We start from the raw sequence: 144,179 nt of genomic DNA on the forward strand, positions 1-144,179 counted from the left end.
ATCTCCCTCAATGGGAGACAAGCGTGATAAATAAATATTTATGTATGTTACATGTCAAGATTATACTTACTAATAAATATCTTTCCACATTAAGTGAGTCGTATTCTCAGTAGAAAATTACCATATTCCCACTGAGGTGAAAATAGTCTCTCATTCTAAGCTCTGTAACAAAATTAGAATCTATACTAAAAAGATATAGTAAAAAAAAAATTGTCATACCAAACGGCCAGCTATGTAATACGTTTCAAGGGAGCTTAAAATGCCTTCAAATGGGGTTGCTTCGTGTAATTTCGTTCATACAAGAATAAACGTAGCTTGTTCGTTCACATAAATTGCTGTTCTATTCTATAAAAGCTCGTATGAGCACACACTAAAAAGTAATTGGATATGAACACTTCAGAAATTCCTTCATTTTATTTATTTATTTAGACACCATATCTATTTATTTTTAAAATATACCAGCTCTAAGTATAATGCATATCTCGTCAACGAGACGAATGTGGATGAAAAATTTGGTGCGAACATCGTGTTTATTTAACCAAGGTTGTAGCCCTGTAATTTATTAGCACAGATAAATTTCAGCCCTAAAACGCCAGAGCGAGGGTGCAGAACATATTACTGGTATTGATGATATCAAGCTGAAGGGCTTAATGTATCGCACCGCCCTATCTCACACTCCATTAATCGATCACAGTAATATGTCAGAAAACAAAAAAAATATATATACTCCTAGACTTCTCGAGTCGAAGATTAAATCATTATTTTTTCTTAGATGAAAAAATGTCAGCGAATTTCAAGCTTTTTTTTTCATCTCGGACGATATCAAAATAGAAAAATTGTGATTTAATTTAAATAGAAAATTTATGTTTTATTCACTGGTACTAATGGATTGATCATTAAAAAAAATTGTTAGTCTCTTTCTAGATATAAATTACAACACACTTGTACAACTTACGTTACATAGTCAGTTGAAGTTGCTGTTGTATTAATATATAATATATATTAATAAATTTACATATTAACATATATTTCATCCGTGTAACAAAAGTCAATGAAAAATATTTCATTGACATTTGTTTTAAAACATGTATGTTAATATAACTATATTATATGTAAATATATTATTACATATTTTATATATATAATGTTAACAATGTATATATAAAATATGTAATAATATATTTTCATATTTACAGTATTACTAGGAGTTAATATTTAAACATATGGTAGTTCCTGCCGCCATTAGCGGTAATAACTCAGTTGGACAGCGCTTGACAGCGGTCTGAGTATCCCAAGATAAAATCCAAGCCTATATCTCTGATCTTCAAATTCAGTTATGGGTCATTTAAAAATGATTGTCACTTTGTACACATTTTCTTCCACACACAATCACAATATGGAACCAACTCCCAGCAGCAGTATTTCCAAACAGATATATATATATATAATTAAATCTTTCAAGAAAAGAGCATATTACTTCCTAAAAGGCCTGTAACATACCTGCCATTTCTCTGATGTTGTTCGTTTAATTCACACAACCTTCATCGGCCTAATTTTTATCTCTGTTGTAATCAACCATATAACAATTTTTAATTATTTTTACCGTATAATTCTATTTCGGTTTTGCCAAAGATTGACTGGTAGAGAATTTTATACAGCATTTTTTAATGTGGTCATTAAAGAATAAATAGTCTGTCAGCTTTCTTGTTTCTCCTTCTTAATCTTTCAAAGAAAAAGCATTTGTTTCATATATTTGTACACATAATCTATCCAGCACTCTTGATCCACCTAATATCTAGTGCTATCTCTATATCTGTGCCTAATCTAATCTGATACTATTGATATAACATGGCCTTACCATTTAGCCGTATTCCATTTTGTATGATATCTCACATATAAAGAGGCTGACACAAATATATTCATTGCCGTTGTGATCTGCTCCGGTAACTTCATACATCAATTTTGTGCATTTTAGTCTTAGTACTGTAGTGGTCACGTCTCGCGTCTGTACGAGCATGAGCACTGATACATTACCTTGTAGACGAGTTTCGTAGATATTTTGAGGTCACAGATAACACTTGTCACCTGCCACCATGTTCATGTCGCTCTAATTCGAGATATCGTGACGTGGTCGATGTCACCGGATGCCTATGTTATTGCTTTGAGGTATCCGAAATTATTCGCTCTGGTAGCCGATATCAAAGTGTCCTATATGGATATTCGATCTATACTATTATTACATATGAGTTGCAGGTAGTTTATTATAAACTTTTTTTATATTTGTAAGGTAAATTACTGATTACTTACTAAAAAATCATTAAAAAAGCCTCGCAATGTGTAACTAACTACGCTACTTATGAAAATTGTAATAAAATAAAACATAAAAGATTACTATGAGCAAAGCTACGCAATTAGTTTTCGACATAGTTAAAAATTCTTTAATAAAACAAATTTTTCTTTATTAAACAATTCGTCAGCTACATACAGGTTACTTGGAAATTGTTAATTATAAATAACTGAAAGAAATAATAACTGTACCTATTGAATTTATTAATAAAAATACAATAAATAAATAGTTTAACAATAAATGATAAACATAAATGTTTACCATTTATTGTTAAACTAGTCATTAGTTTATACCGCTCAGCTCCTTGCTGGTCGCTGGTTTTTATTATAGATAAATTTCACAAAAACCTGGATTCAGAAAAATAAAAAAACTGAAAGTACCGTGCATATATTGTGGAAAAAAACCAAATAACAATAACTACAAACGAAACATAAGAAAAAAAAGTATTTCACAATAATGAAATAATTTGTGCAATAAAGAATAAATAAATGAAATAATTTATATATCAATGTTTTTGTTCGTATTGAACAGAGCATTATATGCTTTCATTTTTTGGTTCAGCTTGACGCGTCAAGTATGAATTATATGGAAATAGTAAGCTATATATATATATATATATATATATATATATATATATATATATATATATATATATATATATATATATATATATATATATATATATATATATATATGCCATTGCGGACTTTTTTGTAGACGTATAAAAGAGAAACAATCCCATCATACGTTGTTTTTAAGTCTGTTGATTACTGTAAACCGCATGAAAATTCGTCCAGCAGTTTTTGAGATCATTGCAAACATTCAGAGAGACATATTAGATATGTCTGCTTTACATTTACAAAAATGTCTAAACTGCGTCAAAGAATACAACTCAATATAGTAAAATTAATTATGTAAGGACTTTTAGTTACTTGCGATTTTGTTATCTATAATATGATCGTCATCATCATAATCATATCGGCCGGTAAATCTCCATTGCTGAACATAGACATTCTCCATAAGAGTAATTGCTACGTTTGGCAGGCGGGTTGACAACCGTAGTCAGGCTCTTGTGATGTTTTAATATATTATTATAATGTTGATAAATTATTAATTTATAATTAGACTTATGTCACATATAACAGTCTTAAATATGTATTTATTTTAGTAATATTAATTTGTCTATTTTTATATCATTTAATTGGACGAATTGTATTTTATTCCTTTTTTGAAGAAGCAGCGATGAGTAGGTGATTCATTATTTTGTTTACCACTCAATGAAGAAAAATAAAAATAATACACTATTAATAACATATTACATTTTATAAATACGAGTACTAATATTTGATTTACAGATATAAATACTATAATCAGAAGTAAATTAACTAGGTTCTGACTTGTAGTTTATTCATAAATTTTAAATTGTCTACTGCAGTCCGTTATTAAACATTTTAAATGCCCCATATATTTGAACCATAAGCTCCGGACATGGCACGCTGGCTTATCCGCTAATACATCTCGAGAACATATCGGTCTGTTTTAGTTCATAATATGGTATACGCAATCTCAATTTTATAACTGCAGTTAAATAAATACTTATAAATATTATTATTCGCCGTGTAGATCCGGCATAGAATAGGCCACCCCATCCTTTCCCGTGGGTGTCGTAAGAGACGACTAAGGGAAGGCGAGGGATGGGCAGCAGCGTCCCTCGTAAAACATCTCCAAAACCTAACTGTGGTTGCCAACCCGCCTGCCAAATGTAGCAACTATTGCGAGCATGACAAGTACTGGTAAAACCCGTTAAGGGGGAGGCTTATGATCATCAGTAGACAATTATGGATGAAATTTTATCAGATATACCGTGATCTGATTCGGTCGTCTCTGTTTACCTTACTTAGGGAACTTGGCGTTAAGATAGATAGATTGAATATGATTGAAGAAGAAAAATGTTTACATAATAAATGTAAATCTTGACATAAAACCACTTTACAAGTATAAATTAACAAGTATAAAAATAGTACCTAGACTAATCCTATTAATATTTTGCATTTACCGAAAGATTGTTACAATAGATGGATCGATATTTATAACTATTTCACGCAAAAAACACTGAATGGATTTGTACACGAGTGGGTTATATCCCAACTTAGTATATAGGATTCTTTTTATCAGAATGTATTCATTCACGTGAGTGAAGTCACGGGATTAAACTAGTATCTAATATTCTCAGTATGGGAGAAAACCGTTTCCAGCATTATAACTAGTTGTTTGAGTATGGTGCCCTTTGATATCAAAAGTTTCTAGACCGCTTTCTTTATACACGAAGGCCAGAAGTCGACGGGTTATAATGATAATAATTATAATGGCAAAGGAGGCTAGCAATTTACTAATTTATAACTACATCTAGTAATTTCATAAATTCTCATACTTTTCAAATTTACTGTCATATAAAATTGTGATTCGCTAAAATGGATTTTTTTTATAAGTAGAGGAAAGCAATCATGATACGATTCTTTGATGGTCGGCGAGTCTATTCGTTAAAAGTAAAAAAAAGTTAAATTTAGTATTCCAAATATATTTCAATTTGGTCAATGAATTTATTTAAATGAGCCCTCTGACTACGACATGTTGAATGAATTGGAATGATTGTGAAGAAGACAAATCGCCCGCAACTTAACTCAGGGAAGAATACTGTCAACAAAGTCGAAGCAAACTTAACTTCGCCTATATAAGCGCAGGCGAACGTAATATTAGTAGGAGTCGGGGTGGTGATAATTAGCGCATTCACGATATCCTTTCGGAAGCCGAAGATACTTGCGCTTAAAGCAAGTGCTCGGGATACTTTATAATAAATAACGTTAGTTATTTAAATACCAACTTTAATATGAGTATTTCATTTTGTTTATAATTTGAAATTTATATATTAATAAAGATTTTACTTTGATTATATCAACAAACTAAAACCTATAGTTTTGACATCTCAAATGAGGAACAAAATTATGCCAAATTTTAATTCATAAATTCGCAATTGAAAGTATTAATATATTCATGCACATATTGTATATATGTATACTTACAGTTCTGTTGATACAAGTGAACATGAACCTACCAAAATCTAAGACATTTTTTATGTACCTTTACCATGACTCTGCTTCGATTTTTATTAGCGGTATAAGAACATCTTCGACTCTCCCGCACCGCCGTTATAACTACACCTCCATTCTCTAGTGAGCGTCGCTAACTAAACCTTTAGATAAGTTTTGTGTATAATATTTTAACTGAATAATTTTGTTATAGTTAAACTAATGTTTAATGTTTGGGAGTTAAATGTTCACCCAAAGCGTTACTCGCGGCTGATGCTGACGTATGTACTACATTATCATCTAACTGACAGCTTAGCACCTGCCCAAATTGTTGCGTGTGGATACTCCATTAATCAATATGTGCCGAAACTTGTACAACACACTCTTCATAATAATACCCCTAAGATAAACGACTATGTATTATGAAAACATCTATATCTATATACGTGTAGGTATACCACCGGATAAAGATATTGTATCTATATTGGACCAGATAATATTGGCTATTTTGATGGTTTTATTCTCGAACGAACAATTTATTTTAGATGTATAATATAATAAGAACAAAAATATTTGGTTTTTTATAATAATTATTATTATTACCAGAGGGTGATTTTGTACAAAAGTCGATTGCTTGGGTACCTTTCTCCCATTCGTATTTCTACCGTGAAGCATTTGTGTTTGCATGGCTGTGTTTCGGTTTGAAGGATGGGTTTGAGGGATATGGCGTGAATTTACTGGGTACAGATGAATAACATTTGAGTCCTCAGGAATGGCAACGCATGGGAGGTATTATGGGTGAAACAGTATACTCTGTTATATACATGGTACTGCTCATGTCTATAGGCGACGGTTACCACTTTCCATCAGATGGGCCGTCAGCTTGTTTGCTATTCTAAGTTGTATAAAAAAAAACAGTGGATATTCATAACTTCTATATGTATAGTATCTAAATTATTCCGTGAAAACTTATATCAGCGAGATAAAAAATTTACTCTACCGGCATGGTCAAATTTCATCTAAATGTGTTAATTAAACAGTGAATTATTAACTCCCAAACATATTACCAAGCTTTCAGAGTTTTCATAAAACAAATATTTATTCAAATAGAAGCTAGGGTTTGTTTTTTTATAGGCTTTTTATAAACTATGTTTTTATGTAGACAATACGAGTATAATTCAGCTCTGCCCAGTTAACTATAACTTTTATCTGTAATCTGAAGAGTCATAGATAATTTTTACTTTTAATATTTACGTATCTTTTAATAAAAAAAAAACCAATACTATTTCGTATATACCACAAAATATCTTCAAACTAATTGATAAAGACAAAAACCAACCGAAAACATAAATGACTGTGAAAGAAATCACAGTTAGGGAACACCACTTGTTCTCAAATATTACGAGCCCGTAGAGAAGGTTACGGTCAAGAGGACGACGCAAAGGTCATAAAAAAACACAATCCAATGTCCAGAGAGCCATTAACTATTGAACCCGACATGAGCCTTCTAAGTAAAGGGGTCAACTTAACCCCTCGTCTCCCCTTAAATTGGCATTTGGTCAGCAAGTGTCTAAATTCATAAGTACTACCAACTTACTGTTCCAGCAGACGGTGACTCGACAGTCGTAAACTACGCGTTGTAATAATGTAATACTTGTCCCTAAACAATGATATAATGCTTCGCTAAAAAGTTACTTTGCACTTAAACAAGTCTGCATTTCTCTACTTAGTAATACAAAATGATAGACCGACAGCTGGTTTGCTGTGAAATACATAACAAGTGGCCGTGACAAAGTAAAAAAGACTGTAAAATAAGTTATTGACAGTTTGTGACTGCTACGTCATGTTTCATTTATAGTGTCATCATGAACGCCATTATAGTACTTTCAAAGTATTATCTAATATATAAAATTCTCGTGTCGCGGTCTTTGTTACCAAACTCCTCCGAAACGGCTTTACCGATTTTTATGAAATTTTGTGTGCATATCGGATAGATCTGAGAATCGGCCAACATCTATTTTTCATACTTCTCAATGATAAGGGCGACCCACCACAAACTGTTTTAAATCTAACCCAAATTTTTTGTAGTCATAAAAAAGTATGTATACACAAATATAGATAACAGAGAAATTTTCTACGTTATTTTAAATACCATAGATTTTTCTGTAATATATAAATAAAGGACTATTTTCTGTATTCTCCTCAAAATTATACGCATGTGTTAACATTGCTGCATTTTTAAGGTGAAATTGTTACAACAGTTGCAAGTATATTATAGGGCATATGATATACGACAGGTTAATGACATTCAAAGGAGGTTAAAAAATTTCCCACTAATTAAAAGTTGGCTCTCTACCTAACGTAATTGAAAAAAAAACTGTAACTGGAAATCTGAAAAATACTGATTCAACTCTTGTCAGTGAAAATATTTACTTTTATTTAGTATTAATTGGGTACAGTAAAATAATATTATTGACTGTTTATGATTGTCAGCCTCAAAAAGCTTTAATAAAAATAAATTTGTAAGTAATAAGTATTTAATGTTTTGTTTTATGCAACTTAGAATGGCTAACAAGCTGATTGCTCACCTGATGGAAAATGGTAACCGTCGCCTATAGACGGGAGCAGTACCATGGACATAACATAGTATATTGTTCCGCCCATGACACCTCCCATGCGTTGATATTACTAAGAATTAAGGTGTTATTCCTCTGTACCCAGTACATTCACTGCCATATCCCACCCTTCAAACAGAAAGACAGCCATGTAAACATAACTGCTCCACGGTAACTGTTTACGTATGAGTTTTTTTATACCACTGAGGTGGCAAACAAGCATACGGCTCACCTGATGGTAAGCGGTTACTTTTAAATTTCTTTATTTTTTAAATACACTCATAGGACTGTATTTTAAAATAAAAAATATTATTTCATAGTATAAACCAACGAAATGAATGTTTAAAAAAATCCTATAAAAAATATTTTTAATTATACCTATGGAAAAAAGAGTATAAAAATAATTGCAGAAAATCTAAAATTTCAATGCTCACTTAACCTGTGTATAGCTTAACATTATTTTATATTTAGAAATATAATGAAAAAGGAGAAAAGGCGCAACGCAAACAAAAAGCGAGACCATGTTTAATTTATCCGACTTTGTCTCGGCTTAAACGGCTTTTCCATGAAGGAAAAAAATATATACTGAAAAATGAAAGTGGAGCCGCACGCCAGCCGGCCAGTACCTCGCTTCAGTCACGTCTGAAGACTTATTTTATTCTTGAATCAGTTATTAACTGGATAAAAATAAATAAAAGTACATTTTATCAGCAGTCAATAGACTAAGATGACGCTAACAACAACAAGTAATAAATAAATACAAATGAACATTATATATGACGTAGCGGTATATTAAACCGTTACACCATCAAGGCCATCAATTTTTATTGCCTATTATGATATTAAAAATAATGTATTTATTAAAAAAAAAATATTCTACTTTGGTGGCAAACTTAAAACTTTATTTAGCTTATAATATAGGGTTTAAAGTATTACATATATAATGTTTCATTATCATCATATCAGCCTTTACCTGTCCACTGCTAAACATTAAGAGGGACGCTGTTACCCATCCCTCGCCCTCCCTTAGTCATCTCTTACGACATCCACAGAAAAGAAAGGGATGGCCTATTCTATTTTTCTTTTTATACAACTTAGAATGGCAAACAAGCTGACGGCCCACCTGATCGAAAGTGGTAACCGTCGCCTATAGACATGAGCAGTACCATGGACATAACAGAGTATACTGTTTCGCCCATGATACCCACATGAGTTGCCATTTCTGAGAACTCAGATGTTATTACCTCTGTATCCAGTAAATTCACGCCATATGTCGCCCTTCAAACCGAAACACAGCCATGTAAACACAACTGCTTCACGGTTGAAATACGAATGGGACAGAGGTATTCAAGCAATCGACTTTTGTACAAAGTCTCCCTCTGGACGGACGATACATAAAATAAAAATAAAATGATAAAATTACTTTTATACCAGGCAAACTAATTAGGTAAACAGATAATACCCGAAAGTACATAATCGTAAAAGTTATATAACTTTAATTATTTAAATTTCACTGAATAATAATCTGCAATTGTATAATTTATTCCTATAATATTTACATAGAGTACCTACATAGTAATATACTCGTAGTATGTCTGTTCGGGTTACCTACAAAACGTACCTATATGTCACCAAGCGGGACAAGCCGTGGCTCTGACTGAATTATTCATGAGACATATGGACCTAAAGCAGACTGGATTTCAGACAGGAATTTTAAAATATCTATACAGTGCTTTAAAATTGAAAATTGTTTTATGAAAAGAAAATAAACTCTACTACGGTTGTTTTCAAATATATTGTAAAGTTATAAAGTTCAAGACATCGTTTAAGTAGTTTTCTTCTGTGATTTTATAAGAATTAGTGAAACTTATTCTATATGGATCTATAAATAAAATATTTATAAAGGAATTAAAAGATTTTTTATACATTTATGGAAATATTATATATTTACGATAATATCATTATCGTAAATATATGATATGATAAGTATAATAAGAATTGATTTTATTTAAAAAAATACACATTTAAAATCAGAACACCCTTTTAAGGGATTATTGTACTAGTGAAACTGATGTATTCCCCCTAAAAATCATGAAATAAAAACTATGCAAATTTTAAGCCTTCCATATTAACTCGACAGAAAAATTTTATAGAAAAAAATTAAAATAAGTTAGTGGTTTTGGATATATCCAAAAGTCACATATTTTTCACTCTTTAATTCTACGATTTTGTTTTCAAATTAGAAATTTTTCAAAACTTCAAATGTATTTTTTATGTGCATATATTATAGATATACTACCCCTTCCTTTCCTGTGAGTATTGTAAGAGGGATAGGCAGAAACGTCCCTTTTAAAACATTTCTAAAAGCCTGACTTCGGTTGCTTGCGGTTGCCAACCCGCTTGCCAAGCGTGGCAACTACTGGCAAAACTCTTATGGGTAAGGCTTATGTTCAGCAGTAGACAGTTAACAATTGAAATGATGATGATGTATTGGATACCTTTCGAATCGATATTGATAATTCTTTTGCCAATTAGTAACGATTACTTCTGTGTTGGTGTATATCGTTTCCGTAATGATTTCTTTACTTTACTTTTTAGTTTACTTATTAAATTATACAATTTTGGTATTATTCAGATTTGTAACCACTAATATAAATAGTATCTACTTCTTTATAGATGCTCATGTTGTATGAAGAACATTTACGTAGAATTTTATGTTTACATATTTAGAGATTTTATTACGAGTCTGTGGGTGGTATTATATAACAAAGTACTATTACAAATTTAATGTTAATAAACAAAATTAAAGTCATAAGAAAAATAATGTAAATAAAAGAAATAAACTGTTTTTAATGATGTTGCGAATTTTGGAAATGATATTTGTACAAATGTCCACTTTTAAAATTGGCTTAGACTCCCACTACTTGAATTATGACTTGGCTAGTTCCCAATACAGAAGGAAAACTACAGGCAAGTGTAATCAATTTAGAACATCTCTTTTTACCCGTCTCTAAGACATTAGAAAGTAGATATTGGTTTTGTATAAACTTTTATCATCGGAACTCAAATTATATAAATAATTATAATGCTCCAATGGTAAATGAATAATTTCTTAGACAAATGTAACTATTTTATAAAAGTTTTTAAGAACATTATTAGAATTTAGTAGTTGCTAATCTATTTGTGTTTCAAACTTGATTTTAACTTATAAGTACATCCAGGTCTAGTGCCATACTATCTCGCCTTAAGCCTCAAAGGTAGTGAATTCAAGCCTGACCAATTCAGGAAACTTGGTATCTAAATTCTCATATATGATGACGTTAACTGACAATAACAAAAAATATTAGTTTATACCCCCGACTCCATCTGCATGACCAGAGTATATTATTGAATAAAATAAAAAATAGTCTGTCCTTCTCCATCCCATAACGTATAACAACACAATACACACACACACACACACACACACACACACACACACACACACACACACAAATGCTAGCCGTTTCATGCTCCTTAAAAAATCTGTTTTAATAGTTGTAAATTTAATAATCTCTCGCTAGCTTCAAATCGTCTGTTAAACTTTAAGTACTATTTTCCCGTTTCGTGTTTATGTAATATAATAGTGCGTCACCTTCTTTTTGTTTTTCTTTCTTTTCTCAATGTCCTTTACCCAAAGGTTGTTTGTAAGAGATTGTTTAGCGATTAGGCCAACTCTTGTATCATTTCTCATTACAATTAATTGTATTTATTATTTTATAAATAGTGCAATAAAGTGTAAAATAAAATAAAAAATTGATTATACCGATTTAGAAATGACTAACTATTCACGTAATATACAGACGAAATAACAATCTTTTCATTTTAATAATTATTTAAAAAAGAAACAAAATAAAGTCTTCTAGCATATAAAAACTGCTAATAAATAGCTACTTGTATATATTAAAATGTTCATAAACAGTTTAAATATACAGAACCAATTTTGTTATAGTCTTATTGTGGATATAAGCTTTACATATGAACAGGAGTGAACTTAGTTATTCGTTAGTGTAGTGAGTGTTAGCCGTTATATAAGCAGAATGTGTCTCACTCGATGTCACGTTCGCGCATTTTCCTTTAAATTTTTTATTTGCCTGGAACTCAACACATGTTTCCCTCGCAGCTGTTTATTTTACCTCCTCGTCGTACCCATTTCGCGTATTCAAGACTTCATCAACATATACAATCTGTTAAATCGTAAAATTATTTGGATATTAATATTTATATATAATCTCAGATAGAATTCACTGTCTGCTTAGGTACTTTTTTCTTACTTGTGTTTCTGCGTAAAGCTATGCTTCGCCTTACAAGGCGAAATGAATGATAATTATGTGCGATGCAATGTTCATATATTCTGTGATATTCATAGTGTTATTCATATCTACAGGTGACGACCATCGCTTCCTGTCAAGTTGGTTGTCATAATTTTTGCCATTCAAATATTTCTTAAAAAAAAACTGATCATATTTCGATTACATTCAATGTAATCGAAATAATCAGAAATCTGAAGTGTTATTGTATACCAAGTTACTCAAGTCAATTCATTACTGGCTTGAACTGATAGTGAAAAGAACTGTCGAGCTAGAACAATCAAATGTAGTGTAGGGCGACTCCTACAAGATTGATTGATAAATAAAAATGATAAGGTATTTCAGAAATAAATCGAGAGCGTACTTTATTAATAAATGATGGAGAGATTAATGTTAATGATGATGCATAGTATTCTAATATGTGCCGCATATTATTACTAATTGATATCGAAAATTTGCCTATTTATATTCGACAGCATTATTTGCAGCTGAGTTTATATTTGTCTAAAGTTACATCTTGCTGTTTTCCCCTAAATTTCTATAATATTCAAAACTTATTTTATAATATTACAGAAAGAGTATGAAAATTCAAGCTATGTATCAAAATAAAATATAATATTGTTAAGAATAACCCCAAAATCTAGTTAAGCGCAAGTAGAACCTGTTTATTAGGACTTTGTCATACTGTCAAAAATTACGAAGCCCTCAACATGATTATTAATGAATTATGATATTGAATTCGGTAAAAAATAATAAAAAAAATGTTTATCTCTAGGTATTTTTGCCTTTTAGCAATTTGGCTAAAAAATATTGCACATTTCTATTGTGATACAGAAATAAAATCTCATTCATGTTCAGTAATTTTTTATCATCTAGGTCGCGGTGTTACGTATTATTAAATAGATGTGACTTTCAAGTCGTTATTTCATTTCGTTTAGAAGCTGGGGAATGATATTTTTAAATGATACTAATATAATGATCAATATTAAAAGAAATCCATATTAAATATTATACAATATTTTAATTAATATAACCCATTCTTTACCATTAGTGTATATTAGTGACACACTATGTCACTACCAGTCCCATTGCTAGCCATATACTCTATCAGGTTTACCTCCACGGTGTCTCCCCTATGGAAACTATCGTCCTGAATTCCAGATGTATTCACCTAATACCTGAATATATATATTGATAATTGTTAATTTTTGGTAATAATATTTTTTTCTATGAAAAAAAATTGTGACCCTTATATATACTAACATTAATTTTAAAGAAAGGGTTACGTTAATTATCATTCTGTAGAATAATACTAATAGATACAGTTAAATAATCCTTACTAATATTATAAATCTGACAGTTTATTTGGTAAAATACAAACAAAGCGCATTAATGGTCTAACTACTATTGGTTCTCAACATGAAGCATAAAAAAATCAAAAATAAATTCTCAAAATTATTTGAAATATTTATTTATTGAACTTTATACACCCCTATATGGCGTAAACTGTAAACTTAATACTATATGACAGATATCAATTATTACAAAATAAGGAAATATAATCAAAATACCTTCTCTTCAAAGAGGATTAAAAATACATTTTTTACAAAATAATTTATTATAATTATTATTATTCATCTAATGAAATCTCAATATTATATAGACGATGATGTGACTGTTAAGTGTTAGTTATAAAAACGTTTTCGTACATTTGTAATACTATACCTGTTACATATCACTTTATCTAAAATTTATTACGGTCCTGGAGATAAAGGTATGACATATGGCTCGAATATTATTATCTTAAACATAAAAATTCTTAAGGCTCTTTCAGGGACAATGATTTGTAATTTGATAATATTTTTATATGGTTTTTTGGTATACCTTAAAATTGCGTAAACGAACATGTAATATCACCGTATATCTACATGTTTTACGCTAGGACAATTGGCTCTATAAATCAATCGAATCGAATCATTAGTTCAAATGAATATTTGTCATTGATACTTTTTCTAAACTCAAATGTTTAAAAAATTTGTTTTGTATATTTGTGTTAATTACATATTTTAATAATAATGTTTTTATTGAGTTCATTATTTACTTAACGTAGTGTGATTGTTTTTATAAATCTACATTTATCTTTCGTATATGAAAAAAAAAATATTATAAAAATAAATAGAGTCCGTACGGGGACGGACTGAGAATACACCGTGTCACCAATCCTTTTTATCCCCAGGATATCGTAAGATGCGATTAAGGGAGTACACCAGAACAAAAGGAGGATAACTCGTAATATAAAATGAAATGTTAATAATAATAATAAAAAAAAGGTTAGTAATAGTATTTGGTGAAAACATAGAAGAAAACTGGTGTATTTAATTAATTTTATTAACTTCTTTAATAATATAATTAAAATAGATTCATGATATGTAACGTTTTCTATTGATTTACTATAACTCATAGCAGTTCAACGGCACTTTCTTTCTACATAATTTACCTACTGCCTTCTCTGTAATACCTCAACAGAAAAAAATACAATATAACTAATCTGTCATTCCGTTTGTGGCTGCATCACATTTTCGTGACGTTCGCTATGTTATCAAAATTAAATTATCGGAAAAGGAGGAAAAGGAAAAAGCCATCGATAAGGGAGCCGAATGTCTTAGTATAATTTATTAGAGCGAATCACCCCACATTTTTACTGCGAAATTCTTCATACTTATAATCCTACTTAATATTATAAATGTGGATTTTGTGCAGATATTTTGATTTCAATGTAATTTGTCACACAAATAGATTGTATTCTAGATTAACATGTATGGGATTATTATTTTAGTTCGTAAAAACAAAGTCGCGGGATAGAGCTAGTAAAGTTACCAACGTGAATACTAGTGAGCAAAGTCCTCCATGTTAGAGACTTTATATAGGAATGATGAACTAGAATCTTAGAACATCACCCTCACATGAATAGTTCCTTCAACTGCTTTGATCATTTATCACGATATCACGCCTAATAATTTAATTTTGCAATGAGTAGGTATACTGATTATCACATTCAATTTAGTATCGATATTTTTGACATAATTGTGTATCTTGTATTGTATGTATTGTGTATTCATGCTCACTTTTATATCCAGATCGGTAGCGGCGTGGTGGCCCGAGTCATGGGGCTTCCTATAATATGGTTACACACAACGGTGACTGGCTCCACCGTTATGGTTGGTAGGCACCACCGTAGGGATTGATCTATTCAAGAGTACTGTGATTGACTATAGCTTTGTAGCTTTTAATTTTCTATCTTTTTATCTATGCAAAGTTTGTGATAGTCATTTTATCCATTCATAATTTTTGTTGTAACTTTTAATTGAAAAAAGCAACAGTCATGTTTTGCCTGTTTTTCTCAGCTGATATTGCATTCTAAACTGGGTAGTAAATTCATAAAAAATGATAATTCAGTAATGCTCATTATTAAGTTTATTTGAATAAAAAAAATATTTATTATAATTATAACTCGTGTGACATTGGCGCTCTCAGGTGCCAATAATTTCATAATTTTATTATTAAACGTTACATTTTACATAAATGACATAATTGAACTACTGTCTGTAATACACAGCTAAGACAAAGAACTGAAATTTTATACAGGCGTTTCTTTAGTAGTGCTTACTAAAAAGTATTTCCCTAATTTCCCTTGAGAATGAGAAGTAACGGTTACCAGGAGGGTGAAGCTGCGGTAAACAACTAGTTAATAATGAATGTAGATACATATAATTGTGTTCCAGTTTACTTCGAAACGAGAATATCCCTTGATCGGATTCCAACGTTGAAATACAAAATGCAGTAGAGTATCTATCTTTCCTTATATTGCAAATGTGTTTTTCTGTTTGATATCTTCTGGAGCTTTTACATGTCACCTATTAGCATATTTTTTTACAACTTAGAATGGCAAACAAGCTGACGGCCTACCTGATGGAAAATGATAACCGTCGCCTATAGATATAAGCAGTGCCATGGACATAACAGAGTATACTGTTTCGCCCATGATACCCCCATGCGTTGCCATTTCTGAGGACTCAGAGGTTATTTCTCTGTACCTTGTAAATTCACTGCTATATCCCACCTTTCAAACCGAAACTCAGCCATGCAAACACAACTGCTTCACGATAGAAACACGAATGGGACAGAGGTTCTCAAACAAACCACTTCCGTACAATACTACTCATGTCTATAGGCGACAGCTATCACTGTCCATCAAGTGAGCTATCAGCTTGTTTTCCATTCTAAGTTGCTTAAAAAATGAAGATATAAGGCTTCTTTTTATCTCGGTCAGTAGATTATGTTGTATTGATCTGCATCAAGCCATGATACGTTCATGACTTCATGCTGATCAATGCGACTAGTAGTATTAAAGATAAATATTAGTAGATATAAAAATATTATTTTTCAGCAAAATTAACAAATAGTGAAATTTGTTATGGTATATTTTATTTATTATATTTTATTGAGCAGAGTTCTAATCTTTTGAATAGATATTTGAGTGAATATATACCAAATAAGAATGAAATGTTTACTAAACATCTTTAAAAGGGCTTCAAAGAAAAGACAAAAATCAGTCTTATATTGAGAGCATGTTGCGATGTTTTCACCATTTTTGAATTGATTTTACTATAACTTCTTGAAATCAAAGGGATTTACTTTCATAAAATAACAAAACAAATTCATTATTCAGCACAAAATAAATGTTTACGTAGAATATTGATACAAAATGTTACAGACAACCTGATTGTTGTAGGTATTTATTCTGAGAATGTAGGTGGCGCAAGTCAAACATAGTATTTTTATATATCTATGTCATTTTATTTTATATACCATTCCCCTATATTATTTATAAATATATAAGCGAATTACATAAATGTAGATTGTATTGATCTAATGTAAAGAGGCAAATTTATTTTGTCATTTTTTCATTTTTATAGCTCCTTGACCAAAGGATTTCCCTAGAGACGGGGTACGTATTAGGTTTTCATAAAGGGTATGTTAAGGTTTCTTCAGGATCGGCAATGCGCACGTGACACTCCTGATGTTGCAGGTGTCCACAGGCTATAATGATTGTTTATCATTAGATGGGCTGTTAATGATGCTTGTTTGCCACCCTCGAGATATAAAGAAAAAAACAAAAGCATTTTAGTTATATTACTTAATTTTTATAACATGTACATTGAATTGACCTGTGAATTATTTATAAATATAATACATTACAGTAACCCTTCATTTACAAAATATTAATAAATAAAATGATACAGTGGCATGTGAACCATAATGAATGTTGCATGTTATAGTACAATTAAAGTTGTAATATAATATATGTTTACGTTGCATGTTTTTATAATCAGACTATCAATAACACTACTATTTTAATATTTTTACGCATTAAATATCTTTTGACTTAAATTTCTTTAATATTCTGTGATTAGTATACAAAGATATGTCTGGTTAAATATTTATAATTGAATTAAATATATTAATACCTAAAATAAAATGTTAAGGAACCTTTTCTCGAGTACACTTCATACAATTTAGTCTTCGCTTGTTAAGTACAATAACTAATCAAATTCGATAATATGTTTTAGACAAGATGGAGTAAATAATATATTTTGCTTTTCAAAATAATATGTAACTTATAAAAAATTAAAAAATCTCGAATATAAGAATTTTTATAAAGATATATAATAAAAAAATATATATACGTATAACATTACACAAAAAGGAATTTTAAAAATACAATAATAAATCACTCCATTTCTACTATTACATTTATACACTTACATCCATTTTAAATCCCAAAAGTCCCTTTCATCAAAATTGTTTATATTATTATGAGAGAATTCAAAACAAAACAACATGTAACGAAAACGATATATCAAGCGAAATGGATCCATGCCTGTATCCTCTACAGATCCTCTGTGCATAATTTCAAGTCAATGAAGGGACCAGTTTCGCGTCAGGTGTAGATACACCTGCAACTCTATAACAAATACTATGCCATATGTATACCTATGCCATATAAAAGCACCACCCTTTTCTATACTTATACTCGCATTATAAAGAAAAGAAATTTTGCATGTTTGTTTGTTAGTAATGGATCAACTAGATACTAACTAAAGTTTAAGGTTTTCAACCGACTTAAAAATCATGGAGGTTCTCAATTCGATTGTATTCTTTTTTATGTTTGTTACCTTATAACTCGGTCAGTTATAAACCGATTTGGAGAATTCTTTTTGTCAGGATATACTTAGACATTGGTTTTATAGAAATTTTATCACAATCGGTTTAGTATTTTAGATCAAATTAATTGGTTTTGTCACAATTGATGTCGGTTTTTTTGTGAAACAATTATCTAATTATTGTGGGTTGATTTAATTTGTAATAAAGTAAGTTTTTATTATTGTCTATTTTTACAAAAAAATGTGACATGGTCTCGGCTTAGAATGGGCCACCTCTTCCTTTACCGTGACTATCGTAAGGAAACATAATAGTCGATGTAGCAGCATCCCCCTTAAAACATTACCAAAGCCTAAATGAAGTTCCCATTTCTCCATGTTCAGCGACGAACAGTTAACATCTGACATAATGATGATAATTAACAAAGAAAAACAATCTAGTTGAAATTTTCTTACAAATAAATCTGATCCTTTATCAACTGTCATAACACATATTATGCATGCATGCCATTTTTCGAGTTTTCTTTCTTAGACTACGAGTATACATGACTCCGTCTAGACCTAAATCCTTCTTCTTTCATTATACTATCAAAAATAAATAAGTAAATTTTAAATTTAGATATTATATAAGTTGTACACATAATTTAAAAGTACAGATCGTACATCTGAAAACATATTAGAGTAGGTGTAAAGGTGTATCGAATCTGGAAATAGCATTGATCCTATCTCGAGCCTTCAGTAACTTAATTGACACCTTCCCTCCTGGGTACCTCTATTGGGTACTGTAGTACTGTGTGGAAGCTTTTTTCGGAGCTCTTATATCTATGAGGATAATAAAGATGCACATATTACAAACATATATAATGATTATACAATTAACTACATGCATTGGTTCGTACCGCAATTTATTACATTTAAATAATATTTTTTTATAAATAGATGAAATGTGAAAATAATAATAATCGAACATGCTTCTACATTAAAGAGGATATGCAATTTTATGTTTATTTAGGTAATAAATTGCGATTTCTGGTGTAATATATTTAAAAGTCATCTAATGGATTAAATATCTGTTACATATGACTATTATTGTGAACTTATTTGTTTTTTAGAATTATTTAAATATTAATTGTCACTATCTATTTCCCTTATTATGCTATATGGCATTAATGGATTGTTATAATGAATTTACCTATGTTAAATGCATAATGTCTGCATTTTTCTAGTGACTATTAATTTAGACTACAGACAGTAAAAAAATACTTTCATATACTGTCGTAGAAACTACGCAACTTTTCGAGCGTGTAATATATTGTCTTCCCTCACTTTCATATGAGTTTATAAAAACTTAGTCTAGTGGTGGTGGCAGTTTCAAGTAAGACAAGCTGAGGGCCCACATGAGTAGTAAACTGAAACGCAGCCATGCAAGCACAGCTGAAGGTTTTCCTCTTAAATACATAAGAAAAAGAAAATAACCTTATTTGACTTTGGACTTGGGTTTGTATTTAACAAGACGAAAGTAGATCGCCTCTAAAGAACTATTATAAAACATTGATAGCGTATAAGGACATTACTATTACTGATTTCTTTTCTTCTGTCACCACTATGTCAATATTTATTGTTGTACTAAAGAAGTTAATTAAATCAGTCGTAATATGAAATTGTTGTAGAAAATAAATTCAATGTTTTTGTAATTCAATAGATTTGACGTTTAGTCAATGACCAATTAATATAACTAAATTTCTTTTTTCTCTTTCAATAAAATAAAATAACATAAAAGTGTATCCAATGTTAAACATCGATAGGATTTGTTCGCGCCATAAGCATTGCACAGGAGACAGATGCGCCCGGAATTAAGTTTTATAACCCTATAATTTTTATAGAAAAAATTTGCACTGTGTTTAAAATATATGTAACAATGAAAAATGCTTATTTTTCACATTCAAATAAAAATAAAATAAAAACCTAGTTTAAAAAATTAAAATAACAATTTTTTTCAATAACACTGACCTTAACATTTTCATTAAATGTTGTTTATTACATAAATGTCAATAAAGAATTTTGCTATGTTAAATTTCAAAGATATCGTTAGAGAATAAACATTATAAACAACAAAGGAAAGCCTCATCCTTCGTTTTGCCTTTATTCTTTGAATTATAACGATGATATCAATATAAGATTATAAATAACATGGCAGCTAAAATCTGAAAGATATAACAATAATAATCATAAACGATTTCCACTTGAGCTTCAAAGAGATTAATATCGGAATTGGTTGGAAGGTAAGAGCCATCGTTATGGAAATTGATTCATGTAGCAAATATTTCAGAAGATCAATTCCTTCACTCGGCTCACTTAAACAAGTTCTCAAGACGAGATTAGACGTTGCGATATAACTCGTTAATGAAAGTACCTGTAATTAGCGGGAGCACTCAAAAGTGGGTACATATTCCAAAGTGGCGACGAAGTTAATAGGAATAATGTGAGTATAAATGGGAAAAGTTAACTCATTTAGTAGCTCCTCCGCCTTCGCGAGAAGCGCCTCGGCCACTATACGGGCTAAATCCACGAGTACTTTACAATCACCCTTTTTGTAAAATTACACCTCTGACGTGACCGGACTGGGAACATGAAGCAATCAGTGGCTACCGTCTGCCTCGTTTTCTAATACCTGTTCTAATTTCATTTTGATATTATAGTCTCGTTCAATTAACCTGTTCTGTTTATATGAAATTACGAGTTATTTCCCAGTCGATCGTGTAATGGTTATTAACTGTTGGCCATTAATATTTGTTTAGGGATATTTTGCTTTGATATTGCTTTACAAGCTTACAAAAGATTTATATTCGACTATTTTATATAAGAAAATTGCTTACTAATTATACAAAAATACGCTAGGCGCCTACATAAAATAATCGATAATCATGATGGTAAGAACGTAATAATATGCAAGATGGTTTGACACAACAAAAGAATTAATTGATGATAGCATACATCGTATTAAATTAAACGGAATAACATTTCTCAAAGTTGCGAACTTTAGATATAAGAATCGATTGTCGAGAGAAATTATTAACCGATCCCAATATGATAACTATATGACTTTCTTATATGACTATTTAAGTTATATTATGACACACTGTATACTATTTATTGTATCATAGAACAAATAGTCAGGAAATATATTTTATGCGGTAAAATATTGGAACATATCACTGATATTGTTGCGGGATATTTCGATTTCGTTACTATTATGCAAACAGTATCTGACATGGAAGGCAGCGAACCGCAGAACAATCGAATGTTTTACTGCCACGACCACATAATTTAGGTAGTATTTTGAATATTAATATTTATACCTGTGACAAATTGTTTCATTGCGGCTTTACATTTCAATTAATATTGTATCAGATTATATTAATTTAATAATTTGATCGCTAATTTAATTATACTATAATAAGGATAATTTGTCACCACCCACCGTTATTAACATTATCAATACATAAGTCCTCACTTCCTTTATTTTAATAAGCTTCTGAAAAGAGAACAATTTCTATTTGACCATATTTTTTACGATACCCGATATTTTCACTGATTTTTTCTTTTTTTTTTAACGCAATGTTTTATTATTCTGTAAATGTCATATTAATTTTGTCAAAATGTCCGTTTTTCTTGATTGGGTCTACAAAAACTTTTTAAAATATTTTAAATTGTAAAGTAGCAGTAAAATCTAAAAGCATTGGGATCCTTGGTGTCTACATCTCTAGTGACGTACAGTTCCGTGGCCACCTCAAAGATAAGGTGAAGCTGGCATCCAAAAAACTCGGTGTGCTCAATAGAGCGAAGCATTACTTCACGCCGGATCAGCGATTAATGCTTTACAAATCGCAAATCCGGTCCCATATGGAGTATGGCTGTCACTTATGGGCGGGAGCACCTAGATACCAGCTTGAACCCTTCGACTCAGTGCAACGACGAGCTATGAGAATTGTCGATGATCCCATGCTTGCAAGCGGTATCGAACCCTTAAGTCTTAGGAGAGATTTTGCCTCACTCTGCGTGTTCTACCGCTTATATAACGGATTGTGCTCAGAGGAATTATTCAATATGATGCCTACGGCCACTTTCTATCATCGTACGGCTCGCCATCGACAGGGAGTTCACCCTCATACCTTACAGCCTAAATGGTCGCGTACAACGCGGTTTCAGAGATGCTTTCACCCACGAACACTCAGGTTATGGAATGGGAGTTCATTCCATATCCTGAGTGTTCGTGGGTGAAAGCATCTCCGAGGTTTTCCCGAGAGACTACAGCATGGGGTTCTTCAAAAGGGGGGTAAAAAGGTTTCTTCAGGGTCGGCAACGCGCGCGTAATACCTCTGGTATTGCAGGCGTTCATAGGCTACGGTAACCGCTTACCATCAGGTGAGCCTTATGCTTGTTTGCCACCTCAGTGGTATAAAAAAAAATATCTTAAGCCCAGCCCGATACCTAGTTATTGCATTTGTATATACTCAGTCTGCTTGATGGCAGAAAAAAAAACAGTGAATTTATCTCTAGAGTTGTATATTATAAAACTCACACGGAGGAAGATGTTAAATAAATTAGTGCCAACATTAATTATGTTCACAACGAAAACGTATATAATTTAATTCCATCAATGTTTCCAAGTAGTTCTGGTTTAAAGCAAATATTTGTCCAATATAAATTAGTAGGTGTAATTTTTAACCATAAGCCCGTAGAAGATAGCACAGCAGCAAAGTGCCGTGGTTAATCCTTTTGATACAAAATGCTATCAATTAATTTATTTGTAATATTTAACAATTATTACAACATTAATTGTTGTAATAATTAATTTTTGTTGTCTTACTTTGAGTTATTGTATAGCAGTTTTATCACAACTTATCATTTTATCATAAAAAAAAAATAACTCTGAAATTTACATTAAATTATTTATATGCTAGTGAATAATCGACCACATTTCGCTGTACACATTCAAAAGCATGATAGACTAACTCAGATTCTTAAATTCTTCTTTGATATGATTCTTGAACAATTTATTTATTTAAAATTTAATGTACAGTGAAACTATGTACATATGGTGAATTTAACACGGGACGGTCTTCTCTACAGGTCCACCTTTGGACAAACCAAGAAATTAGTAGGTGGTGCATTATTGAGTTGAGGGAATACAAAAAGAAATATTTAATATATTCATATATTATAAACATTAATTAACCTAATATAAACATACATATAATATATTAAATAAATAAATATATAACTATATAAATAAGAACATATATAAATAAACACATAAATATTATTATAACAAACAATTAACTGTGTTAGAGAAGCAAATAAACAATCTATTATGATTGGAATTACTTTTGTTATTTTAGAATGCTAATATAATATGAACACGAATATCTGTAACACAAAACGAGGGCATTGCTGGTATATTGATTGATTTAGATACCTGAAAGTGCTGCAGGTAGCTATAAATTTAGCATTCGTTTCCTTGCCATTCTGAATAGTCTAGACCAACTAGGGCGGACTGAATCACTACTATACCAGTGTTAGAAAACTTTATTTAAAGCGTATCGTACTTGGTTTACTGCTATTTTAACGTGTATTCAAATATTTGTAAATGATCTACTCAAAATTATTATTTAAAATATTAAATAAATTATGTCTTTTGTTTATAAGGAAGTATTGTTATAAAAAATCATGGGTAAATTTTTCTCTAATAACATTTCAGAACAAAACCAATTAACGTACATACGAATGGAAATAGTAATATACTTATGACAATGTTTTTGATTTGCATGTTGATAAAAAACAGACATATATTTATATATACACGAGTATATATACGACAATGCATACAGTATTGGTAAATATTCTCTGTGTGTATTTGTTATCAATCTTGTAAAAATTTAAAGGCTACGATACATTAGTGACATAGACAAAGACTTCAAACTTATTTCCGTCAAGAGTCCTAAAATATATAATAGGCTTGTAAATCAAACTCAGCAGTCATCTACATCACAACCATAACTGGGGTTTTATCGATTGTTGATTTAAACGACTTATCGTTCGTTCAGAGTGAGGGACGTTGATATGTACGCGTTGTCACGGGCTGGGCATTAAAGAGATACTGCGCAGCATAAATTTACCAGTTGGATTTGTGAATTAAGTGGGCTTTTATTTGTTGTGTCACGTGCCGCGGAAGGGCATTCAGATCCTGTGCCTATTTAGCCCCTAATAAAGTTTCAAACCTCCCTTTTCATTCCATTGAAAGGAAACCAACATGTCCCAGTCTCGCCGAAGCCAAATTATTATTTACTTCTTATTTGATAGTAAATATTTTTTCGGGCGGCCCCGTAACCCCAATTCGTTTTTCTAATTCTGAGGTGGATTTCACTCGAAATAGGTAAAGGGTTCACACATACTGTCAGCGGTTGCAATTTCCTTTTGTGGCGTTCATTCGTTAAATTTTCATCGGCCGGCAGGGCGGATCTCCGTTCACGAGCTTCATTATTTAATTTGTACCGGATATTTCACGTTCATACATTAAACATTATGGACTAAATTGTTAAGTTTATATTCAGTATTAAATGGTACATCAGGGTTTTGTAAATTAACCACATCTGTTAGTTGAACTGCATGTAAACTAAGTCAATGATCAAGGACATTGTTTATAAATAATACATAATATTTAGTTAGATACTAATCCTTATAATTAGTTTATAAAAATTGAATATAAATACATTTGTAGAACTGTAGGAATGTCGAGTGTCACATTTACTACCACCGAAACAACTGTACAAATGCTACTGACTAACACATCTGAGATTACAATTGTGAGTATACAGTGATAGCATAAAATTTTCCTCATAAAAATTAAAACATACGTTTATTAGATTTATTTTATTTCTCTCTTTTCTAAATTCTTCTAAATTCAATGACAGTTACTTATATAATTAAATTTATAGACTTACTCGTATATAATTAAATTAATATAAAACCCACATTACTCGCTGATAATGTAGCTTTCTATAGATGAAACAGTCTTTAAAATAGGTTTAGGAAAATGGGAGGGAGGTATTGTTAGTAGTGTGGACTACCAGTCCCATTTTTAGCACATATACTCTATCAGGTCGACTCCCACGTAACCCCCCCTGGAAACCATCTTATTGGATTCCAGATATATTCATCACGATGAGCTGGCCTGCTTCTTTCATTCTTACCTATCATTCCTCAGTGGTACCCCACCAACATATACCGTTAGCGCAGGCGGGGTTACCATTCCATTATCATTCATAAAAACAACGGTTTAGGATTTTTTGAGTTTATTAATATTATAAATAGGAAAAATTTTGATTGTTTCAAATCTTTCATCAAAACTTTCCTATTTATAATATTCATATAGATATGTATTTATATGATTATTTTTCGTTTTGAAGACAGTCATACGTGATAGTGAAATTGCTGTTTGTGAAGATCTAACATATTCGTCCTCGGGAATAACAATGTATGACACAGTCCTTTGGGTATCATAGTGTAATTACTTTCAATCATGTATCTGTCAGCTCGTTTGTCATTCTAAGTGGTACATGAACCGAATAATTTAGCTACTTTCCAAAACACGTCAGCTTATAAAAAAATATTTTCTTTTTACCACATCTTAGTAACTCAGGATTATACCCAAATATCTTACAATTCATCTAATCTGTGGGACATACCGTGCCAATCTTTTACACTTTTTACACAACACTTGACTTCGGACTTCCACAAACCTTAGTTGACCAAACCCTCACTTAAGTTCCTTGAGCGATTGTCATCGAGGTCGAGTGCTAATAGCTGAATTAACGTTCTTTCCGAGTCACGGAGTGGAATCTGTTTGTATCCGTACTTGAAACAAGTATTTGGAAAGTAAAACAAATGTTTGTTCCAATTAGGAAAATCAAAGCTTAGCTGTAGGTCAGCCGGTTGCCAGTTCATCGTGCTCGTTATTTTTCATATCACTAAATAAGTCGCGTGAAAATATCATGTGAGTTATCATTTAAAATTCATGGCGATCGAATGTTAACTACAAATATTTTTCTGTTACTGGCAAATAAATGATGAACGATGTATGTTGTACAATTATAAAGCTGGTGAAGTGAGAGTAAAATTGCATTTCGTCAGTTTTATATCGATATATATTAAATAAACAACTAACAAAATGTTATTTTATTTTTATTTATTTTTTTATTGTATCAATCGAATTTAAAAAGGAAGTTTTTATTTCAAGTATATTTTAATGCCAGTAATGTGAAAAACTGGTAGCAATATCGGGATATTGTCGACAATTATACAATGATTATATTTCAACAGATAACGTTTAAATATTGATCTTGTACTAATATTGTCTCGAAAGAATTCCGTAAATTTGCCCTAAAATTTTAAGTTCACATATGATAATATGAAGAACCCCTACTGCCTTTATTTATTTAAAAATATAGTAAAATGCCATTAAATATTTATTACATTTTCTGTCAACTCTATATTTTGTTAAAATGTTTTCTATATCTAAAATATTTATATAGGCATACATGCAGTGATTATAGTATATATAATCACTGCATGTATACCAAAAATAAATACTTGTAAAACGATTTGAATGATAGGGATTACCTATAACGGGATATTAATAACGCCCAGACTGACAGGTAGAGAACAGAGGTGAAAGACATTGAGCGCCTCCGGTATTGCATATTTTATAACTGCTATTTTTATCATTTACATGAATAAAATAGTAGATATAACATTATCAAATAATCTAATGAATTTTAACAAATTCAAAATTAATAATAAATTAGAAGAGATATACACAGTTATGTTCCTGAAGATTACACCTCAAAAAGTGGAGCATGTTTTGTCTTAACATGCCATATAGAAGTGATGTATTTCATTGGGTTTTCTACTTTTGAATTGCAAGCATACAAAGTAGCGAACAAAAATTAATAATATATTATAATATTATAACTGCTCAAGTTTATTTCATATGGGAACCCATTTATAATGTAATATTATGTACTTTTAACATGTTAAATATATTAAAAATTAATATATCTAATTTAATGAAATAATTATATACTCGTATATTGATAATTTATATACGTTAAATATTTTTTTTATATTCACTAACACTAACTGTGAGTAAAGTGACAGTTTCTATTTTCTTTTTTCGTGATAATGGACAACCGCGATTTCTGTGACCTAGATCTTGCGAGCTGAAAGCGTGGGTAGAATACTGCACCGTGTAGAGTCAAACCGATGTTAACAGTAGTTTAATTCACTATTACTAATATTTTAAAACTATATGACAACACAATAATACTTGTCATTATAGTGTAAAAAGCAATACGGATACAAAAATAATAAACATATCTATATAATACAATTTATTATAAGAAACAGATTCGTAGATTAGATTTTGAATGTAATCTCTAATTACACTTTAAACCGACTTAAAAAAGAACGAGGTTCTTTATTCGGTTGCATTTTATTATATTTGTTACCTAATAACTTCGCTAATTGTAAACCGATTTGAAAAATTCTTTTTTTATCGGAAAGGATATACTTAAAGATTTTGATAAAATTTCTATGGGAGCAATATAGAAATTTTGTTAAAATGACATTGTTATTTAGTTTTCAAATTAAAATAACTGGTTTTGCTATAACTGAAGCTGTTTTTGTTTTGGGAAACACAATTTTAAGTTATAATTTAATCATAGTATTCCGTAGCCTATGAACTCATGCAATAGAAGGAGTATCACAAATTCACTGTGTCACGAACCCAACAATTTCACTGTCATAAATCAAACTTCAAGCTCCGAAATAGAATTATGCAAGCAATTCAAAGTTGTAGTAATATGTTAATATATACATCTTATATACTCACATATGTATCTAATACATACTAATAATTTCAAATATTTCTATTTTGATGTCTAAGTCGATAAGGTATCTACATTGGCATTTTTCAATAAATATTCCTTATACAAAAATGGACTCATTACAATCTTATTAGGTGTATAAAAAAATGTTTCAGTGCAATACAGAGCCAATCATTAAATTATATTTTTTCTTCTTGATAAATGACACACAATACGATCACGTTCTGCAGCCCTGAGGAACGTGACTATGATGATGTATCCATTCTTCAGACTCGTTATTCCTCATTACGCTTTCGTGATGGTGATTCTTGAAATGTCTGTCCATTGAATCCGGTAAAATGTCGTTATCTAATAAAAGAAAAAATGTAAAAGATAAATAATAATGCACTAGTTTAAAATTATAATTTTCTTTCAATAGAGTTACGAATCTCTTCTCTTTCTCTGGAATATTCATCATAGTCCGTTTTTCAGGTGACCATTACTATTGATTACTATGTCTTCACGATATATAGGCATTTCTATATTATATAAGACTTGAAGGTCTTATATATGTATCATGCAGTATTTTTAGCATGATCCCGGAATAAACAAACAGACCGATAGACAGAGAAAATTGTTTTGACATCTATTGTTCTTATTAATACTCTTCATATTAATTTTGCTTAAATATCTCTAATATTAACAATCTAGTTACAATTTCATTATGTTATTATATTATAACCTATATTAATTAGTATAAGGTTAGATACCAGTCAGTCTGATCGTCTGTTTCAAAGCTAATTTAGATTGCAGATTAATTTGTGTGAACTGTAACCAATGGTAATCAGAGAGACGATTCTAGAAATTGTATGGAAACGGACTACTGTTCAAAGCACGATTGATTTTAGAGCCATATGTCTGAGTGCTTACTGTATAGAACCCACTAAAGAAGTCTATTATAACTACAAGGCTGTATCGAATCTATAACTTATGAACAGATAAAATATTTTTCTATTTAAGACACGCAAACTCTATGGAAAAATATTGAATATCAGTATTTTCTTTAACTTGATTTTAGGCAAAATATATAAATTATTTTTAACAGTTTTTTATACATAAATAGAATTAATGTCGTAACATATTACTAGTAGTAGAGTTACTTTGATAAATTTCAAATACATCAAATATTCACTAAAATATAGTCAATTATAAATAGTATTAACAAAATAAAAATATGTATATAAAAAAGAGAATGGACCGAATAAAACGTTTATTATAGACAGTAAACTTCAAAATAACATATCAACACATCGTAAGATTCAAACCACACGCAAGTACGTCTAATAATATGAATATTTTATTGAATACCTCAGTAATACTTTAGGGTTCACAAATATTTTATTTATAGCCTACGTAATCCTCTGACGCGTTTACAGATCCTTCCACGGGCAATAAAAACAACCAACTATACAAAACACAAAAATGTGACGGCGAAAACGGGTGGACACGTAAAAGATTTCAGGGAACGACCTAAGATAAGCTCATACACGTTTACATGAGTAAAAAGTCGGGTGTTCGGGTAGCAAAATCCGATTCGTCATAAAAGTATAATAATAGTGGGTCGGGGGTGCCGCAACAACAGCGGTGACCTGCCGGCTACAGAGCGCGCGCCGCCGCGGCAGTCTTCTGTGGAGCTTTCTAATGACCTCAAGCGTTCTACGTTGCGCGCCAATACACATTAAACTACATTAAAAGAGTTAAAAACTTATATGTTATTGAAATCCAGCTTGTTTCACGCGTGGTGAACCTTTAGTGCGGCAAGGACAGGCGCACTCCGGTCTCTCCCTGCGCCTCGGCGTTGACGCGCAAAAATGGACCTTAAGCGTATGAGAATAAATGTGTTTTGTAATTAGCCAGACGCGTATGTCAGCGCAAACGAAAATCTAGGTGAGTGTATAAATATTTCATTATAACAACTTTTGTTGGAAATTTAGTTAGAAGAGTAAATGTGTTTGTGACTGAAATTAACATTGTATGTCTATTCACTAACTTTAATGTAGGTACCATGCTTAGTAATTTATTATTTTAGCTAATTGTTACCTGGAACTACGTTGTTAACTTGTAAAATGTAGTGCAATGTAATTAACTCAATGTAGGAGTAATATAAATATGAAAACAGTAATCATAATTCATGGCATAATAATGTTATGTACATAGTAATGTCAAAGTTATATATATGTTGTACTATTTACTGTTACATTGAATTGAGATCTATATACATATCATTGCCTAAGAAGTAAAATATCTTTTGTAGTACACAAAAGAAATAAAATAAGTACTTATCATTTGTATTTAATTTGAAGATATTATTGTAAAGAGTCCTCCTTATTGTAATATAATTTTGATAGTATTTTTTTATATTTAATAACAATTATAATATATAAATATAATTGATATACGCGTGTACTTATATATGTCTGGTTTTTGTTATTTTTATTTCTTTACTTTTATTAATACATTTAATTCTGATTATCGCTTATCAGTGACATAATACTATATATTTCCTTTAATATAAAGACAGTCATAAAAGTGATATCCATTGTAACCACGAATTTAGCTATTAAAAATAAGTAAATAAATTATCAAATATAGTTCTCTACTAAAATTATGTCGCTGTCTCAAGCAGTATATTAGGAAGTTCTATAACTATACCATAAGAATCTAATATTGTCTCACTGCTGAACATTGCTATTTATACATTGAGGATCATCATCCTCATCATTTCAGCCACTATCCATCCACTGCTGGATAGAGGCCTCTCCCATAGATTGCCATAAAGAATGGTCCTGAGCCACTTGCATCCACTGGCTCCCTGCTCTGTATTTAAGGTCATCACTCCATGTAATGGGAGGTGGTCCTACACTGCGTTTGCCCGTACAAGGTCCCCACTCAATCGCCAACTTCCCCATCGGTTGTCAGTTCTTCGAGCTATGTGACTAGCTCATTGTCACTACAGTTTGTTTTTCCTTCGGACTATGTCAGTTACTTTGGTTCTTTTGCAGATATCCTCGTTTTGGATTTTATCACGCAAAGAAACTCCGAGCATAGCCCTCTTCATAGCCCGCTGAATAATTTGAAGAAGATTTTAAAGGAGGATATGTTTCTATTATTACCATGCTAAGCAACTTAGAATAGGGTTTTATTTTGATAGTTTCTTCTCTTACGCTATTTTATTTTATTCCCTGTGTGTTGCATTCCATTAGCTATTTTTTACAACTCTTTGGGAATAAGAAATAGTGGTTACATGTGGGATAGGTAAGGAAAGTAAGAATGGAGACTTTAATAAGTTAGTGATAAGTATCAAATAAGGCAATTTTTAGAAACTTATAATTTTTCATGTAATTCATTCTGTGTTTTCCAATGGAGCCATCTTTGTTTATAGGCAACGAGGTACCTTCATCAATCAATCTTTCCTATTCGTAGAATAAATAAATATTGTAAGTTGATATATATATATTATATATTCAAGCGGGTTTGTGAAAATATAGATATACAGTTATCTACGTAATTTGGCCTAACATACTACCGAGTGTCAGTATTTTATCTGAATGTACACTCTGAGTAGGAAAAATTTTACTCTATTTATAATCCTTCTAATACACTCGTAATGTAAAAGTTTGCGATGTTTGAAGATGTTTGCATGATTACTCAATAACGAATAAACGGTTGATCGGATTTAGATTAAAATTGGCACAGAAATAGACTTTTTTATATTAGTACGTACGATACTTTTTATTCTGCTGGTACATTTGGATAATTTTCAATTTCAATCCACACTTGTCTATTAGATAAATAAAATTTTCATTTCATTTTACTTTCCGCATTTTGAAATTTGATAAACAAATCAAAGTTTATATCAATACTATTAATAATTTTATCTGAGCTGCATTGCTACATACTGAATATGTTAAAAAATGTTAACTCGTAATTCGATGGTGTAGAAAGACATGGACTTACTCCTACTGTGTTCCAAAAAAAATATGTCAGTCAATCCCTCGGATCTTTGCGCATATACTTAATACTTCACCTCGAAGCGTATGTATTCCAGAGGGGGACTGTACAAATCGTCTACGTCAGTACCTCGGTCACGCTCGTGTTTCTGTCGTCAAACATCAAGCACATACTTGCGTGGTTGTTTCGGATTGAAGAGTGATACAGTACCGAATCATAACGTCTTAATGTTTAAAAATGTCAACTCATAAGTACTATGAACATCATAGTGGATTCTGTGATATTCAACACTATAAGCGATTTTATACAATAAATACATGATCGTTACTAGTTCTACAAGGAAATTTGTACCTTAACCAACGAATATGGGATATGAAAGTAGTTGAGTTTTTGCCTACTAGTGGAACACTATAAGTTATTAATAATTTAAAAGTAACATATTTGTTAATTCTGTCAATATAATATAAAGTAAAATTTGTAACAATAAATTTTTAATATATACTTTGTATAACATTAGTTTATAATGTTATAAAAGGTATATTTCCTTATTATGATGTGTTAATTAGATTCATTTTATTTCTTATACATTAATAGTCTGTCCATGTAAATGGATAATTTGTAAAGGTGAACTTATTGGGTCACATCTGAAAGGGAAATGGGTCCATTTTCTTACCTTTCAGTTGCAGATGACGACTTAACCAGCACACGAGGTAACGACAAGGGTAAAATGAACATGCCTGTCGATCTTCTTTTATGCAAAGGGAATAGTTAATTAAAGATTTTTGTTCAAGAAGTTGACTTAATACATTATATACACTATATAAAAAATGTATTTAGTATTTAATTATGTTAAATCTAATAATATACATACATAATCTTCACTAACGACTTCATCCACATGCATACGAAAAAAGTAATCTATGTTCTTCTTAATTCCAAATACTATTTTTAAACTAAATTTCATAGTGATTGGTAAAACCAATAAGGCACCAAGAGACAACCAATAAACTCACTTTCATATTTATAATGTTAAAATAAAAAGTTAATGCTATTTATATTATAAATGCGAAAATTTATAACGATTGTTGGATCAATGTTTGTTACTTTTCTACGCAAAACTCACTAAATTGATTTAAATGATTTTTTTTTACACAAGTACGTTATATTCTAACATAGCACGTAGAACACTTTATATCAGTATATATATGAATCAGTTTCATGCGGGTGAAGCCGCGGGATATAGGTAATAAATTATAAAATAATTCTGTTGTTATTTATTATTTTGTGTTCTTACCAATACCGCTACTAAATAAAATAAAAAGATTATTAAAAAAAAAGAAATATAGACATTGCAATAAAGTTGTTGTTAAATATAAAAAAATTACTGATACAAATAAACATATATTCCATCCCAAAAAAACAAATTGTTATTTAACTAAATCAATCCATTATTATTATTTATATATGTATATATTGTATGCAATATCTCCCTTTTTATGAGGGTAAAATGTTTAGCTATGCAGGCCTTAACCATGCATGGTTGACTCTAAATTATATAAGGACGATGACATTGACGATGAAAGAATTTTTCTAACAATGTGACAGGTAAACAAATCTATTGTACGGAAAGAAATTTGTAAAACATCTGAATGCTTGCGAGATTTTTCGGTACGATTGCTGTAGATGATAATTCTATGGGTATTATGTGGATGGTGTGCGCTTTCCATTATTAATATTACATTAATATTAATAGAACAAAACGTTATTTATCCATTATTATTTGCCCATATTTATAGCGAAATAATGTATAATAATGTCTGTAATTATAACGTTTGTATTTGTGTCGTCTCGGCATAGAATGGGCCACCTCTCCCTTTCCCGTGGGTATCGATTAAATAGGCGACTAAGGGAACTTGTTAATTGAGGGATGGGTAGCAGCATCTCTCTTAAAACATCACCAAAGCCAAATGTGATTGTCAATCTGCCTGCCATGTCACGTTTGGCAGGCGGATTGACAACCACTGGCAGCCTCCAATAGAGGAAGGCCTATGTTCAGCATTTTTTTAATAAATTTGAACTCCTCAAAGTTAATAAGTCTTATAAATTTAAAATTACAAAGAAGGCCTTATAATTACTAATTTTGAACGACATAATAAGTATTCTTAAAATGTTATATTCAAAACAATGACGTAATTTTTTTGTTTCAGGTTGAAAAACAAGCGTGAATAGAATGTTCAAAACATTAAGTATAATGTAACTATGAAAAAGATTTTATGCTTCGGGACAGGGAAAAATTATGGCGACGTTTTGCAAATTATTTCATTATTACTGGTTCTACCCACCATTTTGCGAGCTCAAAATACCCTGGGGTGTCCTGACTTAATAAGAAGCAATAAATGTTCGTGTTATACATTTGAAGACGGTAAGGTTGCTTTTTATTAAAACAGGCACCTAAAACGATGTCATATTAAATTAACGAAATATTTTCTTGCAGGATTATTTCTCGATTGCCAAGACACGGTGTTAAAAGATGTAAAAAATGCCCTTAAACGTGTATCAGATATACATTCGTTATCTATATTCGATCTCGACGACAACGAAGAAGCTTTAGGATCCCATTTCATACCTCAAGGCGTTTGCATAAAGCACATTCACGTGTCAAGAACAAGCATAAGGGATGTTGGTGACGACACTTTTATGCCATTGAGAAAGTGCCTTCAAACCTTGAGCATCGTATCGAGCAAAATTAGATATATACCACAAAAATCGTTCGCTGGGATGCTTAAATTGATGTCAATAGACCTAAGTTCTAATTACATTGAGGATATACCCAGTTACAGCTTTTACGGTCTTCCGCTAATGAAATTGAACATAAAAGGAAATGTGATACGTGATATATCTGCTTCTGCTTTTTCTAGTTTAGAACTTTCCCTCTCAGAAATTGATTTGAGTGAAAATAATCTAACAGCGTTCCCGATAGCATCTCTTTCGAAATTAAGACATTTACGTTCATTGAGACTAGCGTGGAATGAGATGTCTTCTTTTCCTAGTGTGGAAAATTCAGATTTAATATCATTAGAGTACCTGGACCTGAATTCCAATAATTTTGAATTTATTTCAGAAGACTGCCTAAAATTTTGTCCGTCCCTGATTACGTTATCGTTTCATTTTAACTTTATAAACAACATACACTATCGAGCTTTTTACTCATTAATTAGCTTGAAATCTCTAGATTTAAGCCACAATAGAATCAAAATATTAAATCCCAATCTGTTTCAGAACAACAAAAATTTAGTATTTATAGATTTGAGTCATAACCATTTGCATCACATAAATGGACTATTCTGTAATTTACCATCTCTTAATGAAGTATATTTAAGTCATAATAATATTCTGGATGTGCCAATAGATTCCTTTCTTAATTCTAATAAAATTAGTGCAATAAATTTAGATAAAAATTGTATAAGCAATATAAATAGTGAGAGCTTTAGTAATTTAATAAGTCTAGGAAAGCTGCGATTAGACTTTAACTACCTAAATCAAGTGCCACAAAATATTTTTATAAACAATAATAACGTAGTAAAGTTAAGATTAGACAATAATAATTTTGTAGAAATAAATAATAATACCTTTCAATCTTTAATAAATATTAATGAAATTAGATTGAACAACAATAAATTAAAATTTATATCAAAATATCATTTTACAAAATCCTTAAAAGTAGAAGAGATATATTTGAATCATAATGAAATTAATTTTATTGAAGCAGGAGCGTTTATAAAAATGTCGAATTTAAAATTTCTCAGTCTTCATCATAATTTTCTTTTAGATTTTAATGATGTTTTACCGAAAATCCATTCAAACTTACTCACTCTCCATCTAGATTCAAACTCGTTATCATTATTGAGTAATTTTATGTTTCATTCTCAAGAAAAATTAAACCATTTAAGTTTAAAAAACAATAAGTTTAAATTTTTAACTCGAAGTACATTTCGAAACTTAAGCCGTATAACTCGACTTGAATTAAATAACAACGAATTTTCGATAGTTGAAGATTTTTCTTTTCAACATTTAAATTCAGCCCGATTCTTAAATCTACAGTATAATCATATACGTAATATTACAAATTATACGTTTTTTGGGTTAAGTGAATTAGAAGACCTAGACATTTCTCACAATAAAATTATTTTCGTCTCAGATATGGCTTTCGACACATTAAAAAAATTAAGAAGCTTAAATTTGTCATTCAATCCCCTTAAAATTCTCCAAAAAAATATTTTCCAAATAGGTTTACCATTAAGTTCACTATATTTAGATAATTGTGAGATTCAGTTAATTGAAAATGATACTTTTCATGGATTAAATAATCTAAAAATACTTTCTATCAAAAATAATTCATTAAAATCCAGCGATCTCTTATCTATAAACATACCAGGGTTAAAATATTTATATATGTCTTTCAATGTTCTAGATTATTTACCGATGCAATCTTTTTATCAACTTCCCCTTTTAGAAATATTATACATGGAACATTGCAATATAGAAAATATTATAGAAGGCACTTTCAAAAACAATAAAAATCTCTTGAGACTGAATATAGCACAGAATATTATAAGTTCTGTTCCACTGAAACTATTCGATACACAAAACTCTGTTTCCGAATTTAATATAAGTAATAATTTTTTAGATTACGTGCCGTATAATACGTTTAATAACTTGACACAAATTGAAACCTTAGATATAGCTGACAATTTATTACCCAGAATCGAGCTTAGTGGCTTTGAAAAATTAACTAAATTAAAATACTTAATTCTGAGAAAAAATGAAATTAAATCTATAACAGCTAGTAAAAAAATGGAATTTACTGACTTAATATCATTTGATGTGAGTTACAACAGACTAAAAATTTTACCTTCAATTATATTCGAACTATTTCCAAATATACAAAATTTAAATATATCCTATAATGATATATTAAATTTTGATTTTTTATTATCTTACAAGAAAGCGGGAACTTCCTTAATGAATGTAGATATTAGTAAAAATCCTGCGGTCTCTTGGAGAACGTCACATAGAATAGACAATAATACGCTTGTAGCAAATTTCTACGAATTGCACATTTGTGCTACGAATATGTCAAATATTGATGATATCACATTTGAATTTTTTACAAGCTTACAACACCTTTATTTAAAATTTAACAAAATAAGACGTTTACCAATAAGTCCTTTTTCAAGATTATCTTTTCTAGAAAATTTAGATTTGAGTTATAATAGAATTTCACAACTCAAAACCAGCAATTTTCGTGGATTAACAAAATTAAGAACATTATGTTTATCTAATAACAACATTGAGTCAATGGAATCTTTTGCTGCAGAGTTGAGCAATTTAAAACTTTTAGATCTCTCCCACAACAAGTTACAAAACATTCTTAATGAAGATTTAATAAACTTGAAGGAACTTACAGTTTTGCATTTGAGTTATAATAATATCAAATATATATCAGTTACAGCTTTTAGAAACTTAAATAAGGTTATTAAAATTGATTTAGAACATAATAAACTTCAATCTTTACCATTAGAACTACTTAGCTCAGTAGAAAATCATGTCCAGGAGGTATATATAAAAGGTAAATGGAGTAATATGAGCACATAATTATATTATAAAATTACATAAGTAGCAATAGATTCTTCATTTTTTTTTTCAGATAACGTTCTTATATGCAATTGTCAAAAAGATAACACCTGGGTGTGGATTCAAGACCATCCTAAAATAATAAATTCAAAAACAGTAACATGTTTAAATGATGACTATCCAAAAGAAAAATGTGATGCTCCAATTATTTCTCAGTTATCTGTTGACAAACACAAGGACAGCTCTGTATCAGTCTCATGGTTTATTAGAAACCGTACAGCCATTAAAGCATTACAAATTTTGTACTACGGTGAAGATGTCCATACTGATGTAAGTTTTATAAAAAATAAATTATTTTAATTACTACATTACATTCGTAACAACCAATTTTCAAACATTAAACAAAATAATTTTCAGGTTAAATCAAAATTTTTGGATATGAACGAAGTTTCAACTCGTATCACCGATTTGGAACCAAACATGAACTATGTGGTCTGTGTGATTACTTTATATGAAGATCCTATTATTGCCAATGATGACCAAGAATTTGAGTTTAATAAAACTACGGAAATCGATTTAAATGTAACGGCGAGAATAACACAAGATATTGCTGCTGCAATACTAACTCAATCTCCTTCTAGCGAATGTGTTTCATTTAACACATTCCGTGAACAAATGACGAAAAAACATAAATCATCGAAACCGTTCCATATATCGCAAATACTTAATCGTCGAATGGGTTTAATAGTTGGTTGCTCGTTAGGTTTCGTCGTATTTTTTGTTATGGTGTCGGTACTGTTGTATACAAAAATTAAAGAAAGAAAAAGAATAGCAAAATCTGACCCAGCTTGGTCCGAGATGAATGATTATCATTCAATGCAAAGTAAAGAAGATGTATTGCAAAATTCTACCACAGCGTCTACTGATAATATATTATTAGGAATGACCAAAAATCGTAAACATTCATTAGATCATTTGAAATAGTCATAGAATAAAGTAGTAATATAAGTATTTATTACGTTCTGCTAGTTTAGAATGTTTTAGATAAAATGTTATTCTTAAGGGAACCATAAAATTCTAAATTACGTACTAATATTTAAATATGTTGAACCTATTATCAACCAACATGTTAATAGATGCTTAAATGTACGACTGTTCGCTTGTGAATAGATATAGAGTAGTAAGTAGTATATAGGTTATTTATTTATTTATAATCTATATAGATTTTTAAAATATATTATTTTAGTTACATAGAAAAACAATTATCAAATATAAATTATTGCCATAGTTACTTGTTATTTTATTTCTATTTAAATTTAAAAGTCAAATCAGAACTCTTTGTCCTACCTGTGTGCAAAAATGTAAGTTAAATGTTTAAGCTGAGCAGTTTAAAAGCCTATTAGAGTACATTTCTGTAGTCTGAAGGCTTAGAATTTCTGCAGATTGTTACTATATACTAATCAGCAGTTTTATAATAGGTTAAATGTTTAATGCTTTCTACAAGTTTGACTGATTAAACAAATTTATTTATGTTTTCTTTTCATATAGTCATTAAATTTTAATGGCAGAACAATGATCTCATTCTCAAGGGGTTGTTTAAATTCACACTGACACTGACCTGAATTTGAGGTGACCTCGTTTGCCAACATACTACTCGTATATCTCAAAGGTGAAAATCTGTATTGATATTAAAACCGAGAAAAAGACTTTAAATATTACTTTCAAAACGCATATTTCATCATCATCATCATATTAGCCATTATCTATCTATTACTGAACATAGGCCTCCTCCGAAGGTCGATTAACAACCAGAGGGAGACTTTGTGCAAAAGTCGATTGCTTGGGTACCTCTGTCCCATTCGTGTTCGTTGTCTACCATGAAGCAGTTGTGTTTGCATGGCTGTGTTTCGGTTTGAAGGGTGAAATATGGCGTGAATTCACAGGGTACAGAGAAATAACACCTGAGTCCTCAGAAATGACAACGCATGGGGGGTATCATGGGCGAAACAGTATACTCTGTTATGTCCATGGTATTGCTTATGTATAGCCGTCGGTTATCACTATCTATTAGGTGAGCCGTCAGCTTGTTTACCATTCTAAGTTGCATAAAAAAATAAATCGCATACTTTTAGTTTTCTGTATTTCACATTTATTAGATTTTAAATCATAGTAAGGTCTATAGGAAAATACACAATAAATCTTTAGCTTGCTCATTCATTTACAAATATGGTTGAATTGACATATGAATTAGTATGTTATTTTATAAATATATACGTAAATGTAAAAGAATAATGAAAATGCAATAATGTTTCCGTAGTAATAATGACGATAACAAACGGACCGTAGACTTTTCCACTGAAGATCTCTCCTCAGAAAGTGGAAAATGAGTTAATAAAAGTTCACCAAAGCATTTTTGTGTACTTAAAAACTTTCTTTTGAACAGTATCTCGATTATCAAGAGCTATTGAGGAAAACAAAGTCTGCCTTTGAAGTACATTTCAAGCAGTCTTTAGAAAATTAAATTAATTTAAGTAAGTGGTTTCGTAGCAAAATATGAGAATGTTTCAGTATTGTGGAATATGTTTATATTCAAGTATAACCACATTTGGCCGATTAAGTGACAACAAGAAGTTTTAGGTAAAAATAAATTGGCATAAAGGTATAAAAAAAATTGTTAAATTGAATTATTATTCTAGTTCAACAATTTGTTACTTAAACGAACAAGGAATAATGATGATATATTTTTAATAGAATGATAATAGAATTAAATACATTGATGAAGCATCATTGAGTGACGATTGCTTTTTTAATGGATGATAATGGAATTGTAACCTCGCCTGCGCTATCGGTATACACTAGTGAGAGATAATAAATGAAGATGATACAAGTCAGTTCGCCCATATTCACAAATTCACAAAAATTTAATCGAGATGGTTTCCAGGGAGAACCGCATGGAGGTCAACCTGATGGAGTATATTGCTAGTAATGAGGCTGTTAAATCCCTAAAACTAACAATCATTTTCCCCCCAGTGACGATTGGTATATTTTCAAATGGATAAATTTGGAATGGTAACCCCGTCTGCGCTATCGGTATACACCGGCGGAGCACGAGTGAGAGACGATAAGTGAAAATAAAAGAGCAGATCAGTTAGCCCATCGTGATAAATACACCTAGAATTCGGCACGATTGTTTTCCAGGTGGGATCACGTGGAGGTCGAACTGACGGGGTATATTGTTAGCAATGGGACTGATAGTCCGCATTACTAGCAATCCCCTCCCCCCTTCAGTGACAATTGGTTAGGCTAAAGTCAAGCGAAGGTCATCGTGAACTAACCACGATGATTTTCAGGAAGTACTGCACGGAGGTAGTCCTGATAGGTTGTATTACAAGCACTGGAGCTATTAGTTCTTATTAATGACAAACCCTCCCTTCCTGACAGAGATGATTATAATTATCTTAGAATCTCAAATATAATATCCATTCAAATACGATGTAGTAAACTACACAGTTAAGCACAGACTCGTTTTATATATGACATATGTAGTACTTTTACAGATTTGTTCAGACAAAATAAATTTGTCTTTACCAGAGGGAGACTTTGTACAAAGTCATTTGCTCATTGTCCCATTCGTGATTCTACAGTGAAGCAGTTGTGTTTGCATGGCGGTGTTTCGGTTTAAAGGGTAGGAGAGAAGGAGGAATAACATGACTCCTCAGGAATTTCAACACATTATTATCATGGGTAAAACAGTATACTCTGTTATGTATTGATCATGTCTATAGGCGTCGGTTACCACTTTCTATCAGGTGGAACATCAGCTTGTTTGCCATTCTATGTAGCATAAAAAAAATTTAAGACAAGTAGAAATAGTTAAGAGCAGTTATTATTTAGTAGTGGGGATACAACAGGCTAACAATAATAAATAAGTTCTCTATTGCTGTTCGTGCTAAGAAGTCTCATTTGTTACATGCGCAGCGTATTACATAAACAATTCAGCGAGTAATCATGGCCAGGTTTATATAAACCAGGCGTTTTCGACCTTCAGGCAAGCCTGAGTTGGATGTTCATAAATTTATGTTAAGAAAAAATATTTACATGTATCAGAAGGGGTCCTCTACTGAATTAAAATAATATTTTAGTGTTAATACTTTTTTAAAATAGTTTTCACAGCTTGATTATTTAAGCAAAATATCTTTTAAGACGGAGCAATTAGTATGATAAAATTACACATATTTAAAAATGGATACCACTAAAAAATGAACATGTTTAAAAAAATTCTTATGTATCTCAGAATGGCAAACCAGCTGACGACTCATCTTGTAGAAAATAGTAACCGTCACCTGTAGATATGAACAGTAACATAGACATAAAAGACTATATTATATCGCCCATGATACCCTTCAAACGCTGACATTCCTGAGGACTAAGGTGTTGTATCTCTGTACCATGTATTTCAGTACCATAATGCCCTTTTAACCAAATCATGCAAACATAACTACTTCATGACAGAAATATAAACAGAACAGGGATGGCCAAGCAAACGACTTTCGTACTAAAATCTTCATTAGATGTTGGTTTTCAACAACTATTCGTCTCCGACAACACCATCGTTTACTACCACCACTACACCCCACCCGCAACGACGTCATCACTAGCTCTGCGAGCTGCGGTTTGCAGTGCGAAGCAAGACGCTGCAATGTAAAACGCCTTACATACTTGTACCTTGTACTGTATCAATTATATTTAAAGGTTATCAAAATTTGTATATTCAGTAATCTTTTAACCTTCAACCCAAAAAGAAAGGTTTGTACTTTAAATCATTTGTCTGTATAGCCCTACAGTCAGGTGGTATTAATGGTCGTATCAGAAAAATCTGATAATATATTTCTGACCTGGCAAAAAGAATAAAAATAACGTGTGATAAATTTATAGAAATACATATTTATATTATTTTGTTTTATGTATACGAATAAATCAAAACAAAATAGTAATAAATATATATTTATTTATCAATAACACAGCCCAATGAATAGACTGTAACAGTATTAATTCCTAATCAATACGTTGATTGGGTTATAATTGTGTTACAAGACAAAGCAACGAATTCAGTTACCATTAAACGAGCGTCTTTGCACCCTCCCACTCTTTAGTAAATTGTTAACAATAGTTTAACAACCATAAACTGGAACTACAATCAAAGACCGAGTGACATAAGTTCCCTTCGTTAGTAAACTTTCTTATGCGAGTATAACACGAAGTCCATTTCTGAATTCCAAACAATATTGCAGATACACAATAAAAGCGCTAATTAATTTTTTAAGAATATAACTCGAAATATTCGAGATATCATAAAATTACTGTAACAATCACTATGGTTAAATATTAATTAATTCATTATTTAAAAGTTGTTTTTGTTGGCGAAACTCTTGCCACTCACTACGTTTTTCTGTAAGTCTTTTACATCTTGATACGACATGACTCCAAATTTATCTTCATCTTCCCCTTCCCCTCTTTGCATCTATCTTGCCTTCTATAATAATGGGCTAGGTTATATATATTTAAGAACGTTATATACGTAACGTTCTGTATAGATAGACATTTTTAAAAGAATGAGAATAAGTTTAAATATATGTTAAGGAAAGTGGCAATATGAAAATGAAAGTAGAAATATGAGACCTAGGTCGGGCTTGGGTTCTAGGCCCATTAAAGAAGTTAAAAAAGGGTATAAAATAGTACAGACTCATCTTGATTGCGGATTTAGCGTAGGTGGTATACGCTCAAGATACACCAGCTTTGAGGAAGCCACCCTACGTGAATATCACAGTGGCGCCGATCTATTTTAGTCTACTCGTAAAAACCGCGCTGTATATATAAGGTATGTAATCACTCGCGATTCTTGAGATACAATATAATACAATATAATATACATAGTTAAATTCTCGTTGTACATACAACGGCTATTACTAAAACTAATAGCGATGAATACATCTTTATCTCTATATAAAATAGTTGTATTACAGTAACAATTTGCAAATAAAGCATTAAAATAAATATTGTAATTTGTTGGAAACAAAAGATTTACGAACAATGGGTAAAATTTGCCGAGTGAAATTCTACTTTCAAATTTGTGTGCGTCAAATTCAGACCAAGTAAATTATAAATGTTTACTTTTGCAATTTATCTAAACTTATTTTTAGTAATTGTATTATTTCAAACTATAGTAACTGTATTTTTTTTTATTTATATCTACTGAATACTAATAAGTACGATTGTTGAAACTATTCGATTATATACTAAACTAAAACCACTACGAGTTTCAAATTTTATATTTTCTATAAAATTTACGTCGTCTTATCGATTAATTATAATATAGGCAGTAACAATACGGAGTATGATTGATCATTTGTATAATATATAACTTACTGTTTTATATTTTTGTGCAGTTTCAATTAGGCTGTAACAAAATATTGCGATAAAAATAATATAGGAAGGTAAGCATCAGAAACAGTTATGGGAAAATAACAGATTAATGTTCTTGCGACGAATTCAAACGTTTGATGTATAGCCAGTATGACGACCTCATACATCAAATGTTTAAGTGAAAAGAATTGTTTTTTCTAAACCCGTCAAATGAGGTGTCGCTGAGAATATGTTAATCTCCCTTTTGCGGAATATATATTACTAAAGCATTAAAAGCTGTTTATAAGTATGTTATAAACTAGTATTGAGCAAGTAATAGAAAAAAGCATTTTTAATAAAAAAAATTGGCTGAGCATTGATATAATCTCGTATATATATCTCGTAATCTCATCCTTTTTAATGTTGACTACAAATTATATATCGAATAACTCCAAACATCTGCAAGTAAATAAAATATGAAAGCTTAATAAAACGTCATTACGATTTTCATTACCGGCATTATGTTGAAATTGGTAGGAACACGCTGTATCTCTTTGAGTACGTTAATTACATAGGAGGGTCGCTTTTACGCCCAGTGGGTCTGGTAAGTGATAAATAGCCGGCGAGATTTTGTCGCAGAAGAATTGTGATAAAGGAAATTCTTTAGTATTATCCATAGGAGGCAAAACTCTGTGGTATTGATAAAGTTAAATGAATTCAAATGGCCGTAACTTTTAACATCATTAGATGGAAATTATAAGTACTAAAAGAAATATTATATATTAACGAATATTTACATAATATTATATTATGGTTGTTTTAATATCATATGTACATAGTAAGCATAAAAATATAATAGATTTCATTAACTTTATCCTGATTTAAATAAAGAAAACTGTCAAAATCGGTGCATTCATTAAAAGAATAGGCTTGTTCCCTACCAAATCGGATTTTAGTGATGATTTATTATTTATTTCACCGTTTTAGTGAACGTGTAACACTCGACATGGCGACATTTCCCCCGAGTATATTAGACTCCAATATAACAAGAAACGAACCTACCGCCACCACTCAGATTAATTTGATTTGTTATTGATTTTTCCATCGCCAGAAAGTTAATCAGACAATTATATTGACAAATAAAGTAAAAAAGTGCAAATCGTAATGTATATATCTATTGTCTATATTTGTATATCGCCCGTGTGGTCCCGGTATAGAATTAGCCACCCCTTCCATTTCCCATGGGTGAAGTATGAAGAGACCAAAGGAGGGCAAAGGATGGGCAGCAGCGTCCCTCTTAAAACATCTTCAAAGCTCAACTGCAGTTGCCAATCCGCCTGCCAAGCATGGCAACTTCTGGTAAATAATAATAATAAATCTTTTATTTTCAGGTATATACCCAAAGTGTACAGTTATTATGATTGAAATTTCCTTTTAATTAATTAATTACAATTTTTATATTATAAATTAATTATACAAACTATTATTATTGTTTCAAAAATACACATTAATTACAATATACTAATTTAAATCATTTCATTATAAAATCTTTTGTCGTCAGGTATGCAGTGAGGAAGGTTTATGTTCAGCTACAGTTAAAGACTGATATGATGATATTTATTGTTGTTGAAGCATTTAATAGCTCTAATCAATCGAACAGGAATGTAAAACGAATATGTAAGGTGTCCATTTTGCAATAAATCAGAATACTAGATGAAAAATAAGTTTATTACATCAAAATCCTTTGGATGTAAAATAAAGATGTCTTTTGGCAGTTTGAATTATGTAGTTCAAAGTAGTTTATATTAAATCCTATATTTCTGTCAGTGTGCAGCATCGCAGCACGGAGACACGTCAAGTAATCCCATTGGATTTCATTTTAGCGAGCGAATTAAGCCCCTATGAATATTTCATATGCGACTTTGTTTTCTCCGGGCTTGCAACTAAACTTATATTTCAGTGTCACTTGTATTTAGTATCGTACTTTCGTTTACCAGATATAGTAAAGTTGTTCTCAATAAAATTTCATAAAAATGTTATTCAGACTATATGAAATAGTCTGAATAGCAAAAGTACCTGAGAAGTTAATATTTTTCCCTGTATACTTTATAGAAATTCATGTGTATTTCTATTAATTTACGCATGTTAATATATGCATAATACGAGTACAAATTGAAGAATGAAATATTGCAGTATTAATTATTGAGTATTATAATTTTAAAATGTTCATATCATCAGCATCTCTGGTGATGCAAGCTTAATGGAGTCATTAATTAAAAACGCTGTTTATTACAAAAGAAAGGTAAAAACATTACCTGTCACTTTTTTATAACGTTTCTTCCTCTGGATAGGAACAATGTATATTCGATGGTATCAGTAGTGTAATGGATGTTCTGGAAATGGACTTTTTTAAAATATGCTAGATTGGAATGTCTTAGAATCTTACTAATATGATAAAATTGAACTACTCGTAAACGATGTCTGTATACAAGAAATATTTATGAAAAATTGATATGAGAGCAATAGAAAGTATAATTAAAGATTGTGTTCCACAAAAAGAAGACATCAGTTGCGACAAAACTAGTTGTTTTAATTGCAGAACTAAACTACTGCACCGATTTTGATAAAATTTCTATGAGACCAACCTGTAAATGTATCCTTTCAATTAAAAAGAAAATTCCAAATCGGTTTACAACTGATGGAGTTATGAGATTAGAAATATAAAAAATACAACTGAACTGAGAAACTCCTTTTTTGAAACCAGAAGAAAACAATATTTTTTAAAAATTGTGTCTGTCTATCTGTAAGCATAAGACAAAAAGTACTGCACCAAATTAGCTATAATTTTACTGTTGTATTCTTGCTCTAACATAAATCTGGTGTACACTATCTAGAAGTAGTCCTACTACTACTGTAAGTGCTAATAGTAGTTTTCTACGTGTCTAAATTAGCAAGTAAAAACATAGTATGATGTAAGGCAATAATTTTCCTATCCCTTATTTATATATTATTTCATAACTTAAAGTTAGTATGCTAACAGACTAGGCATGGGTAATATCGATATCGCTTCGATATCTATGTACTAATTTCCTTTGGACATTGAGAGCGAAAAAAGGTCATCACTCAATTTGATATCGCCCATTCCAGTCCGACATTTATTATATATTCGTTTAGGTGAGGTTTTTCATTTCATTATTAAATATCACATAAGCGATAATTAATAGGTATATCCGTTATTTAACCAATATATAGATATTGTTACCAAAATATATAGGTTTTGCAAAACAAATATATAGATATTAATATATATTACCCACCTTTAGCTGATCTAAAGCAAGAAAAGATATTATCAAGAGACACAGAAATCTCGACTACTGCTTTGTTGAATTCAAGTATTCTTGGCAATATGTGATCCGATTTACGAGCACAACAACTTCAGTTGCAACAACAGCGGCAATTAATAATTCTTATAACTCTTCCGAGATTACAGTTATATTACTTTATTGTATGCATGTGATAAATAATGAAAATAAATAATAACTGTCCAACTCTGGCTTTATCTTTATGCGAGGTAGCTGCCTACCTTACGTATTTTATATAATATTAGTTATGTCTATGTGTATATATAGTCTAGAGACAATTTGTCATTAGGCCTGTTCTTCTATTATGTTTGGCTTGATTTATTTAAAACTCAATTCTATAAGTGCAATTGAATAAATGAATACAAATTCAAATACCTACCAAAACTTAAGAGGCTGTAATAGAACACTTTTTTGCGAATATTAATGGATGTGAAAGCGTACTCGTAACAATAAATAAAATGTAACAATACTCACAATATTTTTTTAAGCAGTCAATAAAGACAAACGAGTTGTTGGCCCACAAGATGGACAGTAGTAACCATCGCCTATAAACATGAACATTATGGTCCTGGACGTTTCAATAGAACTAAAATCCTATGCCTCCAAATCCTACCACGTCCCACCCTATAAACCGGAACACAGCCATGCAAGCAAAATTGTGTAGCGACAGAAACACAAATAGGACAAAGGTATCCAACAATCGTATTTTGTATGAAGTCTCTCTCTAATCTTCGTAAATGGGTGTGAGTATTTTTCCATAATTCACACACTCATAAACTACAATGTTTAATATGTTTTTTATTATTTTTTTTTTGTTAAACTTATCGCTATAGATATATATCAACATTTGAAAGTAAGTAGACGTCGCGTGTAACCTGTTCATTATAAGCCATACTTGACCTGTTTACAAGCCTCCCGAGGCCCGTCGTGTTACCTACTCTAGTTAATATAAAGGATTAGTTTTCCTAATAATTATTAGGTAATTTGGTGTAAAGTTTTCTTATTTATTTAAATTTAGTCAATCAATTTTATTAACGGTTTGGATTTGTAAAAACATGATAACAGACTTAGATTTTTTTAAGGGAAAATATTGAAAATAAAACACTTATCTTTTGAATTATTTAATATTAATAATTAAATAAATAATAACCAAATAAAGTTACAAATATTTTGTTCTCGGGATTTGGTCAGGTCGTTAAATTACTTCAATCAAAATCAACATTTTTATTGACATTATATTAGTGATAATCATGAATAAACTAATTTAAAGTTTATAAAAAATTTTAATTAAAATATACTAGTACATTTTAAATGTTCGAACGTGTCTGTTGCCTATTGGTCTTTGAGTATTTCACGTTATGTGCTATTATGACCACGATATGAACAGCCAAAAATGTTCATCTTCATTAGTATTTTGCGACTATGGTGTGAATCATTCAAGGGTGATTTAGTCTTAAATTCTAAAAATCAATTTAAATGATATACTACGTTTCTTAACTTCATTCTCAGAACTATATGATCGTTTAAAATAATCTAATAAAACTATTCTACTTCGTTGGATTTGTATATATTTTTTTATAATAAAATGACACAATAATTAATATTCACATTGTCAGTAGTTAACAAAATGCATCCAATCCTCAAAAATTGTATTTTTGTAAATATAATATAATTACTAGATTTTTTATATATGGCCCACCTGATGGTAAACGATCACGGTAGTTTATAAATGCCTGTAATACCAAGAGCATTAGGTGCGCGCTGCCAACCTTGAAGAAATCTTTTTTCCTTTTTAAGAACTAATGAACAAAAGATAACAAATTTATATTAACAGTAATACGTACATAATTAAAATTTACAAAGAAAGTAACAATTCCATTAAATTAATTGGTGTTTCGATAAAAACACTAAATCTAACTTTATCACCGTATAGTAATATGAATTGGTTAGGCCTATCGAGTGGCGAAAAAGATAACAGCGGACAAAGAGGGAAAGTGCTTCAAAACACAATAAGTTATCTGAATCCGAACAGCATACTTTACAATCCTATTCAGCAAAATCTCCCTTGAGTAATGTGGGTCAGACCCATTTCCGCAAATAAATCCCGCTTTCAAAATAAATAACCGTTTACCCTTAGCATCCCGGACGTGGTGGGCCGATTATACGGAGCCGTTGTCGAACTTGTTAAATAAACTCGTTTTAATCACAAACGCTTTGTTATTAAGGATTAAGATAACAACTGTAGCAATTCGTCAAATGGTCTGCTTAAAAATTTCATTTCGGAGCCAGTGTAGAAGGTTTGGATTATCTTCGATGCGTAATATAGAAAACTGGCTATAAGATGTGCTCTGCCTATGCCATTCATGATAAATTATATCTACAATTTTGTATTAGTATATGAGTAAAAAATGTTCATGCTGTGTATATATATATATATTTTTTTTTACTTTGGACCTAAGTAAATTAGTGTTAATACTCTATGTAAATCTAAACTATGGTCTATCTATGTACTAAATTTTATTGAAATTTATTAAGTCAATCACAGTGATCCAGTAAAAAGCTTCCACTAAATATTCAAACATCTGTACAAACTTATAAACTTTCACATCATATTAAAAGTATAAACAAGCTTAATCCCTCGGCTACGCTTGCGTGAATTATGATGAAAATTGTTCTGTATATTAATACAGGATATGGCCCAACTTTGTAGATACTAAATTTTATTAAAATCCTTTAAACCGTTTAAGCGGGGTTGAGTAACAAATATCCAAACATCTAAACTTACAAAGTCCACTAAAATAAATTAATAATCTAAATAGCATAGTTACAGTATTTCACATTAATTTATATATTTATACACGATCTGATAACCTCTTTCTTTTTAAGACGATTAGTAAAAAAAGAAATAACTAGCAATTATTTTGAAAAAGGTCCAATATCGACTCTTAATCTGTCACCACGACAAAGAATCTGAACTAATACGAAAATTAATATCTGCTGAACGATGCCCCAAAAAGCTCACATTTGGAAAAACCCATTAGTACTTGAGCATACATGACCGTACGTGATATTGTTGTCGATCGGCTATCTCCGCACTTTCAGATAATGGATTCATTTGTATTCAGGTTGCAAGTGGGCACTGTAACGAACATCGGCAGCTGACGTTCGGCGTACAATTATCAGTGTTAATATTTACCAACTGACGCCGAGGACTAATTGCTACACTGGTGCGCTTAGCTGCGCACAGTCTCAATAGTAAGCACATTGCGCGTTGTAGATCTTTGATGGATATTTAAATGCAGTGTAATAATAGTAAGCCGTAGTTAAACTACATATAAATGATTTAATTCAGTACATTTGAGTATTTTTTGTATACATTTGTATTTTTTTTTAATTAAAAAGGTTTACTTTCAAGGTGGTCTTATATAGATTTGTTAAAATCTTTATTTATCTGTATTTTTGGTTTTTACCAAAACTTTTGCTTTTGCATGTAATAACATTCTATCCGCTGACATTGACGCTCCTTTCTACTTTGCGTTTGCTGGAAGAAAACTCTTCTAGAGTTAAGCTCGCCTTTGTACATTTGATTACATCTGTTATATTTTTATAACTAGTGTGTACAATAAAGTATTAAAAATAAAAATAAAAAAAAATATTATAAAACCTTTATAAAAGAACTTTAAATAGAAGTTCTATTAATATTAGGTATAAATGCGAAAGTTTGTAATGATGGATAGATGGATAGATGTTACTCTTTCATGCAAAAACTACTGAACACTAACTTTGCGCATAGGAAACTGTATATGCTGAATCACATGAATGAAGCCGCAGGATATAGCTAGTATATAATATTCACAGAACATTACATAACTGGGATAAAAAGTAGCCTATGTTCTTCTTCATCCCATGTTGTACGTATATATTATACATATTGGTTAAGCTATTAAGAAACTAAGAGTTATCAAACATACAAACTCGTTTTCACATTTATAATATTAGTAAGAATTAAGGATACTACTAGGAGTAACAAACAAACTAATAACTTACCTGTGCTACTAATTACAAACAGCTTAAATAACACCACGACGAACACAAAATAAAATAGACTGCGCGGTCATTGTCGCGTGCCCATAAACTTAACACATTCGCATGTGACTTCTGAGAACTAAATATTATTCGCCTTGTGTCAGAGATTGCAAGCTAAATTAAAACAACATTCACATTACTTCATAATGGCACGAATAATATTATACTACATATTGTAATAATCCATTTGTATGTAAATAATCCATCCAATCAAATATTAAATTTTTACTGATATATTTAAGCGCAGTTTTGGTACTTGAAAGCAAACAAGCTGAAGGTTGATTCGATAGAAAGTGAAAACCACCGTCTATAGACATGAATCATTATATCGTAATATCTGTCGTTAAATAACCATTGCCGAATATAAGCCTCCCCCATATTTTTTTTTTTTTTATTTTAATGAATAAACTTTTGGCAAATAGTTATTTCACTTACTGTCAGATGAGCCGCATGCTCGTTTACCCCTGTGTTATAAGTTGCCACCCACAGAAAAGGAAGTTGTAGCTCATTCTATGCTGGGACCACACGATAATAGCAAATATGTATTAATACTAACACGAATAATCGCAAAATACATTGTGATCTCCATGAACCCCTTCATATGTTATCATTTATTTATTTATTCTTTATTACACTATAAAACTTTGTACAAGGGGTGAGGAGAATGTCATATGGCATTCTCTATCAGTTAACTATTAGATAAAAAACAGAAAGCGTATGAAGAGCAGAGGTGGTGATCATTTTTGATGACTGTGGTTAGTAATTGATATATAGATAATATATATTAGTTCTGTATTGTTTATCATTTAAAAACAATAAGTAGCCTTATAAATCAAAAATGTTGATTCTTTTAAATTGCCATAATTTGATACCTATTCACGTGAGTAAAAAACCACAAGTATTTTATTCTTTTGGCAAAATTCTATCACCAGTATCTAAATTTAAGGAAGGTAACTTATTTAATCAGCTAAATTAGACTACTGCTTCATTTAGTTTTGCGTTGCTATTGGTAAGTGCGCGGAAATTACTTGGTTCCTTTGGTGAGTGTTTTCAAGCACTTGTTGATTAAGTTTGCTTGTACAGTTAGATTAAACGAAAACATTACGAAGAAATTAACGATCGGTCTTTATTCTATTCTATTTTCATACAAAACATTACAAGAGCAGAGTATAAAACCAAGGCTGCTGAAATATTTGAATAGTCGAAATGTTTAATTATGTACTTACTGTAAATAATATAATGCGTAACGACTATAAGATGGGTATCTATTTACCAATTCACTTAAGTATATTTGTTCTATAATAATAAAGTAATTACTTTTAATATCTAATAACCAATATAAAAATACTATTAACAATTTCGCTCTTCAAAAGAAGAAACTGGAAGCTGTTACTATATTAAATCTCGTAGTTGATTTTCTCAGAATTTGATAGACGCAGAAACTTGATTTGACATTGTTATGGTTGCTACTTAAAAACTAATAATAACAGGATATTAGATTCCCAGAATGTTTTCCTGGTAGTAAATAAATAATTAATTAAAATTTTCCAATAATTAACGTTATTAACGAAGCTCAAACATGATTTAAAGATTCAAAATTCATGATATTTCTGAAGTATATTACGGAAAGGTAGTGTAAAGAGATGCGGAAACTAACGCTTACATCTAATATTCAGTGCCCTTGTATGTATTTCCCGAACTTATATGGACCGTTCTTGTGTTGACGAAGTGAAATCTATCCTTCGAGACCCTTTGAGAATGAGAATAGTTCTCAGAAAATAACAATAAAGGGCGGCTGAATGCACATATTTTATTCAGATTACATTAAAATAAAGTTTACTGTAGAACATCTATGAATAGTCCAATAAAAGTAAGGTATCTATGTCATGCAACTATGTCAAGTAGATATCCAATCTGCGTAGGTATCTGATACGACCATGATATGAAGTAGATATATAGCGATATTATTCTTACATTACCGAGATTGTCAATATTGTATCGCAGTAGAAAACCCCAATATTTCAAAAGGGATGGCAACTACAAAAAACTGGCAGTATGCCAACCTACGCCATTTAAAGGCCGTAGGCAACTGATGGAAAACATCATGCTTTTAATATTGTTTTATGATCGTAACCTTATAAAGAAATTGTTCAAATAAATGAAATTTTTAAAATAATAACAGGTGGCGTTTCATTTGAATATCTGGATGATATTTGTAAATCCCCTCAACATAGGAATATTATTAACAACGATATAAAAAGTGGCATGCAATTTTTAAATGGGTAGAAAGAAGTAATTCCTATAACAATTAGCTGTAAATGTTGTATAAATCACACATCATAACAAAATACACATTTCTCGTAATATTTCTCGTAATACTAATGATGTAGACTTATATTTCAATTCATTACTAAACCATACAAAGTATGATACAGCTACTTTTCTGGAGATAGCATGTTATCTGTTGCATTATGAACCACTGAAACAGTTAAAAAATGCATCAACATTTTGTATGGTTTATACATGGTATACATTTTATAAAAATGGTACTACAAATACTACAACAGTTCTTTTTTTTTCAATACAAAAATTCAACCTGTATTGTTAGACATGCAAACTACACGGCTTCACTGAGCAATATTCCACCATCTAGCTCGTACGATAGTTATAACAAACTTAGTTTTTATTAAACTCTAGTAGGAAACCCTTACCAGACTTAACCTAAGAAAAAGAATAAATTTTAAAGTAAGCTTGAGACTTTCCTAGGTATGGTGCAATAACTTAATTCTACCAAGAGCTCAGTTCCGTTTCCATAGAACATATTTTTATTAAAGAATACCAAAAGATAATATTTTAAAACATTTTTAAATTATTTAGGTACCATTAAACATAATAATTTTAATTACCATAAATATAAACTTTGCGAATCTTTTCTATATTTCCTTGTAGATTCTGTCTGTGTTATATCGAATATTAGAGAACTGACGTAGCATTATTACAGAACTACCACTATTAAAAAATATAAGACAGAAATACAAGGATATAAATCATCAAGAAATTTCAATACGCAAAAAAACATACTTTTAATTACTTTAAAGATCTCAAGATATCTGTAGGCTGAATTGATATTAGATTATAAGCAATAATAATAATGATAATAGTTGGCCTCAATATTTTAAATTATTTTAAATTATTTTTAAATATTCAGATCCATGTTAGGTTACTACATATATTTTATCTCACGTGGATCAAAGATACAATACTTATATCTCAATATATAATATAAAGTATTATACAGTTTACAATCTACAACTTAATTAATAGAAAACCAACACAAAAAATACAAAAATAATATTTTTATCTCAAAGGACTCTCATTTATTATAGGCTCATGTAGAGCCTATTCGTGGATGTTATGTATATACAGAGAAAGAGCTTTGTTGTCGATACAAATAAGAAATGTTTTATTATTATTCCTTAACATTAAAATCTAAGTTGGCAATAAGTTTTTAAGAAATGAAGCGTACAAAACGGCTTTTAAATTTACATTAAAGTCAAACATGAATTTGTAAGACGGAGACCAAACGGCAAACAAATAATGCTTTGAGATATCCTAAAGGCTTACACAGCTTCGAGGTCTTTACTTATCTCTTTGAAGATACAAGTTTGTGTTTAACCAACGTTGTGATTCAAACACGCTCGTTGCACAGTATGACATTTATTACTATTGGTTATATTAAGCTCGTTACAGTTTATACTTCAATCTCAGGTTAAAATTCAACATACTGTCATAATATAGCACAATGTATCTGGGCAGATCCTTCGTAACTTAAGAAAATATTTGTTTTGGAGAAATAAGAATTAAAGTACTTGTATAGCGACTTTTTGAGGCTTTAGGTAGCAAAAGGTGAAGGTTATAAAATTTTTCATAAATTGTATTTAAATATATGTATAAAGTATTAATATAATTGTCACTTGCTTTGTATTACGAAAAGGTCGTCTGATTAGAACTACGACAGGATTTCTTTCATTTACTATTAAATCAGTTTAAAAACTTTAGATTACATAAAGTGTCATAATCACAGATCGTGTTTGAACAATTAACGCCCAAACATTAATATTTATAATATCAGTAGGAAAGTAAAATTACTCGATAACCTCAGTGGATGTGAAGCAATTTTCCTTACTATTGCATTACGTTACCAGGTGCAACACGAACTTCTTTAATTTTATTCAAGTATGAGTGTATCTTTGCCGTGTGGTCTTGGTAATGAATAGGCCACTCCGACCTTTCCCGTGTATGCCATAAGAGGCAACTAAGGGAGAGCGAGGGATGGGTAGCAGCATCCCTCTTAAAACATCTCTAAAGCCTAACTGCATTTGCCAATTCACCTGCCAAGCGTGGCAACTACTGGCAAAATAAAGAGAGGTTTATTTTCAGCAATGGACAGTTAAAGGCTACTGTAATGATGAGTGTATTTTGTAATATTACAGACTACTAACTATTCTGTTATGTAAATATCAGAGGCGCCGACTCCGTGGGTGCTCTGGGGCTTCAGAACCCACGAGAGGAATAGCGGGTGCAGAACACTCATGACGCTAGACAACATAATATATCGAAAATAATTTTCCTCTCAGTAATTGTTGTTTAGGTCACATTTGCATATCCAACAGTTGAGCAAGCAAGCAAGAGCATGAGCACACACGAGATCCCTTGACGCATACTCAGATAAGAATTCATGCAATCATTTAGAGAATGGGGTTCTTCAAAAAAGGGGGGTAAAAAGGTTTCTTCGGGGTCCGCAACGCGCGCGTAATGCAGGCGTTCATACGTTACGATAACCGCTTACCATCGGGTGGATATATTTGTTTGCCACTTCAGTGGTATAAAAAAGTAAATGATAATAATTTAACTAAATTATAAGTTTTTTCAATTCGCCTGACTAGCGTGCCAACTACTAGCAAAAACCCCAAGGAAGAAGGTCTATATTTAGCAGTGGACAGTTAACGGCAGATTTGATGATCGATGATCATAGTTCAGACATAACACATACAGTGCGAAAATCTGAAAGTTAATATTCATTCATTGGGATGAAATAGGTAATTGATATAGTTCTTTTGCCACCAATATGGAGGTTGACTTGATCGGACTATTAGCATTGAGACGCTAGTCCAAGTTATTACCGTTTGGCATCGTTTTGTAACTCAAATGCGACATTATTTGAAATAACAAATTATCATATTATTCCTAGATCCCATAAGCTATAACTCCTAGATTCCATAAGCTATAACTCCTAGATCCAATAATCTATAATACAAAGTGAATTGATTTTCATGAGGCGTGACCCTCGAGCGTGTTGCACTTTGATTATGTTCAGAACTTTAGTTATAAAGCACAACGTCCTAAATACGAGCACCTTAATACCTAGTATATAAAGTTCACATTCATTAAATGGTTAAACGCAATGTCCAAACTGTTACGTATAACTCCATACTGCGCTAATGCATCGTTGTAGTACATCGTACGTTAGCAGATAATGCGGTCTGAATCAACATGGCAGGTGTGGTGTGGTGATATAGAGGCGGAATATTAATTTGTGTACCTTGGCACCGACAGTATGGTTCGTATTAGATATTCACTGTCTGATAGGCTTGTAATTCGTGGCATAAACAAAATGTGTCGCTGAGACTACGCGCCCATCCGGCTAATATGAAGTAATTATAAAATTATTTTACGGTCCCTCGCGTATTCTGCGTGCCCTACCCATGAATATGAATAGGGACAAATTAAACGTCATCTTTTGTTTGTTGTGGTTTTGTCGCGGTCTAACATGGGCTGCAATCAAATTAGTCATCAACTCGATTACAACCGTAATAATCTCATAGGTATTTGTAATCCCTCTCAAAGATATTTTCTTTTCACTAGATTTTTTAACTGATAGCTATTTCTTTATAAATCGACATATAATTGTTAACCATGTGGTTACAGCGTAGAATACGTCACCACTTTCTTTCCCGTAAGTGTCATAAGAGGTGACTAAAGGAATTAATGGTCGAAGGATGGACAACAGCATCCCTCTTTAAACATCGCCAAAGCCTAACTGCGGTTTCCAATCAACCTGTTAAACATGGCAACTACTGACAACCCCCACGGTAGATATCAACATCATTATCACCGTCTATGGTAGAGATGGATGATGATGATGTTATATCTGACAATTGTAGTATTAATATAATAATAAATACTAGCTTTCGCCTACCCATGACTTCGTCCGCGTGACCACGACTGACCAGAATAGAAAAAGAATTTAAAATAATAGTCTATATAATAATAGCCTATGACCATTTTCATTTCAAATAGTACCTGATTATTAAATTTCATGTTGATTGTTTCATCCATTAAAGCTTTAAGAAGTAACAAACTAACGTTCACATTTATAATTAGCAAGAATACTTACTGCGCTACATAGCAAATTAAATATATTACTAATAAATTTGCTGTTCAATTTTATTTTATTTCATATCTTTGGCCCCAGTATAACACGTTGATCTTCTAATATGATAAGATATGAAAATTATCATAGAATTTACCATTACCATAGAATTTTCGATGTTTAAAGTTACCTATTATGACTTTCCTTTGAGCGAATAATTTGTTTACAATTAATATAAAAAAAATAATTGCATTAAAAACTTAATTATTAGTAGGTATAAAGTAAATTATACAATGATTAAACATAAAAATAGATGGGTATTTTTCACTTTAATTTAATAGATACAAACAAAAAAGTAGATGCTATATTAAGACTTATACCTAATAGATTACGATGGAAACTAATTAGAATGTTTATTTAGTCGACAGAAATAGAATACTTAAAAAAGGCAAAAATGAATTTGTATTAGGATGGCCAGTCAAAACAAAGTATGCTATTATGAATATTATTATGAATATTATTATGAATATAAAGGTTATTTAAATTGATATTTAAGAAATAAAGTTTTCGAGACTTTTGTAAAATAAAAATAAGGCAATTCGACACATTGAATAAAGTTAAGATAATTTTATATCCATACAGGATATTTCAAAATCATTATGCAGCTTTTATATAAAAAGGCGAACTCTACGTGATCAGTCCGTAAATTGTTTGAAGAGCTCTCGGTGCAAATTTATGACATTCATTAGTCTAGTTGAATACGACACTTCTTTGAAAGACTCGGCGATGGCACTAATTGTAAGGATCCCCCAATTTGTCACAAAAATGTTCCATGAAAATATTGCAGTAACGTGAAACGCGTTCATTTTCAAAATAATAAAACGCCGCCTACATATACTCGTATTTGGATGATACGACAAATTTAGAATTTAATTTTGAGACTCTGTACGCAATCTTTAACGGCAAGAATTTGAAGTTACCTTTAATAAGTCAATATAAATTAAAACGATTATTTTTGTTAATTCTAAATAATATCCTATTACTCAGCTGCCCATTTACCTACGTCTGCTATCAAAACTATTATGTTTCAATGGACATGGTATTAGTATTTTCTTCTCTCTTAATTTATGGTAATTTAATATATATAAAATATACATATTCGCTTCGTTTATCAACCTTAATCTTGGTAAAATTTAGATGAAACTCACATGTATTCCAAATCACCGTATTTGCCGTTAACTGTCCACTGCTGAACATCGACCTCCATATATCCTCCATATGACCCCCATAATGAGGGTTTTGTCAGTAATTGCCACGCTTGGCAGGCGGGTTGGCAACCGCATGTGATGTTCAAAGAGGGTCGCTGCTACCCATCCCTCAAGTATTAAGTTCCTTTAGCCACCTCTTACGACATCCACGGACACGGAAGGGATGGCCTATTCTATGCCAGGACCACACTGCATCATCACATGTATTATTAGTTTTATTTACATTAATATGACGATTTAAATTCATTCCAAATTTTACCGAGTAAAAGTACTGTTCTCTATATTATTTCATTTATTAAAACACAAATTATGAAAAGACGAAAACATTTCCTAACCGCTAAAGTCAAGCACGGGATTTTTTACCAAAATTTACGCCAAGCTGGTTAATTAGTGGTTGCATAGCAAGCATCTGTTGAGAAATGCTGGCAATTGCGGTCGACTTATGGCCCCTCGTTTATTTTTTGCTAAAGAAAACCTGCCTCCATTTCCTTATTTTTATTTCAAATGTAATAGCAACTTTATGTTAAACTTCTATAAAATGTTTAAATACTTGAAATTGTCTTAATGTTAAAATTCGTTTTCTTTTACTTTACCTGTGAATAAAAATAGACGTTCAAAAGGTGCTTTTTCCACTGTAATAACAAAATTCTTCGCGTAGCTCTGTAGCAATTAACTGCTTTAGACTCACTATAAAAACATTTACATAGACTTTTATTGTGTTTAATTGTATGTAATGTTTTGAATCCAAATAAATTAAACTAAGTAATAAATAGGTATATAAATACCTATATTTCATTAGCTATAATTTAGTTTGAACCCGTGCATTTGTGTTTCTGCTGCTGAGCAGCTTTCCTTGCTTGCTTATTTCGTTTTAAAGGGACGTATATGGTAGTGAAATTACAAGGTATAGAAGCATAATATTTGTCTTTAAGTATAGTATCGCGTACAGTACCGTGGATATTACAATGTATTGTGTAATGTCTACATTATTGTTAATATTTTTGTTAACTCATAATTGCTTGCATTTCTGTAAAAAGTAACTATATATGTATTTACTATAAAGGTTCGGCCAACTAACTCTCCGGTGATGGACAACACAGTTAAAAAATCAAATTAATTCTGGGTATGAGGTAGACTTGTTTCTAATGCGTATATCTAAAATTTGCTTTGCGCAATGCTGACTACCTTATCAAAAATAACAGTCGTAAGTAATTAATTAATAATTGTCTATTTATTATTTCTACCACTTAGCAAAAAGCAATCATATTTCTAGACACATTTAAAACCTATGCAGATAATTAAAACGTTAAACTGCGTATTTCACAAGTGCTTTCCACGTCAAACACATAGCAACGTGGTAGGGGGCGTTTTAGATAGGTCTACACGGTGGCGCCCTCTCGCGGCTCTCGTTAAATTTTCACATGCACTTGACGGTCCGACGGCTTACGTTAATTATGAAATCTCATTTCAGAGTGAACGTACACGTTTGAGTAATGGCTCTAGCAATAAAAAATGTTTGCCAAACATAAAAGTTTCGATTAAATAATGATAGCCGACTATATTTATGTGGCTGTCATTAAAATTTTCGCTAATGACAGAACTTTCTGATAATTATAGAGGGCTTTAATTTTATCTGGTCTAGTACGTATATTTTGAATATAGGACTAAATAGTACAGCAATATAATTCAAATTCTATAATTACATGCTGATTTTATCTAATTACTCGTATATACAGGATGAGTAGGAACTCATTAGCATAATTTGATTATATTATATCTACTACTATTAATTTGATGCTAGAGCAATATAAGCTGAATTGCTTGATTTGATTATTTCTTGTTTTTATTATTCAAATACTGAAAAAAATATTAATATTCGGATTGGCTTCACAATATAAGTATAATTAATGCTTGAACTTAAACAGTTACGAACAATATGTATATATACGTATGTAAACAAATATTGTTCTGTGGTTCAGAACCAATATTAACTTTTTTGTACGCATAATTACAGTAGTAGGAAAGACAATGAAATAAACCACTTTTAGATGGCGTATCAGTATAAAATATAAACCAAATTTCATTAATTAATTAAGTTAAATGTTCAGGAATAGAACTGTGAAAATTACATTCAATTCGATGTAATAGTTTTGCGTGACCGACAGACAGACGAATGGACGGTAAAATTTCTAAAAATTATTATTTTAATATCCATTACTCTTATTTCATACCATTCATATACCATTCATTCATTCATTCAATTATATCAGCCTTTAACTGTCTACTGCTGAATGTACTCGTAAACCTCATCCTTGGGAGGGGTTTGCCAGTAGTTGCTTGGCCAGTCGTAGTTTGGCAGGCGGATTGGCAACCTGCAATTAGGCTTTTAATATGTTTTAATAGTGGCGCTGCTGCCAATTTTAGTCTCCTCTTACGACACCCAGGGAAAAGAAACGGTTAGCCTATTCTATACTGGGACCACATGACATGCCGAAACCACAGGAACAATAAATACCATACTAACCTAAATTTTAAAACCTATCACATCATAACGAGTTAAGGAATAGAACAGATGATATTTCGCTAGGTTTGAATACCGCATTATTTTGTACCTCGGACATATAACTTCCGTTGCGGAACGCTTTATGAAAGATAGCCTCTTTGAGCTGGTTTTCTTTTCTTAGCCATGAAATTTTTCAACTTTAACGATAAGAGCGCCCGCGATTTCACGTCCATATAAACATTGATTTATTGTAAAGAATTTCATACTAGCGAGTTTATGTAATATATTACGTATTATGTGTAACCGATGGAAATTAAAATATTAGTTTCACTCCCGATTATAGTTGTCGGTTAACATTAATATAAAGCCAAACGATATTTAAATGAAAAATTTGAAATACAAGAAATAAAATAATAATTAGGTTAAATGCGCTCTATTTTTAGTGCTGTTCTTGATCTCTAATAATAGACCTAGGGTAAAGATGTATCTATAGATTTTAATTTTTAATCTAATAATAGTTATAGTAGTAATATTTCTATAGATTTTGATTTTAAGTTTTTGTATTTTATGCACGAACAATTATTAATTCACTCTTGCACCACCTGCCCATTTCTATCTGTTCTCCTTTAATCAAAGGTTGTCTGTAAGAGATTGCCCTAGCGATAAGACCGCCTTTTGTACCTTTATGTGTATATTTCAATCTGTATTTATGTTATTGTATTTCATTTGAATTATTCACTTGTCATTGTATATTTTTATTTATGGTGCAGTAAAGAGTTATATAATAATAATAATAAATTATAATTTTCAAATGGGTAGATCACAAAAATTTATTATCTAATAGTGATCAATTAGATACAAAATTTTTGTTTGTTAAATAACAATAGTTTGTTAATACGAATGGATACGAGTATATCATCATCATCATCATATCAGCCTTTATCTGTCAACTGCTGAACGTAGATCTCCTGGATAAATTACCGTAAAAAACGGAATCATTCCTGATGGTAGTTTACCATTGAAAGGATTTTGTTAGTAGTTACTATGCCTGACAGGTCAATTGGCAACCGCAGTTTGGCTTTTGGTGATGTTTTAAGAGGTACGCTGCTGCTCATTCTTTGACCATTAAGTTTCCCTAATCGCCTTTTACAGCATCCACAGAAAAAAGAGGTGGCCCATTCTATGCCAGGACCACACGGCATATATATATATATATATGAATTACATGTTCCCGTAATTTGTTCGTTTTTCAAACAGTAGTTATCTATTAAAAATGACCTCAAAATATGAATTCAATTTGAAAAATCCTCTTAATGCAAAAGTACAGGCAAATTAAAATTTTATAATTTCTTTATTTATAAACTAAGTCGTATAACTTGTATTACTCTTACATTTGATGTGTAATACTTCAATGTGACTTTCAAAATAGAAAACTTTGTTCAAGAAAGTACCTATCAAGCACTCAAAAGTTTGCCAACGTCTGAACGAAACGATGGAGGCCACTTTGTGAGTAATAATTAATAACCTAACACAATGGGCTTAGAATAATGAAAACCCGTCCACTGATTTATTGTATAACGATATAAAAGTAAGCTTGATATCGTGTACTTGGATTGTAACTTTCAGTGGGAGTTCTATTAAAAAATTATAAGCTAATTATTAGGCTCATTTACAAAAACAAGAGCATTTTCCACAAAGAACCTTTGCGTATGACTATGTTTCAGAATGAAGAGTTACATTATGGCATAAAATTATTGGGATAATAAGACATAACGATTTAAACTAGAAATTTAAGAATTAGTAGTAGGCTCTAATAAGCCCAAAAATAGTAATATCCCCTGTCAGATAGCCCCACATGCAATCCCTCCTGGAAACCGTCGCGGTTTCCAATGTATAAATAATGTAGGTTTTTATATAAAGAAATTTGAAACAATTTAGCAGTAAAGAAATTGCTATCAATATCTTTTATAATATATCATTCGTTTACTGCTGAACATGTCTTTCTCTTATTTCGCAAGATCAGATCGTAGGATGTCACTTGTTTAAATACTTAAATACCTAACTACCTACCCAAAACAATAATCATTAAATTCATTTTAATTATTACAACGTTACTCTCTTTAAAAAAATCTAAATATTAATTTACAATTTTGTTGAAGAAAATTATTTATGGACAAGAATAAATTCATAATCGGTACAATCTAAATTTGAAAAGTATAATTATAAACAACATTCGAGGATCGTTGTATCTTTTTACTACCATCTATCTATTATTTGGCTACAGGGAACAACAATTAAAAATCCATTATGAATTTCAAGTAGCAATAAATTCACTTGCCCGATGTAGTTGTGAGCATCGTGAAGAATATTAAAAATGTTATAATTTACCACAATACTTCATATCGCTCGCAATAAATCCAAGATCCAATGAAACATGTAAAAGTGTCATTTATATGAACCAATAAATAAATTTCAATGTGCGAATCTTGCTAAAACGTCCGTACACAAATATATAGGGGTCGCATCGCATTAATCTTCCCTTCATTTGTGCAATTGTTCGGATTCTGCAAACGTTCCGGTTTTTAGACACTTTTTTTCCAAAATCTTTGAAGTTATTTTCCTAGAATTACTTACCTGATGTGCATGATATAACTAGAAATATTATTCGTTTACAAGAGGTACTTGAAAGGGTCAAGCTTTACCATTTGAATCTCAGAGATCGCATTCATGAACATTCTTGCTTTACATGTAAATATACAATGTATCACTACTCCTTTATATTCGCAAGATATTGTAAGTGCGACTAAAGCAACGTAGCATAATACACTAGTACAAGATAAGGAAAACTTAAAATAAAACGCTACACCAAGCCGCTTGACCAGTGTGCCAATAAATAAATACGAGTACATTTGGACATATTACACAACTCTGTTATTACACAACCCAAACTAAGCAAAGTATGACAACTGATAGAAATATGTATATATATATAATACAGAAATATATAGGCAAATTTTTTATCTCAATCACGTGGATGAAGTCACAATCAAAGTTGTTACTTAAATATTTTAGTAAGTACATAATTATTATTATTACTTATTAACCATTATTACTTATTAGCCATGTGATCCCAGCATAGAATAGGCCATTCTATTTTTCTTGTAGGTGTCGTAAAAGGCGACTAAGGGAGGGCGAATGATGGGCAGGACGTCTCTCTTAAAAAATCTCTAAAGCGTAACGGCGGTTGCCAAGCCGCCTGCCAACTGTGACAACTGCTGGTATCCCTCCCTCCTCCCTAGTTAAAGGTTAACGATGATGATGATGATGATTACTTATTAATGTAAGTAATCAACTATTGTTAGCATATATCTAATAAATACATATATGAGAAGTCTACCTCCAGCTATAGATCATAAAATGGTTGTTATGATGATGATAAACTTCAAATATATTTTTTTACCATAGCAACGGCAAGCTGTGACATGGAACCCATTCATAGAACGAATACTTTTGGATATAAACGGAGTTTTTTTAAATTTCATATGCAGCAAAAACGTCAGGACGGAAATTGTAGAGTAGTGAAATATCGCGCGCAGCTGCGACAGCTAATGAACTCGTTTCATGTTAGTAATATTGTGCATAATGTCGGGTAAATTGAAACATTTACAGTTCATATAAAGCTTTTAAATGTCTTAATTTAGATATCACATCCAATTAACAATAAAATTACAATACAGTAGCTTTAATTCCGCGATTTCGACCGTCTGAATTAAAATAAAAAAGTATCCTATAATTTTTGATTCAGTTTATGATACCTCTATGTACGAGTAACAAATTTAAATTTTATAAACTATTTAATAATTATTATATAACAAATATCGAAAAATTTATAAATAATTTATAAACATCAATAAAATTATTTCAATATAATTATTATATATTATAAATTTACAATAATAATACCTAAGTACCATACATAAGCACTGATTGTCTAGTTTTCAAACCAAAACATTATGAAATATATTTGAGTATAATTTCTCTCTCTAATCAATTCGGAGAAATTAGTTTCACGCAAATCAACACGTTCTCCATAACACTATATTTGACATCAAGATTATACAGGAACGAGGTCAATTCTAATTATAGTACTCAATATTCAGCCTAAGTATCTGTCTTGTTAAGAGGGAGATTGGCGTAAAGAGAAACGTAAGAAATAAATTAAAAAAAATAAGATTTTTTAAACTTAAGTTTCATGTTTATCAAATATAAACATTACAAATCATTATAATTTAATAGATTTTGTGATAATAGTGATATATCGGATAGACATATTTAAGAAGATTTAGAACTAGACTAAAATTTAAGACTAGTGTTCTATTACTGGCAAGGACAGATGAATAACTGAACGTCCATATTCGTGGATATTCGATCCCTATCGAGGATATATTACCATTCATTACATCCTATCTATTTTTCTATTAGGTTTACCCGATGAAAAGTCCTAATAACCATCGCTATCAGACATTAGTTACTTGTTCACATACTATAAAAAAAAATTCAGAATACAAATTACTATATACAACAGGTTTTATACAACAATACTGACCAAAACTTACATTTTACGATTACCCTTGGCCATTTTTTATATTATACAGTGGGATTTTATGTGGAACCTTCAGCAAATCCCGAATCCTAGGACTTCGAAAAATAATAACCATCTGCGGAATCACAACCTTTTGATCTCTGCTCAAGTTCGGCCACAAAAGTTTCCCCAGCGAGATCAACAATAGGTTTGCCGAAAGATTAATCGTCCAAAGAAGCCCTCTAAGCCGGAGAAAACAATTTTTCATCTTTATCAAAATGTTGAGCAGAACCGCGATTGTCTGCATATATATATGGCTGCGTATCTTGGGTACAGACGTTAATAAAAGTATATTAACTCATTTTATAATTATCGCGGGAATAAAGCCTTTATCTATGTATCTATGATATCATAGCTTTCAAACTAATAACATAATAAAGGATAGTTTAATCATTTCACACTCTTTACTCTTATTCATTTATATAATTATGAATGAAATTTTGAAAATAACAAAAAAATTTTTTTTCATTAATAAAAAAAATTCATTGAATATTTTCACTAATTAAATTGATATAAATTATTTATTTATAATATGAGTTGAGATATTTATGACAAAGGAAACTACTATGACTTACGTTAGAAGCGATATAATTCTTTAAGAACTTAGTAGGTATAGTACTATAGTACAATTCGATTCGGAAAAAACAAAACAAATAAAAGGAAATTGAGATTTCCAGTACAAAATGAAAACAATGCATATAATTTTTTTTAAAACATTTTTTTATCAATTTTTTTTAAAATTGCAGTATAGACTGATAAGTCTATAGTTACTTTTAAAAAATGGTTAAATCATAATATCCCATGATGTTACAAAAGATTTAAAAAAAATTGAATAGTAACCCCCATACGGACAAACGCAGTGTAGGACGATCTCCCCCCACTAGATAGAGCGACAATCTCAAAAAATCTCAAAGCAGTCAGTGGATGTAGGTGGCTTGGGACCATTCAATAGCAGTCTATGATAGAGGCATATATTCAGCAGTTAATGATTAATATGATAATGATAGTATAAGTAAAAATTTATATATATAATTTAGAAATATATATATATATAGTATATAGTAAAAAAATATTCAAAACAATTGTCTAGAAATTTTCTTTTAATTTTCTGAGGTTATAACCATGAATGTCATAAAATATGTGACAACGATTGTATACATCATCCAATGTCACTCAAATGAGAATTCTATAGGGTGTTATGCCTCCTTACATAATTATTTCAGTACCATAATCCACCTTTTATACCGAACACAACTGCATATATTCTGTACTTGCTTTGTAGCAGAATTATAAGAGGAATAATGAATGAGTACAAACACGTCTAATACTTTATTATATTTGAAACATTTTTTTATCTATGCCATCTGGTTGATATGTACAAGCGTCAATTATTACTTTTTAAAAGATGGACTACTGTTTACTTTTCCAAATATTATATTATAAAAAAAATGGTCTATGAAATTCTCCACAATTCTGTGTTAAACTAACTAATTATATACATTAAATAATGTTACTTGTAATATTACCCACGTAAGGCCAATTTTTTTTTGATACACAAAATCTCTTTAATACAAAACATTAGTTCCCTTCGAAAAAAAAAGTAGTTTAATCTATATTTTGGAAAACATATTATATATAAATATAAATAAAATTTATTTAAAGATAAAAGGCCATATTATATATCGACAACATCCATGTTATGTGCCAGTATTTTCTTTCTAGTTATTGTTCTTATTTCTATCAAACTACCTGTCAAACTGTCGCGCCAAAAATATCCTGTTCGTAACATGATATCATTTAATTTTCTTTATAGCAACCAGTTAAATGGCAGCTAAGGAAACGGCGACACACTGCTATACGATCAAAGTTCGTTGGTGGGCTGGACCAAGCTCTCACGTTTAATTCAATTTGGAGACCTGCCAGATTTCGAATTTGCTGGCATCGTGTCCTTTAAATAATAGAATAGCCGAGTCACATAAACGTAAAGGTCTGTTTAACATTTTATTGCCATGAAAGCCTTTACCGCATAAAGTTTTCTTTTACAAAATAGAGATGTACTCGCAGCTCCAACCCCACAGACTTATTGATTTTAATTTAATTCTCGATTTTGAGAAAATATATTTCTTTTATCCATTCTTTTATGATTAGTACTAAAATATCATGTGTATACTAGTTTTGACACTTATTATTTTATATATATTTATATATATATATATATATATATATATATATATATATATATATTGCTTGAGTACCTCTGTCCCATTCGTGTTTCAACCGTGAAGCAGTTGTGTTTGCATGGCTGTGTTTCGGTCTGAAGGGTGGGTTATGGCGTGAATTTACTGGGTAGGAATAACACCTGAGTCCTCAGGAATGGCAACGCATGGGGGGTATCATGAGCGAAACAGTATATTTTGTTATGTCTATGGTACTGCTCATGTCATGTTTGGATTTTGAATAAAAAAAGTACTAAATTTATTAGACATATCTTGGAAGTAAACTGTTTCGAATACTAAAATAATAATGAAAATCGGTTTATAATTGACACTGAAAAAACATCATATATATAAAAACACCATCAAAGTGAAAACTGTCACATTTCTCAAGTTGTTTGAATATAATGTTATTTCTCTAAATCCTTCTGGAAAGCGAAGTTTCTACTCCAGATGCTTCAGTTAACTGCAGTTATCATGCGAGAAAGCTCTCAGTAATACTTCCCTTAATGATTAAATATTTACTGTTTTAGCTGGAAATAGGTACTATGTTTACCTTTCTGTGGTTTACCTTCATGACTTCAGCACGACGTAGCACAGCGTACGTCACTTTATGTAAATAAGGTCCTTATTTCTCAAAGTCGATTAAAGAAATGAAGTTTTCTAAATTAATTCAGAACCATTTTCATACAAATATTAGATCTAAACTATATTGCTATAACTTCTGAAATATTTTTTACTTCAGAATTAATATTAATTGATTACATACAATGGTCAAGGCAGTTGTTGTGTAGGTCGATGATCCCGAACCTCGGTAACTTGTGCTATAGCTCCATCTTCAAACAAGTTGTGCATATATGCATATATCTATATTTTATATACACACATATATAAAATAATAACTAGATTATATTCCTAAAGATCTAACTAAAGAAAAGATAAACTGATGTAAGTATGTATTATTTTAAAACGCCATCTAAAAGTGGTCAATTTATTGGTTCAATATTCACACATATGAAATTATGGGCAAAAGTTAGTTACAAAGTAACATAAAAATTAATTAAAACTCATAAGACTTTTTTTATTTATGAAATATATAAAAGTTGGACATAGCATTGACATACATACATCGACAGGGAATTCATCCTCACACGCTTAAACCTAAATGGTCACGTACAGTGCGGTTTCAAAGGAATTTTCTCCTGCGAACACTCAGCGCTGTAGAATGAGCTGAGGTTTTCTCTAGAGACTACAATGTATATATATACTTCTTTAAAAAGGGTTATATTAAAGTTTCTTTAAGATCGGCAACGCACACGCACCCTTAATGTTGCAGGCGTCCATAGGCTACAGTGACCATTTACCATCAGACTGTGTTCTTATTTGCGATCCTTGTAGTAGAAAAATAAAAAAAAGGAAATTGCGTTCATGCAATAATAATTAAATATACAAGATTATTATGTCTTATAATATATAGGTAGTAAAATAAAAAGTAAGTAGTTCCAAGTAATTATGTTAGGTATCATTTACCAGAGCTTCCTCTGGTAAATAATACCTAACATAATTACTTTGTGCAAAAGTTGTTTGCTTGGGTACCTCTGTCCCATTTGTGTTTCAACCGTAAAGCAATTGTGTTTGCATGGCTCTGTTTCAGTTTGAAGGGTGGGATATGGCGTGAATTTACAGGGTACAGAGGAATAACATCTGAGTCCTCAGGAATGGCAACGCATGGGGGGTATCATGGGCGAAACAGTATACTCTATTATGTCCATGGTACTACACATGTCTATAGGCGATGGTTATCACTTTCCATCAGGTGGACCGTCAGCTTGTTTGCCATTCTAAGTTGTATAAAAAAATCCTGTTATTTTTAAATTACATACCACAAAATCAATAATTTTAAATTATATGGACTCTCTGATATATTATTAATAACTAATTAATAATATTATAATTCTGTAAAAGTACCCCTTGTAATATATTTATTTACAGGTACCTGACAATGTTACATATTGCGCATCAGTTAAAGATGTACACAGCATTGGCTATATAATAATTGTAAATATATGGAAATAGGTAATTAAATTATTTATGTATATTGCAAAAATATTACATAGAATAAAAAGTTGTGTGACTTTTAATATTATCTAAAAGCATATTCCAACTGTTTACCCAAATGTCCTGTAAACTTATTTACCCGTAGTAACAAACATCCAACTTGAACTGCAAGTTAGAGTATCTTAACGTCCTTACCAACTTTCACTATTATTCCTGGCTTTATCCATAGAAATAAAAATATAAAGTACCTATTCTGTATTCTTTCTAAATTATATAAAAAGATATTGTTGAATAACTTTTTATTAATTTTACCAAATATAGTAAAACAGATTTCAATACTTAAATGTGTTATTTTCCTTCAAATCTATTCAACAGTTTAAGCGTGAATAATCACGCTTACATAAGTAATGAAATTACAAATTCTCACATTTGTTACATTTCTAGAATTAGAAGTATAATATTATAGGAAGTTGAATAACTCTAGTTTCCATTTTGTTTTCATAAATTTTATTTCCGCTCAAAAAGACTTAAAAATGTGAGTCTTTGTGGCCGCAGCGTATTATAGCTTTGCCGGATGAACCAATTTAATTATGTTTTACAAGGCTGGTATTTTCGAGACAATCCTGGACGCCGGTTGATGGGAAATGGTTTTGCCATTTTCCGGACTTCTCGTTTAATTGTTCGAGTAGTATATTCGCAATTACTTTTATCGAACGTATGCCGTTACTGTATTTATAAATGAACATTTTTATATTGCTAGTTGAATCCCACAACTTTACCTTTTATATTATAAAGAAAAATAAAAAAATATTACAATAGTAATAATAATTAAAAAATAAAATTAAGATAAAGAGTATAAATAAGAGCAATATTACTCTAGGATATAATTAAATTTTAATCAAATTAACGCGCTTTTCAGCCACGAGAAACTTGAATATATTGAAATATTTATGCACAATTATATTATAATGATTATTATACCAAAACAATGTAAACTATATTTACTTTATTACTTCCAAACTTATGTGGGAGAATATTAAAAAAAAACCATTGTTATTATTGTATTTATACGCAATGAATAAATAAATAATTATTTTAAACAGATGCTATATAGGAGCACTCCTATATAACAAAGATTATAAAAACATTTTATGTTTTGGCGCATTCACTGAAACGATACGAGTTGTGTTCCGCTTCTACGCTTCTAGCTTTGTGGAAATACCTCAAAGCAGTTTTGTTCGCAGCTTACCTCGTTCGGGGCTATGATAAAAATGAAAAATTACCGAGCGCTTTTGTTTTCCAATCGTTCCTGCCAGTAGTTATATTCCAAAATATGAAGCACTAAAACTACCGGTAATATTTTAGTTTCACTTTTTGAAGTGAAATATAAAATTATATGAAACAAGTGGTTTTTATTTCTTTTAAGTATCTTATGGTCTATCTATACTATTTATGAACTAGTCACATTAATATAAAGTTATAATTTATTGAAGTAGGCTTTTGTTAAATAATATTTATTTTAATTTTTTTACATAAATATAAACTCACTTCATTTCCAGTTTTCCAAAAGAGTTTTTATAATGTTAATTTTTGTAACTGACTACAAAACTATATAAAAAGTTAACTTCAAACAATTCAATAGTATATCAATAAAAACTCAATTAATTAATTAAAACTCACAATTGTAAAATGCCTTTAGAAAATTAAATTAAGAACAACCTTTTTCGTATTAAAATAAAAATATCGTTACGTATTAATAGAAACGATCCTTATTTTTACAACTGCCTATTTAGTGTGACGGTCACGACTCGCAAGATTAAGGGTGCGAGTCACAACAAAAATAAGACTTAATTAAAAGTGGAAAACGCCTTTTCCCAGTTCGAGTAAGTACATATTTTCACAGGCGAAACGAAAGTAAGAAATCTTACAGACGTGTGCCTTTCAAACAAAGTGCTTGTAGATTTGGAGTTAGTATAACAAATGTTTTAACGTTTCAATACAAGTGGAAGTACTAAATCTTGGGCGTAAATCTCTGTGCAGTACAGCATACTGCTATTCGCCAAATAAATCTGTATTCTGTACCTCCATTTTGCACGCTACGTCAGGAATTTGTATATACAAATTGTAACTCACTTGAATAATTTAATGATAAAACTGGATTGGGTTGATGTTGAGAATAATTAATATCAAGTCTACCTTTTACGCTGTACTACATCCAGTACACTTTATTCAAGAGGATATGATTAATGGCCATCACTATTAAACGAGTACGTAAATATGTATATACGATGCAGTGCATTCCTTCTTTGACCAGTCATATATAAGATAGAGGAAGAGAGAGGACTATTTCGAAAGATTGGCAGAGATGTCCTTACGCGTTCTGTACAGAATATTAAACTTATACGAGTACTATATCTCTAACTTGCGTTATAAACTATAACAACATACTTTAAAATAAAATCTTCTTAATCCGACTGTTTTTGCATATTCGATTGTATTCACTGTCAAGCTCTTGATGCTATTCATAAATCTAATTCATAAATCTATTCATAAAATAAAATATAAAATCTTCATGATTTTTTAACATAATTACTTTTTTAATCTAACGTAGCAAGGTGAAAACGAATAAAAACCGTGTTCTTTGCTAATTTGAATTTAATTTTATTTTATGTATTCTCAAAATTGTGTAATTTGTGATTAGGTCTGTATCTCTTCGAAGTAACTGAAAGTAAATCAAAACTAGGTATTTCAGAATTATCTATTTTATATGGAATCAACACTTTGGTTCAGTTAAGTTCAATTTAACCACCGTCGGCAGAATGAAAACTAGTATCGCCCTTGGCTCTACAGTGAAATCCATTAGATGAGAACTGTACTGCTGTGTAAGTTCTACCTATCGCCCGCAGATTCGTTCATACAAATTCCGAATCCGTATTTCGAAGGACTTTCTAAAATCCTTTAGTTACAGTTACAGATGTGTTCACTGCATGATAGAACAATAGATACTATTACAAGGAGCACCAAACCAAATTATAAGACTATAACTACATTACAAGATTATGTGCAATGCTGTTTTAAATTTGTTAAAGCTAGCATTATCTAATAGGTACTTATTGAATCATATTACACCGATTTCAAATAATTGCGATAAATAGTCGAACTTTTTTGATCTAATTACACATAAGTTAAACCGGTAGTTATTAAATTAAAATATAATGTGTGCTATATATATATATATATATATAACAGTATTCCTAATCATCTGCCCAATGTACCTAAAATTGCACAAATCCTCCAACATGCCACACAGTAGGATATCAATGGGTTGTGGATGTTAGGTGAAATTATAATCGGATAGTAATTCTTTATAACAGTTTAACATACATAACACGATCTAAAAGAATTTATAAATAACAGAATAAAAAAACAGCGTATTTTTAAACAATGCGCAAAACAAAAGCATAGACCCTAGGCGTGAAATCGAGTTTGAATTTCTAAAACGCTTTGATGTACCATCCGAACACAAAATTGTTAAGTAAACAGTCCGTCTGCCGTTTTTTCTGCTTGTGTCAATACCCCATGTTTCAGAGTATAACCCCAGGCTCCAGTGCTTAAATTCTAACCGGTGATACGAGTGATCTATAGTATATAGTATTAGTACATATATAAACAGGATTATATATTATATAAACAAGATTCTTTTGTTATTGTTTCATATCTAAGCAATGTATGATTATCGCTATGTTAAAATATTTTCAATGTTTGTTATGTCTTTGTTAGAATATATTATACAATAGCAATTATATTTTTAGCATAAAAATTTTATATAATCGATTAGCATATTGTTAAGGAAGCATTATTCTATCAGAGAAACTGAAAATTTTTCTCAAAGAAACATGGGTATGAAACGACAAAAAAAATTTAGATCCTATATATATATACTTTATATGTTATTAGCCGAAATTATAAATATAAAAAAAATCATAAAGCTCTTTCAATGTTTAGGACTCAACCAAGAGTTCATGCATCAGACGGACTATTTCATGAATTAACAGATAGAACTAGATTAACAGAAAAACTAATTAATAACTAAATAACCCATAACCTAATCGGAACCCGTCTAAGTAATAATTAATATCCAAATAGCATTAAGAACTTTTACGTTTAAAGTACTTGCCTATTAGTTCTAACTAATAAAGGAAAAGATCGATAATTTTATATTGTAATTACTTTCAAGAATTAAATTGGTATTTCTTACCAGCTTGTAAACAGTATTTCATTGATCCTATTATTGTTCTGGAAGTACCAAATTCCACGGATCTATACTAAGCCGCAACTAACTCGCAACTAATATTACTGTTTAATGAAATAGTTTAACTGTACTCATGAATAAAATATATTTGTACACAAGTTACTGTAGAGGAAATGCATGCGACGTTGTATACTGCTCGCTACCCTTAGGGACTATCAATTTGACCGTGGGATCCCCTTTTATAAATTCCCCAAAACATAAGGAACATTGCCATAGTAAAGATATTATAACAATTTTATTGGTCGTAAAAAACCCAGTAAAAGATGTTGGGGAAGTTAGATTTATTCGTATTTAACGTATTCTAAAATGAATAATATCTACCGTTTCCTCTTTGATTATATTTGTACGTAACTGTAAAATTGGGATTTCCGTTATTTGCAAAAGAACATATTATTATGATAAATGATTTTCACATATATTAGTTCTTTATTTAGAAACATCTATGAATACCATCAATTATAAATAAGGGCAAGTCCTTATAGTTTTTTTTTTGTTCTTAATAATTAACAGTGTAATGAATGGTACCTTCGCCTATAGTAATGATATACAGTGGCGTAGCACCAGTAAAGAAGAAATTTAATCATAGTAAATTAACTAGGAATTAACAAAAAATATTCTATCTAGCAGAGTATATGGTGGGCTATAAGGATTAACGTCTGTACTATTAATGTCTGTACTATAACAATCTCTCTTTTTACATTTACTATCTAGGTAGTTAAAAATGTTGCCACTTTTATTTTTTAGAATTTAAGAAATAAATCTTTATATTTAAGAAATAAAACTATATGATACATTGTTATTTAAAACAACACAAAAGTACTTGATAAAATATAATAAACGAATTTGATAAATATATTATACGTCAAACTTCTTGACTAACTTTTATAATATTTATAATATCAGTGATTTGGTGTAGAGGAGCTAGCGAGTAAACTACAAAGCACAAATGTAAACGGTATTTTACTGCGCCAGACATAGTTGTTGCAAACCGCTCTCCATAAATGTGTGGTCACTGGAAATGAACGCTAAACGTGTTAATTCACTTTAAGTACCTATATGTATATTATTAATAACATCCAAAAAGAGTTTATCTCTACTTTATTAAATCAATATTTTGACAAAATAGCTAAACTTTTTAAAATAACTTTCAACAAAAATCACTTTCGATAAATTTGTGTCATAAAATCACTTTCAGGTTTATTTTATTTATAATATTATATTTATACACAATTAAAATTTTAACCGTCCATTTAATAACTTCTCAAATTGTGTTTTGATATTTATAATACATTACAAACTCTAACACTCCTGAGAATCGAGTCGTTGTTTCTCTCGTCTGTTAATATTTTATTATTTTTAGGTCCTAAACAAAATAACGCTTAAATCACATAGTTAAACGTACTTATGCGTTTGAAATTTGTACTTGCTCAGATTGTAACTTAGAATTATTACATAAATGTATCATGTATGTATATAATATATAAAATCTATCTAAAGCAACTAATTTAAATTTAATATCATTATGTAACTTGCTTACGGTCACTTCTAAATAACTCTGTTCGTTGGTCGAACAGTTCAACATCTGCAAGATACAATAGTCGCCAGCGTCACAAACGTAGACTTGAATGTTTGTTTACTAAAACCATTGTAGAACTAACTGAACCACTTGCAACTTAAACGCACTGGTCACTTTGCTTACTGTTACAGAAACTGCAAGACTGAAATAATAAAGCCACAATTTGATCCGACAATTTTGGTTTATTATAAAGAGAACACACAGATAAGGAATGACTGAATTATTTATTCATAATGGAGAAGAATGAAGAATGGTAAGATAGAGTAATAAATATAGTATAGTAAAAAGTAATTACATTTATTTTCTAGTAAGTTTTTCTAAAATAATTTGTTAAGTATTTATTATGCCTTAACAACTAAGTCATCATATCAACATAATCATTATATATCACATTAGGTATGGTTTGTAAATGATTAAAAATTGTGTCTCACAAAAAAACCGACTTCAATTGTAATAACAATTGTAAAAATTAAACTATTTTTATAAGACTAATTTGTAAATATATTTCTTTAAATAAAAAAAAGAAAGTTCCAAATCAATTTAAAACTAACCGAATTATGAAACAACAATCATAAAAAAATGTGAATGAATTAAGGACCGCCTTCTTCCAATAAACACAATATTATATGAAAGTTTATCAAATGAAAAACATATTTCAATAATCTACTCTTATAGTTAAGCTATTTACAAGTATGAAAGACCGCTACCAAATAATAGCAAATGGCTTAGGCAAAAAAAAAAAAACATTACAAAAGGGAAGTGCTTTAAATCTAAACGGCTTCCCATGTACGTAACATAAAATAAAATATAACGGCGGGTAAGTATCCACACCTACAAATTTTCTTAGAAATATTTCCACGTAATAATAGGGGATCGAGCGTCTTTGCAGGTCATTTTCGTCGGATATGATGGCCGAACGATTTCAATATGCGGCATATTTCAAATATCTTCATGGTGCTGCGTTCTTTGACGATCGCAGTACTGAGACCACGATCAATTAAATTATTCGAATAAAATATTAAATTGAATTCCATTCTTTATTGTCACTTATCCTCAAGACTGTGATTAAATTTTTCGAAGCCTTCCAATTTTAGGAAGCGAGACTGAATAGTACCTACTAAGAATTATTTTCTAAGAAATAATATCTACAATGACTTATTTAATATATAAATACTACATATTTTCCACAGCTTTACCTATATGAACATTGTATCTCCCGTAAGAATTTCTGGAAATCCCTTAATGCTCGCATACATGAGGTATATAAGGATATAAGAAAAGATAATAATAAATTGAATATTTCTGTCTGACGCCTTCTGTATGTTGACCAGTTCTTAGTTTCCTTCATAAGGCTTTTTATTTGTCCAGTGAGACACAATTAATAAAATTATTATTTACTTATAACATTCTTAATTTATAATTTACCTGATGTAATTTCTATAATAATTTTAATCCTTAGATAAACTTCGAAACCAGACTAATGCACCTCTGATAACTGTACTAGATAACGTTGATTCATTGATCCTGCTTGACCTAAAAAAAGATTAGTTTACTGTGTACATTAATCCACAGATACATGCCACTTCATTTACTTTTATTTCCATTTTTGTGCGGTGGAGGTTACGAACAACAATTATATACATTATATATTTAATTGAAAGTGTTCATTACGAGGCTTTTGTTAGAAAATAATAATAATTTCAATTGTATAACATAAAATAAATTTTGAAAGACTTCTTTCAAAAATTTATTAAACACAATTACATTATTTTAAGATAGACGAGTATAGCTCAAAATACTTGTATAACTTCCCTTTCAATACAAAGATCTTGTGTTGTTTTCAAGTAGAAATTTACTATAGCAATAAAAGCGACATAAAATATATGTATAATTATAAATTTGGTTTAATAATATTCATTAAATACGTGTAATTCTTAAACAAAATACAACTATAGCTTTCAATAATATCGTTATACAAATTTGTCTGACTTTAAATGAATGAAAACTTTATATTTTGAATATTATTTTCAAATTACTGTTATTTTAAAACCCTTGTACGTGTAAAAACAGTATACATGAATATGCTATACTATGTCTATGCAATATGCTAAAAATATAATAATTACTGTAAACTACGGAACCTATGAGTAATTCCTATAAGCTCTATAAACATCAATAACCGTCAAAAATACATCGTAATATGACTCCTATTTTCTGTAAGCTCTCTTCTTTCTTAAAAACAATTTTCTCGTTATGTAAAAATAAATTTTCCTGAAAAAAAACTGATTACATTTGCAAAGCAAGTGGTTACCCACAATGAGTTTATTTATCCTTGCTGAACTGTGCAACATCTGCTTTTTTTTTACTTAATTAGACACCTGGCTATTTAAAGTGAGACCCCTTTGTCCCATTAGTAGGCTAATTGGAACAAGGCTGCGTAACTAGAAGATATTTTTAATTAAGTTTTTTTTTACGTCAAGCCAAATATTTTCTCTTCACAAGTAAATTTTGCTTCGCAAAAAAAAAAAACAGCTACTTAAATTGAGACAAGTAATCTTATTGTTCTTTTTAGGATTCCGTGGCAAAAAGATACAAAGGAACACTTATGGTGCGATTTTGTCCGTCAGTCCGTCCGTCTGTCACAGAGCTATATCTGAGCAACTTGTCCATTTAAAATTTTGGGATAGCCATGAATATTATTAGCACACATATATTGCAATAGAAATAATAAAAAAAAAATTCCATGCTAAGAAGTCCGTAAAAAGGTATTAAAAATTTCAAAATGGGCCTTTTAGTCCAAGTACCGTCTCGTATAAAAGGTCTTCATTTATATATTTTCAAAGTAACTTTTGTTCATATTTATACCGTATAGTTTTTGACTTATGATCTTAAATTATCACATTTTAGATGAAAAAATAAACATTTCCTCCCTTATCTCCGAAGTTTGTGAACCGAAAAATCTAAAATAATTACAGTTTATAAAGGTATACGTAAATACTAGAAAATAAAAAAAATCTAAATAGTTCCGTTTTTGAGAAATTGTCAAAAAATCTAAAAACAAATTCAGTTTTGGATTCCAATTTTTAACGACAATTATGTGCGAAAATTACGATTTGCAGTATCGACTATATTAATTATTAAATATCTATAAAAAATATATCATATAATAGATGGATATAAAGGTAATTTTATCATATACGTATGTACGGAATACTCAGCTTGCAAAAATAAAATCACACCTGTCCGGTTATAATTTTAAAATGAATAAAAGTTACTAATGAATGACGAGATATTTTGTACGCGCATATTAGGTTCTACACTAATATTATGAATGGAAAAATTCATAAGGTATATTAATCATGCTTAAATGGCTAAACGGATTTCATTAAAATAGAAGTTACTTTATATTACTAATGCACGCGGAAAAAACATCAGGAAATAGGTAGTTTAAAATATTTTAGTTTATATCGCAAAATTACCGGTAAACAGCAAAGTTCATCGTCCGTGAAGTTCTTCTATGCAGAATAAAAGCCTGCATAGAAGAACTTCACGGATGATCACCTAATCGATAGTCGGACCAAGTAACCGCCGTTACGGGACTGTCAATTGCAGCTGACCTTCGAGAAGCTGAAGACCGTGCAAAATGGAAAAACATCATAAGAGAGGCAACAGACACCTTTCAAGGACACGACCTTCAGTAATGAAGAGGACGAAGAGAGAGAGAAGAACTTCAATCATCTCAAAATGAACAGGGGTTCAATACAAAAATAAACACAATCGATTGCAAAGAGTATTACCAAAACTTGTTCAGAATTGACGACGTATATATTGTAATAACGTGTATGTGTATATTGTATTTGAATCATGTTATATTGTAATTTTATTATGTTTGGTCAATTTTTATGTCTTTACTTACCTATATTCACGGCAATTTAAGTCTTTGAAGTGATATCGAAAGTTATTGTTCAGTGCTGATAAATACTAATTGAAAGTTTAAATAAAGAGCCTGAGGAAAATTTATTTCCTCTTTAAGATATTCAGTAGATATTTACTTAGAATTTTTATCAATCGTATTTATAAAGAAGTAACAATGAAGCATTTCTATTGTAATCACCTATTTTACGTTTTCATAAAAATCACAAGATAGATTTAATGTACTGAAACGTACTTTGGATATTACAAAATAAATTCCTAATGTCTAATAGAAATTTATGTAATTGATAATGTTTTATAGGAATTTTCAAAACTGAGTTAATTTAACGAAAATTCTTTTTAAAGCACTATAAGGCTAGAAATTCATTATGCAGATTCTAATAGAGAAACGTATCTAGAATAATAAATATTATTTTAAAAACTCGCGATAATATATTTAACATTACAAAGTGGCTTGGCGAGGCTTAGTTGCCAGAATCAACTGGTATTAAAATAACTGAATTCCGTAATTTTGATGTTGAATGCTCACGTCAGAGTTCCAAACTCCAATCGATTTGCCTCTTGATGATGCCGTATTTGGAGGCGAAACACGTGTCACAGGAGCTCCCTAATGATAGCGGAATGAAACAAATTAGTACTGATTGCTTGGTACGGGGAATTTAATCCAAATCTACATAATATATAAAAAAAGACTATATATAAAAGTCTAATCTACATAACTGACTGGCTAATCAACATACAACCAATTCAGGTAAGCTTAAATCATGATCTTTTTTCCAGCAGTTAGTAGTTATTATAAAAAAAAAAACTAAGAATGATTTTGTTGATTAATTTTCATTTTATTTTTTTATATCACGAAGATAGCAAATAAACGACTGCAACATTAGGAGTGTCACGTGAGAGTTGTCGATCATGAAGAATCTTAATATACCCTTTTTAAAAAACACCATACTGTGGTATCCAGAGAAAATCTCGGCAGGAAACACATTCTACAGCCTGAGCGTTTACGGTCGAAATTTCCTTTGAAACCACACTGTACATGACTATTTTGATTCAAGCGTATGAGAATGAATTCCCTGTCGATGGCGAGCAGTGCGATGACAAAAGGTTATATAATTGTTATCATTATTATGTATATATATATATATATATATATATATATATATATATATAGAATAGAATAGAATATCTTTATTTCCTTTAACAAAATTAGCCTATGGTACAATATAGCTATGACCCCACACTAGGCAAAGCCTGTCTTGTGGAAGGCAAAGCAAGTAATTTTACATTTATGGTGCGGCGAACAGGGATAATTTAATTATATAATGTTTCATGTGAGTTTGGGTACACGAGTGTGTGTGTGTGTGTATATATATATATGTGTGTGTGTGTGTGTGTGTGTGTGTGTGTGTGTGTGTGTGTGTGTGTGTGTGTGTGTGTGTGTGTGTGTGTGTGTGTGTGTGTGTGTGTGTGTGTGTATGTGTGTAAGCATGTGCATATGTATATAGATGAAGGTAGTGAATATACAGTTCCGTCCCATACATTAAACTGCGCTTTTTAAATTTTTTTCTGTATCTTCGTAGGACCAAGACATCAATAATCCATGAATGACTCTCCTTGCAGTTGATAATCGGCTATCTTTTATGTCAGTAAGCCTTGTGATGTGATTGTAAATTCGTGTAAAGAGATATTTTCTGAAACGCTGTGCAAAAGTTGTTCTTACGTCTGTAACAGGGAGTTTGTAAATTCGTTTCGATAACATGTCATTATATGTAGGGAGATTCATTGCATATTTATGCATGTGTACAGTCGCTCGCAAGATGAATAATTTACGAACACTTAGTACCTGAGCTTCCTCATATAATTTTTTCGTATCATAACGCCGCGGTTTTCTCAGTGATACTTTTAAGACAGCGCGCTGAGCTCGCTCTAGGGCTATTAGGTTTGACTTCGCAATACCACCCCAGGCCAGCAGACAATAATTAAGGATGGATTGACACAAAGCTAAATACACCAATTTGACAGTAGGACCATCGGTAACACCCCGCAATAATTTCATAGTATATATTAATTTGCGGACCCGTTTAGTTGTTATTGATATGTGATTCTTGAAGTTTAGATTTTCATCTAATACAATACCGAGATACCTTAACGAGCGAACCTTCTCAATTTGATTACAACTACAATTTGTAGAGAGATTACCACCAGAAAGAGAGCAGCCATTAGCATGAACCCTAAGAGCAATCAGTGTAGGAGGACGAGATGCAGCTGTTTTATGAAAACACATGAATTGTGTTTTTGAAGCATTTAGTGTAAGGAGGTTGTGATTTAGCCACTTGTATACTCGCTGAAGACCAGCTTCCGTCAAGTATTGTGCTTCCTGCCACGATTGACCGTGAAAAATCAAAGCTGTATCATCTGCGTAACATATTATATCACAATTCTGCAGCTGGGCGTTTAAAATATCGTTAATATATAAAATAAACAAGACAGGACCCAGTATACTTCCCTGAGGAACACCAAAGGATACACAGTTAAGATCGCTCCTCTGATCTCCTATTTTTACACATTGGCTTCTTTGTGACAAATAACTATTGAACCAATTTAAGGGCAAACCACGAATACCGTAACTCTCGATCCTTAGAAGTATTGGAACTGAAACCGTATCGAATGCCTTGGCAAGATCAAGAAAGACACCAATACAGCATTTCCCCTCATCCAGATGATCGACAACAGTATCCGTCAGAAGTGTCACAGCATCTTCAGTTGACTTACCCTGACGAAATCCGAACTGATTGTTGTTTAAAATTTTATTTTCCTGTAGAAACCTAACTAGCCGCTTGTAGATGATACGCTCTAGAAGTTTGGAAAACGCGGGCAAGAGTGAAATCGGACGATAATTGCTGGGGTCATCTTTAGTTCCACCTTTATGTATAGGAACTACTACAGCTATTTTCCAGATCTGAGGGAAAAATCCTGACAATATACTGCGATTAAATATTGATGCCAGCGGGCTCGCAATAAAATTACCAATGTTTTTTAAAATATTATTGTTAAGACCATCAGATATATATATATATATTAAATAAAGGTTGAATAATTTCTATTTTTGTCTAATAGTTAACTGGTATATAATCACATACGGTATTAAGCTCACCATTTGTATAAACTTTAATAAAGAATAAATAAATTCAACTAAATAATAACTATCGTGAGGCAAATAAATAATCGTTAAAGATTTGAGAAATAATTGAGCTGACTTACTTTAATAAAGAAATTATAACAAAAGAAGAAATAATAAATAACAACTACCTCATAATGATATACATAGAGTTATTTAGTTATTTATCTACGCCGATGACATTTAAATAAAGAATTCCTTACTATAATAAATAAATATTGAGAAAATGCACGATATATATTATAAACACGTTACAAGCGCTGGATTGTAAATTTGATGGTGCATTGGATATAACAAGTCCAATCGTTATTTATCACACGCCATGCTTTCTTCCTGCGTAAAAGCGTTTATTAATTCAAATGAGCGAGCAGATCAATTACCATAGTTAGTAAACGCTTCTCGACAACCATAAATTGAAGGGTGGACCGCATAGTAATTAGTCTGATTGACACTGCATGCCGGCGCCTTTGATTTACATAGTCACTGAAACTTCAATAATTGTAACTTTTTGTTTGAATTTGAACTTTAGTGGTACTTAGAGGAAATGCAGTACTTTATGAGTGAATACAATAATAGAAGTGACTGACTATTTAGCAGGAGAGATAGCAGCAATGTTCGATATCGTAGAACATTACTGCTATCTATCCTTGCTCTAATTTATCGTAGAACTTTTACTGATTGAATGAATTGAACAAAATAATTTTAATCAACTATTTAATGAAATTGGAGTCAATGGATGCAAGTGACTCAGGACCGTTCTTTACGGAAATCTATGGGGGAGGCTTATGTCCAGCTGTGGACGAATAATGGCTAAAATGATGATGATGATTCAGTGACATGAACTTCTGCTAAATAACACCTAGTGCAGTAAAATACATTTGCTACACAGTGTTCGCTATGTTTCATAAGAATTCTACGCATGATGATCATGCGGTTGCTTGACTGATGAAGCATTTCCAATTTATAGAAGACTGCAGTTAATTAACCATACCTACTTGTATTATCAGAGCGATACGTGATACGTCTAATATTTCAAGAGATCTACTCGTATAACAACAGTACATTGCAATAATGCGAGCAGTATACATACTAATATTATATATGTGAAAATAAGTTTGTTTGTTTGTCACCTTCTAGCACCCTGACGGCTTAACCAATCACTATAAAATTTGGTATACACGTACTACATAAGATAGAGAAGAATATGAGTTATTTTTTTTTCGGTCATTAAATACATCCCAGTTACGCAGACGAAGTCGTGAATAAAAGCTAGTACATAGAATAAATTATGTATCATGTTTTCAGTTAGTATTTTTTACATCCTAAGGTTAATTTAATCTAATCCTAAGGTTGTCTGGAAGACATTGCTTAACGATGAGGCCGCCTTTTGTATCACTTCTTATTAATTATAAAAATAATATAAATATACGTTAAAAAATATACACAAAATTATTTCAAAACAACATTTTTTAGTGTTAGGGATGGCACCTAGGATATATAATAAAATAACAGACATAGATGACATAAAATAATATAAAAAAATATACTATTTTATGATCCTTGAAGATAAATGTAATAAAGTTCCATAATTATATTTTTTTACTATAAATGTGACATTGCTGATTTTTCTTTTTATATAATATAATTTTTTTCTTATGTAATTGTAAATTTCTATACCTCGATAGATGGGGTTGATCATAGAGGACTTATATTGTTTTTACCATCCATTGTTACCTATGTATCACAAAATAAATAAATAAATACTCATTATTATTTTTTTACTTGGTGCAATAAAGTGTAAAATAAATAAAAAAATATTTTTATATCCTTTCAACAATGTCATTATAAACGTAATTCGTTTATAATAACATTCTTCTTGTGTTCTTTATATACAATTCAAATATCAGTAGATCAGAAGCCTTCGGTAATATTTTAAGTTATGTAAATATATAGTTTCCGAGCGAAGTGCAAACACAAAAGCTCCCATGAGATTGGATTGTCCCAAACGTACCCGACCTTAGACGTTAGATAAGATTAGTAGGACCTTTGAAGAACGTAATAAAGGGTAAATAACATACAGAGGGTAACCAATATTAGTTAAATATGCTTTGAAATCTCGGATCTTACAATTTAATAACGAAATCTGTGAAAATAACAACCATTGTAACGGATGACGAGCATCGTCTTTGTAACATTAATAACAATTTGTTTAGTAACACTATCTTATTTATTAGACATAGATAATATAGATACCGATTCGATATGTATATATTGAATTCCTTTAGTCAATGATAGCAGAAAAAAGGCAATCCTCATTTCGATATAGCACATATCAGTCGAATATCTATTTTCGAATATGTTAAAAGTCTGTTATCCAAACATTTTTTTTTTTTAAACATTCTTTTAACATATTCGTTATTGGACCAGTTTATAGATATTGTAACTAAAATTCGTCGTAAAAAATTGTCCTAAGTTACTTATATCTATCGTCTCCCGACATTTTCTATGTTTCTTTCAAAGAAGTGGTAGTCGTCTACATAATTTTTTTCTGTAAAGGATCAACTATTTAATAGTTTTATTTGCCGTTATTGTTATCGGTTATACAAACAATATTCTAAGCATCCCTTCCATAGTTTGCATGAAAGTAACATTAAAAACAAATGTGAGTTAATTATTTATAAAGCTTATATTATTTTTAAAGCTTATGATCATTTGTTAACGATATATATATATATATATATATATATATATATATATATATATATATATATATATATATATATATATATATATATATAAATTTTCCGTTATAACGGAAAATTTTGTGATAGCATATATATATATAATATAATAATAATATAATATAATAATTATATTTAAAAAAAAAATATTAATTGAAACATGTAAAAATATTTTATTCTTCTTTTTTTTGTAATTTATACTACAAAATACTATTTGGACATATTTTTTCTCTTGGAAGTGTTTTCTTAATTTACAATTTTGTTAATAAATTTAAGAACGAAATTAAGAACACGAAACAAATTAATATGGGCACAAACATAAAAAGGTTGAATAGTACTATAGTATAAAAATACTATAGTATAATATAAAATAGTAAATAACAATGATAAAAGTCAAGCGTTTTAGTAATACTGTGAACATATTATAAATATTATATCGTGTAATTTTTTTATATACATATGTATACTCATATTTTGTACTTTCAATGTTTTTTTAGTTCATTTTAACGTCAAAGTAATATCAAACGAGTACCTTAATATAACTATGTTTTCATTCAATGTCGCAAATACTTGTATTGAAAGTCTAAGGTTAACAACCCAAGTCACTAATAAGATCCTTCAATAGTCCGTATTCCTCTGTAGTTTATTTGTCGTTGTTTATTTTTTCTATATCGGTTCTCCGTATTTCGTTGTTTATCAAAAGAAACTGATTGTTGCCACCTCAAATAAATCTTTATAAGCATAAATTATTTAATTTAAGAAAATTGTACAACAATTTTAATGATTTCCGTTTCAAGCCAATGATGTAATTTATTATCATACTAACCGTTTTCTGACTATGTAGTTCCCGTATATAATTCCCATTGGAACTCTTCATGAATCTGATTTTATATTATTGTATATTATACACTTAGATGATAATTACATAACTAATACCTTCATAAAGTAAGTTTTAGCCACATCAACTGGTCGGTTATTTTATAGCATTTTATATGTGATTCTATATATTGATATAACTTTTTTATTTATGAACCGATTAAAATAAAACATACACTAAATGTTAAGTGGAGCAAACCGCAACACATTAGTATAAACCCTATTCAAATCGGTTAATCCGTTTCTGAGATTAGCGTGCACAAACCTATAAAAACAGACAAACAGACAAAAAATTCTAAAAATCATTGTTTTGGGTTCTATTGCGTACATAAAGCCCCTCTGTAATATTTTTTTTTATACATCTTCCATGTACAGACAGCGATCAGTTACGACTTTATTATATGTATTGATAGATATTTATTATGAAACCATATTACTGCATTATGTACTCAGGCATTTGGAACCCTTGGATTTGTGTTGTGACAATCACAGCAACAAAATTGTATACAGGCCATCAAAATGTTCTATAACTCCTTCGTTCACAATAAATTACAAAGTTATACAATTATCTGGAATCCAGATAAGTAAAAAAATATACACATGGTGAAGAAAATGTAAAGAAAATTTATAAGGTGGCTGTATCAAAAACAGTATGGATAATATTCTACGTATCCCACTATATACCACAGTAAGTTCTTATTTGGCATGGTAGAATATAACTCACTTGATGTGAAATGGAAATTAGCTTGTACTAAATGTATTTTAAAAGCATTAAGTATTTTAAATTTCAAGTGTATAAATATAATTAGAGCATCCTGGCATCAATATCTATCGAGCGCCTTCTAACTATGCTTGAGCACGTTAAAGGAACTTTTTCCATGTACCATTGAGAAGAATAGAGTTTGTCTGACTGGCATTGACTCCGCTTAAAGTTGTCATGAGCCAGTATCTAGACTTGAATACATTAATTTGTAAACTTGTTAAATTTCGCAGAATGGCAATAAATTATTTATTATTTATTGTCCAATAATAAAATTTTACTATGTTTCTAATATTGTGAGTGCTAAAGAAGCAAATTGAGAAATTGTCAAGTCTTTTTAGTGGGGGAAAGGGATTGTTAGCAATGGAGTTTGACAGCCGCATTCCTAGCAATATGCCCTATGTGACTTCCACGTGGTTCCCCCTGGAAACCATCGTGAACAATTCTCGTTGAATTTGTGACAATGGGCCAACTCACCTGTTTCATCCTCGTCTATCATCCTTCACTGGTGCTCTATCAGCGTATACCGATTGCGCGGGTGGGGTCACTATTTTATTATCACCTATAAAAAAAAGTATTTTTTAGTTGATAAATAAATAAATTAAATTTAAAATTGTCTTAGTAATTTAAATAATAATAAATAAAATGTGCTAACTTATCTAATGCGAAAAAGAAAGTATCCCAGTTTGATGAGTAATATATTAGATAATATTAGAATTACAATAAATATATTTGTTTGATGGCATATGGCAAATAGGGATTTATCAAATAATACAAATCTCATTAAATATAGAATATATAGCTAAAACAGACTACCTATACTACAGAGAACAAAGCAATTACTGTTACTGTATGAAAAACAACGATTTTCTGTTGCAATAGCATATATACCGCCATCGCGTGTTTCAATTCTATCGTACACTCGATTTTAGACCAAAGCGACATCATGCGACACATTGTCAACGAAATATTTTTATATTAACGAAATAGGGAAAATGGGCATATCTTGTAGAAAATATACCGTCGCGTTGGCTGATGAGCAAGATTAATGAAGCAGAAAGACTTTGATCGATCGTGGTTTTACCTAATAAATGTCCCGAGATTCCTTTGGGAACAACAAATCCCCATGCTAAATCAAATGCTCTTGTAATGGATTTGTCAACTGCGTTACCACAATCTATTGCCTTATCATTATCATCAATAAATGTTTCCATCTTCTATATTAATTGAATATTTTACGTTGGGGAAATGCTACAAAAATACTGCGCTTCTACAAATATAAATATATTTTAACTGTCTTCGAAAGTTGTATTAACAATAAGTGTACGTACCCGTGTGACGTTTCTAATTTTATATAAGTACATATTATTGCCATGTGATCCCGACATAAAATAGACCACCCATTCCTTTCCCGTGGGTATACATAATCAAAGTCAGACGGTTACTAAACCGCCAGCCAAGATTGGCAACTACTGGCAAAATCCTTCTTTTAGGGCAGGCCTATAATCAGCAGTGAACAGCAGACGGCTGATATCATACTTACTTATAGGAGACAAACTATGTTCTTTTATCTAAAAAATAAAAAAGAACAGTTTATGATAGTGCCAATTTTCTTAATAGTTTATGTTGATCTTATAATGCTGTTTTAGAAATACATTTAATCTAAATGTCATTATTATTTTACGTAAATGTAGAGTATAATTGCTAAACCTGATAATTATGTAAGTACATAACATGTTGATTAATATCTAGTAGTAATAGCATTATATCTGTATCTACAATTGCTAGACTATATTCACTGAAGGTATATATAATTTCATATAAGCTTATAAGTACATGGAATAAATGTAATAAAATTTAGTCTATATCCCTTAGTCATATAATATTTCATGTATAGCTAAAATATGTAGCTCATAAAAATCTTTGTGCCATCTAAGTGGGGTACTTGATTGAGTTTTTATCAGCATTTCGGTATATCAGACGAATCTTCTATCTGCCTATGTAGAATACTATTCGTTGTAGAAAAACAAACGCAGATCTATTTTTTTTTCGTTGATGGAACGAACTTTTATTGTATTGTTTCTTTTTTAATTAATCTGTGTCTCTTTTGAAGTAATATCAAAAAGAAGATGGTTTTCAACTTTGTATTTTATTTCATATACATTAAGCAATGTTTTGGCATTTTTTAAGGATTTCACATAATTAATTAAAATTCATTTTGTAATTGATAGAGTGTAAACTCTAGAAAGAAGTAATTCTATGTTATGTCTACATTTATTTCATCACAACAAAAGGCGGTACTTTTGTGGTCCTAAATGTATTATTCTATTATATCATTGAAATAGTCATAAAACTCGTGCGCATATGATGCTCACGTAAAATCCCTGGTATAGCAAACGTTCGTAGGCTACAGGAACCACCAGGCGTATTGTATTCCTGTTTAACGTCCTTGTACAAAAAAAATATCAGTGTCTAATCAGTAGAACAATATACATTTTTGGAGCTTTATATTAGTCTAAAGCTCATGTAAATCAAACTTTACTCAACTCGTACATCCTGGACTGTTTAGTTGATCCGTAAACGTGGAATGTTTATCATGCTTGACAAAGACGCAAAATACGCTATCCAAACGAATATGTAAGTACAAACCCTTTGAGGAAATAGGCTTTCGACGAATCGACTCACCGTGACATTGAGACAATAATACCGTCCACTGTCGTTACGTAATTTATATGGTGTCAGTGGTTGAATGAATATACATATCAATATATCTATGTTTTTTTTTTTATTTGGAATGCAACGTTAGGTCATGTTGTTTGTTCGCGTGACAATCCCCGATATACTCGAGTTAATTACATATAAATATCATAAATGTGAACACACACTACAAAAGAAAAGTAGCAACTAATAGTATAGTGAATTAAAAAATAATCACCAAATAAATTACAATGATTCTTTAAATTTCTAAAAATTAAGTGACCGAAATAACATTACTATAATTAACTTTATTTAATAAATATTATAAAAACGAAAGATATGATTATTTTTTATTTGTTTATAATGGATATACTAAAGAAAATATTCAACGGATTTTAAAAATTCTTATTCCTAATGAAAGATATATTATCAACCAATAATATAGACTATATCTACATATATTGTTTTAGAAAATTCTTTACACCCGTGCGAAGCAAGATCGAATTGCTACTAATTAATAATTCTGCAGTTTTTATAGTTCACATATACATCACATACATTGACTTAATTGATTTGCAATTTTTTTTTTATTACAATATTCTCTTTATTCCTACAAACTAATTTGATCCCTTTATTGAACTAATTCCATAATGTATCGTATCGTATCCCTTGTGCTCATGAGACTGCAGAACTAAGCATACCTACCTAATTAATTAGTTATGCAAATCCGATAGTCTGTAGTGAACTTCTGATAGTGTTTATGTTTGTGATTAAGTCCAATGGAAAGCTGTCCATTTTCAAGTGACTTCAAAAAGAAGAAGGTTATAAATTGGGCTATATATTTTTTATGTTATAACTTCCCTTGTATTTATTATAACTTCGTTAGTTATAAACCGATTTAAGAAAATATTTTTTATCTGAAACGGTGTACTTACAGATTATTTCAATAGAAATTCTATCAAAACGAGTTTAATATTTAAGTAAATCAAAGTAATCGATTTTGCCGCAAATAAAATTGGTTTCTTCTGTGGAATACGATCTGAAAATATACTAGTAACTAATTTTAAATTGTACCTATTATGTTAATATTACCTATAAATATTATGATGTCAACGGCCTATCTGTTTGATTTGTTTATTTATTTATTTCTTCTTTAACAATTGTCAACTACATAATCTACAAAATTTAATTTAGAAAAATCTATTATAGGCCATACTAAAATGATTGTTAATTTTATTTGCAAAACATTATGGTTTTTTTTTTAATAAATAAATAAATACCTACTGATACGATATTTATAACTTATATACGTATCAGGGTTATTTAAAATCAATATTAAGCTTCTAATGTTAAATATACATTAATCGTTAGTAGTAGTAACTTTAAATCGATCGGCGTATATCTGTTGAAATAAACTCTGAGTAGATCCATATTAGACTCTGTAATCTCAGTACTTTGTCTGTATAATATTGCTTTTAGCATTAAGGCCGCCTTTGTAATTATTAATATTTGTATTTTTCATCATATTCGTATCAGCCGTTAAAGGTCGACTGCTGAACATAGGCCTCCCCCATAAGCGGATTTTTGCCAATAGCTGCCACGAATGGAAGGCGGTTTAGCAACCGCAGTTACGCTTTCGGATATATTTTAAGAGGAATGCTGCTACCCATCCTTCGGCTTTTAAATACCGTTAGTCGTCTCTTACGATACCCATGGAAAATAAAGGGGTGGTCCTTTCTATGGTGATCAAAGTGTCTCTTCCTATATCTAAACGACAAATACGTACATTTTCTATTTTCTTCACTATGTTGCTGACGTTTCTATGCTACAGAACTTAATTAGTAGATGCTCTTTCTAATCTCAATGAATACTTCGTAGAAATTAGACGGTTGTACAACTAAGTAAATGCAGACAACCCAACCATATAAATGTGCTTCAACTAATTCTTGTGTATACGTACTTTATAAAATAAACTGTATCATGATCATCTGTTTTAATAGTAAATCTTTCTTAATTTATCTATTCAACCTTTTACATATAATATAAGAATACAATGTATAATTAATTATAAAAATATATTTTGTCATGAATAAAAATTAAAAGAAATAAACACTTTCTTCCTAATGGAAAGGGTATGCGTGGAATTGATTTATTCGAAGCACCTAAATATGAAAGTTCATATCCAGACGTCATATATTTTTTTATTTATTTATAATGTAAATTGAGTGATACATCACAAGTAGGTTACTACCAAATGCATAATTTGATCAAATGCACTCTAATTTCAGTGTAATTATTTGATCTCCAATTATATATGTTAAGTTTATTTTATATCAATTTCAGCCAGCCAGTTTTTAAATACCTAAAGAGAATTCTCAATTCAAAATATTTTTATACGTTACGCGATAATTTCTCAAATTATGAACCGATTTTGATTAACCTTTATTGTAATTTATAATGTTAATATACATCTGACTTTATTGATCTGTTTTATAACTACAATATCCATATATACGTTGAAAATTTGTTGAGTTCAAATTGAAGAGCAGATCGATGTTCAGAAGTTCGAGAGCACTGCTTCAATGTCAACCATGGCAATTCATAACAACTGGGAGAATTAAACCTGCAATATACTAGATATATACCTATAGCACAAAATTTTATTGTATTATTAAAAATTTCTAAAGATATTTGAAAGCCTGTTAACCTATACAAGTTAAATGGCTAAACGGATTTAAACTAAATTAGGAACACAGACAGTATGCACACACAAACAAGGATAATTTTTCACAAGCAATACTAAAGGTTATGGCTGATTTTTTATGGTTCACATACTCCACTCCACTTTTAAGAAATAAGAATTTTTAAAAAATAAAAAAAATAAATTAGAAATTCAATTCGTGTGGTCCCGACATAGAATGGGCACCTCTTCCTTTCCCGTGGGTGTCATAAGAGGTGACTAAGGGAACTCAATAGTCGAAGAATGAGTAGCAGTGTCCTTCTTAAAACCAAGCGCTAACTGTGGTTGCCATTCCACCTGCTAAGCGTGGCAACTACTGACAGAATCCCTCAAAGAGAATGCCTATGTTCAGCAGTGGACAGGCAATGGCTGATATGATGATGATTATTATTATTATATGATGAATAATTTATTTTTGATAAAACAAAACAAAACTGATGGTCTGTTTTATCTGAAAATAAATAAAAATAATTATAATAAGAAATTCAATTCGATTGAAGTTTTATACAAGGTCTGCTGTTTATTATTACATAACGTTAATATTAATTTAAACCTACAGTATAATTTATGGTGTTTTAATTTGTTTGTTCATTTATGAGTTCAATGGACGCTGTAGCGAGCAGATATGAAATAAAACTTGCAAATTAATTTCAGAGCAGGTAAACATTCTTGAAAGCAATAAATCCAGTCCGTATACACCTGCGATTACCTGGTGTATACAATTTTAGCAAGTTGAATCCCTTGTTTAGTTTGAGGAAATTATTAATTAAACTTGTTAGATATCGGTTACCTATTTGTCACTACTGTTATGGCAGTTAAGTTATAGCACCTCTTAAAACAAAGTAACTTAGAAATACATTAAACTTTCCAATTAATAAACGCCGTTGGTTAATTGCATTTGAACTTAATATTATAGTTTAAAATTCCTATATTGTTATTATAATATGTCGTAGATATTGATAGAAAACTAAATAACTGTTTTTTTTTTCTATAAATTCAAGGTAATAACGAGAATTCATATACTTCGGGCATAGCTCATATTATATACAACGAATGTTGTCTAGTATCCATAGTACAAGCTCTACATAGTTTAGTACAGATAGACTAATATATTTCCCGTAGTAATTATTTATTCATAAGGGTACAAAAATATTCAACATTTAAAATTGGTCGTTCGCTTACGACGAAAATAATGATATAATTTTTTTTTTCTTTGTCTCTTTTTTATTTTAAATATTATAATTTTCCTGTCAATGTTTTCCTTCTAGTAAATTATCTAATGCTTGTAAATTTTTATAAACAAAAGAAGCAAAAAAATTGTAGATTACGATTATTACAAAATACAAAAAATTGTGTTATTTAAATTACACTTATGCCAACGTTATTGAGGCGCATTCACAAAAACGTGTGTGTTATTGCTGTGCATATATTGATTCAGCAAATTATGAATGCTCTATTGTAACAAGCCGTGCCTCTGTCGTGGTTTTGCGTGTTTCTAATCAATTAACAACACGTCACATGACTTGCGATCCCAACTGCAATGTTTGTGTCGTCTAGCATGGCGTGACATGTGAAAGAGGTCTTACATATATTGTATTTATGGAATATTATATTTCATAACTTTGTCCCGAGTAAATTAGGTTGTAGATTATTATTTTGGTTACTTTATTTATTAAATTAATAACTGTATTGATCAATTGAGAATATGGTACACAAAGCGGACTTAATCCTAATACTAGTACCAAACAAATTTTGAGGATAAACTATATTACGAAGGCGGTATTTATTTATTGAAACAGAAATGATTTTTGCTCACAATGACTTAATGTTACACTCGCTGCTGTTTACTATTGATAGAGATATACAAATTATGATTTTTATGATAAGAGTGAGTGACTACACCAACAAAAATAGTGTTAAAGTGTACTAAAGTCTATTCTTTCACTCTTTACGATCTAATCGGTCGTCTCCTGCGATACATTATCTATATATTCTATATATTCTCATCTTCGTGTATAATATAGTATATCATATATAGCACCCATTCCATACCATATAGTATATCGTATATACCATACCATATCAGCCGTTAAATATCCACCGTTGAACATAGACCCCGCCTTGGAGGGTTTCGCCAATAGTTGCCACGCTTGGCAGGTAGGTTAGTAACAGCAATTAGACTTTAGTGTTGTTTTAAGAGGAACGCTACTCCCTCAACCATTAAATATCTTATATCAAAGTAATTAAAGTATATTAGAGTAAATATATTTGTAAATAAATATGTTAATAAATATATACATGAACTCTCAAAACATTACATTCAACTATTGGACATTAGTGTAAAAAGCGAAAGTTTAAACCTTTGGTTTCAGATCAACCAAACAGAGACTATTTGATATTTTTTTTTAATCAAATACAAAGAAGATATTCTCTTGTTTTTATATTACTTTATCTATTTTAGATATTATAAAAGAGTTATTATTTTAAACCATTTATTTCCCCGTAATAAATATCTTTATAATAATCGTCCTTACTAAGAAAATAAGAAATATTATATTTCCGTGAGACAGAGCATCAAGTTGAAATTTTATAGAATTTTTATTCAAAAAGTATTAAACATACAATTTATCAGACTGGGTAAACTCAGCTATTGGAAAATCCAATTCTGTTCACACAATACGTTCACGATTTTCCAACCTTCCGCATTAAAATTTCTTGATTAAACAAAATAAGAAATTCACAAAAATATTATCACTGAGCCGTTTTTGTAGATTTATTGTAAAATAAAATATCCGTTGCAGGCTGTGTATAAACGCTGTTAAATTTTCCGCCCAAAGTCATGTTTTCGTAATGCGTTTTTAATGTTCTCATATTGCTATAAATCACCATGGCTACCCCTGGTCCAGATAGCTTTAATGGCTTATTAAATTAGTTTATAAAGCTTTAACTGGCAATATACTACCATTTAATAAAAGCGCCGAGGGTATTCTATTGAGCTGAACGATTAAATTCATTACGTAATGAAGGGTATTAAAACTGGCAAGAAAATAATGGTTCCAAGGTTACTTTTTATACCATAAAATATTAATTTAAATATTTTATGGTATAAAAAGTAATCCTTAACTTAAATAAATGTTATTTTAAACATTTATTCCTTTTTTAGTCATTATATACATATATCTTCTCTTTTCATTTAAGAGTTTCCTCTTGTCGGTGCAACTAATTAATGCATCTATATATAACATAAAATTTTAACTTATTCATAAAGCAAGAGTGTGTAAAGATGTTTGGCTGTATGTATGTTTCATACTCAATCACGAATAAAAAGAATGAAATTAAATTTGGTACACGGAGAGGTTGTATCCTAAAACATTTATTTTATAATCTAATGAACATGGACAAAGATGCGGAAAAGAGCTGGTATTATTGTGAAAATAACGAGGAACATTTATTTATTTATTTATAAATTACTCACCACACTTACAATATCCCAAAACGTGTAGTGAGCCATAGGTTTATTTTACAAACTTAAAAATATATAGTGTGAGAAACAGAATTAATAGATGATTCTAAAATTCTAACAATTATTATACACCTATTTGTGAGTAAAATTATATCTTTTTTAATTAAAGGGTTTGAAACAAATATTATTAGCACTTTTCTATTCAGATTCTATATTAATTATTATTAAATTACAATTCTTACTAATATCACAAATGAATAGATTGTTTGTTTGTTACCTCTTGGCACTTTAACGGCACTTCCTACTTGAAATAGACAAAAACATAAGTTAATAACTTTATTTGGCTAATAACTATAACATGGTTGGAGGTCTTGAGTAAGTCATGCTCACTAAAATATCCAGACAGGTAGTAGCATGGTGGACCGGGTTATTGAATTTCCTAAAATATGGTTGAACGCAATGAGGGCTGGCTCATCCGTCATACTCGTGAATGGGTGCTGCCTGACTGGTCTACTGTGGTCACTACAATTGATTTGTTTTAATTATATATATTATTATATATTTTAAATATTATGATCTGATATTGCTTAGTAGTTTGTATGCACATAAATTCGTTGTATATATACTTTATATAACTTTTTTAAATGAAACAGCTGAGTTTTTTGTCCGTTCTTCATGGTTGAAATTGCGTTACGAAAACGCGGTAATGAAAAACATTACTGTTCAAGAATGTTTAAATCTAAGTTTATTTGATTAAAAATATTTCTTTCTTACGTTCTTATATCCCGGTCAATTAATATCCCTGTCACGCAAAAGAAGTCGAAGGTAAAGACTAGTCATCGATAAATCCCAATGGCGATAACTTTGCATGACTGGTTGTGTGATATACTGCTTCCGTACTTCCTTCTGTCAATCCCAGAGACTGTGGTTGTGACTGAACGACAAATGCATGTTTATTATGTTTACTATACTTAGTCGAAATAAATTTATTATAATCACTATAGACATTATTATTGCCGCAACATCTTTCTTATAGTTCACGTAGTATAGATTGTTAAGAATTGGAAAAGTAAATATTTTGTCCGGCGACAACTTTATAAATAGTGAAAAAAAAAAGTTAAATTTGTCGGTAGATTGAGTCCTCGAAAAAGTTATCGTATGGTATACATGCGCAAGTACATTTGTCATAATTATAATTTAAAATTTTGTTCCACAAACAAAAACTCCGACATCGATCTTGGCAAAACCAATTGTTTGATTTAAAAACTAAAGTATTTTTCAAAAAAAATTATAAAATTTCTATGGGATCAACCTTGTATCTATTCAGTTAAAAAAAATCTAAATCTATTTATTGATAACAATGAAGTTATGAGGTAACATACTTTAAAGAATACAACCGAATTGAGAATCTCCTCCTTTTTAAAAATATAATTAGGGTCGTTATCATATCGAAATTATTATTAATATTCGTCGATTCATATCGTATAGTAAATCAAGAGATAAGTCACAAGGATGGCACTATGCTTGGTATCAACTTAGGCAGTTATCAAGTAACCAGTTCTGAAGGTAAGTTCGAATAAGCCAGAAGTTCTAGCTGAAATAGCAGAATCCTCCGACCATCCAACTGTCTTTTACACACTAATAATAAATTAGTATTTTTAAAATAATTTTAACTAGGAGGCAGTTAACAATGAGACTGAATATGGGTGACTGTAAATATAATAATGTATAAAAATATATTTTACATAAAAGCAAGCTGAGTAACAGGCGAACTTAGCTCTACAAATGTGTTGTTCGAAAAGAAACCAGACGGAGATTTTTTACAAAAGTCGTTTACTTGTAAATTCAGAGGTACCCCTGAATTTACAGGGTATAGAGGAATGTAATATATGAGTCCTCAGGTATGGCAACACATGAGGAGTATCATAGGTGAAACGGTATAATCTGTTATTTCCATGATACTGCTCATGTCTATAGGCGACGGTTGCCACTTTCTATCAGGCGGCCCGTCAGCTTGTTTGTCATTCTAAGTTGTATAAAAAAAAGAAAAGAATTTCCACTGGGAATGAAAATGTTAAGTGATATCCATAGCGATTAAACATAAATAAATCAGGAGCAGCACAAAATATAGTACCTAACTCTGTGTAATATACGAATACTACTCCTAAGGTTAATTCTATGCCTCTAATGTGAGTCGTATACTAGTTGCGTGACCGCGGTACTAAAATGAAAGCATTGCTACTTCACGACATTAATAGACAAAACTATATATATATACACTAATGCAAGAAAATTTCACAGAAACTTCCATCAATTTCACCCTACTTCAACGTACTCAGGATATCATGCTAGATAAGGAAAACTCAAAATTTATACCAAGTTAACTGACCAAATGATAATAGTAAACTTAATATCCTGATCTAATTAAGATAAACTCATGCTCTGTTGTAGAATGTTAACGGATTGTAATAGTTATGGCTTTATTGCAACTAAAAATACAAAAAGCTGCTCCGTATAAAAATAAATCTAGTGAATAGTAATAATTTCATATTTCCTTTAGGCTAACCCACATTTTTGCTAGGTCAATACATGCAGTCACGTAACATTCCTCCAAGAACTAAATACGGTACACGATAGAAAAATTTTATACAAGGCATGCGATTTCAAGTAGCATGTAACCAAAACCATTTTTAAAATATGGAAGGAAAGTTGAATAGGTTTTAGCGACAGTTTTCGGGCTCACCGCGTCTGGAGATACAACTTCTAAATTGAATCACGTATACGTTTTAAAAGTTAAGCGGTTACATTTCGCGTTGGAAACCACTTTTTATGTAACATTGCTACGTGATTTCTTTGATAAAGTACCCATTTTTGTTCCGATATCTTTTTCGTCCGTGATTAATACTTTTACTTGTTAGTCTAAATGGCATTTTTGTTCCGCGTCGCAATGAAAAAATGCGAAACTTTCTCAAACAACGTTTATAATACATATATCCTTTCGAGTTTGATAATTTCGTTGGCTTAAGACTTTTGTTCACATAAATGTTATTTGTGTGTTTTTTATCGTAAAACCTAATACAATATTTATTGATAAATCTTATCGATAATTATAGGTGAAGATATTGCATGATATCAAAATTTGAGGAATTGCAAATCGCTTTATTAACTCAAGATAATTATTAGTTTTATAATATAATAAACTTTTGATATATATATGACTAGCTATATCCCGCGACTTCACCCATCTGAGTCAGTACATAAAGCATCCTATGTGATAGGTTAGAATATAACCTACCCGTATATTAAATTTCATTCTAGTCTATTCAGTATTTTTGCGAAAAATAATAATAAACATCCATCTATCGTTACAAATTTTCATATTTATATTAATAGTATCTTTGATTTAAAAAAAATATGTAAAATTTCTTATATTCTCTTTTTTTTAATTATCGTTCTGAATTAAAAGCTCTTGTGTGGTGTTCGTTAAACATTTTATCTACTCGATATTTAACATTTCTACCTTATTTCATGAAAACATAAAAGCTCTAGCTATAAACCTATTTAACTTAATCGTTACACAGTAAAGTGCTTTTTGTCGCTTTTTTTCAAATTAAGAATTGAAGAAAGACATTAATTCCTAAAAAAGTTTTATTAGAGGTTTAAGGGATTTATGAATATTACATGTTTGATATTTTACTCATAGTTTCTAGACCTCGAAAGTCGGCAAGATTAAGAAATCGTTTATATTTACATTCATATGCATCAGTACAAAATATACATACATGTATTTATCGTCTATTCTGTTACCCAATAATAATGTTTAATTAAAACTTAAATATAAATTTGATAACTAGAGAAATTTACCCAAAAATAATGTACTAATTATATTTGCGATATATGAGGATGAGTTAATTTACATTTTAAAGCAATTTAGTATAATCAAATAAGTTGGAGACCCTCCTGATGGAAAGTGCATACTGATTCTTATAAACATGATCAGTACTATGAATATCACTGTATACATACATATATATAGGAATATATATGTATGTATGTTATATATAGGGATAGATGAGGACATTTACAATGGTACATACGCAGAAATAACATCTTTATTCTCAGAAATGCCTTAGTATAAAGATATTATTTCTACGTATTCTATAATTACACTACCATATTCTATTCTTCAAACCGAAACACGGCGCAGATGCAAGTGGCCAAATTGCGAATGGGACAGATACAAAGGACCAATGCAAATTATTTTTAATAAAAACTGTCTCAATCAAAAACGGCAAACAAACTAATGATTTACTTAGTATAATTACTAGGCGTCTCGTGACATCTTCAGCGCTACAATTTTTGGCATTTTCAGTCTACTTCAGATTTTTTTATGCAACTTAGAATGGTAAACAAGCTGATGTCCCACTTCATGGAAAGTGGTAACTGTCGCCTATAGACATAAGCAGTATCATGGACATAACAGAGGATACTGTTTCGCTCATGATACCCCCAGTACGTTGTCATTCCTGAGGATTCAGGTATTATCCTCTGTACCTTGTAAATTCACTGCCATATCCCACCATTCAAACTGAAACACAGCCATGCAAACACAACTACTTCACGGTAGAAACTCGAATGGGACAGAAGTGCTCAAGCAAACGACTTTTTTCCTATAGAACCTTTTTTGCTCAGAAGAGGAAGATCCCTCTCCCTCTTTAGAAAAAAGGTTTTCAATTCGGTTATTTTTTTTTATGTTTGTTACCTCATAAGGTTAGGTTTTCTTCTTTTGTGAAACTAAATCTTAAATTATTGTTAATTCTGTATTATTCTAAATTTATTAAATATTGTAGAATCTAAAATCTATTAAAGGTTGTGAATATATAAGATAAGAGTGTAAATTTTAATTCACACTCCTATTAAATTTAACCTGCACTATACTAATTAATGACGATAAATTAAGCTTTTTAACATTTATAATTAATGAATAACGTGCTTATAGCAATACTTTAAGTAGGTATTTAGTAGATACCTAGGGCGTGTCTACGTATTATTTTGTTAAAAGGTTTTGTTAAATAGGAACTTGACTAAATTGCTGATTAAGCGCAAATTCATTTTGAGACTTCAATGAGCATACACACACACATACATGTGAGCACGCGCGCACCAATACATACACACGCACACGAAAATGGACGCTTACAGGGCACGCACATGCACATGCACACGTTTACATTATGTTACAAAATAATTGTGACAAATTCTTTTTGTTTTAGAAGTCGCTTAAAACACCGAAGTAGTAGTAATAGGCTATAAAAACAAAACAAAAATATACAAAATATCGATAATGGACAGACATGATAAAAATCGACACTTCTAAAATTAAATATTATCATTACTTAAATAAAAAAAATAGCAATGATAATTCTAAAGAGAAACGTTAGTTGGGTATGGTAACAGGTTTCTGTGTAGGTCTAACTATTTATACGACTAATCCCTTTAAGCTTGTTTTATGTAATACTGCAAACAAGGCTCATATCCATAATAGAAACTAATTTATGTAGGATACAAGCCTTACATACACGCCCATATGCGAGCACCCAGCATATGGCGGTACGTGGAACATCCACATTTATGCAAATGCTAATAGATCCTTTTGCTCGCTGATGGGGCAAAACATAACGTTGTATTTGTAGTTATTAGATATATTATTATATTATGAACAAAAACTTATCGAAGTGTTATATGAGTTGAATTAATAAATAACCTCTCGACCTACCTGATAGAAAGTGGAAAATATCTACAATATGAACACCATGGATTTTATAGGATATACTGTAATGCTTATGTTGCCCGTCGTAGGTTACAACGTAGTAGGGGCAGCCCTATTCTCGAAATATATCAAAAATAATACATAACATTTTGAGAAATTGTTAGAAACGATACCCACAGCTATCTTTTTCCATCGCACCGCGCGCCATTGACAGGAAATTCATCTTTACACGCTAGAACCTAAATGGTCGCGTATAGTGCATTTTCAGAGGACTTTTCTCACGCGAATATTCAGACAATGGAATAAGATCCTTGCCAAGTTTTTTCCTAAAGACTACAGTATAAGGCTCTTTAAAGTGTATTAAGAATTCTACAAAGTCAAAAATTTGCACGGATACCCCTAGTATTGCAAGCGTCCATAGCCTACAGTCATCGTTTATCAATAGACGGACGGGATGTTTGTTTGCCACCTTTGTCGCATTACAAAAAATATATGTTTATAAACAATATATCTTGTTCATTTCATTGTACAAAATTTACAATACATGTAAATACACAATAATACGGACAGGTATTGTTATCTACTCGTAACTACCCCAAAAGAAGCTTTTATAAAAATCGCAGCATTGCCCATGTTATTAATATTATATGTTGACTCTGTAATTATGATGATAATATTTTTTTTTTACTATATATTTCATTTTGAATTTCACTGCGTAGTACTTTAATCTTATATGTCCTGAGGGATATCAGTGATTCTTCTTAGAAAAACACGCATGTAATGTTCGAATTAATATAATAAGAACTCGAGTTCACTAATTGTAATTTTTTTTATAATATTGGCAAAGAAGCATTTGGATAATAATAACTGAATGTTACCGCTCATGACCACAGGTAATACCGGAGGAATTATCAACCTTTTGGAAAGGGGCAATTATACTCATTCATTGAAGGTTTCAACATCGTATTTTTTTTATGCAACTTAGAATGGCAAACAAGCTGACGGCCCACCTGATGTAATGTGGTAACCGTCGCCTATAGACATGAGCAGTACCATGGACATAACAGAGTATACTATTTCGCCCATGATACCCCCCATGCGTTGCCATTCCTGAGGATTCAGGTGTTATTCCTCTGTACCCAGTAAATTCACGCCATATCCCACCCTTTAAACCGAAACACAGCCACGCAAACACAACTGCTTCACGGTTGAAACACGAATGTGATAGAGGTACCCAAGCAATCGACTTTTGTACAAAGTCTCCCTCTGGTAAATCTATATCAATCTAAAACAGCTGGCATCTCTAGTCACGTAGATATTTAAAATCTGAAAAATAGTAATTAGGATAATTAACTAAAATATTAATGGACTGATATGATGACAGATTCAGCAAATACGTTCCATAGTGTAGACTCCATACAGCAAAGAAGAGTGGCTAATCAAGAGAATTAGTCACCTTCGTACTGATGAAGAAAACTAATAATTTGTTACTTAATAAACTCATGTTTATTAAATAACAAAATGGATACTTAGTTACTTTTACATTACTTTTTATATTTCTTAAAATTATGGTTTTTAATAAAACACTGCAATTTCTACAATAAATAACTTCCTACCACTGAAAATATATATATATATATTTAGTTCAGGATTCTCACCATCAGTATTTGAGGCCAAAATACATATAAAAAATTATAGTAGTATTTAGTGACAAACTAGTGTGTCATCAAAATTTATAACTTAGTAATTATATATATATATATATATATATATATATATATATATATATATATAGTAAATAAATGCTCATTAAAATGATGAAAACATTTTCATCTACAAGTTAATTGAAAAATTAGATACCTACTACAAAATACTGCGTACATAACATATACCCTATAGAACTCAACAAAACAAATAATAATAATAACAAAAAATAATTTGTTAATACAGAATTCTTTTTTTACCATTTATGCAATTTTTCTTTAAACTCCCTTTAAAAAAAATATTTTTTACGGTGCATTAGCACTGAATATTTTACGTTAAAGAAAAATCATAACGAGTTTAGGAACGTGACTGAAAATTTTGTTTATAATTAAATTTGGACCAGCTCCAGTCTCCACGGACAAATAATTTAAATGGCACGGAAGTTTAAGCTCAAATAAAGTATTAAAACGAGTTTTATGGAGCTATTTTGCTTTAAACGATAACTGAGTTACCACTTACGTTATTTATGTATTTATGAATTGACCCAATTTCATTTAACAGTGCGAGTTAGAAACGTTATCAATAAATCTTGTGAACTGAATTCGAAATCGTATAAATCTAAATGGATTTTAACAAACCATTAAACGATTTGAAATATACACCACTCATATTGTGTACCTATATGTACAACAAACCTACTGTTTCGATTGCAAACAATGCAAACGTTGAAGGGAAGTAAACGAAAAACGAGCGTTGAATCACAAACCGTTGTGTATCTACAGACAGTAAAAAACAATGTGAGCAATGAGCAAGGAGAAAATAACACAGCATGAAAGCGGCCACTGTCAGCACTTCTTGACATGTTGCTATACGCGCCAAAACTAGTAACAAACTGCCACGGATTTTTATCATGCACTATGCTCTCAACATTTTACGGACATTGTACAAACATTTGTATATTATTACTCTTTATTTTTTGTCTGTCGTTGTTCGAATTTTAAAAAATATTTTTTTACTTCAACTCCAATTACATATCTAAATGATTATGTAAAATTTTAATAATGAATGATTTTTTCTAAATCTTTTTATTTATACTCGCTCGCTCGTATTACTTATATACTCGCAACACAAAAAGAAATTATTTATCTGCTTGTGCAAATATCTCGATATCTTTATATATAGTTACTAAATACTTAGATGAATTAATTTTTACTACATTTTATTTTGTTTTATCTATATTGTTCTTATCTTAGTTAGGTCTAATAAACCAGACGCCTTTAAGAACTTAAATCGAATGCACACCAACATCAAACGTTGTGTAAACGTATTCGAAATATCCAGAATCAGATCCAAATTTATTTGGTATATACAATTTTGTTCTGTAAGTAACTTAACTTTGTTGCCATTTTCCGTCAGGTGGGCTGTCAGCTTGTTTGCCATTCTAAATTGCATAAAATATATATATATATATATATATATATATATATATATATATATATATATATATATATATATATATATATATATATATATATATATATATATATATATATATATATATATATATATATATATATATATATATATATATATATATATATATATATATATATATATATATACTTCATTTCTAGCTACATGCCATGGAGTAAATAAAGACTAAATTTACAATACACAATTCCTACTGGCGTACTCCTCGTAACTTATGAAAATACATCAAGTGCTACTGAAAATGGTAATCTGGCTGGCTATGCAATTACATTAAATTTTATGTAGCTCGAAAATGCTGAATACGATCGTTGTGTTATGGAATAAGTGATTAAGGAACTGCGTATTACAAAGACAAATAGCATAGTGAAAGAAATCAAGAGAATTTCTATTTGACAGGGACATAAAGAGTCCATTTGTAGCAAGTGACGTGTTGAGGGTCCCTTGTTTATGGGCGACACTTAACACGATCGCTAAGCCTGCCGGCGCGTGGCACCCCGCCTCCAGTGTCGCCTTGTGGCACCACAGTAGTACATCATTTTTATGTCGCCTAAGTGAATTTGTTATCTGATTTACTCGGGGACAAGTACGTGTAATAAATATCACGTTATAACTTTTAAGATAAGATTGTTATTGCTCAGTGTCACAATAAAAAACACAATTTTATTTTGGTGGTTGGAAAGAAAATTTCTTTACACACGCGACATTTAATCTATGAAATGGAACACTTACACTTACTGTCTGACAGATAATACCTAGCTAGTAAAATATCTCAAACTTGTAAGTCCATCAATGATTTTTAAAATATCATTTCGTAAACTCATATCTCTATACCGAGAATGAAAGTTTACAGAGAAATGTAATCAAACACAAGAGTAATTATTTTGGTTTATAGATCATCCCTCTCTGTCCTATACACTCAGAGAGACCAAATTATTATTAATATAATAAAGGTAAGTAAATGTTACAATAGCATTAAAATAGAATATTAACATTATCATCATCGTGTCAGCCTTTAACTGTCCACTTAAGGGTTTTGCCAGTAGTTGCAGGCAGATTGGCAATCGCAGTTATGCTTTGGATATATTTTAAGAGGGACGCTCCTGACCATTCCTCGCCTTCTCTTCGTCGCCTCTTACGATCCACACGGGGAAAATAAGGATGTCCTAATCTATGCTGAGACCACACAGCCAGTTAACAATCAACATTATACCGAACTATATTTTAAAACACCAAAACAAACATGTTAGCACAAATACGCTTCTATATTGAAGTTTACTTCTGAGAATGAAGTGAATCTATTGGCCAAGGCATATGTTATCGGCAGCTAAAATCTAATTTTCAGGTTGTCCGAAGGTCGAGTAGCTGGAGGCGGTCGAGATGGGGCGAGCGAGGCTCAATATCGGACTTTAAACTCAGCACGGAAATTGATTTCTAGAGTTCTCCTTCCAAATGTAACGCTGGCTGTCAATAAGTCCCGCCATTCAGTGATTTATCGCATTTCCCTTATCCGATCTTTTGATTAAGAATGCAAATTGTAATTTTGTTATTCGCAAATTTTTTAATATCTCTATTTAAATAAAATTTATATTGTTCATGTTAAAGATATCACAACTGTCTGTACTTAGTACATTATTAGATATTCCCACAAGCTATTAACATTAATACCTACAAAATATTCATAGCCATTCCTTGCCATCGTTTATTAGATTTACAGTCACGCTTGGTATTCGTCATTCTACATGAAAAAAAGCCCAATATCGACGTCTACTAAAGCGAAAACACGACAGGGAGGGATATAGAAAAGGAATGAAAAAAGCAATATGCCGCCCGGCGCACATGTTTGCTATACTAGCGTTAAAAACAGACCTATCTCAAAAAGACTGTGAAAATCAATTCTAAGTTTAACGTAACGTGATGCGAGTGGTTTTTGTCGTAGGTGGCGGCGCAGACACATGGGCCTAATATGTAACTTGTGCGATTGCTCGAGAGTGATCTATCGTTCAGATACTGGTTTCTGTTTACCATGCTCTTGAACATGTTAGAAAAAGGAGGGCGATTTAGAGTCGTAAATTGAACTACTTTATTTTGTTAGTACTTTCCACATAATATATAACTATGATCTGAGTATAAAAGCTGTAGATAGTTACAAGACATTTATGTTCTGTGGTCCGTAAGCGAACAAAAAATGACTATAATAGAATAAAATGAATAAAGTGATGATGAATGCCATAATATTATTTGTAATTTATGAAATATTTTAAGTAATAAAAATGTAATTTAATAATAATTCAAAATACTAGTATATTACTGTATAAACTATAAACGTAAACATTAAATAAATACGGAGATGAAATAAATACATTAAGAAGACATAATGGACATCTTGTCTATGCTAATCCAATTACAGTCATCTTGGTGGGCCAGGTTTGGCGGAATAAATAACAAAATACCTGTTTGAATACACTTGAGAGGTAAAGACTAAATTATTAATTAAATTTTATTCATATTAATAGTTATATAGAAATGATTACATTTTTTTTCATATTTATTGTATGTATGAAAAGTCTTAAGTGTACCCTTTAAAGAATATTATATGTGACACAAAAAAATTAATTAAAAATTATTATTAATTTTGTGTTTCTCTATTTGTATACACATAATGTAATTTGTGGTAAAAATGTCTGACTGCGTTACTTTAATGCTGATCTAAACCATTTTCTTGTTTATAACAAGGGTTTCTTTTGGTAGGAAGTAACACTTTTAGAAAAATAATCAATGTACATCTATTTTTATGTAATTTATATATATTAACAGTATAGGCAGGGAGAACCGAGTTTTTTTATGCTACTTAGAATGTCAAATAAGCTGACGGCCCACCTGATGGAAAGTGGTAACCGTCACCTATAGACATGAGCAGTACCATGGACATAACAGAGTATACTCTTTCGCCCATGATACCCTCTATGCGTTGCTATCACTGAGGACTCAGATGTTATTCCTCTGTACCTTGTAAATTCACTGCCATATACCACCCTTCAAACCGAAACATAGCCATACAAACACAACTGCTTTACGGTAGAAACACGAATGGGACAGAGGTGCCCAAGCAAACGACTTTTGTATAAAATCTCCCCCGAGTACCAGATTTATATTCATAATACATATCTACATACCTCTTTCTTAATCCATTTTCATAGCTTTTGATCCATTTACAAATTATTACTGGTAAAAGATCTCCATCTCTTGACATTTCACATTCCACGTGCCAATCAAAATTGTAGATAGATATAATTAATTATATTTGAATTTTCATTTAATTAATACTTGTATTTGTGTTCTAAAAAATTCTTGATTGTAAAGCAGAAATTAGATATTCCATCAAGTTACCTTTCCATTTCATTTACCTGCTAGATAAACAGTCGCATTGTATCTAATAATTGATAATTTAATTTTATTGTTCACTTATTCGGTTTTGGCCGCAACAGAATATCGGTATATTGCTCTTTTTAGGCCAAACCAATAAACTGAGTTGTAACCATTTTGTGTAGCTATGACACACGTACGAAAGGAAAAATTATGTTACTTATTTTACGTATTTCCTTTTTTTGTATATGTATTCTTTTATTTTTTTGTGTATGTTTATCTACGTCTATTGTTATTTGTGTGTGGTAAGTAAAGCAAATAATTTATATATCTATCTATATATACTCCATATTTTTTGTAACGTTATAATATTACTGTTCTGATTATTAGTGCCTTTTTTTATTTTTGCACATCGAAACAAAATTATAATATAGTTAGAATTAGGTACAAATTTATATGATATTTTTGCAGTATTCATAAAGTGAAGCATTTAAAATATGTTTCTCATTATTAGCTGATTTTACAAATTAGAAAACTCATAGGTATTGCTTCAGCTTTTAATATCTAACAAATCAAGACCCATAACTGTCGAAGTTCGTAAAACCAATTTACTGTCGAAGATCAGAGTTCAATAGAAAGAAGATACTTAGGTATTATAAGTTTTTTGTCACTTACCATAAAATTGGTTTTAATATTACAAAAAAGTTATGAATTGTTCGATTAATTTGAAACATCACCTGTAGGATTAATAAAATGAATAATATATATCACCGCAATAAACAGACACTTCAAACTTAAAAAAAATTCATATACGACCAACATGATAGATTACAATTGCATGCAAAAATAATTATCAAAATCGGTTCGAAAATTGGTGTAGGTAATATATACACAAAAAATATTCAAACGAACTGAGTTGTTTCTCTTGTTTTAGTCGTTTAATAAAAAGACATATGGTAAGAATAAATTTATTATGGATTAAACCTACACCAATTAAAAAATGTAGTAAAAATCACAATTTCTTTTATACAAAAGTGGCAAGCAAGTATACAGCTCATCTGATGGTAAACGATTACTGCAGCCTATGGACTCCTGCAACACTAGAGGTGTCACATGCGCATATTCGACTCTGAAGAAACTTTGAAATACCCTTTTTGAAGAACTCCTTACTGTAGTCCCTTAGGAAAACTTCTGCAGAGTCCATTCCATAGCCTCAGCGTTCGCGGGAGAAAATTCCTTTGAAAACGCACTGTATATTACCATTTAAGTTCAAGCGTGTGAGAATGTATTTCCTGTCGATGATGAGTGGTGCGGTGATAATAATATAAATTACTATTATTCTTTATCAGGTAGACCCTAACTTATTTACTGTTCCCACTAGTAGGAAAAATCTAAATAGATATAAAATAGCCATGACGTACCTTCAAAGGTATTTTGCAAACTAAGAGGCCTGGAAAATTACGGACACAAGCCGTTAGTTTATACAGCCTTTCACTCTTGGGATTAAAACTACTAGCTTTAACGAATTCAAAGCTCCATTAATAGTGATAACCGACCCCAAAGTTGTAACGAGTAGCCATGACCATCTTTGAAGTTGCTCGCGTATTAACAACATCATATTAAAATAGAAAACTACTTTACGTATTTATTGGTAAATCGTAAATGGAACTTTGAGATTGCCAAGAGCTCCTTAGGGATTGTGAGACTGGATTGACGGAAATATTTTGAACTATAAAAATAATCATGTATTGGGAAGATTTCACTGTTTAGTTCACATTCTGCGATTATATTATCATAAGAGATTTATTTAAAATTTAGAGTTATAATAACTTACTTATTCGGTTAGTAGGATTTATAAATATATAAAGTATAACATTAACATCTAGATAAGTGTAATTTGACGCAATCGGGTATACAGGGACAGTAAGAAAGTATTATTTTATGTGCTATGCATGATACGTTAGTAGTTCTGGAGCAGATACTATTTCTATGAGCAGTGTTTTTTATTTTCCTTTAGGTTTTAAAGTGAAGGATTTACGGGGCACATAAAAATAAAATATGTATATTTTGTCTTATGTTTTTGCTTTGCTTATAGTTACTCAATAACGAAATCAAATGACAATCAACAAATAGTAAAAATAAGAGGATCTTAATAGACTGAGTTCTAACGCACCATTTAAAAGTCAACAGAAACTCGTTGAAAGTACTTTTCTTTCATTGTTTCCGGGCGTGCAGAGTGCCCTCAAGACTCAAGGAAATTGACAATGAAGGTAAAGTTTATCTTCCACAGTCAGCCGTTTGGGGTCCGCGACGTGACCCGGCTTCTTGATTCTATTACGAGCCCGCACAGCCGACAATAGAGAATTAAAAGTCGAATTTCACGAAGCCAACGAGCCGGTTATTCAATCGAAAAATTAATATACCTTTCTGGAAGTCTGTTTCTGCAAAAATATTCAGGAATACTTGATCGGGCATAAACCATTGTTTGCGAAAGGTCCGAGAAGGATGCTGAGTGCATTTATATTCGGCCAGGGATCAAAAATACTATTTTGTGAGTAGTGTATGTTATGTTACGTTACGTGAATAACATTATAACGAAACACGTACCTTTTTGCTCGACTTCCAAAAAAGAAAGTATTGTTTTTCGCTTGTTTCTGTGTCTAGATCTTTAATGCTTTTTGTAGCCTAAATAAATTAATGAATTCATACAATGTTATTGTATTTATAACTATTGTATTAAATAACTATTACGTGCATACGTATATATAATGGTGATAAACTAATTAAAAAAGTCTGAGATTAATTTGAATTTATAAATTTACTGAATATTTAAATGAACTGTTAATAAATGTGTATCTAAAATTTTAAAAACACAGCAAAATGTATTTTCGAAGTACTACATAAAGTTCATTTCTGATATGTTTGTACATACTAAAATCCATATCAGATTTGATGTTAGTGTAGAAGGTTAGTAAGCACCTACTTGAATGTCAATTGCGGTCACGACCATCGGACTGCCCTACATTTGCATAATTATTCGAATAATTTTGCATACTTTTATGTAGCTGCTCTTTTTTCTTAATATTCCAGTAAAATATTGAATATAGACAAAAAACGAGAATCACGAATTTTTTTTTTTAAATTAAACTTAATAACTATTAACTTTATTATTCCATTCTATTAATTTCTTATCAAAGCTGCGGGTAAACGTTTGTATAGTATTGTATGCCTACACTGAATTCTTAATCTTTCATAAAAAAGCAATGATTAATATTAAATTTTATATAAATAAATTTATATATAATTCCAAAATAAAAAATACACAAATTAAGTATGATATTATCAAGAAAGTAAAAAAATATTATTATTTAAATCTACACATAACTGACAGAATTATAGGTAGTTTAAATTTAAAGCACAATAAGAAAATCAGTACAATTGAGACAAATTCGACTGTATTTTATTATAATTGTTTAAAAATAACCATTACAAATAATCCAATGGATTCCACTAATTCGAAAAAAACCATTAGGTACTCCATTTCAGAACACCGCTCGATGATTTATTCGAAAATCTTCTAACAATAATGTGTATATTTTATATGAGTATTCGGATAACGCGATATTTTATCTCGCTGTTTAAATTTTGCGAAAGGCAAGGCGTAACCTTTTATTATTCGCTTCTTAACGAAAGAAAGAAAACGAAATTCTCATTGCTGGGCATTGTTCGTTTATTGAAGGCGACTGAAATGTAGACAATTTATTACTTTATCCTTGTCCCTTATCCTCATACTCGAGTAGGTATTTGACGCTCTTTCAGATGCAAATAACTGGGGGAATCGCGATTCGGTTCGGCTCTGAATCTCTTCACACACTCCCCTCAAATGGATGACATGAAACACGTTTCAGATAATGCATCCGATTTGATTATATTAAATGTCTCAGTAGAATCAGTATTTTTTTTTGTCAACTAACAGTTATAGCACTTCTAAAACTGTTACCATACTGATAAGTGAAATTACAGAATACATAAATTTAGGATTGTGTTATTATAGAAAAAAAACACAAAGAAATAAGCTTTATCGATCGAAAATAATCATTAAATTTGGTATAAATTGCTCACGTCCCAAGCGCGCTAGGCTGGTCCATTCTAAAGTATTAGAACTCTCTACTTGTAAGACCCATTTTTTGGCAATTGCTTCTCATTTCGCGCTAAGCAACTGTGGAAAAAACTTCTTTCTAACATACAGGATAGTACATCCATAAAATTAATTATATTTTTTAACAAAGTAAAGAAGCATTTTAAGTTTATTTTTTATTGTATATTATAAAATGTTTTCTTCAATTTTGAACAACAATTTATTTTCGTATTTGAGAGGTTTTATTTTGATTTGATTGATCCCTTTAAAGTTTAATTACGTTTAAAACCGTTGTTTTTTGTGAAATATTCATATATAAATTCTTTCTATTGCCATCCTTACTTATATTATAAATGCGGAAGTGATTTTGTTACCTTATAAAGCCTTAACGGCTTAACTAATCACTATGAAATTTTGTATACACGTACTATACAAAATATCCTACATAGGATACTTTTTATCGTAGTCAATAAACATGTCTAAATACGTGAACGAAGTCACGAACAAAAGATTGTATAAAATAAAGATGATGAATTGAATTCAGTATACAAAATGTGAAACAAAGTATTATACAAAGCTGTTTAGCATAATCTTTTATGAATGATAAAACAGATACAAAGTTACAATTTAAGTAACAAAGTCATAAAGATAAGCCTCGATAGTTTCATTTAGATTTCTTTGCGGCTGAATATTTGATCCATTTATAGAAAAACTTGGCACGATTTCAACTATGAGTGATTATGCATACATATTCAAAGTTACAAACTTTGACACAAATGCTCCAATTATTAGATATCTCTAGCAAATAGATGCTGATTTGTATTGAAGTTGTATTTGTAAATTTGTATTGAAATTGTATTTGTAAATTTGTATTGAAGTTGTATTCGTAAATTTGTATTGAAGTTGTATTCGTAAATTTGTATTGAAGTTGTACTGTCACATTAATAATAAAAAATGAACAATAAAAGGAATAAAGTAAAATATAAAAACAAAAATTACAAATGAGTTTGTATATGAAAAATGACATTATTTTCTTATCATTTAATTTCAGAAAGTTGAACATTTTAATGTATACTAATATTATAAGGTCTGATTGTTAGTTTGTAATACACAAACTCAGGAAGAAACTCGACCTATTTTAAATATTCTTTCACCTATAAAAATCTACATTGAATCAATTAAGTGAATGAGTCATTATCATGTGAGGTTTTTTTTTATACAACTTAGAATGGCAAACAAGCTGATGGCCCACCTAATGGAAAGTGGTAACCGTCGCCTATAGACATGAGCAGTACCATGGACATTACAGAGTATACTGTTTCGCCCATGATACCTCCCATGCGTTGCCATTCCTGAGGACTCAGGTGTCATTCCTCTGTACCCAGTAAATTCACGCATATATTATTTTCAAAATTCTATCAACGCGTGCGTATCCGAACCGGATGTGTATAATAAATTAGTTAGTTATTTTTAATAACAACCTAATTACGAATACAGAGTTAAATTTGTGAGTAAATGAACTTACCTGAGTGAAATTCTATCATAATTATACTACGCTTCGTCTCTCTCCGTGCACTACTACAAGTAATCTAATCTCAAAGAGGATGCTTGATATAATCAAAATCATTAATAGCCTTTTAACTCTTAAATTGTTACTCATTGATTCCATGCTTTTTCTTAGGATTTTATTATGGTTCTTAGTTATAATAAGAATAGAAAAGATTGAAAGATTTTAATATGTATGTGTTTTGTCGATAAAATGTTATTAATGACATGCACATTTCCCATTACATGTAGCCCTAAAAATACCATTTGAAACAAACAATGTCATTATATGTACATTATTAGCCAGACATAATAAGTCACATTTTAGAAAATAAAAAAGCTTGGATTATATGGAGCATCGAGCCTCGAAGACGGGTCAACTCTTTGTCAGCTAAGTGTCAAATTAGCTAACTCGTTTTTTTATCAGTATTCTAAATATTTACGCATAAAACGTATATTGACATATTATTTAATAAATGAAATAAGTGTTTATGCCTTGAAAAGTTGCAGAATTTATAAGACAAAATAAATAGAGAAGTTATAATGGAATCAATTATAACTATTTATTACGCAAAACTGTATGAAACAGTTGACCCGTTTTTCTCGAAGCATTTCCATAAAGACACTCTATCCAAGAAAAGAACATATGATGGAATTCAAAGGATAATAAAAGCGAGAAATAATTTAAAAGTTACCCTGCGCTCAATTATAGCATATAGAAATATATTGAGCAAAGCCATAAAAAAGGCAGTCTTGTTCTTTTAAATTCAGAAATAATTTAAATAACTGACATCAACATTTATGCATGAAAGTGAATCTTGGATATTTAAATAAGAAATTATTATACTTGTTCTGAATTTAAATAATAAATTCAGAATAATTACAATAATAAATTAAATGCTATTGAAAAGAAAGTTTTAAGAAGTGTATGTGGTTATGGTATTAAAATACAAAGAAAAAAAATGCAATTACAAATAAGTGTAAACTGAAAAACAACAGAATGACAAAACAAAATTTTCTGTTAGGTTTTTACCAATTATTACTTTGTTTGCCATTTCATAATGGATAAAAATTGAGAAAGATGGGTTAAAATTACTAAAGGAATTTATCAAATATAAGTTATTCGAGATGTCAATAGGGCCCGCCCTAAATAACATATGCCAGCCAAGTAAGTAATGTGAAAAAGGGCCGAGTTAAAAATATTCTTAACATGGAAGCTTGGAATAAACACTTGCTATAAACATAAATATTGGGAAAACGAAAAAGATGCTGAATCGGGGCAATTATCGTTTATTTTTTCGTTCATTCGTATTGTTTCTGCCTATCCCAATAAGAAATAGGCATAACGTAAATATATTCACGTATGTTATAAAAGGTAACAATTATATTTGACAGTGAAACAAAACATTTATCTACATTTCTATAAATTAATAAATAAAGGATAAAGAAAAAATATTTAAAAAAATACAAATCAATTGAAGGCTTAAAGAAGTGTTTTATGTTTAAATTCAATATTTTTTCTCAAAAAATGAAAAAAGAAATTAAAGATAATAAGAAAATTTAAGTAAAATTTGCATTTTCATGTACTAAATTGACAGCTGAACGCACTGTATTAGAATGGGAGACTCACATTTTTTTTTTGTCAATTTTCAATATACCAGCAACATAATTCATGATCTACATAATAATTGGCAACCACAGTTAGGCTTTGATGATGTTTTAGAAGAACACTGCTGACGTGATGACAATATTGAGGTAAATTTTAATTTCCTTGTCATTGTATCATTGAATTCCGTTCTAACAAAATAAACTTTTCAAATTTCTTGTTTCTCTGTCTTCTTAAGTCAGTCATGAAATCGACTTCAAATTTCATAAAATTGATAGGTAGAGTCTTCATTATTATTAACACCTTTATTTTACAGTATTTATAGATAATAGCTATAAATCTCATTGCTTTTTAATTCTTGAGTTAAAAACTAATACATTGCGATGCAGATCGGAGGACGGGTTAAGAAAAATACAACTAAAGAATATTTATCTTTCGTCGCGCTACGTATTTAAGATAAATGCTATTTATTTCTTGCATATATTTAAGGTAAATGCTATTTACATGTAGGTACATTATAAAAATAGATGTTTACGTTTTCGCATTTAATAATAATTCCGCCTTATTCGTATTATAATTTAATGAGCACACTCTATTCACTGAAAATTTTCATGTCATTTTCTTTGTGTCTCGGATCGAAATACCACACAGAATTAATACGCGTCAATGGCATATATATCTAATATAAAGAAGAAATCCAAATCCAAATAATTATAAATAGAACTAAATAACACAATATACATCTTAATTTGTTTGTAAATTTAAAACAAGAGGACGAATCATGTTTACACCTACGTATCAGTTTCACCGAGTAAATTAGTATCTATTGAAATATTAAATAAAGTCAAAGTTCATAAACAACCAAGAATAGGTAATGTAATGAAGCAACAACTTTTAGAAAATCAATTAGTTTCCATGTTGTTCGCTTGTTTACAAACTTGTTCATTAAGTTAGCAAATTGTTTCAAAGTAGACTGTTGTTCTTTCGAGCGCAGATCAAGTAATATCCACGTCGGGTAATTAGTGGGGCATTGTAGCTGAGATGTGGAAATACAACACTATATCGTCCAATAGACTAGTATTTTATTACAAAACAAGAGTTACTTTATACCAATTCTTCCGCGAATTCGACTACGTCATAGGGATAATTATGTTGATTGAATAGGATAAAAAGTGGCCTGTATTTTTTTTCTTCCGAGTAGCTGTTAAGGTAATTAGAAGTAACAAACAATGAAACAGATATGATTCATAATATTAATATGGGTAAAGATATTTGTAAGGATTCTAATTTTATTGAAATCCATTCAGCTAAGGATATGGACTGTCATGAAAGTGTTACCTCCTGCTAAAGAACTGTTGTCAAATACTAAAAAACTAACGTTAATTTCTACATCTGAAATATAAATCGAGACAACACTGTACAACAATGAGTATATATAATAAATATTTGCCATAGAATAATATAATTAGTATTAAAATTTAACAAATCATATCGATCAAATGAATATACTTAAACAAATATATACAAGAATATATACACACACGGTCAATCAAATAATTAATAAAAATTATTTTACACATACTTATCCACTACCAAGCTAAATAGACTTTGTACTGTAGGCACTAATCAACTGACATAAATGCTCATAAATACTTAATACAATTAATATATTGTGCGAGTTTGAACCCATAACCATTGGCGGTTAAGATGGCTAATCCTCTACACCATCAAGGTCGAATATAAATATATAATAATATTTTTATTTTAATAAAAAAAATACATAACAATGAACTAGACTAACTTATTGAGATCAGATAAACCACATTATATCTGAAGGAGGAATCAAGAGTCTTCGGAACCGGCGTGCGCGCATGTCTGTTATGAAAGTGCAAGAAGCAAGATATCAAGATATATATATATATATATATATATATATATATATATATATATATATATATATATATATATATATATATATACTAATTTAATATATAACATTTCTCTTTTCCTTTCCTTTGATTTTCCATGTCAGTTAACTTTATTAATTTTAAGCAAACAAGTTCTAAATAAAAACGTATCTATTTTAAAGATCTTATTGAATGGTTTTGGTATCGTTATATTGCTGAAATATCTTAAGTAATAGGTATAGAAAGATTCTAAGTACTGACAATGTAAAGATAATTCCTTTAGCTATAACTGATATTCGAGTTAATAAATAATTAAATTAAGAATAAAAATTTTAACACTTTGTTTTCCACGAATAGTTGATAATTCAATAACAAAACAATTAAATCTTCTACGGAAAATTAACAGTAACTTCTGCTTATTTCGCTGATTTTCTTTAGAATGGAAACAAAAAGCTAATACGGGACATATTACAAGTTGTGAAACTCAATAACAACTTGTGTAAAAGCCAACATTGCAACTAATTGATTTCGTAAACTTGTTTTATTTAATTGCTCCCGAGCGACTGCCTCCAAAGTTTTTATTGAGTGACGAGAAATTCGAATTATTTGGACAAATTCGAGTTAACAAAGTTCTTCATACAATTTTTTTAAATACCTAATAATTGTTGTAAAATATAGATGGTAACTGTTTTATTTAGTATTTGTTAGTACATAGGTCGTAAGCGTATAATGTGTTTTTTTTTTTTTATTTTTTAACTGCTATAAATTTCCTCAGGTGTCCCTCAGGATCTCCCTCCTGTGTTAAAAGTTTCTGCACCGTCTTCGTTATACAGGAAAGCCTCTGACTTACTGAACAACGACTTTTCTTGCCCGATGATTTTAAATTAAGTTAAAAAAATTATAGGTATACCTATAATTTTTTAAATGCCAATGCCGAATGCTAGCCTAGCATTAGGCTAGCATTCAGCCTTGGGAAGCCACAGTTAATGTTCTCCTTTGTTTGTTATTACTTTTATATTTCATAAGTCAGAGATAACAATATTATTGTTGAGTAATTATTTATTTACAATTGTCTAATACCTAATCAAAATAAATATGCAAGGTTATAATCAAAATAATTACGCCGAAAGGCTACTTAATTCCTATAATGTACAGCCTTATATTTTTTATTGGATAGATCTTTAGTTATTGCATAAACATAGTTTGAAATCCGAATGTCTAGTCACGTACGACAAATCCCCATATAGATAGACCTTTTAGATAAAGATGTAAAGAATCGATCTATATGTGTAGGTACCTATTATAGAAATTGGTAAAGAATAACACATTTCAAATATTTATTTTTATGTTATTTGATTTTCAACCGACTTCCGAAAAAAGAATTTAATTCAACTATATTTCGTTATGTGCTATGTTACGCGATTTGATTGAATTTTTTTAATGATCTTAATAGTTAGTTTTTAATCAAAACTCCTTTTGCTCTATACAAATTTATCAAGATTCATTGTATAATATCAGTCATAAACGTTAATAAAATTACAATATTGAGATAATAATTTCTATCCTGTTTTGACTTAAAATAACAAATCCTTCTTCCTCCATAGATCATGGTTGTTGATAAGACTTTTATCAACAACCATGATCTATGGAGGAAGAAGGAATTGTTATTACTGGTGATCAGTATCCCCATTGCTAGCAATATATCCTGTCACGTCGATCTCCATCGGTCCCCCTAAAAACCATCGTGTTCAGTTCCAAGAGAAATCATGATGATGGGCGGATGATAGATGAGAATGAAAAGGCAAGTCCTTTTCATCCTCATCTATCACATCTCAGTGGTGCCTCGATAACGTATACTGTTAGCGCAGGCAGGATTAACCTATAATTCCCTTCACGCGTTGCTATTCCTAAAGACTAAGGTACTATGCCTTCGCACCCTGTAATTTCACCCTTGAAACCAAAATATCACCGTGCAAGCAGGCTTCACGTGAAAAGCATTGATACAAAAATACCCAAGCAGAGAACTTTTGTAAACAATCTCACCTTTGTAAATCCTTGATTAACACAATTTGTATTTTTGTTATGATTTGTAATTATATAAAATTTGTATACATAATAAAATAAATTAATCACTGTTTGTACTAACTTCTTGAGGCTCTATTTAAGGAAACAATTCATTTCATCGTCACATCCAATAAACTCTGTGTTGATTTATCACTTAAACCAAATTGCTTTCACTTAATTGGAAGATCCATTTATTGCAATTACATTAAGATTTTAAACGAGTAAATTTACTGAGAATTGAAATACTAAAATAAAACAACTTGTTATAATTATCCATTTAATCATTGTCCTATCATTATTTTGAAATCATAAATTTTAGCATTTAATTTTAATGTTACTAAAATTACTTACAATTAAGTATAGGCATGTAAGTACCGGGACATATTAAGTCACCACTTCCTTTCCCGTGGATGTCGTAAGAGGCAACTAAATCTTAAAATATCACCAAAAGCCAAAGTGCGGTTGTCAACCCGCCTGCCAAGAGTGGCAACTACTGGCAAAACCTCCCTTTATGGAGGTGGCTATGTTCAGCAATATGGTTCAGCAATAGACAGTTAACGGCTGACTTGACGACGACTAATTGGGTAATTTTTTTTATTATGTACAAATTTTTAATCGTGATATCTTTCGCATAATTGAGGTATTGAGTATTTGGGGAGAAAATAGTCCATGTCCTTCTCCATATCAAATTTTACATATAAACTAAATTTAATAATAATCGGTTAAGCCGTTAAGGTACCAAGCAGAACCAAACAAAAAATAAAAGCATTTTTTTAATGAGTTTCTCCATTTAATTTTGTTTGTTATATTTTTATTTCTGTAAAAATGAATTGAGCTAACGAAACGACTCCATCACAAATATCCTGTGCAGAAATATCTGGAAATTTAAGCCTGTAATTGTGTATTAGCTTGTGTAAGACATTTGAGGAAATGTGTGCAAGATATCTCGTAATATATCGTTGTATACTTTATTTTTACAGCAAGTGTACGCTATACGAAGAACTCCGAGACTCGGCTACACCAAGTAGCTACGTACAAGCGCATTGTGAAAACGTATTTTACTTTATGGACTTTTGAATCCTTTATTGTTCCGTTTGAGAAACCGTAATATTTAAGCTGCCATTTAACCTTTGTATCTTTAGGGAACTAAATTGTACATTTAAATTGAAAAATTCTTTTAGAAATATTAAAGACAATGAAACAATTTAATGGTTAATATGGCGTATAATTATAATAAATTTTAATAATGTTATAATGAAAGTTTATAAATATATTTTGGATGTTTATTATCTAGTCTTGATTAAACAGATCTCAATAACAGCCTCAATATCTTCACCCGCGCTACCTTATTGTTTCTTTTTTAATTTTATGAAAACCTTTCGTAGTCGTGCATATGTCATAAAAGGAACCCATATCTAATTTATATTTTGAAAAATCTAACTTCGGCAATTTGGATTATGTATTCTTACTCAAATCAAAGCCAAATTGAGTAAAATCCTTACTTTACTAATATAAGAATATAAATGTAAGCTCATTTGTTGCCTCTTGGTGCCTTAATAGCACAACCATTATGAAATTTCGCATTCAAATAGTATTTGAGATGATGAAGTATATAATGTACTTTTTATTCTGGCCACAACTAGTGTTTTTATAAGTAGAATGTATTATACATTAGGGTTGTTTGTTTTCAAATTGAAACAGCTTTAGCTGTTGTTACCAACAGTAACTTTTTTTAAATAAATTTATTTAAATATTCATAAATATTATTATAAAAAAAAATAATTGGATTAAAAATGTAACTGCAATCAAAAAACAATCAGCTTAGCATAAATTCTGTCCAAATATATCTACTCGTATCCTACACGCACGTAATGTAACTTGTCATACTACCGTTACACAGTTTCATACATATAAATATATTCAATAGCACGCAATCACGCAATAATATGTTTAACTTCAACAAATCAATATGTCTATATCTTATTAATAACATAGCACGAATAATTTTATTATGTTTTTACGCAGGTACCAGTCGTTTGATATACTTTGGTTATTACTATAAACGGCGTTCCGGAAATTCATTGATTTATTAATATATGTACATGAACATAGACCTCTCTCATAAGTCACGTCTTGCCAGTAGTTGCTACGTTTGGCTGGCGGGTTGGCAACTGCAGTTAAGATTTTGGTGATGTTTAAGAGGGACGCTTAATTTCCTTACGTTCCCTTAGTCGCTTCTTACAATATCCACAGGATAGAAAGGGGTGACTCATTCTATGCCGGACCCACACAACAAGACTAGCACTATTACTATCTATTATTTATTATTTCGCAGTTTGGATGCCGAACAGTTAACACCAGGCTCCGGGCAGTGATCTAATAATTTGCCTGAAGATGCCCCGTTTAGAGGCGAAACACATGTCGCAAAAGGTACGTAAACAAAATGACAGTCGAAGATTGACAGCTAATATAGAAGGTTGATAGTAATAATGGTATCACACACTTATGTATATGTATGATATAGGTAGTGGAGTTAAAGAAAATAATTCTAATTAAATAACTAATATTTTTTTAACAAATCGCGTGACAATGCCTTATGCAAAATGTACAATATTTATTATAGGTGGATTAGATATGAGAATGCTATTAACATTAAGTCTGTCTTTTGTACCATATTTTCTTATGGTCAATAAAATTATTTAAATAATTAAATAAAATCAAATTAGTGCAATTATTAACATTGTAAATGTGGAAGTTTGTAACGATGTTTGAATGTGACTCAACAGATTCGAGTGAAACTTAGTACATGGATAGCTTATATGCTATTTTATACATAGGATACATACTTTATATACAGATCCATAAGGGCAAAGCCGCGAGAAAAATAAAATAATTAATGATAAATTACAATAAATAATACATTTTGTAATTTTAACTATGACATGAATATTCATCAGTACATTTGAATAAGTCCACTTATGAATGATTGTATTGTACCTTATAAATATTTTAATTGCTACAGTTTTAATGACATTCTTGATGCATTGTTAAGCTTTTGCTTTTTTTGTTACTTTGCTTGGCGTAAATTAAGTACCGAGTTATTCGCCATCATTTTCTAAAAGATTGAACCTTGATACACGGATAGATTATATCCTAACTTAGAACATAGAATACTACATATTTATATTGATTCACACGAGCGCAGCCGTGGAATATTCCACGGCTATATAGCTATCATATAATAATAACTACTCGATAATGGATTTATATTTATTTATTTATTTACAAGAAACATCATATGTCTTCTGAAACATCAAACTAGTGTCTCAAATATTCTTAAATGAAAGCATGAATCATATCATGTTCCAGGTCAGACGCCTTTACAAGGGAGCCACCTTCATGTATAGTAGTAGTACTAGAAATTACAAATAAATCTACAATAAGAAAGGAATAGAAACAATAAAGTTTATTCAAATAAAAGCAATATAATATCCCGTTTTGCTTCGCAAACCTTTCACGTATAAACTATGCTTATAAACGTTTCCTGTGCAGGTTGCTCTTCCCTAGACGCTTGAACGAAATGAATCTTTAAATATAACGGTATTTTTTGCAAAATGCATTGACCCTTATCTATAACTCGATATCGATATATGTATATTGGATACTAACGCCGGCGCAATTATAACGACTTCAAAATGCTTATTGATAAGATTCTTCATTATATTTCCAAAATCTATACTTCTTTAATAATATATAATTTAGGTAAGCTCTAAGCCTAAATTTAGACAGATTTTAATATTGTAACAATTGGACTCAGACTTAAATGCCGATAAATGTATCAAACGCTAATAAATCAATCACTAAACTCGGTTCTTGAACAGTTTTGATATTTAAATATGGGATACTTTTAAAATTTAATTAAAAATAGAATCTAAAGTAAGCTTTTGAATTTATCAATAGTATGGGATTGCTTGTGTTTTATAAGTTATGTATACACACTAAATACACTTTCACAAGATTGATAGGTATTTTGAAAATGTTGTGGAGCTTCTTCAACGACCTTCGCGAAAAGTAACTGGCATGTGGCAAAAAGGTCGATCAATTCGCTTCTACATAAGCGTCATGCGTTATTAGCTATCTATATTTATCTATCACTGTTTCTAGCAGATAGTTTCGGAAACTCAAATTACGTAAACATGATCAGAATGTAAATCTTTGTATAACTAACATTAGACACTGGACTGAAAACATGATTTTATAACTTGCTTTGATTATCCTTGTTTACCAAGGTACTGAGTAGGTAAAATACGTATTTCGACTTAATGCTAGTTACCTACCGAATCCGAGTTCTCGGGTTTCGATTCAATTCGGTCCGGATCCAGTTAATTGTCTAATCCCATTCTCTCTTTTATTTATTTAGCTGCTATACTTATAAGAAAACAAAGAAGAAAAGGAGGAAAAGAGGGAGAAGAATGATCTGTTTTGCTTTTAAAACAAAAAAAAACTGTGAGCATAGACAATAAAGCTGTTAAAAGTAATATATTTCTAATTGTAAATAAATTACTTCATCATAAAAATAATGATGAAGTAATATATTATAAATGAGCTACCCACAATTATTACATTTAATCAACTAATGTTATCCTGCTGCTTTTCCCGCGTGAATTAGGTTAAAGCATTCTTTAATAACTCAAAGCACGGCTCTGTTAGACGATTTCATTCAAATCCATTCAGCCATTAGCATGATTGAGTAACAAGCATCCAAACATCTTCATTTACTTTCAAATTGATATGTATATAAACCTCAATTCCGCGTGGAATTCCGCGTGGCCTAACGTGGCCAGCATAAAAAGTAGCTTTTATCCTTCCCTATACCAAATACGCTATGTAAACCAAATGTACCTTTTATGACGACTGGTCAAAGGCATTAAAATACGCGTAAAATGCGAAAACGTAACAAACAAATTCACTTTCAATTTTATAATATTAGCAACAATTAATACTAGCATGTAGTAGTTAAATCAATAATCTGGTTAACCCTGGTCAACCCTCCTTATTTGATTTATTTATCTATTTATACTGCTAAATTTCGTGCCACGACTATTACATGATTCTTAACCTATTTCACAGGGGGAAAGGGATTGTTAGCAATAGAGTTTAACAGCCCTATTACTTGCAATTTGCCCTATCAGGTCGACCTCCACGTGGTTCCCCCTGGAAACCATCGTGAACAATTCTTGTTGAATTCGTCACGATGGACTAACTGATCTGCTTCATACTCACCTATTACCCTTCACTGTTGCCCCGCCGGTGTACACTGATAGCGCGGGTGGGGTTACCATTTCATTATTACCCATAAAAAAAACCTATTTCACAGGGGCACCATAAACTTCAATGTAACACACATTTAAATGACATGAAAACAGAGCGCAATAGAAACGAAGCTTTACTCTTAATTTTCCTTTCTAATTAAGTTCCATTTCATTTTCAGCGGAAATATTAACAAATTCCAGGTAAGTTATCATCATCATCATTGCTTTGCTATCATCTTTCCCTATTCACTTTTAACTTTCCTTTCCAATTAAGTTCCATCTAATTTTCAGCGGAAATATTAACAAATTCCAGGTGAGTGGAGTGACAAATTAAAGCGATTCATTTTAATATAATTCAATTGTGATACTATCCACAAGAGCCTTCTGGCGATTGCAGAAAGAGACCAAGCAGAATATTTCAAACAAAGTATAATCTAAAGGCCAAGAATTATCAGCGTCATTCAATTTTACTTACGTTATATATAAAGATTACTGTAGCAAAAATCGGTTGAGGTGTTAAGTTAAAATCTTCACTATTTATATGATTTAAAATTGTCTTTAAAATAATATTATGTAATTCTTTTTTATTTTATACACAATTTAATTGACTTATTAATTACCTCACAAATTTATTTTCGCGCATATGAGTGTGCAATTAATAGAATTTTGAATTCTCAAGTGACTTTATCTACTTCCCTAAGAGACAGCAACTCTATTTAATATAATTACAGAATGCTGATATTATTCAATAAACTTCATATTTAATTGCATACTGGCAAAAAAATTCGCCGTGTGGTCCCGGCAAAGAATTTGACCGCCTCCTTCTTTCCCGTGAGTGTCGTAATAGGCGATTAAGGGAACTTAATGGTCGAAGGATGGACACCAGCGTCCTTTTAAAAATATCACAAAAGCCTAACTGCGATTGCCAATCCGCCTGCTAAGCTTGGTAACTACTGGCAAAACGTCTGAATTGGTGGAGGCCTATATTCAACAAAGGACAGTTAACGGCTGATATAATGATGATGATACAAAATTCGTAATTTCATATCGTACCTCTTTGTAAATATGGTATACTATCTTTTTCCTGTTTACAGATATTTGAAATCGTAATACCGATATTGGATCTAAATATTTTGAATTACAAATAGATACAATTTTTCAATTTCACATTTCTGTAATAGAATAAATTTTCGAATAGAACTATTCGAAAATTCGAAAATAAAGGAATTATTTGATACAACTAACTCTTCTAAAGGCCAAAATGTCTGTATTAATTTATTACCAACATACAGAAATGTTATTGTTAGTCATGCAGTTCGTTTACATACAGTTACAACGATCAAATAAAACAAACATAAACCATAACAACGGGCATGAACTCCAAAGCGAAGAGCATATTTTATCTATATAAATACTGTTATTAGTTGATGGTAGTGTAGATAAAAGCCTTCCGTCCGGCTTGTCTGTATTATTTAGTAGGAGGTTGGTTGGCAACCCTCCAAATTGAATAACAAAGTGACAATTAGGCGACAATACAAGAAAGAGAAAAATCTCCGAGGTTTTCGGTAATTTCCCGGAACCGAGAATCCTTTCACGACCAATAATCTGTAAGGTTTTGTAATTTAAGGTTTCATTTTCAAACTCGTTTTTTATCGACTTCTCAGGAAAGATAAAAGTTTAAGGGTTCCTTTTTTGTTGAGTTTTTACTTTAGGTCCAGGTCAAAGGTAAATTAATTGTATCGTTGAAGTTAAATTTCTTCGTGTTCTTTTCTGAACTCTGTTTTATGGTTGTAGTGCATGCGACTTCGTTTGATGTCTATAAAACATATTTATTTACTGTCTACTATTCATTTATGCTTACTAATATAATAAATGTGGTAAAAGTGAGTTTGTTACATCTTGCCACGTGTACTATTTGGGATAGGGAAGGATATAGGCAATTTTTAATCGATCATTTAATGTATCCCAGTCACATGGACGAAGGGGTAAAAATTAAAAGAAAATAAAAATAGTATGACTCATGACTATAATTGTAAAAGGGATAGATAGTTAGAGAAGTTTCATCGAATGTTACTGTAATGGGGAAACGTCATACCATTATACTAGTTCTCCACATTTCGTGCGAGCATGATCGTGTCTAACGTAGCATAAAACTGCCGCCATATCTCGAACCAATTAATTCAGTTACCGGTGAATTAATCATTCAACGTGATAAAATAATAATTCTCTTTTCCTAGAGTTATCTACGCTAGTGATATTTCGTTTAATGTTAACATTGATTTATTTCATTTATTTATAGATTATATCGTCTATTATGAAAACAGAATTAACTAGATCTAATCTGGGTGGGTAGTGGGGAAGAAGCATTGTTAGTAATAGAGACACTAGTTGTCATCGCTAGTAATATAGCCGTCAGGTCGACCTCCCAGCGGTCCCTCCTGGAAACTATCCTGGTTAATTCCTACTGAATTCGCCTCGATGGTTCAACTGACCTGACTTCATCCTCATCCTCAATTGGTGCCTCGCCATTGTATATTGTTAGCAAAGGCGGGTGCACCACTCCATCTCCATCCATTGAATAAAAGACTAGATCTAATCCGATCAATTATAGATTTATATTAAGTTGTGAATTATATATAGTGAAATCCGCTTTATGCCTGTATATTTTTTTTTAAAATAATATTTCTCTTTTTTTCGTAAGGACTGCAATTGTTTTACTTAAATTCTGTCATAATATCAATCGTTAACCGTCCACTGCTGAACATAGGCCTTTCCTATAGACTGCCACTGGTTTTGAGCTACCTACATCAATCGACTTTAATCTTTAAATCCCGTAGAAAAAAAAATTCGTGGGATCAAAAACATTCATTTTTCCATAATATGTGCTAAATAAAAAATATATAATAGACACATGTTTGATTTGAATTTCACAAGTTTTAGACATTTATAGTCGTCAAATATATTTTAAAGTCTTTATTATACCTCTATTTCCCCTCTACTTTCGTCGGTCGGATATTAGACGTTTTATTTAACTGTTCAGTTATAAAAATAAATTATACCAAATACTCTGTTGTAATTTCTTTTTAATTTCCCAAAGAAATTATTTTTACTACGTTCAACAAAACAGTCTAGGCAAAGCATCAGACAATCAACGTGGCTGAACCGGAGAATTTCCCATTAAACTTTTGAAAGCACTGTTGAATTTTCTAGGTGAAGCTTCCAGTGTTAGAGTCTAATAAAGGGCACATAAAAAATAGACAATCCAAGTTAATAAATCGTTGTAATCTAGCACCTAGATTAGTACAATTTTGTAACTTGGAGACTCTATGTAATTAACTGAAACATTATTTTAGTTAAAGAAATAAGGGAACCAAAATAATAAATTCGCAATTATATATTTTTATGTGCATATTTAAGCGGTTTGTTTATTTGTTTGTTATATCGTGGCTTATAAAATTTAGCATACACGTAGTATTTGGAATGGACGACTTTTTACCTGATCAAAATGTATTTACTGATAATGGTATTTATTTATATATGGCGTATGGCAGACAAAGTCGCAGGTGCAACTAGCCCATAATAATCCTTACTAATATTATGTGAAAGTTTGTTTTGTTGTTTTTTTCTTAGCGCTTTAATAACTCAACCAATTGTCACAAAATTTCTATACAGTAATATACACGTACTATTTGAGATGAAAAAATACATAAGCTATACATCACGATTACACAGACGTAGTCACTGGTAGAAACTAGTAATGTTGTATGTAGGTATGTAGTTTAAAAGTAATTATTTGTTATGTAACAATCTTATATATAAAATATGATAGACATATTAAGATATTTTACAATAATACAAATAATACTTGTATCCTAATTACCACAGAAACACTGCCGGTTACAACTAGTTTTATATATTCATATACTCAACAAACGTTTGATCGTTTCATAGTAAAATAAAAATTGGTTGTTACAGTATATAATAAAAATGCCAAAACATACAACGATACCGAACAAAGAGCCAATTTGGTTCGTATAAACATTTCCCAATTTTCCAATATGAATGACAAATTGGATTTATCACGTACGCTAGCTGGGCCCCACGAGAAATTGTTCTTTTTTACCTCTCGCTCAAACCGCATTTAATGTAATTCCCGTCACTTAAGCTTTCGCAACTCCATTTCTGCGACTAAATCAATTGTGTATAACCGCCCTAAATTAAAGTAGGGCGGTTATACCTACTTAGATAGTTATGTTAAATAATTTCTAATAACATTCTCATGCTAAGAGAAAATTATTAAAAACCTATTCATTTATTAATATTCGTCATTTATTATAATTCCCATCATCTGCAACAAAATCAATTGTGTATAAACGCCCTACTTTAAACTAGGACGGGTATACTTACTTACGTATTTATTTATGCTAAATAATTTCTATTGACATTTTCTTGCTAAAAGACAATTATTAATTCATTTGATATCCCGCATTTATTGCAATTCCCGTCACTTAAGTTTGCGCAACTCCATTTCTGTGACTAAATCAATTGTGTATAACCGCCTTAAATTAAACTAAGGCGGTTATACCTACTTACGTATTTATTTATGTTGAATAATTTCTGTTGATATTCTGATACTTAAAGAAAATCATCCATAACCCATTAATTTGATATATTTTCGTTGTAATAACTCCGCTTTCAACTAATTTTAGACCTCATTACTGATTATTAAAAAAAATACTTTACTAAGGGCTGTATGCCGTGACTTTATCCACATGAACTATTATAGAAAGTATTCTATACTTTTGTCTAATATACAATCTATTACTGTACACTTTTTTTTAAATCCATCCAGTCTTTTAAACATTTATAATTTACAAACTTTTATTCTTTATATTACTGAAGATGAATTTACACCAGACAGATGCGGGCAATTGAAAGGATTGGAGTAATTCTTATTCTATTTTTTGAGTAATGATGGGATTCATGGAAAATGGTTTGAATATTTATGGTTTTGCTATTCTGTTTAATTAAACCCCAACACAAAAAAAGGGTTGTTTAAGATTTAGCCCTTTAACTGTCTTTATCGAAGACGCAACATTAATAATGCGACGTTTTCGATTTCAATTGTGAAATTTGAAGTCAAAACTGCTTTATTCGTCTTTACTTTATTACATTTAATTAGAGTTGCTTCTTCTCGTCTTCATATATAAGATTGATTTTCAGAGTGACTTTTAACGTAATCGATTCAAGATAAATCACTTCAAATAGTCGTCAAATGGATATCTTCTTTATATTTAAAGGGTTTGTTTGACATAACACTTCCCCCATTTCATTATATTTGTATATATTTCACTGTGGTATTATTTTATAAAAGTTCATATTACTGGTTAATGGATTATAATTATTTTGTTTGATTCCTCTACTAGTATGCTTGAGATTACTATTACATTTGACTCTAAGGACTGAGTACCATTAATAAAAGTTATATGACCTCCTCAATTAGTTATCAGTCTCTAAGGCGTATCATAGTGTAAGTTCCGAAGATTCAATGCTAGGTTCCAAGCTGCGATCGATTAATTGTCTGATAATGTCTCGTTTAGAGGTAAGAAACATGTCGCATCATGCATGTACACTTAATAACGATCAGAAATTTATAACTAATAGAGAAAGTCATAGCCGTGTGTGTCCCGGCATACAATAGGTCACTCCTTCCTTTCCCGAGGGTGTCGTAAGAGGCGACTAAGAGAGGTCACGGTGAAAGTATTGGCAGCAACGTCCCTCTTAAAAATCACCAAATGACTAACTACGGTTGTCAACTGGTCTACCAAGCGTGGCAACTACTGGCGAAACCACCCTTATAGGGAAGGCTATATTCAGCAATAGACAGTTAATGGCTGATACAATAACAACAAAAGAAAGTCATAAAGTCTCTACTAAAAGTATTCAGTCGTCAGTATCAAATATTGATAGTCGAAAATAAACCAATGGTTATAGAAATAAACAAACTAATTTTAATCAACTAATTATTAATCAGATCTCATATCAAATTAACTAATTAGATTTCAAAAAAATTATCTCTAATCTACGCAACCTTAAAACTGTATTTGACATACTAATTCCTCACTTTTTACAGTCTAGTAATACAGTTTAGTTGTAACCAGAGAGAGGCGTTATACAAAAGTCGTTTGCTTGGGAACCTCTGTCCCATTTGTATTTCTGCCATGAAACAATTATATTTGCATGGCTGTGTTTCGGTTTGAAGGGTGAGATGTAGCAGTAAAATTACAAGGTACAGAATCATAACACCTTAGTCCGGGGGGGAAGGGATTGTTAGTAATGGAGACTGAGAATCCCATTGTTAGCAATATATCCAACCAGGTTGACCTCCTCGTGGTTCTCTCTGGAAACTATCATGGTTAATTCCTGATGAATTCATCATGATGGGCTAACTGGCCTGTTTTCATTCACATCTATCACCCTTCACTGGTACCCCGCCAGCGTATCCCGTTAGCGCAGGCGGGGTTACCATACCATTTTCACATATGTCCATGGTACTGTTCATGTCTATAAATGACGGTAACTACTTTTAATCATTCATTTATTTATTTATTATCAGCTTTATTATTTTCTATCAGCTTATTTGCCATTCTAAGTTGCATAAAATAAATCTTCTAATAGTATTTTTTCTATTGAAATATATTATGATTTGATATTACATTGATGTTTGTGTAAATTGAAACAACTTCGAAACTTTAGTACTCGAGATAATGAAAGGAAACTATAAAATAAATTGTTTTCCCAATTCCCCAATTTAGAATCATTCGTACCAAACGATATTTTCCATTGTAGTTGGTTTAAATAATTGTTTGTTCAAAGTTGTACCTATTAACTTTATATATAATAAAGACATTATTAGATACATATTTATTTCAATATTATAATCTAAATTTATTTAGATGTATTTATTTTATTTCAAACTTAGGATTACAAATTCATTTGTTTGAATAAATCTATTATTAAATGCTTTAGACTGAACTTTTTTTTCTTAGAATATAATAATTCTTATAAAAATATGTAACATCTTCCTTTTTATTTATTTTGTTTTACTTTATCCTATATATTTTTTTTTAATTTTTTTTTAACGTTAGGTTATTTAATTAATCTATCAATTAAATATTGTCATTCGTTCCCTAGAGGGCGAGGTGAGGTTATGTAACTTGTTAACATTACCTGTACACATGGTTAATAAATGAATATATTTTATTTCCATTATTAAACACAAAAAATAAAAAATGACAGAGCAATATATACTTACACGATTACATGTACTAAACTTAAATATTTTAAATTTAATATATCTATAATATACCTCGTCGGTCGTTGGTGTATTTTATACATTTTATGCAAAATATAAAATGTAGTTCACCTAATGTACTTAACAATAATAACAATAGTATTGTAAGTCACTGTTGTAAGCTAAGTGCCTCTTTATGAGCTATTTCTATATAAAAACACTAACCTCGTTTATTTTACGTTATTTAAAAGCAAGGCGATATTAGCCCGTGCCTATATGTACATAAGAGTGAATTTTTATTTGCGTGTGTACACTAGTCGCGTGTTCAGCTACGCCAGCCCCTCCAATTAAGGGGCAGGCAAAGTGCGACAAGTACACGTAAGCAGACCTGGGGCACGTGAGTTGATATCTCTGCAGAACTCAAGCTGTATGCAAATGACCCTTTGTAGGTATACTCAGATAAAGTTGCGTAACTCTGTCGATCATTTAAAATCTAAAAACTAACTTTGTGCAAACCAAACTATATAATAGTAATCATGAAAGTCTATCTAAAATTTCGAAACCGAATAAAGTACGAATTTGTTGTTAAAACCACGAAAAAACTCCAGTGGTCAAATGGTACGATATCCGTCATTTTTCGTTATTGCATCCGATTTTGGCATACACTAATTTGGACTTTAAACAATTCAATAATAAACTCTTACCACACAAAAATATAAAAAATTAAATCTATGTAGGTATAAAATATCACAGCCACAAAATTACATTATCTGTGAATGTGCCTACATTAGGTCGCTTATATACAGATTAAACTCTGTACGGATAGTTACTCATGTGCCAGGACGATATCATAACGTTTACACACGACTTTTAAATGGGACTAGCTCAGGTTTATGAAGCTTTTGCGCTTTAATTCTTTACAACTTTGCACTACTAGCAAAAAAAAAGAAATAACGTCGACGAACGTGTTTTCTATAAACTGACTACGAACGACCTTTTTAGGGTTCCGTAACGGAATGGCAAAAACAGAATCTGTAAATATTCATTATATCGTGTCGGTTATCTTTACGTGCTATGCATGCATATCTATGCATCCCTTCATGCACATTTGATAACATTTTATATTTTTACAATAATATCTTGTATAATTTAGCAATGATAGCAATGATATAGTGACATTACTGAGTAACAATATCACGAAATTGGCAAATGTGTTTTTTTCTAAATTTACAAACAAATAAACATATTTTTCTAGATTTATTTTGCAATTATCAAGTTTATTGCTTTCAATAAATATTACGATTCAAAACGCTTATAAAAATTATATTAAGAACTACTAAATACAACAGAAAAGTGTACATTAAAATACGAGTATATAGGTAAACCTATCAGTGCTTGTTGGAACACTTTTGCAGATTATCGTATATGCTGCAGGCAGACAGGCAAAATAGATTTTGACACGAGGATTATACGTAATTAACAGATAAATAAACGTGTCCATTAGCTACAGAACTGTGGACCGTAATTACACAGCGAGGTTTCTGTTAGATTCGCAGAATGCCAGATTAGGGGTAATTAAGTCTTGTGGGAGTGCAACCCAACGAGGTCCATTATATGGGATAATGAGGTGTCCAGTCAGGCAGCTCTTGTAATATGTAAATTGAATTTTCTATTTTCCTCTTGGATCACTAGTTTTTTAACGAATTTACACGAACTCTTTACACGAACTTAAAAGCAAACGGTGACATATTAATGAGGTTAGTTTCGCTTGGGTCCAAATGCAAAAAGTTTATATATAAAAAGTATATAATATTCAACTCACATGAGGATGAATGGTATTTAAAGCATATTTCCTACGAGTATTTCATATATATGAAAATTCGTATGTTACACAATACCTTGTCGCTGTGACGTTACATTTTAATATTTTTACCAATATCTAATTACAAATAAATAAAACATATATTCAAATTTATTTTAGCGACATAAAACGTTAAAGAGTTTTTGCAAAAGAAACTTAATATTTCCTATTTCTTCATAAACTCTACAAGGAAACAACTACATTATTACGTTTTTTTACATACCAAGAGAGTAAAAACTACGTGTCACCCGCACACCTGTACAAAAGCGGTCACATTTATTTGAAACGCGATGCTACCCAGCGTGAAAGAGTCGTACCTACCTACCAAAGAGCGACAAAAATTCCAATACCGCTAGTGGTATTGCGTGCCGACAGTATTTGGGGTCACACGAACCGCTTGCACAAAAAAAGTAGGCTGAAATCAAATATTTATCTATCTACAGACTGATCGACGAATGTGCAGTTGTTCTGAATATAATAAAAAGCTTTATCAAAATTTTGCTTGTATAATATATATAACATAAAATTTCTATTGCAGCAATTCATTGCATGCAAGTGGAGCAGCATTGTACTTTGTAGTGAAATATGAGAGACCCACTCGTATGTTCAAGAGTGGACGATGGATAGATTATTTTAACATCTGACTGTGAATAAACATTTATTATATATGTCAAATAGAATAATAATAAATTCCTATACTTCATTATTATTATTTTTTGTATTGGTAATGGTCACTAATAATTAAAGCTCACTTTCTTCTTCACCTCAAATTTGTTTAAGGTAAGTACCTACTTCTTAATGCAATCAAACCAACTAATTTTCAATTTAATTATATATATATGTATATATATATATATATATATATATATATATATATATATATATAGAGAGAGAGAGAGAGAGAGAGAGAGAGAGAGAGAGACAAAATACGAAGCAATTCATTTAACCTAAAAGTTGTTAGCTTCGCTGTGGATTTATTAAGCCGTTTCACTAAATGTTATGAGGATACTAACTTTCCAGTTCTAGATAGAAGAGTAAGTTTGAATTTGACTCTGTTTGCCTTGATCTAATATAGCGTAGCGTAGCAACAAGCATATTTATTTGAATTCATTATGAATCTTTAATGTTAATATCCGACTATTTTATATAATAATATACAGTAGTATTCAAAATATAATACCGAGTACGTTTTAAAGGGCAATTACACATTCGTTATGGAATTTACACATGTATTTAAGTAACTATTGCCCTTTAAAACTGTGTAAAAGTAAACCTGACGTACAAGGGTTACGCCTTGAAATTATTGTCCAAATCTAACTAATAAACGCTCTACCAACCATAAAGTTCATGCACATCAATTTTATCCTAAATTGGTTCCTGGTCCTTGATAAACCTTTATGACTTCCTCTAAATCTCGATTTGCTACATATTTTTTTTAACATATCTTAAAAACTTAGAAAAATATAATTACATATGGTATTTAAAAAAAAATACGGTATGGCGGAAGGAGGGGGTTGTTATTAATAAATATCTTTCGTGACGTCTTATTGCTAGGTACTTAATATTTTTACTACCCTCCCCTTCAAATTGAAGTAGTTGTTGTAGTATTTGTATGCATACAATTGTAATTACCTTTTAAATTATCACCTGAAAATTTATTCAAAAATTATTTCCTGCAACTTTACTAGCGTAAATCAGTTTATAAAATATAAAATATTCCATTTGTTAAGTTAGTATATAACCTATACGCATACTAAATATCATTAAAATCGTTTAAACATTTTTGAGTAGTAAAAAGTAAAAATATCAAAAATCTTTACAAACTTTCACATTTATAATATTAATAAAATTTTTAAATGCAAAATTTTTTGTCTTCTACACTTGAAGTCATAGCCCCCAATCGCTAATACCCCAGAGGGTACAGAACTGAACAGATTCAATCAATGAGCCTAGTAGATTATTCAAAAATATTTTTAAACGTAAAAATAGCCACCTACTGCCAAGTTTCGTAGGCAATTTAAAACAAAGAATTTAATTTTGTTTCTGTTTGAATTATAACCAAAAGCAATTTTGTTTTATTAAGATATTATTTACATAACTACCCAGAATTCTCAATTCTCTATTATTAGATAAATATTGTAAAATGTCATCAGCTGATGTAATATACTCGTACTTATTATCCTTACTAACCCTTATCGTTACTAATAATACAAATATAAAATTAAATTTGTTTGTATCTCTTGGCGCTTTAATGGCTCAACTACTCGTCATGAAATTTATTATACCAGGGGCATAAGCTACAATATATCCCGTTAAATTAACATATCCCGGTTACGCGCACGAAGTCGTGGGAAAAAGGTAGTTATTTTATAATACAACATTGATTTCAATAGAATATGCCTACTTATCCATGCAAACATGACTACACTTTTATACAACTGTCAAACTTTGAAACCAATGCACTTTGTATCCAGAGTTCTCTCGACATCGACAGATCACACTTTACTGTTGTCCTGCATTCGTTCAGCACCGTACTATCATAGCCTATTAATTCAATTCAACATAATTCTGTTCTCGTTGTAACTAATGACAGCAATTTATTTTTAATTTCGTACTCATCGCGAATTTGTCGTCAAAAGCTTAATTACTGAGAAGTTGCATGCAGTAAAAATTTATTCGTGAAGTTAAATTTTAAAATTGCGCAATCTACTAATATTTTAATGTAGAAGTTTGTGAGCGTATTTGAATATTTGTTAGTCGTTTTTCTTTATATGACTGTACAGATTTGAATAAAATTTGGTATTCTAACGGACTATATCCTAGATTTATTATAAAGCATATATTTCGTCATTAGTTTCACCAGAGAGAAGAGATAGATCACTTTTCAATTGATGATCATTATTCGATCTTAGTAATTATAATAATATAATAATTACGGATAAAGCTGATTTATCAATAAATAACAAATAAAAGTAAAGTACATTGACTTCAAAGTCATGAAATTATTATGTAACTAAGAAATAATTAACTAAGAGACCTCAGAACCAATATGTATGGGATGAGTAATCAAAATCGGTAAAGTTTGATTGGACGTAAGGATAGAGTAATTTGCTATTCGATGTTCTTTATCTATGTGGTTATTATCAGTGTACTCGTATATGTTTATTATATCTGAAATCCTTATTTTCTGCAATACAGTTTTAATAAAAAATATAAGTGCTGTATATTTTACTGAATTACTAAATAGATGTTATTTTTAAAATAAATAAACTATATCTATTTAGTTTATTAAAATTATTTTGTTTAATTCCAAATTTATTAATATATATTAATTAATTACAAATTTATTATTCTTTTGTTAAATTTAAATCAAATATTGGGTACCCACCCAAAATAAAATTAAATAATTCTAATTAACTTATCATACAGGTGGTAATCACTACTGTAATTTCATATGAGAGATAGTTGACATCTTCAGCTACTATTTTCATTTCTTGGATATTGGCACACCACTGTCAATATACCTATCTAAGTTATGGAATGGCATCTTCAGTTTTTCTTTTACAATATAATATAGAGTTTTTTTAAAAAAAAAACGTGCCTAAAAATATTTAAAAGGCTGGCAACGCACAAGTAACTCCTTACGTGTTGTAGGTGTTCATGGATGATGGTAGCCGCTTTCCATTAGGTGGACCATCTGCTCGTTTGCCCTCCTAATAAAAAAAAAATCTAAACATATTTTTGATAAGTAACGATTATTCCATGCATTATAGAAGCAATATAAATTAAACAGTAGTGGCTGTTCTATGTATAATTAGATAAACTATCCCAATCTCAACACCCAAAATCTACTTCAAATAAGCGCTTCTCAATAGTTAAGTAGATGGTAAACTTGGGAATATGCTGACGACAAAATCCGTTTTGTAAACCCGATGGGGTGGGCGTGGCTCGACAGTTGTGGTCGTCATCCAATTTACCTTTAAGCTTCATACGGAGTTGAAGTCATAGCGAGACAATATCATTTCCCAACAATGGTAAATTTCATGCAGATATAATTCTGTGACTACACAATGTTAATTTGCATTTCACATTATACGTTCGTTTAACTTTAATTGACATATAGTGATTTTTGGTATAAAACACTAACGAATCTTTTTTATAATTAAACTCGCTCATTCGAGTTAAACCCGATCTTTACCGTTCCCATAGTAACGTCATCAAAGAAACTATTTGTTTTAATATTTTAAACTTTTTATGACGTAATTGTATAATCGTAGTGATTGTATTATATAATAGTTTTAAACTTTTTTAATTCTGCTTTTCAGAACTTTTTAATAATTATCTGATGAAATCTTTTTATGTTCACAATCTTATATCCTTATATATTGGTGTTAAACATATATATGTACATCGTAGAATAATAATAATAAGGTAGAAGTGGAACATCCTCTAATTCAATAATTATACTGTGTTTTACGCTCGAAACGTAGGTAGGATTTTTATTCTTTGAGTAAGCGCGATTGTGCCCCATTTAAAGAGCATGTTTAATCATAAACCAGCCGACCCCAAATAATAATTGGGATAAAGGTAGGAAGATGATGTTTAATTATAAACCAATCGTAATCAACTTAAATATAACTTAGCAACGGAACTCCATTGAAAACCTTATTGTGTGGATATTCACTCCTCCTTCATGTATCGTTGTTACTTCTCCTGGTAGAGGAACTACTTTACGTTTGTCTATATGTATAAGGCCGTCACTTTTGATTCTTATTCCGCTTATTTTCAACATCATAAGGAATTGCTTTTTATTATTTTGTGTACAACAAAATAATTTATTAAATGAGTATAAATTTATGACAACCCTATTTGGACAAAGAAAAGTAGGATACATTTTGTCGGCCTCAGTAGACAAAGGAAAGTGACAGGATATAAGTGTCACTTCTACCCAGATTATATCTTTTTATATCTACCTATATCGACAATAATAAATTACTATTGTGGTACAGTTATACTAGATGGCGTTGTAAATAGAAAATTAACAACGACCAGATGACTAAAAATAAAATTCTTTTTTTAAAACAAGTATTTCAAAACAAAAACAGTTTAGTGTGTATTATTACTAAGAGATACATTCAACTATCCTCTTTACGATGTACTCAAATGACTGTCATCAATAGGTATGAGTATGTTGTGCGAACCGACCTTGCGCTCCCGGACCCTACAGAACGACCCAACGAGCCGAATGTAATGACGTCATTTGTCAAACATATTTTACAAGCGCTCCCGCACGCATACTATCACATTTTATATACGTAGATGAATACAACATTAATCACACAGATATTTTCTTGTGTCACATTGTATAAATTAACAATTTTTTTTAATTACAAAATAAAATACAGAATAATAATCACAGAATGCAAAGGCACAACGCCTTAATCTTCAGAAATGCCTACGCGTGAAAGATACCACTGGCGTCAGTATATTCAGTTTCTGTCCATGGTGCTGTTCATTGCTGTTTGTGATGGTTATCACTTTTTATCAAGTCGGGGCCGTCAACTTCTAAACTGTAAACATAAAAAGAAAACAAAATTAAAAGATATACATACAGCAAATATGGTTTCGGTGAACGAAAAGCAAAAATATATTACCTCACAAAAATTGATTCAGAGTCTTAAGGATTTGACTACTGTTAATTTAGGAAACCAACACAGCCACAGATACACAATACAAGTACCTGAATGCTGTAACTAATTTAACTTTTTAAAAATACTTATATGAAATCTGTTGTAATCTTTTTCTAAAGCTAACGAGATACAAAAAGATCTTGACTTAATCAAGTAACATTTTGAATGACTCCCGTAGCACGTCCATTATATCACATTGATAATGTCCCAGGATCAATAGGCTGGGCCAATTTAGGAAACGAATACGAAAAGTCACGTTTTACGAACACATAGAATCGGTTGAGGTCCAGTAGAAGACGTGATTCTATCCGAAATGACATATCCACGCTATATTTTCTCTACATTTTTTAAGGACATTTTGCTTTGTATTTTTTATATTCCATTGCTACAAATCACTTCGATAAATGATAATATATTTCGTAGACATATTGAATTTATAGATTAGAAATTTCTATTTTTATAATAGAAATTTTCACTGTTGCCTTCACAAGGCAATGATATCATCAATCGTTAGAAAATTAATATGGAAATAATATGAAAAAAAAACCTATCAATTACCAAACGTATTACAAATATCGGTTCGTAATTGCGTAACATAACCACAAAATATATATTTGAATTAAATATCCACGTCCAATTCAACTAGACTTTACTTAAATGGACCTCAAGCATGATGATCAATGACCAACATCTGTTTGCGTTCTAACGTTATTCATTGCTTTGTCGAAAACGTTATCGTGAAACAAATAGCGAGTAGCGAGAAATTGTATTCTGTCAACATTTCCAGTCCTTTGATGTTCGTATTTTATAACAAACCGCGTCGCTGTATATATATAAATGCACTATTATATATTTGCATTATTATATATGTTATTTGCATAGTTATATATTTTTAATATTCGTATAATATATATTGTCATATTCTATTCTTATCTACTTACACAGAAGCAATCTGCAAATTATTAAAAATAGGGGAGGAGGTGTCTTTACAGCGGAAAACTATAATATAACATGCGGAGAAGAGGGAAATAGCCAAAATTTTAACAACGTTAAAAAAAATCTGTACATAATCTACATCATTTTAGCCCAAGACATAGTTTACATATTTTATTAGAGATTTAAAAGAGTTATCATCGTGACAAATCTTTAGAAAAGGAGATTTGTGCAAACAGAATACCACATTATATAGTACATAACATATTATTATATTCAAATAAAAAAACACTTGCTAATTTAACTTATTTGTAAAGTTAGCTTTTTATGTAATTACTATCTTTTTATTTCAATTTTTATTTTATTTCATTTAACTATCTACTTTTTTGCAACAAGCTGTATCAGTTTATCTGTAACTAAACTTTTAAACTGGTTAAATTAAAGGAATTAACATATGTAAATTATGGTAAACAGAATGTTAATTCAACAATTTTTATTCAACACTGATGCTTACGAGTATAATAAAAACCATTATCTGAGTTATAGAAACGTTTGCTGTGCATTGCACATATATAGTATATGTTGATATATTCGTATATACCAGCGTTTAAAATAACATTTCTATTATGGCATGGGCGCGTTTTAAAGCAAAAAGGATCACAGGCATGAATTTCATGAAACGAAAAACTGGAAACAGAAAGCCTAATATTTTATTTTCAACGAAAAAGCGATAGATACAACAGTGTTCACCATTATTTTTTTTTATTGTTACTTTTATTCACCAACTGTAAACGACTTTACACGCGTACATTTAAAAAATATATGGATCACAGGAAATAATCTGGAAAAATATTATGCTTTATTGACTATGTATATGTATGTAAAATTTGGATACGGCAAGATCAGTCAAGTAAGTTAATGTAGAATATTAGTAGAATACTATCAGATCCAAAGGAACCCTCAAATTCTGCTCCTGATAAAATGAGTGAACCGGGCATAATCTAAGTATTGGATTTGTGAGGCATGCAAACTAGCAACATACTGCGCGCTTGAATGCCATTTCGGCTGGCTTGTTAACATTGCACCCTGGCGGATGTGATCATGTTCGTCTTGTTAGAATATACATATACATGGAGGACTATTAACGGAAGAGGTTCTATTAATTCCTACATCAACTGATACAAGACCAACTTACTTTTACCATTTGAAAATTTCATAGGTCTTTGGTTAACATCAAAGATAAAGTCTAAAAAATAATATAGTGGAAATTCCTTTCACAAAATCAATAAACAACGAGATGTTTATGTTAATGAGAAAAAATTACAGACGAAATGAGAAACTGAGAAACTCTCTTTAGAATTCACTTAATAAATAAAAACACAAGAAACAATTATAATAAGTATTCGTAAGTGTAAAGGTTGGTGTAAATGAATAATTATATATTAGAAAGGTATGGAATTCGTTGTTACTTAGTGACTGCAAACTGCTACCTCGACTCAAAACTACTTCACTGGTAATTTGGCTTATACGAAAAGTTTGTGGGTCAATTTAAATTTCTAACAAATTAACTCTCTAGTGATAATGAATATTGTTAACAAGCCTAATTAATTTATCAGACGCAGGTAGGTACCTATTAAACTGCGGTTATTTAACTCAATTACAGCAATTTAAAAAGGAAGATTACGGAATAAAAAATGTGAATGAATAAAAAATACGAGTAAATAAATTATATTTCGACGTGTAAATTAAAGAAAAATCCATTTCCATATAGAGAGATATATTCGGCGGCTACTGCAAAAAGGCATTTTGGGGGAATATGCTAATCTTGTTAATTAGCGGTGCCTCCCGTCCTTCCGTAGCCGGGAGAAAAATACGCTGGCCGCCCTAACTTATTGCCCGCATTAATATTGTCCGCACTTCCCCCGACAACTGCCTATTTTCCAGCTTCTAAATCTGCTTACTGCTAATCACCGCCACTTGCACGCCATCTCCTTAACTCAAACGTTACATTTACCCATTAGGGACTATCTTTATGTTATCTCTGTAACGTATTCGTTTAGGCTATT

General features: G+C 30.5%; 1 protein-coding gene and 1 long non-coding RNA gene across 3 annotated transcripts; one reads left to right on the top strand and one right to left on the bottom strand.

Moving 5' to 3' along the window:
- Positions 1-28,147: 28,147 nt before the first annotated feature.
- Positions 28,148-89,342, bottom strand: LOC128200294 (uncharacterized). Its single transcript, XR_008252660.1, has 3 exons — positions 89,191-89,342; positions 89,013-89,097; positions 28,148-28,913 (listed from the first exon to the last, which is right to left on the bottom strand). It is a non-coding gene; the product is annotated as an uncharacterized LOC128200294 (long non-coding RNA).
- On the top strand, positions 30,192-39,480 carry LOC113515602 (chaoptin-like). 2 transcript variants are annotated; one of them, XM_026899862.3, is made up of 5 exons: positions 30,192-30,491; positions 34,763-34,977; positions 35,050-38,184; positions 38,263-38,519; positions 38,607-39,480. In XM_026899862.3, exons 2-5 carry the CDS (start codon positions 34,815-34,817, stop codon positions 39,171-39,173), a joined length of 4,122 nt encoding a protein of 1,373 aa, XP_026755663.2. In that variant the 5' UTR covers positions 30,192-30,491; positions 34,763-34,814; the 3' UTR covers positions 39,174-39,480. The 2 variants fall into 2 exon arrangements, with proteins under 2 accessions (XP_026755663.2, XP_052749315.1); XM_052893355.1 differs by lacking the exon at positions 35,050-38,184 and having other exon boundaries at positions 30,203-30,491.
- Positions 89,343-144,179: the final 54,837 nt, after the last annotated feature.

The sequence above is a fragment of the Galleria mellonella genome, unplaced genomic scaffold, assembly GCF_026898425.1.
Source record: "Galleria mellonella isolate WM207_F2 unplaced genomic scaffold, CSIRO_AGI_GalMel_v1 utg173, whole genome shotgun sequence".
Lineage (NCBI taxonomy): Eukaryota > Metazoa > Arthropoda > Insecta > Lepidoptera > Pyralidae > Galleria > Galleria mellonella.

Coding starts and splice junctions, on each gene's coding strand:
- LOC113515602 (XM_026899862.3), top strand. CDS start 34,815: ATGAAAAAGATTTTATGCTTCGGGACAGGGAAAAATTATGGCGACGTT. Junction 34,978..35,049: donor GTGTTATACATTTGAAGACG/GTAAGGTTGCTT, acceptor ATTTTCTTGCAG/GATTATTTCTCGATTGCCAA. Junction 38,185..38,262: donor CCAGGAGGTATATATAAAAG/GTAAATGGAGTA, acceptor TTTTTTTTTCAG/ATAACGTTCTTATATGCAAT.